Source organism: Malurus melanocephalus, unplaced genomic scaffold (assembly GCF_030028575.1).
Source record: "Malurus melanocephalus ecotype Western Australia unplaced genomic scaffold, MMel_1.1 scaffold_273, whole genome shotgun sequence".
NCBI classification, from domain to species: domain Eukaryota; kingdom Metazoa; phylum Chordata; class Aves; order Passeriformes; family Maluridae; genus Malurus; species Malurus melanocephalus.
This window is the reverse complement of record NW_026623505.1, coordinates 1-144,179: the sequence shown is the minus strand read 5'-3', so window position 1 is coordinate 144,179 and position 144,179 is coordinate 1. Positions and strand designations below refer to the sequence as shown.

The window sequence follows — 144,179 nt, the reverse complement described above, 5'->3', positions numbered from 1 at the left end:
TATTTTGCATTTTGCAAACATTGTGGGCTTCCTTTTACTGCAGCTTGGTGCAGYTGCTTAATTAACTGCTTCCAAAATCTAAGAAACTATAAATCTGGATCCCAGCAGGAACTGCATTAATGTTCTCAGTGATGAAAGGCAAAYAAGATAGTGTGTCACAGCAGGATGTCTCTTTCTATAGGGACAGATATTTCACCACCTTATTAATAGCAAAGTTTTATGGGACTAGTATAAACATATTTATTTAGAAAAGGGAAATGTTTTTATTTTAATTTATTTTTAAAGTAAATATTTATATTACTTGAAATAAAAAAATTTGACAGGTCAAAATCAGTGATGGCATCCCTCATCCAAGGAAATTAGTATCACAGAACATGAGGATTTKAATTAGATCACAAATACTTTTAAATCAAAACTTAAAATAGGCTGCAGTGCAATATATATAATTTGGAGTTTTTAAAATTAAAATATTACTAACACTTCCTCCCCAGATATGTAAGTATTTGAGTTGGTGACATAAAATAAGAAGTCTTGAGGATAACCTTAGTCATTATTTTCAAATCCAACTACAGTCCTCCAGTAAGTTGATGCTGTGAATCTTTTTTACAGTGTTTAGAAATCTGCAATTGTTTGTAGGTAAAACACCAAGTTATTGTTATTATTATTATTATTATTTAATTCATAGCAGTGTGTTTTCAATCAATTCCCCAAAAAAATATATTCTCTTGGACAATTTCTTCATAGGCTGTCATGGTTTTGTGTTAAATACAGACCTCTGTATTCCAAGAAAAAATTCTGCATTATTTTAGGCCTCCAAGTGTTTAAACCTGTCTGTAGACCTTTTTTAATTGACTTACTATTTAAAAGAAGAAGTTCAAACAATGCTTGCTGTTTTCTTGCCCAGAAATGTTAAAACAGTGAAGCTGTAGATGTAAAAATCCAGAAAAAAAGAAACTGAAGAGAAACACATTTTTAGTCTTAATTTCCCTGACTATTCTTAATATTCTTGAAAATTAACTCAGGTATTGGACAACCACGTGAATGGGGAGGACCTCATTAGAGGTCCTGGGAGGATTCCAGTCCCAAAATCCTTTCCACACTGAAGTCAGGTGGCTGCTGTGATGTGTTGGGCTGGGAAATCTTTATTTCCTGCACCTGTGCTGCTGCAGCCTGGGTGGCTGTCAGGGGCCAAAGGCCATGTCTGTAAATGCCAGATGTATGGATTAGGATGATGTATGGATCAGGATTTTCCTGTAGGTGGAAATCAGAGCCCCCCAAGGTGGCTGCAATGTCCACGTGTCCCAAGGGGTGTGGATGTGTCAGTGCCTGCAGAACAGCAGGTGCTCTGTACARCTCTGTGTCTGCCTGGMACACTCTGTGCTGCTTRGGTGSCYGCAGAAAATACAGCAAATCAGCCTSCAGCCACTCAGCAAATGTCAAAACACACTCTCTGGGCTCAGAGAGGCCCGCCCCATTCATGTGGTTGTCCAATATCTGAGTAAATTTTCAAGAATATTAAGAATAGTCAGGGAAATAAGGACTAAAAATGTGTTGTATTCTCTCCTACGGTAAAAACTGTTTCTCTTAAGTTTCTTTTTTTCTGGATTTYTRCATCTCATTTTTTCATAGACCTGATCCTTACCATGTTTTGGAAATGATAAAGAGAGTACATGGATCCCACTGTTAACCACAGATCTAAATGCTTTCCACTCTCACTATTGCAGCAGAGCAAAAGAGACTTTGACTCTCCATCTTTTTGATTTCAGGCAACCCTGACAATGACGGAAATTCCCCTTTGCAATCATAAAGMCTGGCTGTTTGCACGGGTGTTATGTTTGTGGAATTCCCCAGGGAGCAGATGAACAATGCTTTCATTTCTTGGTGGTGACATCTGAGACCCCTGGCGTGGGCTCTGTCCAGCCAACACCTGGTGCTGGCCCCAACCAGAGCATGTGCTGCAGTCACTGCAGCCCTGTTCTGACAGCTCTGAAAGCTMTGGCAGGATGGCTCCCTATGCATATAAGTACTTAAGGAAAAGATATATTCTCCTTCTTCATTCCTTGCCACTAAAAAAATCTGTTTTATCACTCATTTCGGTTATGTTAGGGGTTATCACCAAGGTGAGTCTTTGCATATCTTGGATTAAATAATGTTAGCTGGTTAACACCTAGAATAGATTTTGGAAAAGCCTTCTTTAGATTTCTTGATAAAGTAAGTATTAAATGGGAAGCGCTTTATTTTGGTTAGGCTTCATTTTTTTTTTTTTTTTTTTTGGTAGGATGTTTTTCATAAATTCCAATTTTATCACCCAGAGTACATTCGTATGGGTTTCGGGACATATCTGGCTTTCAGCTTATTGGTATTAACTCTGCCCTTTCAAATTCGTTTGGAATTGACTAAATGGATTAAGAAGTAAAAATCCTTACCTTAAAACCAGCTTAAGGCCAAGGAATGAAGATTCCTGATTCTGCTGGTTACCCCTGACAYGCTTGCTTGCCTTTAGCATTTCAACTGTTCAAGATGAAAATCTGAACAGGTGAGAAGAGAGGCAGTTTGCTTACTGCTCATAGATTAGAAGTTTGATTTTCAAATTGCAGATATATAAGTTGTAACCTGCAGAATGGTTAAGAACAGCACACTCTATAGATGGCTTCTAAGCCTCTAAGCAGTTACAAATTCCCTGAACCAATTCTGATAACARAAATCATTTCCTGTAAGTAGTGTTGTACACTGGCCACATTTCATCTTGGCTTCTTCCTCCTGACTGTAGTAACACAGCAATGTTTTAATAAATTCAAATCAACCAAAGGCAAACAAAAGTATAATTTAATCTATTCTCAAAGTGTCTCCATTCATGTGTCACAGATGCTGTTATACAACAAGCCACATGTTAATGAATTTTTTCCAGTATTACCTTTGAGAAATGATGAAAAATATTAATAGAAACTTGTTGGGTCAAAGATATTGGGCTGAGAGTAATGGGAAATGACCAAAGCTGCTTTTTGTTCCATTTGTGCAGCAAGAACTTGCTTTTCTAACAAAAACACTGAGAGTATGCACAAAGGTATAGCARAGGGAAGAATGATAGATCACAGATATTACAGCTTGTAACTACTGTAAACTATCATTTAAGACACTGGGGTTTTTTCAGTCCCTGTTTCATGCTGAAATGAGATTCCAACATTGCTGTAGTCTTCATAGGTAAACTTGCTTCTTCAGAGCTCAGCTGGTTTAGAAAAACTCATTAATTGTTAATATTCTGCTGAATATGCAGATGTCCATGGGCACTGTGTATGCACACACACATAAACACTTGGCTGTGTTTGGAAGGAGGTTTTGGAGTAACATGTATTTTGTAATTACAATTGGGAAATGCTATTTTATGACTTAAAGAAAATCTCTGAGCCCCTGTTGTTTACCCAGCTTTGCAGAGGGGCACTTTGTTACAGTGCCTAAGCWGGAAAGTACAAACATTTCTCTGAGCAGTCTGGGCACTCTGCTCAATCAGCAGCCAGAGTCTCTGAAACACATTGTAGTAATTATTCCTTTCAACAATAACAAGAATATATAGCATTTATCAGCATTTCAGCTTTCCTGAAAGCTTGGTTCCAGGATATTTAAAGCTACGTTTTCAGAATTTTAAATTACAGCACATGTAGGTGATCCCACCTTTTGTTGGTGGTGTGCTCAGATATCTTCTCCTCATCAGGGAACCTGAACAAGAGTTATCTATCACAGAGACACAAAATTCCTTTTTCTGTTCTGTTGTTTATGCACACTTCCTTACCTTCTGAAGCATGGACTTTGGAGCAAGTTAGTTTACTGAGAGCTTGCCTTAAACATGTGGATAATTAAGGCTATTTTGTGCAAGTTTCAGTTCCCCTGTCTTTATKATGGTTTTGATGAAAAATAAGGGGTTATCCAAAATTAACTTCCTATTGCAATCTGCTTGGCTAAGGCCAGAAAACCAGGATATGATAGAACTTTTCAGTGGATGAAAAATCAGAAGCAAATGTGCAAGGCAGGAAACCAAAACATGGCTGTGGTTAGACAGTATAAAATTATGATTTGGGGACCTTCCACCCTGAATAAAAAATGCTGTAGCCACGTAACTCAAAGTGCTCTGTGTGTGAAAGTGCTCTGCTCATTTAGATTTATTCAGGAATTGTGATGGGTTTGTTTCATAGTGGCTAGCAATGTCAGACTTTCCATTCTCTGCCATTAGCATAAACTCTCCTTTGAGTATTCTGTTCAACTTCATAGAAATCTCTCTAAATGTCTGTCAATTTTGAGAGAATAATGCATTTTTATGTTTCTTAAGCTCTTTGGATAGGACTGTGTGTTAGGAATACAATTATCTATAAAATGTTACAGGTTCAGCCTCTAAGCTATATAACATTCTGTTAAATTCCTTAAAGCCAAGGAATTCCTTAAAGGCTCAGTGGAATGATTTCTGACTTAAAGCTCTATGAAAAGTAACAGAATATGGCATAGCAGCTTTAGAGGAATAAACTCCTGCAGGTTTGCTTCACATGGGAGTTTTGTGCTCTTATATTCTTTGGCTGTAATTGATTTTTTTTTTTAAGACCTTAGGAAAAAATAAACACCACCAAAATACCTCCTATACCAATAAATTATCTCTACATAGCTGATACGGGGATGAATTTCTCCATTCTGTATATAAATAGTGTGCAGTTTTCTATAATGCCTGCTTAAGTCAGGTTGRTATAATCCTGTTTGCTTCATTGGACCCTGTAGGTGCATTCAGTTCTGGTGCAATGCCAGTGAAATGGACTCTTGGGGTTAATTTGGACAAAATAATTTGACCTTAAAGAGATTTCTAGAGAGCAGCATTTCACCTTCACTATCTTGGAAAAGAGTRGTTGAGTTTTAAATGACACTTTGAGATTGCTCCTTTTTCTCACCCGTTTATTATCTAAGAAATCGCTGCATGTGATAAATTGATTGATAGCTACTGGCTTTAATCTCCATGAGACTTCATGAGACTTTGAAGAACTTGCATTTTATTTAAATATAGAAAGCTTCTTTCTATATTTCTATTTATTTAGGSTAGGTTTTAGTGTTTATCTGAAGTGTTATTTCAGGGATGAATGATTTCTCCTTCTTACTTGCTTTGGTTCCTACATTTATATCAATCTGTTTGTGACTGAGCAGTCGTGTCCCTGCCTCTGAAAGCTTTGTTGACAACAACTCGGTGCTCTGAGAGAGAACCAATTTGTTTCCATTAGAGATGAAGGCACAGCCAAACAGGAATTTGGGTTTYTGTTTGCATGCGCTGCGTGGGTACRGGAGTGACAAAGTCTGAAGGAAAATGTCAGGACTCAGCTGCAGGAAGTGACAGAACTTTTCYCAGTGTATGTGTAGCCTCTGTTTCCTGAAGTCACAGAGCATCTCTGATTTTCAGGATTGTTTGACCCTTGCAGTACCCACAGTGTGAGACTGAGAAAATGAACACGTGCACCAATGCTCTCATGTCCAGCCTGAACTGAGCCACTGATGCCTGCTCATCTCAAGGACACATTTTATATATGTTATTTGCTTGATTTTCAGCWATGATAAGAACAGGAAAACAACTGAGAAGTGTTGAAAGACAGTCAAACCCATTCTAATGAATTTCTGAGCTTTACCTTGTAACACAACTTCTGCAGATCCCAGAGCTTTAAAAGTGAGGGTCTAAAAGCAAAAATTAATTACTCTTCTTTGCCCTTATTAACACTAGTGATTAGCAGAGAAAGTTCCCGAGGTAATTTGAGAGTGTTGACATATCAGTTTCAGGTAGTCAGTGTGAATTCCAGTTTTTCAGAGTTAATTTTTGAGTCACACTTTCAAAGCATTTAGAAACAAATTGACTTGGTAATGACATTTTTTTCTTTCTTAATTAGYGGAGTTCAAAATTTCTGTAGTTCACCCCTTCAAATTCCCAGAGTAACTAACATGTTCATTGTCATGTGATTGAGCTGGGGCTTGAGAGAAAAGGTGAAAACTTTCACACACAGAAAAGTTGTGTTCCTTTGAGAGACATCCTCCCAAATGATGTCGTGCTTACAAGCACATCTTGATGCTGAAAACCGCTCCAAAAAGTTAGAATCCAAGTGTTTCAAATCTCAGATTTTCACCAGACTTTCTTTTCTTTCAGGAAATACCTGCCTTGATTGTGGAATCCCCCCCACATAAAACACTTATTGCTTTTTAAATGCCTCTGGTTCAGCAGCCACRTGCATAAAGCACAAATTATCATACATCCACATATGAAATTGTGCATTTACTGTTCCTCTAACCTGCTCTTGATGGCTTTCATTCCATCTCTGATTCTCACACACACTTCTTTTCACTCAATCTCTGCTAAGGTCTGTGTTTTCAGAGCTATGAAGAYTTTTTTTCTTACATTTGACAAGTCTCCAAAGAGGTCATTACTATAAGAGGAGACAAGAACCTGGACTGTTGGACTCCTTCCAAAACTGTGCTTTACTTGAACAAGTCATTTGTTCGCTTTTCAGCTTCCTCTAAAATGAGCATAACTTTTGTTAACATTGCAGAAATTGTCAGAAGAATTTTATAAGCTCTATATGAGCTCTTTGTCCAAAAAAACTCCCAGCACAAAGAAATTGTATCTGAATGCTGCAAGCTGCCTTCTGTCCAGATTTTAGCACTCCATGATTCTTTGATTTATCTACAGTAATGCAATTTTTTTTTTGGTGGAATAGAGATAGTTGAATGGAAATGGTTTTAGAAAGATGAGAGCTGCCACCAATTACCCAGCAAAGGGGGAAAACCAGAACAAAGGCAAAGCCAGAAGTCAGTGAATTATTTATTTTTATTCTGATTAGTTTGCAAAAAATACTTTTGGTTTACAGGTGGCATTTTTTTTTTTAAATTTTAGGTGGGTTTGTGGGTTTTTTTTGTGTGGAGGGAGGTTCATAAAATGTGAAGTAGCACTCTCTTCAACTGCTGTTTTWAAAATATTGGATAGAAATTCACTTTCCCTCTGCTCCTTCAGGCACAAATTATGTCTTGTCAAACCAAACATTTGCAGAGTGTCTTGGAGAATTGTTTCTCAGGTCGAGTTACTCTTTGTGTTCTTCAACGTTTGCAGAATGAAAAGATGTTGTTTTACTTTGACAGCATTGGCAAGTGTGTTACAGGGATGATGAATTCTCATCAGCAGCCATCAGTGTAAATTGATGTAAATCAACTCTTTGAAAGAGGCAGGGCAGCTAATTTCAATAGAAGAGCAAAGTTAAATGAAACCAAACAATTAATCTTTATTTATGCAATGATTTAAATTGGCTTATTGGCAAAAGGCTGCATTTTTAGTTATAACAGTTGCTGTTATTTAAAAAAAAAAAACCATATGCTGGCTTTTGTGCATATCAAAGCTCATTAAAATCAAGAAGAAAAATTAAGCAGGAATCAAAAATGTCCCTTTAGAGAATTTCCAAACTGCAGGAAGATTCAGAGCTGGGCTTTAGCCAGGACTACTTGACAGGAAATTTTCAGAGTTTTTAAGTTTACAAATTATATTAGTAGCTGTACTCAACTTTCAGTGGATCTGCAAGTAAACTGCCTTTATCAAAGCACTGCTCTGAAAGTTCAGTTCCTTTTGARCTCCTAACTTCTGTTCCTACTTTCTTTCACCTGTGGCATGGCTGCTGCTTTCTCTGAGAAGTTCAGTTTTATTCTGACATCAAATCCCTGATGGTTCTCCAGAGTTTGTGCACACCTTGTTCACACACTCAGTGTAAGACTGTGAGCACAGCAGCRTCCCAGTTTTGGGTGGTAGGTACAGTCTGATCTGGATCCCTGAGTGATCCATAAATGTTTTCATGTGATGGTGTCAGGGTTTTCCTCCTGTGTATTCTGTGGAAGCCCAATGAAATGATAGCCCACACTCCCAGGGTCTGCAGGGAGCTAAATTCACAAACCATGCTTAAAGTTCTATCATGAGTTTATACCAAAACAAGTTTTATTACAAGAATATTGTAGCTCTTTCTGTGTATCAGAGATATGAAGCTTTAAGCTTCATGGGTTTAGACTTCTGAGATGGGATTAATTTTTTAATAATTTGGTCCTTGATTTCCATTTTCTTTTTAGAAACCCTAATTCATTAARTTTGTCTTAAATTGCTTCCTGCATTAGTTTTAATCTGCCACTGATGTTGGATATTTAAATTCAAAATCTGCCAGCTTTCAACTATAATCAAATCTAGACATCTTTTTAAGGTTTGGGTAATTTATAGWGCAGGTAAGAGGTAATTACATTTAACATTTTAAAGTTCTTTTAGGTTATGTTTTGGAAGCRGTTGTACTTTCAAAATGGTTATACTTTCAATGGTTATACTTTCAAAGTAACTTAAATGGTTCATACTTCATAACAGACCTCCTCTGGCCTGTTCAGAATTTCTTGTACTGATTTGTTCAAGTTTGTGTGCTGAGAACACCCAGATCAAACCTCTGCTCGTAGCTCCTCTTTCCCCACTGATGATGATGAGCAGAGCGTTGCTGCTTGCTCGAGCTCTCTATATTTAATTTGCAAAGCACTGCCAAGGGAAGCTAAAGGCAGTTTAGAGGACTGGGGTAGGTCTATTTGTTTCCATCTACTAATTTGTTCTGTCCTGTTAGTTTTCTTTCTTTTTCCTGTGTATTTGGCAGGGAGCAGACATGAATTTGACTGTGCTCAGTTGAACAGCCGCCACTGCCTCAAGCTGTTTCAGCAACTCACCTTGCCAAAACGCTTCTTCCTTCCAGTTTTGTCTCCTTGAAGAAGGGAGGGGGTTTGGGGCACAGATTGTCCCCTGAGAGTTACTTTGGGGCTAACTGGGTTGGTATCACAAGGTGAAATACTTTCATCATTCTGAAGTGAGGCAGAAAAGGTTGAGAAATTAATAAACTAAAAAAAAAAAAATCCTGCCAACTTAGGTAGGCTCGACCAAAATGGTTTTGGTTTCTATTACTGCTGTCTCATCAGCCTMTCTTTAAAGTTAAATTACAAAGAATTGTTTGAAACAGAAACTTATCTAAATTAGAAACGTATCCCAATATGCCATCTTTAGCTTTGATTTAGTAACTGTACTATGCTTAGAAATTTACTTCAACTGATTTTACCTTGCTCCCTGTTTCTATCTAAAAAGTTCTCAAAAGTTTAAAAAAAATGATTGGGTTCCTCATATTCAGAGAGAGGAACCTTTTCAAGTGAATATAAACAGGATCAAGGTTCTAGGCAGTAAGAACCCTGTGTGATAGCAGGGACTTCAAAACAGCACAGCCTTTCTGATAGCAGCATGCATTTTTCATCTAGATGCTCAAGAAGAAAACTGTCTGGTGGCAGAGCATTTTTGGTTAATGAAAGTGAAGAGGGTTTCACTCACATCTCTTCTAGGAAAAAAAAAAAATTCAGAAATTAAAGAGATAAATGCTGAAGAAAAATGCTTTAATTAACAGACTTGGCTGTTATGTTGTTTCATGGGGTGTGAACTATCCATTTTATTGTTGTCTTTTTTTTATTACTGTTATTGTTCAGGAATCCACCACATTGTTTTTTGTCTCATTACTTGATTAGACWAAAAAAAGTTTAGTGGAGCTAATTGTTCTAATTAAAAGAGTGATTCTGTTAAAAACTGGCCCTGCTTATAAAATGATAGCAATTGCAAAGCAGAATGGAGGAAYGATCCCCTCAGTCTGACCGTCTGCCTCTCTGCAGAAGTCAAAGCCAAATAAAGAACTGCACAGTCCAGGGTCTCACCCCATCCCAAACACCTGGATCCCAAAAATGTTCTGCTTGAAACTGCAAAATATACCAGAAATGTCTGCTACATCTGGGGCTAAACCGCACACTGCACTAATCCTTTAACTGCAGAATCCGGGAGCGTGAGTTATCTGGAGAAGAGGCAAGCCCATGGCATGAACAGACAGAATTTGCAGATATCATCTCTGGCCACAGAAGATAAAAATTATGTTCTGAAGAAGCCCTACAGCAGCAAACAGAGAGACTAAAAAAAATGCTTTTAAATAGAAATACAAACTTAAAGCAGAAGAGATTTCTTTTGCTGTTATATTTCTCTATAACAAGCAAACTTTTCCAGAAATATAATTAATAACTCATATACAAAATGTATCCTTCAAATTGAGCTCATTGTATGGRCACAATTGTCAAAGAATTTGGATAAGGGGAAGTTGTGTGTGAGATTTGTGCTAAAGGCAAATCATTCATATGAATATTTTCATGTTCTTTTCCAATAGCTGATTTGGACTTAGCTGTGAATTCTCTCCCATGAAGAAGCTGTTGGCTGCTTTTTTTTTCCATTGAAACCTCTACTATTAAAAATCCAAAATGCATATTRCCCTTTTTGATTTTTCTAACCAGGCCRAAAGAAACTCCTAAGTTCAATGTAAATTAGTTTTTTCTTTATGTTTACCCTGGGGTATTCCAATGCACCTTGGTTCTGGAGGCTCTATGTACATTTGGTTCTGTGTGGCATCTTCTCTATTCAGGGCATCCCTGAGTGCTCAGAGTTTTCTGAATCTGGGGCTGAATCCCAGCCTCTGCCATTGCCAGTGCTTATGGTCATGGTCCCTTTCAAAAACAAAAAAAGGACTCCAATAAATTCTACTTCCTGTGAGCATTTTTGACTTCACTAACAAGTCCTGAACACTTTAAGGAAGCATTCCATTTCTTCTGCATTTTCCATATATGAAGAAAATCAGCMTCTCGGGATGCCAATTAATCAAAAATTGGGCTTTACAAAAGGATCAAGGAATGAATGTCAATAGTTAAAAATTCTGTAATAGTAAAATCCTTTCTTTTTGCTGCTTCTGGTTCTACTGAAGGAAAAAAAATGGTAAATTAGGTTTAAATGTTCATCAGTTATAACATACACATTGAGCTTAGTTTGTACTGTGAAATGTTTCCAGCCATCTAGAGGGGGGGAAAAAAGCTTTAGCTGTCTGAGTCAATTCCTGTCTTTTTTCATTTGTGGAATTTTGTCATCTCCCTCTGGTGGCAAATGTCTSAAATATCCATCACAGAGCTGCTGCAGGGGGGAGGAACCCTCAAGTCTGTTCCGAGGTGCTCAGTTGAAATCAGCAGAGTTCCAGTTACGAATATGCAAAGCACAACATCCCTGCTCTCAAAGCACAGCTTTGATGGGAGAGAGGATGAAATGTAGGTTGGCCTGGGAGCTGGGATTTGCAGTAACCAGTCTGAAACAGCTTCAGAAAAATGCAGCAGAGGCTCTTGCAGCACAAACTGAGGGATGGAATCTTAGATTTTCATGTGGCATAAAACATTGGCCTGCAAGTCCAATAGTCCTTACCAAAATCAAATATTAAATATGGATTCTCTGAAAGAATGGGGTTTGAGCATAGGAAAATGAAGGATTCCAAAGGGTAATACCTGGACCAAGAATTGGCTAGTTTTGTACTTTTCAAGAGACAGTGATGAAAAAAACAACAGTGCTTCCTACCCAATGGGTTTTGTGCTTGAGTAGCATTATTGGCTGTTAATAAAGGTCTTTTTGTGAAATTGATTCTTCCTCAAGAATCAGAAATAATAGCACAGATTTGCTTTTCTTGTCAGATCACTTGCTGCATTTTTTCAAACATGTGTTAATACCAGAGTATTTCAAACACTTCTGCATTAAAATTATTCAGCAAACTTGGAAGTCAACCTTAAAAACTTCCTCCTGATTTAAGGAGCAAGTGATGTGTCTACACTGTGCCTATCCTGAATAATTTAACAACAGAAGTATTCTGGTTCTCAAAAATCATAACTTGAAGCAGTTGAGTAATCCCCTCAACCTGGCTGTATCTCTTTTTTCCCCTGGTCCTATGTATATATTGCTGAATTTATTCACATTAATACTACCCCTAGTCATCAGTCCTTTGTGTCTTTACAGTTAATCTCTGTGTGTGTAGAATCCAAGTAGGTGTTCTATATAAATAARCTCCCAAAAGGGACCCAGATGCTGAACTTTACAGCTGACTAAACACAACCACTGAAAGGTGATATAATATGCTTGGCATCTGTGAGTCAGCATTAAGATGTGCTCCAAATACTATTGCAAACTGTGACAGTTTCTGGATATAAAGAACTCGATGTGCTCTCATTAGCACTGCTGGAAATTGCTCCCAAGGGTTGTGGTTCTCACTCAATTCAGATCACTTATGTAATTTTGGAGTATGAACTGTTTCAGGCAACTGCAATTTTCACTGATTTTCACACTGCTTGGTGAACTTTCCATTTAAAGGTTTCCCAGCACCAGGTTTGGAGCTAATGCTTTGAGTTCAGTAGTCTCGAAGAACTCCTGAAATGTTAGATTAGAAAATGCTGCTCACAAGATGCCCCCTGCCCTGCTTAATGATCTGAATGAAAAAACAGAGACAGAAGCAGAGACAGTGTGTTGGGTCAGAGCCCTGATTCACCCCAACACTCATCTTCATTAATCTTCTGTTTACATTGTTGGAAAAGTGCTTGCTGCCTGTGAAGTGAGATAGCTTCCTCCTCCAGCTGGATATCTGATTCCTGGTCTGAGTGTCCATGGAATTTAAATGTGATTCCARTCTGTGCAGCCCTGGTGATCAGAGAGTGACTGGGTGTACAGCAGTGACTGCCAGTGCTGCCCACCCTCACTACTGAGGTTTTTCCTGACCTGGGGTAGCACTCACCAGGTGAGTTTTACAGAGAACTCATCATCCTGGGCTGAATTCCAGATTTTAAGGAAACTTTCACCAAAATCCTGCTGASTTTTTGCTGTTACCAGCCTCCCCCGGGCCATGCAGTCAGTGCTGTGCTGACAAACCATCCCTTGCTGTTACACATACAAAAGGTGCTGAACAAAGATTCAGGAGGCAGGCTGACCACAGACAAGCTTTAAACTCTTCTCCTCTTAAACAAAAGTTCAAGCTGGCACAGAAGTCCTGCCTTCTATGGCTGATTGCTTTYTCTTTCCAACAGATGGGTAAAGCAAAGATTCTGTGTATTCCCAGAGCTATCTGCACCCATGCTTTGAGGTAACTGGGGGACTGTCCCTGAGCTGGGACTGGAGATCTCTGTGCCCAAAGTCCAGGAATATCGAGCTCCCCACAGTGCTGCCCTTACCCTGCCAAACTCCCAGGCTTTGAACAACTGCTTCCTGAAGAGAAAACTTTCCAAATAACTGACCCAAGTAGAGTTACAAATCTACAATTATTTATCTGAGCACACCTTGAGAGCAACAAGAATAAAACATTTGCAGGTTTAAGGCTTGATATAAATTCTACGTAATCATAAAATAAATATTTTCAAGCATGCTAAGGGTATTTGAATCMAGCTACTGTGTTGGTGAAGCACTTGCCAAATTTTTTGATGCAATTGATCCTGGAAYAGGGAAGTCCATAGCTTAGGTTTGGAGGCAGAAGGTTGGGGGTTTGCTGGGGGTTGGTATTTTTTTGTTGCTGATTAGTTTCTTGGGTTTTATTGTGGGCTGTCTGGCATTTTAAACACAGCCAGTACTAGCTGAAACAGATAAAATCCTCATCTTAGTCTGCAACTGGTTAATCTATTTCTGAATTATTGCTCAGAGGTTTTGCAATTAAGGACCCTGTTGGACAGTGTCTCATTCTATGATGGGCTTTAAAAAGTGCAATCAGTTAAATATTAGTGTTGTTTTCAGTTCTATAATATTGTGAAAATCAAAATTCAGGAAGTGCAGAGGTAGAAATTTGGGGGTTTTTTTCTATGATTCTGTCATTTTCACATAGTTTATAGGGAGGATGGACAGAGGAAGAAAAGAAGATTAAATTTCTTTCTTCTGAGGGGACAAGCTGGAGTTTCAGTGAGGATTTGAGCAGTGTGTTTCCACCATGCCCTGGTGGGTACTGAGAGAGCTCTGGGCAGAGCTGTGCTGCTCTCGCACAGGAGGGCAAACAGGTGGAAAAGCTGCTGGGTAATTACAGGGTGATAATGAGGTACTGGTTTGGTTCTCTGTGCCCTTTCTCTGACAGCAAACTCCTGATCCTCACCTCCTGTTGGAGAGCTAAAATCGTGTAGTCAAAGAAAACAGCACAGCCACGTTTGCAGGAAGCTGATTTTGGTTTGCCCTGAGTTTTTCTCAGTAGCTTTTGCTTTTCATTTGAATTCAAACATTATACTAGCTGCAACACCTCCATAGGAAACATCCAAGGGTTATTTTTCTGTTTTTCTAACCAAAGCYATTGGTCTGTGTAATTTATATCATGGCTTTGCATTTCCTCTCTCTGATTACTGCTGAGTGCATAGGGCTGTGCTAATCTCTTTGTAGGGATTTATAAAATGTCCTCTGTTTTTCCTTGTTGCAGGTTCCCAAGCCACATATTTGGCTTCACTTTGGGGTTTGGATTGACCCAAAAGATCAAAGCAAAAGATGTGTAATTCACCACAATAATTTTGACTTATAGCCAATGTTTTACAAGTTGGGAATTTCCATGGATGCAGAAGGGATATAGCTTCCCAAATCTCATTGACATTCTGAGGGTTTTGGACACACTTTCAGCTTCTTTGACAATCCTATGCTGAAATGACCCAGCTCTGCTTTTCTTTCTAAATAAATATGCATTTCTTAGTTTGTTGGGGTTTTTTTTAATTGATGAATCCTCCATATTTAAAACTTGTACTTCTATGGAAAACACTAATCTTGCTGACTCTGAGTGGTGTTGACAATCCAGTATAATTAGACATGATAGCGAATGTTTACTGGGGTCAACAAAAGTTACCAAGGTGATTTTCAGGTGACTCCCATTCCTTCCAAAAATAAGGGAAAAAGATGGGCCTTAGAAACCTGACCAGAAAACCTTRGGTTTCTGAAAATGTTATCAATTTTAATTCATGATGCAGTCAGCACACAGTTAATTAATGTTCTACACCAAGGACAAGTTTCTATCTTCGGAAGAAACTTCATCTTGAAGAACAAATTCAAGCCTTTTACAAAACATTACAAAATTTTCAATATTTTCAATGGAAGAGTAAAAAGCAAAATGCTTTAAAGTTTAGTAACTTATACTTATTTAACTACCAGTGTTATTAGATCCAGTTATTCCACCATTTTAGSAWCAGAAGAGCTTTGACTACCTGTAACRGTCAGTAATGGTCATTAGTTAATTGGTAATTAGTGACCCTGACTCTTCAGTGTTTCCTTCACTTTGTGGGTTCCTGATTGCTGAGCAGCACTCTACAGTGACAAGAGTCAAATGTTCTACTTTAATAAATCCCATTAATCTGTGTAGTTTTGTGAATGAAATCAATAATTCTATCCCTTGTTTAAATATTTAATGAATTTTAGATCAAGGTATATTAACTTTGCATGATTGTGAACTGCTTCATGCTTTTGTTCAAAAAAAAAAGGGGGCACCTTCTGCCAAGTGCCTGGACAAATGTCTTTGGGAAAACAAGGATGAACAACAAAACCTGAACCAAATGGTATTTCCTGTGYCCTCACTTTTGTTTCCATACTGTTGGACCCAGTCTTAGATGTAGCAAACCGGGGTATGAAATCAAAGGGCTGTTTTAACCAGGAGGGAGGGAGTCTGAACATCCTTTGCTCCTGATCTGGAGGTTTCAGAGAAGGGGAGTGAATAAAAAATGGTGCAACAGATAAGAGATCTGTGAGGAAGAAAATCAGGAATTACTTAAGTCAGAAGTTTGGCTTCAGTTCTCAGTGCCACTAGGGTTGGTTTGTGCCTTGGGAGATGCAGAAAATTTTCTGTGAGGTTTTCACAGATTTGCAGGCATTAAATTTTTAAAAAAAAAAACAAGTCAGAATACAAAACAGTTCCAGTTTCAGTTATTGTATTTGCCTTGATTATATGATAATAACCATCAAWAAACTCATGATACCATATTTTCTAAAGGGGCAGAACAGGAAAGGAACATCTCAAATAGCAACAACAGAAATCCCATCCATAAGTCCTGAATTGAGCTGCATGTTTTCATAAAGCACCTGTGCAGGTCGTAAGCACCAAAGCRAGTATCTTTGTGACAAGGTGGGAAAATAATTGAAGAAAATGTTTGTTTTCAGATGAAGAGTTTTCATTTTGAACAGTGTCAGTCAGGGTTAAGGTTTCACTGCTGCCCAAGTATGAACAGGAAGAAACAACGTGAACATGTTAGGAATAGTAAAGTAGCTTGAACTTCTCAGAAGCATTTTGTTTTTAATTTTAAGTAAAGGGACTTCAAAAATGCTTTTACAATCCTATGGTTAAGACTGGAAATTGCAGTTGCCCCTTCTGTAACCTTTGGTGTTCTCCCCAGTAGTCTTTATTTTTTCAAATGTACTCAATTTTATGAACTCATTATTTTTCTTCTACTAATACATTTTCCTTATCTTCTAATTAACCACTGCTCCCAGCACACTTATGATGGCACACTCACTTCTGCTCTGGCTTCTCAYCCTTATTTCATGCAGGGTTTCTGCTGCAGTTGGCACAGGTGATGCTGTGACCCTGCTCAAGCTGTCTCCTGCTGCCTTTTGCCATCCTTCACAAGTCTACCAGCTTCCAGTTCAGCCAAGGCAGAAATACAAGAAGACAGCTGCTAGAAGATCTTTCTAATTAATTTGGAGAGGGGCTTGAACAGATAGAAAGTACCAAAATTCCTTAAATCCCTTCAGTTTTCAAAACTTGCATTAGGACCATTCCCTAGGATTTCAGTTCTGCATGAATACAAGAGCACTTCCAACTGTTTCATATTCAGTCATCTCACGTCTCTTCCCTTGCAGACACTCACTTCCCTTTCTCCTGTGACCTCTGATGTGTTGAGATAACCTCTGAGACTTCATCCAAAAGTAACAAACCAATATAAAAAAAATCCAAAAGCAAAATATTTTCATTTATTTTTATAATCTTTGACCTTAAATTTGTCTAACCAGGGCTGATATTCTTACTGCTTGGCTTTATAACTTCACCTGATATTTTATACTTTTCTGCAACTCCCCATTCTTTTATAAAGCTGTTTTATTAACAGATTTCATGGTTTGGAGGTTTTTTAATGTCATTTCTTGTGCAGGTGTTTTTTCAGAGTGAATCCATGTGAAATACTGAAGGTGATGCTACAGAAGAACTACTGAAAAATTAAATGACAGTATTTACAGTGAGAAATCAAGCAGTGACTGATGTCTTGGATGTCTTTCTACATGACTTATAAGTTGTATCTGAAATCAAGGCTATTCCTGTTTTTGCAGATTTCTGGGGTTTTTTTGAGGCTTTTTAATATGAAATTCTATAGAGAGAAGCTTGAAAGTTTCCTACAAATACAGTGTTTGGACAGAAGAGCATGCTCTAACCTAGAGTTCTTTGCTGATGAGGAGGGTCAGAACCTGAGCTTTACAGTCTGGTAGTTTGTGGGCTTTTGTGTTTCTGTGGTCACTGCTGAGGCCACTCAGTAACAGCACATTGCCAGGAGTCCCAGAATTCCCCATGCAGGGCACAATTCAGTGCGGATGAGATGGAAATATTTGAGCAAAGCAGTCTTTGGTCAGGAGTCCTGCAGCTATTTTACTATTGGAAAGCTGAAAGTGTAAGATAAAGAAAATGCTAATGAAAATGTGAGTTTTGGGCATCTTTCATTTCACAGTGCTTGAGATGTTGAAGCCTTCAGACATTCAAGCCTTGCAGAAAGCTGAAAATGAACTTTTAGTRTAATTTATAATAAAAGTTACTTCAATATAAGAATAGAAGTACAATATGCCTTCAATATTATATTGCTCAGTACTCAGTCAGTGCTGGGATCATTAACAACACTCGATACACTGTGTGTTTAGCAATTACACAAATGCCACGCTGATATTCTCATCTCCCATCCTCATCACTGAGTTACTAACACCAAAGGATGTGTGCAACTTTTCTCTCATTTCTAGAAAATTTGCTAGAGAAGGGTTATTAATTTCTCAGATTTCTGACTGTGAAGCAAATGTAGCTTGGGGCTTAATGTGCTGCCAGTGTTTTCCCATTTTTAAAGGTAGTCCAGCTGTCATGGTTACAGTGAAAGAAGAAACCAGTCTGCCAAGCTTAATGAGAGTTTCAAGAGCGAGAAAAGAAAGTTGAAGTCCTTGGAAGAGATCATTATTAAGAAATTGGTTCAAAAAAAAGAAAGGAAAACATCTTGCTATTCTCTGATCCAATGTTATTATGGAGGAGATGAAGCTCTTTGTCTCAGAAATTCCAGTTTTCCTTATTTTCTTAATATCAGATCTATTGCAGTTGTTCACGTCTTTAAACATGGAAACAGCCACATCTTCCTCAGGAGTTTTATTCTCCTTCCAGGAGGCTGCAGGCATGGCAGAGGAGTGCTTTTAGCAGTGACCTYTCATCACACCAGGGATAATAGTATGATGTTGGTTAATTCACTTCTGTGATGCTTTAGGCAAATGKGATGGGTGGAGAAGCAAGAAATGTATTCGGTAATGTCATCCTCTGTTAAAAAAAAAAATATTATAGGGAAATGCTTTATTATCATTGCTCACAATGGTGGCTTTCTGGTTTTCAAAATATCAACAATATGTCAAATGCTTTCAGGAGAGCTGTAAGAACAGCTCTTTCCTCGAATAATTTACAGTCATAGCAGGCTGTCATCTGCTGGTGTACATGTGCATTTTCCATTTTTTATTGCCCTTTTTCACAGAGAGGAAAAAAAGAGAAACATTGAATGCTCTCTGTTGTCAAACGAAGAGGAAAAAAAAACCGGAGAGGAGAGCTGCAACATGAGTAGGGAGTTGTTATTTATTTGATTTGTTGAGGGTAAAGTTCAGATAATTACCTCGAATGTTGCAAAGCTTTGCCTGTCAGGCTTGATATATAATGAGAAATTGTTGGTAGACATCCAGAGGGAAAATTGCTTTGAATTCTTGCATTGAATTTTACAGTTTGCTGTGTGTGTTTGAGGGAATGAGCAGTGTTTGGTGTGGGCACATTGCTGAGCTGTGAGCAAACCCTGGGCAGCAGTGATGTCCCCCAGTGTCTGTGCCCGTGGGGGCCTGGCCATGTCCCTGCTCATCCCTCCCTCATCACCCTGAGAACAAATGCATTCCTTCCAAATTACCATGGCAGATTCTTCTGCTGGGCTTAAATATTGCAGTGCAGYCTTCCTGTTGCATATTTTAGGGAAAAAAAAAAAAAAAACAAAAAAACAAAAAAACCCTCAGAGCTCTTAAATAATCTGATTTTGTCCATTTGCTTACTTCTGCTAGATTTCCCTTTCTTTGTTGCTTCAAAGTTTCATGCTTTTTTTTTTCATATATTTCCTTCTGAAGAGTGGCAGTATATTAACACTGTGTTTTAAAAATAAGTTGGAAAACCTCAGCCTGACTCTTAATTGAAGATTTACTGATCATCTATCAGAGTTCACTTGGCTAAAAATATAAATTAGTTCTACTGGGTAAATTTCAGCCGTTTCTAATCTTTYCTTCTAATTTCTGTATTGATTTGAATTAATTGTTATTCCAGGATTGCAAGCTCTTCCCTATGAGTGTCTAATGACTTTTAYTGATGCTTGATCAGACTTGCTTTGAATTTTAACGATTCAGGAGATGGAGAGTTTTGACAGTCATTGCTGCTCAGAAAGGAAATTGGTTTTCATTGGTTCTAAGCTCTTGAATGTGMTGTTCTTTCTAAACATCAAAATCTGGGTTTGCTGATGGGGTTTTGTTTTTTAAGCTCACCTTTTCAATGTCTTGACAAAGTCACATGTTGACCTGAGCAGCATCCTGAGTGGCCTGGTGGGGATTAAGGACTGACACGATTTACCTTACAGTTTGCCTGATTTTCCAGGCAATTATCCACACACATCCACACTTTTCCATTTCCAGGTGGCGGGGGGGATGGCAAATTCTCAGTTTTACCTTGCAGAGTGCCCTTCCCACTTGTGCTCTGTTTCCTGAGTAACTTCCACCCTCYCAGAGAACAGCTCGAGTGTTCTGGGGGCCATGACTTACCATAACAAGGTCATTGTTTCCTGAGTTCTGTAATGCAATAGAAATATAACCTCCTGACATCATATATTCTTACTGCTCAGCCAGMTCTCCTTGAGACCAGGTTTTGTTCCTCTAGTAGATGAAATAGTGAATTGCAGTTCAGAATTGATGGTGTGTGGCTGAGGCAGTGAGTCCAGCCATCAGCGCTGGGGTGGGCTGTGCTCTGCTTCTGCTGGGAAAATGGCAGAGGCATTTCTCTGGAAAYCTGATAGCAAAATGTTGCAAGTTGCTTTCACCAGTGGTAATTAGTTTTAAAAAAACATAATTTTTTCCAACACCAGCACTTTTACAGAGCCCATAACTGAAGCCTTAATCTTATTTTTTTTCCTGAGCAGTATGCTGCAGATTTTTATGGGGACTRAAGAGTCAAGTTCTGTTTGCTCACATGAAAGCACAGCCTAAAAAAATCTGCATATTTCTTTCACTTGAGGAAGCAGAAGAGCAAAAGAGGAARGAGCAGAAAAAGGGGTAGGAAGAATGGACAGAGAAAAGTTAGACACAAGTGTCAGATGGGAGGAGGCTTTGGGAAGCCTGGGGTGGGTAACACTGAATTTCTTCCAATGCAGATTTAAGTACTATCTTAAGTGCTGTGTTATGTTTCACCAAAACTCAGAATTTCAGCAAATCACCTTTGAATGTTTATTGCAAATGCATTTTATCCCACAGCTCTGGGAGTAATAGGAATAGAGCTTAGAAGTAGGAAGTATTTTTKTATCTCTTTTATAACTAGGTTTTTAATTCTCTCTTCTTCACAGAACAATGAAAATTGCTATTAGTGGTTGTGTTTGTGGGGAAAAAATCCTGAATATTCTGACATCATTTTCCAAACTGTTGAATTCAGTGAGGAGCTATTCTTCATAGCAAGTTACAGGTATCTCCTGGGTGACTCTGATAATCTACATAAATTGTAAAATTATTGTCMTGTAAGAGTTTAATTCCTAAGAGAATCACAGAGCAGCTGTTGTACGCACAATTAGAGAAGCTACAGGTAATCTGCTTCCATTCAGTGAATTTCAGYGGTGTTTTCATGCAGCCTTTTAATTAAGTTAATGTAAAACTCTGTTTTTAGGACCAGTGATAAGATGATTTATGTGCCAGTGTTTCCCAGTGTTTGCTCTTGAGACAGAAGACTGATGGTTTAAACTGACTGAAAATGTTTCTTCCTTTTCTGTGTGACAGTTCATTAACAGATTATACACAGAAACACCCTTACTTACATACAAATCAGATTCACCAACAAATATGTGAAACATACATTTAATCCCATTCACTTGATGTACACGAATAATCCATAACGGTGATTTATTATTGCCACTTGCRTTATCTTGCATGATCAAACTGTAATCAATAAGAGCTATTATTCTTTCAAGTCAGAGATTTATAGACCTTGGTCATGCAGTAATAGCCAATCTGCACATAAAAATCAGTTTGAAAAGCCTTTATTTCTGCATTCACGTGTCCTTGAGACACAGCTCCCAAGTTGGGTTCCATATCACAAAACAAACTGGATTATAATAATCTTAAATCAAAGAAATCAGAGGGAAAAATGGGTTTGTTACCTTACCTTGTAACCTTGTTATTTATTTTTCCACCTCCATCATACTGGAAATATGGCTACTCAGCATTTTTTAAACTCTGCAAGCAAAACAGGATTTTCAGCACTTCTTCACTTGAGATCTCTTATCCCACAGAGATTTAGGTCTTGCTTTGTAGTGTGTCAGGATCAGCCCTGGGGCTTGCAGTTAACCCAGAGCAAGCTGATTCCAGAACTCTGTATTGATTCAATTTTGTTGCAGTGATTTGTACAAGTTACAATTCCAACTTGCAGTTTGCCATCCGTGGAGTAACTCACAAGTTGTTATAATTCCTGTGGCTTTAAAATTTTTCTCCCCTCCATTTGAATAATAGCGGAAAAAGTTGAACTTTTAAACTTAATTTTGTCTTAGTTCAGAATCACAGATAAAATTAAAAGTTCCATTTTCCTTGGGGCTGTTGTTGCCTGCAGACTCAAGTGAACACTGCCATCTCCATTTACCCTACATTTAATTGCTAGATGTTTTTATTATCTTTGAGGAATCTCCTTTCTGGATTCCCAGATGATCTCTAAATCTTAATAAGGAGAGTTGACAAGAAACTCTGCAACAATAACAGGTAAAAAAAGATTTTCACCTATTCAASTTCAGCCTCAAAAGCATTTGCTGTTGTTTAGCTTAGGATTAAAGGCTTGGTACAAACAGGTTAGGGGATTGACAAATGTCTAAGTTCTCTAAATTAAGAGATGCACAAATCACCTGGGAGCAGAACAATTCYTACCTTCTTAAAAGTACTCTTAGCCCAGCTTTGTGCATGTTAATAAAACAAGGTGAATTAGAGTTCATACAACGTGCCTGAATCTCTGCTTTTCTCAGCACTGTGTTTGACAGGAATGATGATATTTTGACTGTTGAAGCTTCATTTTGACTCCCCAGGTGGGAGGTGAGTACACTGAGGGAATAGTTCTCGTGTTTCCTTCCCTTTTGACACGCAGTTGGCAAACTGCTGTTATATTAATCCTTCCACTGCAGATTGTAAATCAAGTTTAGAACGGTGTCTGTAGAGCAGCAAATTAATTGCATCCCATCTCTGTGTGATGGTAGAGGCATTGCACTGAGAGAGYATGTGAGGTCAAGGCCATTAAAAACTCTTAATTTTTGTGGACTTTTATTTATACATTATTTATTAGAATTTTGTGCTTGGATCTATTTAAAGCTGTCATTTGGCTCATCATTATAACCTTAAAGTGAAGWTTTCCCACTGAAATGATAAACAGTATCTTTTTTGAAGTAAGAAATTTGAAGTTTTCAGAAGATGAGAGGGTTATCACGTAGCTGTGTCTAACCTTCCACTGTGTTCAAGATATGAAATTATGCAACCATCAACAGGTTCTTCTAAGTTATTAACAAATGAATGGTTAAATTAAGTTACTAATCAGGAAAATCATATATTTTGTTTTCTTTTCAGAATGTTGTTATAATTACCCATAATACATCAACTGAATGTTTCATCTCATTTCAACTGACAGCACTCTTTTCCTCTTTACATATAMAAACTAATTTAAATTCTGCTTTTATTCAAATATGTAAATATTTCTTTGCTATCTGCAAAAGTGCGGTCACTAAATCTTTTATTTTTACTGGCAGAGTTCAGGAATTGTTTGGACAATGCCCTTGGGCACATGGTGTAATTTTGGGGCTGTCCTGTGCAGGGCCAGGAATTAGATTTACCCATCCTTGTGTCCCTTCCAACTCAGGATATTCTATAATTCTCATTGATTTTATATCATTTGAGATCATGTGTATATATGTTCTGCTCCTAGGGACACACCAAACTGTGTTTTAACACAAAGGGGAGAAAGAAAAGTGTGAGATCTCTCTGATTCATGTAAGAACCCCTGGAAATTGCTGAGGATTGTTCAAATTTCTCTCTAGAAACAAATCTTTCCAGTTTTACCTTCACTGGTRGATAAGATACAAAACACCCACTGGAATAAAGGATGACAGCTAAGATACCATCCCTGATTTTTGACATCTGATGAGATAAATCTGCCCTGTGGATTAGAACATAGGGAATAAATGGCTTGATTGTATCTCCTTTTCAGACTGGTTGAACCTTGAGGTAGCAAGGCTCTCAAACTGGTGAGCAGCCAGTTTAGGTACCCAAGAGCTGCAGCATTTTTCTGCAGTCACAGATTTAAAACCCTCACTGCTTCTCTTCTGAAGAGAAACACCCAACTTTCACAATTTCAGAGGATTTGCTCAATATCCCCCATAACAGACCTCTCAGACAATGGTGGGTCYGGGACCAGGTCACCAGCTATTTGTTAAACAACAGAAGTTAGTCRAAAAGATGTTTCTTCTGTGGTAATTTCTAGATGACAAAAATATTAAATCAAGTACTGGTATGTGTTGGATGGGGTGATAAGTTGAGAATGTGCAACGATTGCTTCCCACCAGATGGGCTGTAAGTAGGCTGGAGTGCTGGCAGCTGATATTTAGGAYGTAATCTGGAGAAAGCAGGAAAGTAGAAGCAAGGGGCAAACTGTAAAGTAGAGTGGAAATAGGAATAAATAGAGCAGTGAAAATAGGAATCTTGATAATGTTTTTCTACAATATAAAAACTGCAGTTCTTAAATCATTTTACTCTGGGGAAGGATGCTTGTTCCACACCCGATGAGTGAGGTGCAAAGGGAATATTTTTACTGGAGAGACAGAGTTGTCCCACCACAAAGRGCATCATAGTTTGAAATGTGATAAAGCACAATGATGATACAAAAACCAGCCAAAGTCCACGATTGGAGCAACAGCTGTGTTAAACAAACTGCTTTGTGCAAGGGTAATACAAATTCTACATTGTTTGTGTTTCATATCCCAGTGACATGATCTGTGTGTCTTAAGGGGCTTGATGTCCTGTGTGCAGCTCTAGTCCTTTCTTTGTTTTTATTAATTTGTTTGACAATTTATGTTACAACAGATTTTGTCACCTACTCTACTAAATCCTTTGGAGCCTGGTGAAAAAAGAGAATGTTTTCCCCTGYTTCATGAATACAGCTGATTTCTTCAGATTCTCCAGGGAGTAAATGGAGACAAGATTTCACTTTCAGCATCTGCGTGTTATTGCTGGCATCTGGCAGCCAGTGTGCCCATTGCTGGTAATAAACAAGATGCAAATATACTGCTTCATTTGTACACTACTCTCCCCAGTTTGCTTCAAGCTTCCTCTTCTACCAGATGTCKCTGAATTTAGGAGTAATGATGTGGCCTAAATGGACTGGTGATTGCTACCTGCCAGGGAAGCAGCTGGAAGAAGGATAAATATTTTCCTTGCCTTTTAATGCATGTTCATCTTTCACTAATGTCTTTTCTGGGGTTAAAGATGCGACTGATTCACTCCACGTCTGTATGGTCACAACTGGGAAATTTTTCAGTCCTCAGCTGTTGTTTACTGTAGCTTTACCATGTCAGGATTATTGGGTACCATTTGCTCCAATGGCTGAATTCTCTTTTGGCATAAATGCTCATTAGCAATGCTTTCATGAGCGTTTCTCCACTCTGGATCTAAAGCAGTTATTTAAAATTAAGTTAATTTCACTTTCCAGGCTATTTTCTGTGTTTCTATTCCATTTACCCAGGAAGATGGGTTTCTSTGTACTTAAGAGATTGCAGTCTGGCGTGGCATACCTAGACATGATTAGAAWTTTCTTTTAGAGGTTTCTGACTGGCTATGAAAGCAGGTAAAGCCAGCCTGGCTCCTCAGAGSCTTTCTTCTTACTAAATCAGTTGCCATACATTGTTTCCAAACAATTCTTGCACCCACTGTAGAGAGTTTTGCAAGCCCTCCATGTTTCAAGAATCTGAAGAACATCCAATGTGTGCGGTGCTCAGTTTATTTATAAAATTAGGTACAAAACATAAAAGAATCAGAGTAACAGCTCCAAACTCACTCACATGCACAGAATGGAAAAAACTTTACATATAATCCAACATATTCTGTGCAGTTTGTCCCCAGCAAAGGCTGGAGTTTGGGTGGGCTGATCCCCAGCCCCCTGCAGCCCTGCCGTGCCTGCGTTTGGGGAGTCTGGAGTGATGGCACAGCTGAAATTTGCAACCTTAGCTGCACTGTGTTAAAAAGGTCAGCCCCAGATTGGAAAATGATGGATGCTTTGGTGCTGCTTCATGTCATTATGCTTTGATCAGAGGTAAATTAATTTGTATTTTAGGCCTATCTTTCAAGTTTAAGGCTCTACTGAAGCTATTGAATGATGTGTCACCAGATTTTTTATGACAGTGGTTTCTAATGTCTGATATAAATAAATCCAGCAGCCCTGGTCTGTGTTACATCTTCCTTTCTTCTTCAATTGTTTGTACCTTCCCTTACAGAATGAAGTGTTTTGGCTTCCAGTGCCAAGCAAATGTCACACAATAACTGAGCATTCAGAGAAATTCAATCAAATGTGTATGCATATTTAGGGAGTAAATAGATTATAACTCTAAGAGAGGTATATGTGTATAACCTCTCAGCTGAGAAAGAAGTGGGGTGCAGAGGGGACAGGCTTTTATTCCTTTTGAAAACTGAACTTTTTTTTCCCCTACATGAAGCTGTGTTGAAGATCTCTCTTGTTATTCATTTGCTGTTTTCCAAAAAGAGTTATTAAACTTACAATTGGTTATTTTGCCATTTGCTGAGAATAGGACCCTCCAACAAATGAGGCTTTTACCATATTTATGTATTTTTTATGAGTAGATATGTTTTTTTCTGATGTTTGTTGATGCCATTTACATTTCAGTGGGGGGATTTCTTTGGTGATGTTTGGGACAAAAGCATAAGCGTGGCAATTCTCTCCTGTGCTGGTGGCATTTCATGTTTCATTTGTCTTATGGAGACCACTGAGATCAGATGTGTCAAAAGGAAATCTCTATTTTTTAAAATTAAAAAATTATGTTCAATTTTTATTAATTTTCTGTGTTACAGGTTCAGGGGTATATTTCACACAAGAATATGTTTATGAGTGGCATATTTATAAAAGCAAATGTGCAGCTCAGAGAAACTTTGAGAAATGGGAGAAAAGAGTCTGTGATGGATATAGTGGATCATATCCACACATGAGTGTTCTGAACTTGTGATTTTCCATATTAAAAGGGGAAAATATTCATTTTTCTTCTRGTGTCTTACAAAATTTCAGTAATTGTTCCTGCTTATGTTTGTTATCCGACAAAGTTTCTGCGATGTAGCTAAATGCTGCATCACTAATGATCCTGTGTTGATTGATCTTAGAACTGAGGAGGAAAAGAGAATGATCAGAGGAAATTGGCWTTAAAGGCACTGATGAAGGGCAAGGGATGAGCCATGTGACACCTGGTTATAAACAGCATGTACAGAAGTGATGGGATTGAAAAATAGCAAGAGAGCAGCTCAATAAATGGACATTTACCAGGCAGTAGATTCTTTACKGAATATTAATGGCTCCATTTGCAGTTATAGAATGAAATTAATTATTGGTACTAACACAAATATGATCTGTTCAAAGCATTGCATGAAGGAAMTGCATATTCTTTCCATTCAAAATACAGTTTTTCAGAAAAATTTAAATTGTTGTTCTTGGTATAGCTCACTGAATGTCTACTTGTAGCCATTGAACTAGGACAGAATGTCTCCTTTTGCCTTAAATTACCAGCTTGATGAAGGAATAATATTTTGCATTTCTTTTGATCAAAAGTTCTTCAGGCTCCATATCTTGTACCGTATCAAAGAAGGATCTGAATGAGCTCATTTTCTGTKGGTGCATGAAAGAGGGTGGTGAATCTAGAAAACAAATTGGCTTTGTAAAGGAGTGCACTGGAGAAAAGTTTATAGACAAAGTAGATGTCTGTCAGTGCTCCAAAAGTTGTGGTCCCTAGCTCTGTTTCTATTATAAAGTTAACAACTACCTATTTCTAATCTGATTTCTTTGCAAAAATGATCTGCTTTATGATGCATAACACAGTAGAGATTTTCTATTAGTTAGGGCCTTTAAGAAGGATTTTTGGTAATGATCTGTATTCTCWTGTGCTACTGAAGTAAAGTAAGGGTAAAGTAAAAATTGGAATTAAGAGCTGTATAAAAAAGTCATAAAAATGAACCTTACCCTGAGTCTTYCTTGGAGGATTTGGAACAGGGACTCTGAAGAGCCTCAGAAGAGTTTGTGGCATTTTCCTTCAACCTCGAACTTTCTGCAGAGATTTTTCTAATGACTTTGCATGACATCTGGAAAGYCACCATTTTCCATTCAGTTCATAACCCCCAGCAGGAGCCCCTGGCACAGCAAGAACTCTTAACCTGAGTCAGTCACTCTGGAAAGTTCAGTGGCTGCTTGACAGCCCTCCCTTCCCACAGCCTTAATAATCACAGTAATGCATATTCACTGTTTGGTGTTTACTGGAACAGAAGCTGTGAAGTTTCAACTTTTATTTTTAAACRTATTATAATGAAGGGGATTTTTCAGCCCTAGGCTGGACATCTGTGCTTAATCCTTTATTTCAGCCACCGGGTGGGCATCTGCACATTGTTCCTTCATCTTCAGCAAAGAAATTTATTTATCCTYWCAGAGGTGGGATTTAGAGCAGAATGCAGCTARAGGAACTTCTCCACCTCTTCCAGTGAGGTGCTCTCTTGTCATTTTATTAGCCTTGCTCCCCATATAACAGCTAAGATTTACCTTCTACCGGCAGTCTTGATTTAACTCACTTTTTGGTTTAATGCAAAAGTTGCAGCAAACCTATTAATGGCACAGAGAACTCTCATTGATTTATATTTCCTCTCCTGCCAAGTGCTGAATGCAAAGTGAAGAGGAGTCATTCCTTGGATTTAAGGGGATTCTGTATGCAAATTTCCTGGAGGAAAGGAAAAGGGCTTTTTATGCAACATTTAAATCAAGGGCACCTTATCTTGTAAGGTCTGCCTGTTTTTCAGTTTTTCCTTAGATGAGGTTTTCCTTGGTCAGATTACAAGGCCTGATACAATCTCCTTTTATCCACTTTCCATTCTTCTTCAGCCTAAAGCAGCATTACTGTGACTKCATCACAGAATCCAAAATGAGGGATTGCTCTTACACTCCCAGATCAGTTTTGTCTCCATTCTTTCAGTCTGCTGCTTTACTCTCTCTCAGATGTGTTTATACTGTTCCTTCAAGGATCACACAGGGGGAAGGAGCTTACATTGCCYCCCAATGTAGGGAAATAATGCTGAAAACACTTTCACAAGTGTCGGCATGTTGGAATTAGATTATTGTTTCCATGTCAACTGAATTYCATGCAAAATAGTAGCAAATACATGGTTGGTTTCTTGTAATGCCACTAAGATGCCCGGAGAGAGAAGTGAGTTAAGTGTTTGTAGTTTTGGGAACAATTTTCACCATCTTTACATGTGCACTTAGGCTCAGCATTTGCAGAGAATCAGGATGCTCTCTGAGGCCATAGAGAAGATGTACAGCTGAACAAGAGATGGCAGATGTTCTGGTTACAAATCATTAGAGAGTCCTTACAGAGACTTTAAATAGTCATGAAGGCTGGCTGGGTGGATACAGGCTTCTTAAAACTCTGTTTCATATTGCAGGATGCTGCTGGAGGCTGGAGGCACAGACTAAGGGTAGTGGCTGTCCCTGAGGGCAAAATTCTCATCTTGAACTCCTCTCTGCACAAATCCTAAGCRTGTTATGCCCTTGTTCCATGCATTAATGCAGGGCTTGCATTAATCTTGGAGTCCCTTTCTCATTTGGTTATTTGATTTGTGGGTTTTTTAGAGAAAAGCCTTGCTCCATGAACCAGTTAGGAGGCAAATTAGTTTGTTACTTTGCTAAGTGAAAGAATCCACAATATTGGGTTTTGAGCTCTGATATCCATGCTGGGGAAAAGGTGCAGGATACACGAAGTTTTTGAAGCCCATGGACCTACTTCATGGATAATCTGATATGGCCCAGAGCAGAATCTCTCTGAATGTGTTTGAAAGAAGCACAAAAAGAAACATTCCCCTCTTCCATTAACCTCTGAGGAACCAGCCAGYATGACTTCTGCTCAGCCAGGTTTTCTCTCTTTCTTTTGAAGGCACGGTGATGGCCCTCACAGTGCACTGCATACAGCTTCATTTATGGATTTGGAGAAAAGTCTTTGCAAAAGTTCCACTTCACAGAATTCTGCTCAAACTGAAAGCTGCAGCTAGCCAAGGGAGGACATGAGAGTGGATACAGAGGATAAAACCAGCTAAAAAAAAATTGGAACAAGCAATTGCTTGTCAGAAAGGCTCTTCTAAATTGGAGAAAAGTATTAAGCAAGGTTCCCAAAGGAGTAGTCCTTGAACATAGCCAGTATCTAATGTATATACATGACTGACRGGGAGAGTGAACTAGTTAGTTGCTTATTAAACTAAATTTGGAGCAGCAGTTTGTGGAACAAACAATAAAGGAGACTTGAGAGGATTCCAGACTTAAGTATGAGCCCTGGTGTATTAAATGAGCTTTAATACAGAAAGATGTATACCACGATAGAGCAAACAGGAAAAGTGCTCTAAACAAAAAAAATCATTTAAACTGCTAGAGAATAAAGCTCAAGGGCTGCAACTTCTCCAGCCTGTRTAGAAAAGTGCAGAGAGCAAACAGAATATCTTTACATCTATTTTTTCCCATTGAATTACTTGATTCACTCAAGTAACACCAGATTTTTGCCATATTTACATAYCTGATTACTTGGCCCACAGATTATTCTCAGTCCTTTCCCTGAAACTATTCCAAAGTATTAAAGAATTGATTTGTGAGACAATTCTAACCACTKATTTTTCAAAACAGTGCAAGCAATTGGGGCAATTCTGTGGTAAAAACTGTCTCATGTTCCATTTATCCATCTGTAGGAATACAGRAAAAGCGAACTTTTGGACTATCAGAACCAAAGCAAAAGAACAATTTGAATCTATTTTCCAGGTGCATGTGTTTTTCAGCAAAATTAATATTAAGCTGATGCTCTCTGGCATTGTGGTGATACATTTCCACAGTGCTCTGGAAGTGGCAGATGTTGTGCTCTTGCTGCAGGGTTTCCCTTTTCTCCCTGCTGGTCTGATGTTCTGTCTCCACTTCTCCTGGCCATGGATATCATGTAAATGTCCCCAGCCAGTTGGGGATCATCTTTCCCAACAACTTTAGGGTGGATTGGCTGCAGATGCCCCTGGCACCAGAACTGCAGCAGTTTAGGAGGTGCCACACCAGGGGCACGGGGACTGTGTCCATGGGCTGGGGCAGCATTCACAGCTCTGTACCCAGCCACAGRTATGTACATGGTTCACATGCAGCTGCATCCCTCCTGTAGGTGTATGGACAGTGCTCAGACCATTCTCAGGGACAGCAGGAACCAGCCAGGCTTTGGGRCAGTCAGTGCAAATCATCTGAAAAGCTCTTCCTCGTCCCCTCTGATGGAAAGACAACAGGGCAAATATAAGCGTCCTGCTGCCTCAATCTGACAGAACCTTGCARTCCTTTATTGCTGGCATGAAAGGATCTGTAAATCCAAGGTCCTTGTCCTTTTCCTTACAGCTGACTTCTGTGAGTTACATGCCYCTTTTTGCAGTATTTCATTTTTACACAACCCAGAGGAGCACTGAGAGCAGTGTACCCAGAATACTGCACAGAACTGTGGTATTACAGTGCTGCTGGCCAGGTGAGGCTCCAAAGAAATCAGGGCAGCGAGGCAAAGCATTTTATTGCTGTTGGTAGTGCAGTTATATTTTATTGTCTTGGCTGTCAGCTCGGACAGCTCTTCTGGCTCTGGCTGATGTGGGTTAATCATGGTTACTGGGGCAGACACGAGGCTGTGTATAAATTACTGCCGTCAGCTTGGAGGAGGAAAAAAATCAATAGCAACTTCAGTTAATTTTATTTTTGGTTTGGAAATGGACTGGCAAAAGGTTTTGGTAATGATTTAAATTGMATCTTAGAAATGTTTTTAATTATGATTAAGATGGCTGCTAAATTTAACAAGATACAATTAAATACCAGTTTATTAAGTTTGAATTTGTTGCTGATTAGCGGTTMCGCATGATGTACGTTTTTAATGTTCCTTAATATTGAATAAATGGTTTGGATAATCAATTGGTATTTAATGTATTAATCTCTATTTCAAAATGTAAAGAAAAACATGCATTTCTGAGGTGAATTATATCTGCCCACCTGTTCCAGACCTGAGCCCTTGCACTGGGCCATTTAAGAAACTGCAGCAATTGTAGAACAAGGCTTCAGAAGCTCATTGAAGAAGGSATTTTTGGGGTTTGATTGGTTRGTTTGGTTTTTTTGTAGGCWGGGCAATGACTTGGGCATGGCTGTGCTGCAAAGAGAGCAGTGGTCACTCAGACAGAAGGTGGCTTTAACCTCAGTCCCACCTTGGGCTCTGCTGAACARGACCCAGCTCAGCCTTAGCTCTGGCACCTTCACTGCTGCCCTCAAGAACACATTTCAAAATATTTGTCATCAAAGTGCTGTCAATAAGAACACATCTGGTGCCTTCAGGAAATCCAATTTTAATTTAGTAGCTAGAAGACTTACCAAATGTCTGTTTTGTTTTCTGTATTTTCAGACTTTTTTAATGGAATGTTTTGGAGCGCTCTCGCTTGCAGCACACAAGCTAATGTTTTCAATAATTAGTGCTTAACACACCGCTTCTTCACAAGCTGTTGTTAGCTGTGCTACTTTCATGGTGGTTCAGAGCTTTTTGGAAATGTACTTTGTCTATGCACAGGGTTTTCAGGGAGCATTTGCTGCAATACAGCACTGAAATGAGAACTGGAACTACAGATTCAYTGTGAGTAGCAGATCTTTTAGGTAAGCAAAAGTCATAGGAGTCATGTAGCCTTTATCAGGGAGATAAATAAATTTGTTTGGTTTTTGGTTTATGTGATGCATTTTGGTGTTTTGTTTGCTTTTTTAAAACTTTCATTAGAAAATAAATAGGTTAAAAACCCCACAACAACAAAAAAAAACCACCTTAAGATTTATGCCTTGATTTTGAATTGAAAGGTCAACTTTGATCTTTGGTCCTTGCTCTGTTACTTGGGATTTTTTTTCTCTGAGCTGCTTTCTAAACCAGTGCTATATAATATTATTGATGTCTGCTTTGGAGAGAAGCTTAACATGGACTTTTTTTGGCATGCCATTTAATGAAAAATCCAAGATGAATGATTGTGYTAGGAACTGAGGGACTTGACTCCCCCAGAGAAGCCCAAACGCCCTTTGATGTAGAGCCACCAGTGCCCGCTGTGGTGCTGTCCTTGAACTGCAGCAAAAAGAGTCAAAAAGAAGCCTTGGGGGCAAAACTCAAACCCTGGTTTAAGCAGGAAGGCTCTGTAATCTAAATTTGGACAAAGTCTTTTGCTCTTTCTTGGGCAGACTGCCCAGAGCAGAGAGATCTGTCCAAAAGAACAGCAGGTGGTATTTGGGGTATTGCCTTTCTCTTTTCCTATTGATCTTCTGAACGCAGTATATCATTCTCAAGAACATAAATCCAAAACTCTCGTTTAAAGACTCAAACTTCCTTTGAGTCTTTCTTAGCTCTTCAAAAACTGGTGCTGACAATCCAGATATTTCAGATTTGGAGAGTGTTTGATCCTTTYTTTTAAGCTATACAGCAACTAAAATTTGGTATTTTTCAGGAGCTGTTCAGCTCACAGAAATATGCTCTACATCAGGGAGATGATCTAAGATAATTCAGGCTTTGAGATTTCATGGATTTCATTTTGGGGAATCCTGAAGGTGGGAAAATCATTGTAACTCTTTAGAGAGTTATGGAAAAAGAAACCTCAAGGCACAAGGARCAAGTAACAAATAATGAGATGAGTTATCCCTCATAACTGCTACTAGAAATGTACTTCTCTGTTTTATCTCCTTTAACCAATGTATAGRGACTATTGCAGTCTACAAATTTGGTGATTTATTAACATTTCCAAAACCAAGTTGCCCTGAATGCAAAGTGTCCATCTGCCATTTTTGGAATCTCAGACAAATACTATTTTTTTGGTAAAATTATAGGTGTTTTGCTTCTTTCTGTTGTGTTTCTTTTATAGTTGTAGTTAGAGAAATGAGTCAAAATCTGAACAATCACRGAGCTGTTGGAAGGAGGGAGGGATGACAGATTAATTTGGCTTAGACAGGTAGAAAACATCTGTGATCAGTGGTGCAATTRTATTGCATCTCCTGCTGGGTTTTCCTCTTTTTAACCACACTGCCTAAGGTGTTCCCACCAGATAATTAGATTAACATCCAAACATTTTTTTCCCYGTGGCTTTTGAAAAGGCTGCATCATAGCATCCCACCAGACAGATTGGATTTGATTGCTATTCTTAGGTTGGAGAGCAGCAAACCACGAGACAAGAAAGCTGGGAAGTTTGTTGTAAAATTTAAATCAGGACTCCTGTCCTCTTTCTGAAATTATTTAACCTTGAGCTTATTTTTCTCTGAGAAAATTCTCTCTGATGTCAGAATCACTCAAATAATCCTTGATGTCACTTAGTCACAGGACTGAATTTGCTGGTACATTGAATATGTCTTGCATATGTGGTTTTATCTAAGSCTGTCAAGAGAAGAATGGCTGCAGCTGAAGGAAAGTGGCTTTTTATTTGGGTTTGGTTCAGATGTTCTTTAAATAGTGAGATTCTCCTCAAATCTATTGATAAGCAAAAGCAATTACTGAATTAGTGGGAACATTTTTGAAGTCTGTTTGCCTACAAGATTGGTGAATGTTTCCCAAAGAGAGCGTGAGGGGTCGTGTATTTAACACTCCCTGTGCAGCACAGAGTAAGGAGTGTTTGACTGGGAGGCAGCACAGTCAGATCACTTGATTTTATTTATAAAGTATTATTCATTTGCCTGTTCAYTAGTGTGGGTAAGGATTTCTAATGTAGAGAGACTTACATACAAAATTTTTAGAAGCTTTTGAACATTCAACAGGAAAGAGGTTTGAATAAAAGGGTTCTTTGCAGCAAGGGCAGATTAAAAAGCCACGGAATGGAACTGATCTCTGTACTTTTGCTTGATCTTGCTCTTATTTGAGAGACAGAGACAAAGAAGAAATGGTCGTTGCTGCTGTTAGACWGGCAAGATAAAAGAAATTATCTTCCYGCATTTTYTGTTGTRKAGGGAGACAGGCTCATGCCTAAAGTCTCTGTGAAATAGATTTGAAAAGACAGTCTGGGTAAAAATCTAGGCTTTCTACGTATCATAAAACTGTATTATCTCTCCTTCAACTCTCTTCTAACATAATTTCTCCCAGGAATAGCCCTAAAAACATTTCTTCTTTGCAGTTGTATRTGTTAGGTGCAAATATTTCTTTTCTTTGCTCAAACAGAGTTGGCTGCTTCAGACTGCACTGAGATTTAAGCTGAGATTCATGATGTCTGGGGAAACTTGTCCTCAGATGTCTCAATACCTGGAATAYAGAGAAGGGAAGAGTTTGGTAAAAGACTGTTAAATTTAAATTTCTTTTGTTTCTTACTGCAAAGTAATGGAACTGTAACATAAAATGGTTTTAAAGAGACAGTAATAAACTCTTATGGTTTTATTGCACATTGTGCTCTTACCACAATTTGTTCTTTTTAGTCTTTGATTTARTGATCACATCCACATCAACAGTATTTTGTATCTCATGGAAAAGTGTTCTGCTGATTTTTCCATGATTATAGATGGATTAGTTGTGAAGATTCAGATCTTAATTCTGAGCCAGATCAAAGAGTCCTCTCTTCTTTTATAACTCAAAAAAAAAGGGTTTTCCTCTCTTAGAAGATCCCACTTGATCATTGCTGCAATCACATGACTAAATAAAATCTAACATTGCCATCTAGTGTCCAAGMACTGGGATATTCCACATTTTTAGCCCAGCGGTATCAGAAAACCTTTGAGCATCGCTCGTAACTGCGGGTTGCTCAAGTGAGAGAAACGTTGGGTTTTTTCCAAAACTTTTCTTTAGTCTTTTTTTTTTTTTTTCTCAAAGAAAAAACTTCATCTCTAAGATCACAATAAGATTAAGCGTATTATAATGACGCTGAGAATTTCAGCTTTTGCACTGTTTCTAAAGGATTGTGTTTAGTGTTGGAGTCAACTGGGGTAGGAAGGAGAGTAAATTTCAGTCTGTGCTCTTCTTCTCACTGCTCTGCTGAAAGCTGTTTAAAGAGTTGTTGACACAAATGAGYTCTTACCACAGAGTCTGATTCACCTGGGGAAAAAAAACCCTTGCAGAAGGTGCCCGTGCAGTTCTGTGACAAGAATGGTCAAAATGACCRTAATGAAATAAGAGAAAGGAAAACTATTCAAGAAATCATTTTCTGTCTCTGGGGATTTTTTGAGAAATAATTATGAGAAATTTTGAAAAAATTTTGAGAAATAATGTTATTCCAGTATGTACAGAACACACTGGCATAAAAAGAAATATGTCTTAGAGGGAAAAGCCCATTTCTCAGCAACACCCCTAACAKTTTGCAGAAGAATCCCTTGTCCAAAGCTTTGAGCACCCACTGTGGCAGCGTGAGCAGGCTGAGAGTGCCCCCCTCCCTGATTTAGGTAWCATAACTCAGAGATCTACAATGAATGGCACAAGCTCCTCTTTGAGAGATGCATTGATTTTAGGTCTGTTCACTTCTTAAGTAAAATGAACTGCTACACCGAAAGCTCCTTTCAGAATTGCAGCCTGGTAGCCCGAAGCAGAGTGTCAGGCTGCATGTTTATTTACTGCTCCAGTGCACCCCCATGATTTATGCTTTCTCACATTCCACTATTGATTTTGCAGTTCTGTCTTTCTTCAAACACAAATATGAAGAAGCTCCTKGTGAGCTGAGGTGCCTTAACCAGGTTTTGCAGAGGTTTTTCTTCAGGGTTTCTCTCATCCTCCCGGGGCAGGCAGATGGGAGCCTTTAGGTCAGCCCTGCTCCAGCCATGGAAATGTGGAGATCAGGTCMCAGCTGCCAGAGAGCTCCAAGGAACTGCAGGACACTCCTCAGCCATACTCTGTGATGTGATCACAGGCAATTGTCTTTTTTTTTTTTCCCCTGGAGGTGAGCTGTAGGAAAAGATATTTTGCCCATATTTTACAAGCTTTCTTATYACTGCCCTTTTCCTTTGACAGGCACAGAAGATCAACAGATGCCCTCAAAACCTTCTGGATTCCCCTTTGCTGCAGTCAGGTGGCTGYTCTTTGAGTTCAATACAGTCTCAGTCTGAAATTTAGTGTGAAAATTTATAACTTTGAGTGGGACATGGGCAATTAAATCAGGTAGAGTTGTTAATATGGCTTTAGAGCTGTGCATTACATTGGTTAAGRGAAACTTTGCTTCTCTACAGTTTTGAGAACACTTAAATATTGCTCCAATGAATCTTTTATGTTTACTGTCTTGATTATTTATTGCTCGTGTATTTTTGTTTCTAGTTTATGCTCCTGTCTAATGAGATAATACAAGATCTAAAAAGATAGCYCAATTTGCTAAATCGTACTGAAAGCTTTGCTCACATGCAGGATGAAAGTTATTCTGATTGCTTTTAGTTTATTGGTTGGTTTTGTGGGTTTTTTTCCCCTCTGTGTGCTTCTTTTTTTCCGTTCATTGAAAACTAATGAAACTTATTTTAAGCAAGAATCCTTTTGCAAGTTTTCATTGCTGTAGTATTTAATATTTAGTTCACATACAAGTGTTGTTTAGTTGCACTGTGTACATAGTGCAGGAATAGAGACACATCAGTTTTGCAAATCTTCTATCCAAGGAAAATTATGTTTACTTAATATAAAAGGTAAATGTTGCATCTAACTGAATTGGAGGTAACTTCTTTGCACTGATAAAGACTGTTTTATCATTGACTTCCTTCTATGCACTAGCAATCCTTGCATTCCTCTGGTCTAGAAGTTACTTCACATGCCCATGCCTTATGGAGGGTTATTTTTTTCTCATCCCAAAAGCAGGTATTGCACTAGAAAAGTGGATTTATTCCTCCAGAAGTAAAGATCCTCTGTTCTCAATGTCAGGCATRCTCACAAATCACTTTAAGCCAGGGTCTTCTGCTGTGAGCTCAGGTCAAGTTGGTCATCTTTACCTCGATGTGAGTGCTGTAGTTCTTCACGGGACAGGAAGAGCTCTGGACACACAGGTTCAGATTTAGGTGGAAAAATGTAAAATGGTGAAATCAGCCAATGAGAGTTTTCTATCAGAGGTCAGAGAAACATGACAGGAAGGGAGTTTACCTGTGGAAATGGTGAGCTTCCCGTGGTTTCTCTTGTCTACTCCACGAGGAGCTGCCGGGCTCAGACCTTGCCCCACTCCACCAGGGCTCAAAGGGAGTTTGATTCCAGAGGAGCTCATTCCCACGGAGCCCAAGGAAGGAGCTGTCCAACCCTGCCGTGTTCTGCCAGGCTTTTATCAATACATGATCACTAAAACAGTGCTCTAAAGCCCGTGAGATATTTCTGTGGTGGGTATCCCTACAATAAACCCCCAGTGATTCTTTCAGGAGCTCTGCAGGGTAATCTGCATGTGCTGCAGCTGGAGCAAGATCAGTCCTTCGTATTTTGGAGCACTCAAAGGCACAATAAATAGCRTGTGAATTAGCCCTTCACCCCTTGAAATAGCTACAGATTCTCCTCCCAAAYAAAATGATATTAGACTTGCAAATCGTTATGAATACAATCAAGCAATCAAGAGCTAATATAGAAATGTATGCAGAGATAAAACAGAGATTGTGTTTGCAGGTTTAATGAAAATGCTTTCATTTGATTTATTTCTTGGGGATCTTTGGGATGAAAAATCTGAGCAGATTAATTCATTAAAAATTGCTATTCTCTGGCCATTTTCTTTTATAAATATCTATTATAAGTTAGAGTCCATTTCTATTTAAAATCTGTTTCAAGAAAAAATAATATTGGAGTTACTTTTGTACTGTTTATCTTGGAGAACTTGGGATTTCYTATTATACAATCCAGAATTTTTTACTTTCTTTTTGTTTGTGGTAATTCCCGTCTCTCTCTATTGAAAACAAGCTTTCAGTATGACAGTGAAATGAAGCTAATGTTTTCCCCTTTTTTCTGAAAGCTATTTTAACATAGGTACAGGCAGTTAAATTTAATAAGTCTCTAGGCAGCAAATGTTAGTGCCATTTGAAGAACAAGTAGTTGTTGTGCACCTGCCTATATCTCAAAAATAAGTCAGTAAAATATTTGTTATTTATTGAGGCTCATTAATGCATACAGTGATGTGAAAATTATTACCTCCTTTTATGAATTGTTTTACCTTTTCATTATAGAGAAAAAAAAAAAAAAAACCAAACCATAGGTCGACACTATAGTCAACACTATATGCTATTAACACTGCATAACATTCCAGCACAGTAAAATTCTGGCAGTTACCTGTTTCTGGAAGTGAGAAAAAAGACTGTGACTATGTCAAATGTCAGCCTTTCAACTAAGCTCTCAAGCATACTCTTTTCATCAGTTAATCTGTTCAATTTACATGTGTCTTTATAAGTGATTTTCACTGATTAGATTCTTAACAGTAACTTTGAAACATTTTTTTCTGGTAGCTGTTCTTGCAGAAGTTAGTCACAGCATTTATTTAGCARTAGCTGTTGTCTCTTTTCACAGAACTCACAATAAGGACATGTGCAGCTGTAACAGCTTAATTGCAAATGTTTCCATATAGCACATTACACACATCATCAAGTTAGTGCTCCTTTACAGACAATCCTGCTCTCCTTACAGTAGTTGGAGTATTTTTATCTCCAAGATGGTAGTAGTTYTGCCTCTTTTTGGATTACTTTTATTTGTGTGTTAAGTAAAAAGCAGAACACCAAGTCAGGCCACTCACAAACCCTTCTGATTTGTGTTCGTAGACTTGTATTAGAATAACACTAACAGCTTTCATATAAACATATTCTTCATAATAGCCATAACATGCCCTGGGTTAGTACAGTTACCCCAGCCCTGGGCATTGGGAGAGCTTGCAAATTCTTGCAAATTCAACAACAGCAATTGATCATTTGGGGAAAATTTATTTCCTGCTTGAAAATTCAGAGGTTGTGGTACTTGGTTTGAACAAATTTCCAGCTAAGCTGCTTTCATTTTCATCTGTTTTCCATGTGACTCTCCCTGTCTGAGGTCCTTGATATGGTCTGTGTCTGGATGCCTTGCTATACATTTGCTTTCCTGAGGAGGTTTCAACCCTATTCCCTTCTGGACTSCAGCCACTTGTTTTGCTTGACCAGACTGTTTGAAGTGTTTGTTTTTTCAGGATTCTTTTAAAAATTGAGACATGTGTCAGGAATTAATAGGCATTAATAAGGTAGATGAGATATTTGTATTTAACAATGCTTGATCACTTCAACTTCATATTGCTCCTGAGCTGGCAGGGAGCAGTTAGTCTGAATCACTTCCCCAGGGGGAAAATGTATTAAAGTTGTGTTGAAAATCTCTCTATGAGGTGTTATCTTACAGCAGTTTTGTTATTTGTGATGCTGTGTTAGATGCTGAGGTTGTAGAGCAACTTTTGAGAAATCTGGAGTACTTCTTATAATGTTGGACAAATACTTTTCTCACTGTAGCTCCATTGCCATCTTTCCTCATGTCCTTGTTATTCTGTTTACTGAAATTGTGTATTCCTTCAAGAAGGAACTTTTGCAYATTTTGGTAAGTTAGGTGTCTTGGCACAAGAGAGATCTGATGGTTGTAAAGCAGTTTTTTGAGGTCTTACAAAGAAACAGCAGGCGTGGCAGTGACAACACCTGTCACCATAATTGAACTTTGCACATGCACGGTCACTTTTAGACTGGGCCAAATCTGTAGCAGAAGTGTCATCTGATCACAGAGATAAAATCTTCCACATAGCAGATGTAGAAAGTGGTTCTTCTGACCAATACAAATATTGTTTAATTTATTAAGCATAAATTCAGGGGTTAWGTTCAGAATAATCTTAATTAAAACCTGAAAGGAAACAAAAAATGGGAAAATGAGGCATTGCTGATAATGGCAGGCTGGGCTGGTTTTTGGCATTTTTATCRGAGCTTTTGTCCTCCCCACTCCTGTCCAGTCACAACACAGTGATGGTGATGTTATTTGAGGCCAATGAGTCAGGCTGGTTAAATATCTATTCCCCCATAATAGCTGGAAGCCACCAGAAATCCTGTAGTGGCTAATTATGAAATTATCTGTCTCTAAGGAAAATTTCTTCTTAACTGCATGAGCTGGCTTATTCCCTGGAGGAARAATGTTTTRTATTTCTCATATAATTATACAAGGRAGCTTAGAAAGTGCTGAAACAAATTCCTTTTTTAAAATAAGTGGRTATTAGAAAATTATAAAATCCATTTTCAGCTTTAGACACAAAATAACTAATGTGGAAAGCAGACACAGGGTGGGAAAAAAAAACCTCTTCCATAATATTTTGCTTTATTTTGATGGGTGGGTGGGAATTGAATACTCTCTTTTTCAGACAGGGTTAATAAAAGTGGATTTCATACTGACTGCTGGGTAGAATGGGAAAATGAAGCCTGGCATTGCACAGCCTCTGCCATGCCTAGTCCCAGGCTAACCCACTCCAGGCCTGCACCAGCAGAACAAAAGCCATTTTCAGCTGATCTCAAACAAGAGACTGTGAAAAAAGTCACAGATTCTTCTAGCTATAAAAACTCTATTAGTTTGTCGACAGTGATATAAGTTAATTGAGCATCACTGTCCCACTGAGACCATATAAAAGCATAACCAGAGCTGAGTCAAGACCTTCTGTGGTTTTGAGTCTGTCAGTTTGCATAGCATCCCACATTCTGAGGATGGGCTGAAGTTAATAATTGGTCTAATTAATCACCCACTAAAACTGTGGCACTGTAGCACAAGGGAGATGTGTGCAGCAGGGGCACAAGCAGAGCTGGCTGTGATTCTGCTGCTAATGGGAAAATTGAAAACACCGCTCCCTGGTCAGCCCTGGTGGATCCCAACACGGTGAGGGCTGTCTCACCACCACAGTGAGCAGCAGATGTTGAAAAGAGGAAAACTTTCCAAGTGCTTAGCTTGATGCTACTTTTGTTGTTTTTCTCCCCAACCCATCCCTGTGTGCTCACCCTGGGAACAGTGAGGATGGGACAGGGCTGACCACACCAGTTTGGGGTGTTTATCCAGGCATGGGGCAAGGACCAGGAGCTCATGGTGTCCCAAAACCAAGGAAATCTGACTGGTGAACAGCACTGCAGGACAGAGGAATCACAARGCTGGCACAGAGCCAGTCACAGAACTGCCTTGCACAAGCAAGGTGAAAATAAAATATTATATTCCAATTCTAGAGTCTATTAGTGACTACAGCMAGGGTATTTATGGTAGGAAGGAGGCATGTACTGTTTAAAGCARTGGAGTATATAGAAGAAAATTTGATTTGGGAAATAAAACAACACCCACTTAAATGCCATATACACAGTTTAGAACAGCGTTTAACCATGATGAGAACAACTGAGCTGATAATGAAAAGGGTGAAAGCCTCTCCACCAGGTTTCAAAAGTACAAGGCTATCAAAATGTTGCTTTGCCTTGCAAAAATGTGAAGTTGGCACACATGAATTATTTAAGTAATTCCTGAAAGCCAAATGTCTGCAAAGGTACTGAGGTTGCATGTAAATTCAGAAACACAGGAATATTGCTGGAGACAGGTACAGAGCAGTGGAGCGTGAGAAATGCAATCTGAATTGCACAGCATACAAACAGCATTAAAGAAATRTATTTCAGCTTCCAGCCAGTGAACCCAAACATGTTGTACATTATGCAGACTGCTTGGCAATTTGCATAATTATAAACTCCCCTTGAAACAGTAAACATAACTGCAGAATTCAGTGAAACCAAAAAAAAAAGGCAACTTCAATATGAATTGCTTATTTGACTTTTTAATATTTCTGGGGTCTTTGAAAACAAACAGGTTTTAGAACAGGCCAAACAGAGACTTTTACTGTAACAAGTAATCCAYACTGGAAAAAATGGAGCATAAAAATAGAAACTTTCTGTTTTAATATAAAGTAGTGGTCTTGTTGACGTTTGAAGCTGTTTCTGGTAAAGTTTTGTTTTCCAGTTTAGATCCATCCCTGAATTCCTCCAAAGAGTAATCCATTAAACCACAGACTGCCAATATATGAGGGGGTTCAGAGAAGATTATCTTCATTGCTGTGGATGGCAGACAATGTGATTACGTTAGGGGACTCTGCTGTGGCTGGGGAGCAGAGGAGCTGAATTAGCAGCAGAATACTAATATTGATAGTGCTTCACAGGAGACTGCAGAAGAGCTCTGCCAGAAAGAAATACAGAAATTTAAATATGAAAATGAAAGAATTCTCAAGGAGACAGGAATAATAAAATAATCCTTTTGTTAACAAAACAAGGAGAGAATACTGCATTGGGAAATTTTTTGAGCTTTATGCCTGGCTCATATTTAAAAGAAATCCTGATTTGGGCAGCAGTTAGGTGGGGGAAACTTCTGCCTTGGAGAAAACTGCTGTCCCCTGAGGGGACCTTTCCTGGGGTAATTCATGTGATAGTTTCAGGTAGATTTGTCATGTTTTGTGGAGAGAAGATGGAGAGTGAGTGACCCCAGTGATGCAAAGGCTGCAGAGCAACTTCAGCCCCAGTGCTGAAAGCTCTGACTGGGAGGCAGCCACAGGAACAGCATCTGTGCTCAGAGCAGAATTTCTGAGATTCCCTGCTGATTCTGGTTTGTGCACTGAAAGATGGATGAGGGGAAAAAAAAAATAACAGCAAAGCTGGAGTGCTCAGAGAGTTGAGGGGTTCTAAAGGATGAGTGGTGTGTTGGTGTGTGGGTGCATCACCACCCTGYGTGTTTCTGTCCTCAGTGATTTCATTCCAGGGTTGTTTGGGTGAACTTTGAGGCAAGCAAAGATGTGTTTGTGTTCACCTCTGAGAGCATTCTGAGTCATCCTTCACCATTCCCCATTCCAAAGCAATAACCTCCTTAATTCCAGGCTTTTAAAAAAGCTTTTAGAAATTAAATAATTAAAACGAGCATCAGGAAAACAAACAATTACCAAGCAAACAAAACAAAAATTATAAGCTTCCATGCAAAAGAAATAATTACCCTGACAGAGAAAACTACTTCTAATTTTTTCCAGAGAGAATGACATAACAATAAGTACTGTGTAGTTTTTTTTGTTTTCTGTTCCTAGCAGAGAGAAAAGCTGCTAGCTCAGGCAGAGCAGGATCCAGTTAATTTTCTATATCCTCAAACCAATTAGACAAGTTGAGAAATCAATCTCTGTCAGACTCATGCCTGAGTATTGGCTGTGTGGGTGGGAGATGGTTGTAATGGCTGATGGTAATTTCTTCCAGAAAGGTAAGAACATTATTGCCGTACTTTGTCCCTATGTGCAATAATACTGYCATTAAGACAAGATTTCTGAAAGGTTTTCATTTTGAATACCCTTTTTACAAAATTGTTGGAGACTACATTATTTTTCTCATCTATTTACAATCTTCCCATTAGTGTGATCTGTAATGGGATTTACCTGCAAGAGATCACTAACTGAGTAAATCCACAGTGACACTTTATTTATATGGTAATTTTGGGAGCATTAGGAAGGTGTGGACTATGAACACATACCAATATTTGAATTCTGTCRTATTTTTGAGGCTTAATTTGGACCACCAGCTCAGCTGCTTGTTCCTCCCACCTTTTGTGGATAAAGTACTGTGTAATCTTGCACAAATTTAAGCTTCTGAGCTATTGAGCACAAGTTAATGCAGACTCTGGAGCTGTAGGGCAGAGGCTACCAAACTTCCTGACCCTGGAGGCCATTTTCTAAATTATTTAATTGTTTCYAACAGCCATATCCTTTTGTAACTCTCTCCATGCCCCCTCTATTTTACAGATCAAGCCCTTACACCCCGTTGTCCCTTTACCCATCCCTGCTCAGAAACAAAGCTAATTTTGGCAGATTGCTGTTATTACATTGTACAATAGAGACCTCTGGGCTCTGTTGAAGAGTGAAGTTCTATCTGATCGTTAACAAGCASGAATACTTATGTTTTTGTGCTTTTTTGTTGAACTTTCTCCCTGTTTCAGTGATCCACCAGTGTTTAAATAACRTTGTTCTGGGATTGCCTGTTCCCCCTTCCTCAGCTCGTGCCACCCTCAGGCTCAGCAGCCAGTGCTGGCTCTCCTGCCCTTGCACACCTCTGATTACCAACACCCTCGAGTTTCTCTGCTCTTGGGCAGGTTTTTCTCCCCTGTGGTATTGCAGCAGAGCCCCCCAAGTGCCCTAATTTGAGGTTATCTAATCCCACATGGTCACAGTCACTCTGGCAACTTTAGGAGCTTCTCCAGCAGCTGCAAAACTGAAACTGATCCAGAGCTCWCAGTTGACAAAGGCTAGCAGAGATAGGTRAGATTTTGCAGGTTSTGTGCACAGGTAAATAAAGAACACMACCTTTGAWTTTGTACAATAGCACTTGTGCTGTGTTTGCTCCTTGGCTGTGCCACTTTTATTCCTGCCTTGAGCTCAGTGCAGCATCAGCCCAAATAAACCAATCAACATGTTTTCTCCCTGTTTTTGCTTTCAGTGAGCTCTGAAATCATTTGAGCAGATATTTTGAAGTATTGTGCCCAGCTGTTGAGAGGTGGAGGCTGAGCTTGTGCCTCCCTGCACCATCCGCAGAAAAACCCATTGGAAAGTGGAGAGCCTTTGTTAGGCACCCAGAGTCTCATTTTGAAATAAACTTTATGTAATGAGGAAACCCAAGGAGGTTGTTTTCAGTGTTTTAATAGACTTTATGTGCCTGGATCAAACAGTGTASGAACCAATTAAAGGAATCTGGGTGTTTTCTTTAGCGTTCTCCAGGGTACTGTCAACAGCATATTTGGCCGCCTGCAGCCTGTTACCAATTGTTACCTTTTACCACAGATATTCTTTTATTTCCATGCCCATTGTTTTAGTTACTTCATGAATAAAGAGAATTTAATTTGCCTCAATCTTAGAGCTACTGCATTTTTAAGTAATTGCAACTGATATGGGACTATCAGAGCTTAGCATATTATAATATGTATTAGCTGCTCCAGCTGGCTCTTGTAAACAACCTCTTTCAGTAATATTTCATTTCTATGCAGCTGGAGGTTTGCCTGAGCATGCAGCATACATATTTTAGCCTGGAATAGTTAAAAGTACATTTGAAAAGCAGAAATTCAGGAAGACAGTACTTGCATATACTGGGCAGTGTTAACATTCCTGTCACACTGAAAGAATTTTACAGCCTCTTACTTAAAATTAATTTGTGGATTTGAGTCTTGCAGAGAACTTGTAAGTGGTCTGTTCTGGATTGGACAGCAAACCACCAGGATTTACAGAAGATGTTTTTAGGGAGTAGGCAGGGATGTTTCTCCCAAGCCATCTCCCCCAGTACTGGATCCCTCTGCCTCTCTCCTTCCTTTGTGTGCAGTGAAATTCTTCATTAGCAGCTTTTGGGAGATGAGGCCCTGAGATCCTCACCAGTGGCCTTTCCACACCAGGTGTGGGTGGGTRTTCTTTATTATTCCTTTTTCTACCTCATTATTTTTGCCAAAAGGCTGCTCAGACAGGTCTGCTAGGAATTGCTTATAAAGCCAGCCAGGACCAAGAGTAGGGAACTGATACTGTAATTTTCTACCTTATCTGGAGTTTAATTGGCCAGGGAGAGATTTGGGGAGCTCTGAGACTTTCTRAGCAGCGTGGCCAGTAGACTGTGGGCCTCTGTGTGTGGATGATTTCAGGGCCAGCCACCCTCTGGTGTCAGTCCAGTCAGGTGTTCTCTTTCTGGTTATAAAGAAGAGAGTGCTACGTTTTACAAACATTAAAGCCAAATATCCTGTTAGATACACACACCTCTCCTCTCTTAATTAGCCTATTTGCACACTGTGTAACTTTTATCTAAAAAGCACTTGAGGACAGGAGTCAYTGCTTTCAAACATCTTTGGGGAACAGCCATAGTAATCACAACTGGAAATTTGATCTTAAATARTTTTTAAAGTGCATAAATCATRTAGATGGAGATGTTCTAGGTCTTAYTGTAGTTTTGCAGGATGACAGATTTTATYGTTTGACTTTCCATTATTCATTTATTCTTTGTGCTTGTGTTTGGTCATAAACTCCCATTCATTTACAACATTACGGAACTGTTCACCTCTTGCAGGGTAGGTTCAGGTGCTGTATGTCCTTCAAAATTGTTTCTCTTTGGTGTCTGTTTGAGTGGTACCTTGTCCCTGTCCCTGTGTCAGACCTGTCCCAGTGAAGAATGTGGCAGGTGAAGATGTTCCCTGTGGTGATCCCTTCTTCATCCTCCCTCTGCTCTGATCTGCTGTGGCTGACTGGCAGCTGGCACAGTCACCATTTCCTCCAGACCTCATAAAAGTGTAGGGGATGTGACAGCTCTGTTACTCCCACCAGWGGTGTGATAGTGCCAGGAAATTAAATAACTTGCTGTAGACACAAGAAGTGAGAATACAAGAAAAGTACTGATACTGACTAAGTAAAAAGTGCTGTCAAAGTAAAACCACTTGGGAAATGAAGCATGTTCTCTCTTTCTGATACCTTTGTGTTATGATAATCWCAGGAGACACAGGATCTGTAAGAAGAAATTGCCTGTTGTGACTATACAAGGGAAAGCAGTGCTGTAGCAGTGGTCTATTCCTGAGCTTTTGTCAGTGTTTATTGCCTGCCTGTTGCTGAGTGGCCAAAGCAATAGCAGGCAAACTGGTTCATTTAATAAAGTATTAAAGAGGTCTTTGGTAGTGTAATCTGTCCCAGAGGATTATTGCAGGGTTTGACTTTACTAAGAAAAGCATGATTTACATCTTGATCTTTGTAGACTGTACAGTTTCATGAGCTGGTTTGTGCATTAGTCCAGGACTAAAATACCAAATAGCTGAAGTTCTTGCACTGTGTGGTTTATTTTATTTGCTGGTTTAGTTAGCAGCAATTCTATTTTTTGTCTCTGTCTTAGGGGAATGTGGGTCTTGAAGTTGCTGTGGTTTGTGCACAAGGGCAGCACCTGTCTTTGCTGCCTGGGATGCCCTTCAAGGATTCTGTAGGTTTCTGAAAGTCCAGTTGGTGTAGTCCACAGCAATCAATTCATTGGGCATAATTCAAGCACACAGCCTGTTGATGCCTGTGCTGTACACAGCTCTGCAGCTGCTCTTGCCAKCTGAGTGTGAGTGGGTCTTGCTGCAGAGTTTTAGAAGTTCCCAGCTCAACCCTGGGTCTGTGCCATGCAGAGCAGCAGCAGGAAAGCCCAGGGCAGTGCCCAGAGCAGAGTCCTGGCTGAGCTGAGTGTGAGCTGTGCCATGAGGAGCAGGGCAGTGCCCAGAGCAGRGTYMTGGCTGARCTGAGTGTGAGCTGTGCCATGAGGAGCAGGGCAGTGCCCAGAGCAGGGKTATGGCTGARCTGAGTGTGAGCTGTGCCATGAGGAGCAGGGCAGTGCCCAGAGCAGGGGTATGGCTGAGCTGAGTGTGAGCTGTGCCATGAGGAGCAGGGCAGTGCCCAGGCAGTGACCACGAGTGGTGATGCTGGCAGAGGACACAGAGGGCTGGGGATGTGCCTGCCAAGCTGCCACTGCCAGATTTGCCAGCGCTTTCCAACTAGTCCTGAACTGGGAAATGCCAGCAGGGCTCTCAGGAATACCTGCACGCTTTGGGAGCTCATYTCCCTGTGGAGCAGCAGAGGCTCACAGGGATGCAGACACATTTTGCTGGCAGGCTTTGCTCCACATCCTCAACACGAGAGCTGTGTGAGGCACAGGCAGCGAGGCCAGGCCATCAAACCCCAAATCTCCGAGGGGCTCATTAGGCTGGGCTCAGTGCTTTAAGCACAGCTCCACTGCTCTGTGCTCTGGAGCAGAGTCACAGATTCTGAGAGCGACAGACGGGCTGAGAGAGCTCCCCACTGCACACAAAGGCACAAGCAGACACAGCTCAGAGCCACGCTGGCAGATGTGCTGTGATCCTCGACACTGAGATGCTCTGCTGACTCCAATAAATCAGGAAAAATGAGAGCACACCTCTGAGATTGTATTCTTGCACGAGGAATATTTAAAACTGAAAAGAAATCAGCAAATGAATGGGACAGGTTGCCATAATCTTCCAATGATTCACTGCTGCTACCTGTCCAGCCTACAAGGCAGGGACTATTTCAGGTGGTTTTTTACATGTCCTCGCACGAAGAGCACTTAAATCACACAGGCTGGTGCTTCTTGGMTTTTTATCTAGGAAAACACTCATTTTCTGAGATTGTGTTCCCAAAATCTTCTTGTTGAGAYCATAGTAAAAGACCCCAACTAGGAAATCTAAAGATTCAAACTTCTCTGGTGTCCTTTGAAAACTTTTAATCCCTTCTGCTGCAATACTGGAGAGCTTGGAATGCTGTTTAAAAGCTTAACAATGACATTTCTTTTCTTAGAAAACCTTATATTTTTCACTCTGAGTTCAATATCCTATTTATTTCTGTAGGCTTAACCATGAGCAGTGCACTCAAATGTGGGTTTTTTGGTTTTTTTTTTGTTGTTTGTTTGGTTGGTTTTCTTTTAGGAAAAAGAAAGCCAAAATTTTCTTTTAATTAATTTTGGTACAATCTTTGTCTAGGGAGTTCAGCCGGGTTTTGTCTTTATATTGATGACTACTGTGAATTCTTACAAAATACASCCTGCATTTGGCATTTAGTTTCAGTAAATAAAAACATGTATTTTAAATGTCTCCATTATTCTATGCTTAATTTGCACCTAGCAAAACTATATTAATCRAAAAAGATTTATATGAATGGGACATTTCTGGATCAATAAACTGATCTGTAAGTAAAAATTTGTTGCAGTGACTGTTTCTGGGAAGCTCCTTCTTACAGAGCTGCAATGCTTTTTTCAAATTGACTTATTTGCTCTTTCATGTGATAAAAAGCCCTGCATTTATTTTATCTGAATGATAAATGATTGCAAGGAGGGAAGAATACCTTGCAACAAAAGATACCAGYGATGCTCTTTTCATTACTGATTTCTTATGACAAAGATCAAGAAGTGAGAGACCTATACATCCATTTAGATTATTAATTACTCTCCATAAAATAACCTTCACATTTGAGGGCTWGTTTCAGCTACAGCTGTGGAACTCTGCAGGTTTTAATCACTTTTTCAACCACTTGGATCAGAACAAAAAGTTCCCCTCCTGTGAAAAGTTTTCCATTTACAGTCTTATTGTATATCTTTATTATAAGCAAAGAAAGGGGTTTTTTTAATGCTGCAAGTCCAATTTATGGCAGATGAGACATAAATTTCTTTTTCTTTACAGAAAATGGACTTTAATAAATGGGGTTTTATCTGTCTTATCACATTTCCTTATTCGATTCCTTTTTTATTTTAGCTGATTTTTTTTCTATAACACCGCATGCATTTGGGAGTGATTATCTAAAAATGAGAAAAAAAAGCACCAGAATTTCTTAACCTGTTGCTGTATGATGTCCATTTTAGTAATGGCTTTGCAGCCTCAGTTTTCACAGCACAGGGACTCCCCACGGTGTGGAGTGGGCTGGGAGGGCAGAGCTCCTGCTTGACACCCAAACCTGTGAACAGATCTGTGCTTGGGCCAGCCTTGGGCCAGCCAGGGGGTTTGGGACAGGCAGTGCACAATGATTTGGGGGTGTGTAGGCTGAACATCCCTCTGTTTGCTCCATGCCATTGYGTGAGCTTCGACAAGGATCAAACTTGAGGGAAGCTGATTTCTGACATGGAGAGGTCTCTGGGATTGGTGATTCAAAAGAGAGAAAGGCTTTTGGCTTTCAAGCTACCACCTGTGGTCACATCACAAATGTATGGCTGCATGTTCTTGTTTTCACGTTTAAAGGTCTGGAAGAGAAAAATGACTGAAGCACGACTGAAAAGAGTGTGAGGGATTGTGTGTGTGTGCACCAAGACACACCCACACACTCGCTGCTTTTTCCTCAAGGCAGGTCTGAGCAGAGCTCTCAGGAAGTTCAGTTTTGGCTGGCAATTTGCATTTTATCATCACTATTCTTTATTTATATTGAATGTTCCCTGGTAAGAGCAAGCTCACAGTGAGTTAGGCACAAAGCTCCCTGCAGGGTCTCTGAGAGCTCTGCTCTGCAGCAGGATGGAGTTGGGAGTGATGTCCCAGGACAGGCTGAGACTGATGAACCCCTGGGCATTCCTGCAAGGCTCAGTTACCATCCTGATGGTGTTTATTCAAGGGGTGATGGTGAATGTGGCTTATCAGTCAACAAAATGTGGTAATGGGRCAAAGAGGAAAGCTAAAAGCTCCTCTTGTGTTCCTCTCCTGCCATTTGGATGATCCTTCATCCACCAGACCCTGGTGCAGTCCTCTGGTAATGTTCTCTGCTATTTTTCCTCATTTTCCGTCTCAACCTGAGCATTTCCCATTTTGCAGCTAGTTTCCCATGCCCAATTTTCAAAACATGCTGCAGCCTTTATAAGTATATAATGGATCTTCYAGCTCACAGTATCTGCTCTGCCCAGCTGCTTTATCACTTGGTACTTCGTAAATCATTTTAGAACACCTTGTGCATAAAAACACTATCTGAAAAAAAATCTATTTATTGTCTTGTTTAGATGAACTACCACAGCAGGAAATTTCTGCTCCAACCCTCTGTCACAGGGGATTGTTTTTTGTGCTAACCTTTTAAGAATTTTGGTTGCCTTTCAGCATGAGTTGATGAAGGGTAAAGARAATAGACAAGCCTTGTATGCTCAGTCAGGATGTTTAATTTAAATGATCTGACTGGGTAGAACTTGGAACATTGTTGCTGAATGTATCTAGAAAGGTGTATTTGTAAAAGAAATCAATAATGTAAAATATTTTTAAACTATSCTATTTTAAATATAGATTAATATATTGTCAGAAAAGAAGAAAGTAATGATGCTGACTACTAAAACCACAAAAATGTCTGGAAGCCCTGGGGTACAATAAAAATTTATCATTTTCATAGCACTCTTGTAAATTCCATCTACAGAAAGTGAGGAGARATACGGAATTCTAAAAAACTGCAAAATGTGTTTTAAGCATCACTGGGCAGTAAAGTGGTTTTACCACAATATGGAATAGAAGTTGTCAAGTCTTTGAGAGACACCGAGGGCATGTCCCTTGAGTAAGAGAATAGGAATGAGGTCGTCATGTCGAGATGAGGAAAGCAATTAAAAGGAAAAGAAACTGTTGAAAAGCTGTAAGCAAAGCTTGACTTAACAAAGGTTGCACAGAAGGGAAGCTCAGGGCAGGGTAGGCTGTATAAGTGGTGGAAGATAATCTAACAGGGAAGAAAGATAAAGTTGCAGAAAGGTTCAGATAAGGCTACAGACTCTTTCTTCTCACCACACATTCTGTTTCCTGGAATGTTTTGCAGTCCTTCAGGCAGGTGAACAGCACTTCAGTAAAGCACATAGTGCTATGAAGCAATGAGGACAAGGTAAAAACAGAAGAAAAAAGAGTTTTGCACAGAGAATGTGAAGTTTTTCCTTTCTCAAGTAACTTCCAAGGCAACATTACCCTGAATGTCATGGTTGGATTACATGACTGCAGATCTGTGTGGGATGAAATCACTGCTAGTCGAGGAGGTTTCTTTTCAGATTTCCAAATTGAAATTAGGAAAATATAAAATCTCACTCATCCTTCATGACTCATTGCTTTTTGACTAGTTGGGTAGCATTATGTTTATCATRGAAAGTTTAATGACCCATGATTCTAATATGTAAACAAGAAATTAGTTTTATTAAAAGGCAGTCTGCAGWGCACTCTCTAGATTTTCCTGCCTAGACCTTCTGCCAGTCAGATCATGGTGGCATATTCTCATTGCACTTGTCACTATTTATTTGTTTATGMAGTAGAAATACAATGCCTAGAATTATTAGTCTTATAAACAGGAGAGCAGAAATATTTRTATTCATTTTGGCTGACATGAAATCTGTCCTTTAGTTTTTTATTTGCATGTGTGGTTTCCAAGGGGAAAAAAAGAAGACCTCTCAAATGCTCATTGACCCAATACTTGATGTGTAAACAGGGGATGGAAAGTTCCACTCAAGTGAAAAAAATCTGTGCTATTATTATTATTATTATTATTATTATTATTATTATTGTTATTATTTCAATGAACTCCATTCTTGCTCATGGTGGCGAGTAGCCAGAATCCATTATATGCCACCATATTGCCTTTTGATTAATTGCTTTTGGTCTCACTATTGCAAACAGTATTAATGCCTCTTGATACCATAATTGTATTTACTGCACAATGGAGCAGCTGCTATACAAAACTTAACACCATAACTGTATTTTTATTGAATGTGTCTCTTTGGTATTTAATATTGATGCAGCCAATTCTGAAACAAAAATGAACAGACTTTGGTGCTTGTCACTTCCTTCAGCTCTGGAACAGAATTTTACACTTTTGTAATGGTGAAGATGATTCCTCATTGTTGTGGAATTTTTATTTCTTTTATTCCTGTAGGTACATAGATATAGGGGGGTGTTTTCAAAATGCTCAATCCCTTTATCACACTTGAAGACACCTTCTAAGATGGTAACAGCATTTCTCTTTGCTAAGTGGAAAGTGAAAAAGGTTAAAACAAAGATGTTGGTACAGATTAAAAGGTCATTGTTTCATGTMAACCATGACCACCCCCCTCACAAACACAAGTCTCATACCATGACACAAGTGAGCTCTGAAATACAGGTAGTTAAATCATTCTAAACCTAAAATAATTGAAAAATTTATAAGTCTTTTTGTTTTAATCTGTTTTGATTAATCTCTGTAGCTAGTTAAACTTAAATAATAAGTAGAAATTCCTGATCTGAGATTTGCAAAAGAAAGGGGGAAAGTAGAATAACCAASCCCACAGGTTCTGTTTTATAAAGTAGCTCCTCTTCAGCACCCTCAGTGCTTAACCTATATTTGGYAAGCCATGCATATGTCTTTGTCAGTTATTTATGTTGTAAAGAAAAGATCTTAGATGGAGCAGTGCCTTTGATATCCACATCAACACTTGAGACTTTGGTCCCTCRTGGAATCTGGATGCAACTTTCATTAAATGTGTATTAAAAGCAAGAATTTCTTTCTGTAATATGAAGAAAAGGGGTATTTCTAGAGTTTTAAAGAGATTCTGACTTGTGTATTAACAATCTGTTACATGTTTTGATGATGAACATTTTCTCAGAGACCTTTATGTTTCTAAGCTTTTTTATAAAGAAGAAACTGTGACTCCAATCTAGAATGTTGCCTTAGGGGAAGATGTGAGTGGATTTTCTGTATTGAGGATGGAGAGGAGAGCTCTTCTAGGCTACTGTTCCTTGGCTTTGCCAAACTTTGCTCATTACTTATCTAGAAAATAACAGTGATTTTTCTTCTCTTGTCTAACTGATACTGTATTAAAGCAGCCTCATCCTCCTGCAAGTATTTATGTTGGGGGTGCTGCTATTTTAAACACTGTAATTCCCCAAAAATCATCATTGATAGGGGATTCTGTAGGACTGGTCTATCAGAAGTGGAAGATCCAGATTGATGCAGCTTCCTTTTTTCCATCTGTCYATGACAACACTCATCCTCTTAATTGAGTCCATGAGCTGGGTACTAATTGGTCTTGCATTTTTCATAATGAGAGAGCTCGTTTTCCTAACTTTTAGCTCATTTTGGTACTTGAGAAGGTAATGACAATTTTTTTTGTCTAAATTAAAGCTTTCATTATTCTCCTCTGTAAAGTCTGGTAGCAATTGAATTGTGTGTTTTACCAGTTTCTGTCAATGTATCTTTTTGTTCCACTCTGACAGTGAAGAGCAGCAGAGTGCTGTACAGAAAATCTCTGACAGCATCAAGAGCATGCCCTTTAGAATTACCTGTTTTAATTAGACATTGACATCTGGTATGGACTGTGAATGCTTATTTGCACACCTGCAGGGTATTTGATATGAAGAAATCCCAAGTACCTGGAGAATTTGTCTGCAGATTGAGTTTAGTGATTTAATTTAATATAGGAATTGTGAAGAATGTATTGAATGTATAAGTATTGTAATATTTGAATGCCACATAGGTTCTATGTACTTAAAAGCTGTTCATTACATAAATAACACTTCCCCTTCTGTCAATTTTCATAATTGATAAAAAGGCAAAGGGATAATCTTGACAATATTAAAAACTTTGAGARTAGAAGAGGTTCTGTTGAAACTCATCTTGATTTTTAATAATGTGTGATGCCTACAAGGGACTGAAGTGGATATCCATGAAGAAAATACATTGTACAGCAGGGTCATTTGGGCTAAGGTGTGTCTGAGGAGCCTCACATCACACAGAGGACAGCAAAGTTCACTCAGCATTCATAATCACTTTAACGATCTTGTTTGTTCTGGAGTTTAGTTTTAGWCACAGACTTCACATWAAGAAATATTCCTAAACCTTTATAAAATAACTGTTTTGTCCTGCCTGTAAGTATTGAATCAGCTGTGACACTGCAGAAACTTGAGGGTCACATTAACAATTTTCTGTAGCAATTTTGAAATTTCACATTCTGGGATGTCTGACTCACTGTCATTCTCTTTTGCTCTCCTTTTCTGTCAAGAAATGAGAACTAGGGACAAGACCCATTTTTGTGTTAGATGCTTCTCCCATTTAAAGTTACATGCAGGTGTTATTTTTCTCATTTTTTGTGCTGCTTTCAGGCACAGGAAAAGGCTGGGAGGGAAAAAAAAAAAAAAGGCTTTAATTATGTATAGGGAAGAAGGAGAAGAACTTATTTTGTTACCAGACATGCTACATGTTCTGCTTTTTAAACTCTCCATCCCTTCTGAGGTGCTGTCTTGTCCTTGCAGAGGACTGCTCCAGTTTTGCATGTCCTGATCTCAAGAATGCAGCACCAAGTCACCAATGTCACCCCTTCAGCCACTTCAGCAGCACATGAGGAAGGGATCGATCCTTGTAAACTGCAGCAAATGCTGGGACTGTGTCATTTATGCTGCAMGACCCTTTTCCCTTTTGTTATGCAAAATCTGACACTGCTTCTGGCCGGGGGAAGCCTGAAGCTCTGCTGTGTTAGGGATTATTTAGGTCTTGATATATGGCCTGAAATGCAAATCCTTTTATTTGCTCACCTATGGGCATCTCAAATAAGGACCTGCAGGGCACCAAAGCACCTGTCTGGAGATCAGATGTATAGTCTGTTTTATAGGTTTGTAGCATCTGGAAGAAATTACAACTTGTGATTTATACCTGGTTTCCAGTTCTCTTGTTTTCAGCATCTTTATCAGAGAAAAAAAACCACAACATTCTACTCACAGACTTTTATTTGCTTGAAAAAACACCCAAACCAACTCATACAGCACACACTGCAGTAGTGTCATGAGTTTATTTCAAAATATTTGGGCTAGGCAAATGTGGTAAATTAAAATGTGAGCTTACCATCAGCATAAACAAATTTCTATGAGTTAGATAAATTTGGGGGGGAAAGTGAGATTGGAACAGGAGAAAATGCTTTACCTGAGCAGCATCACTTCCATACAAACCATGAAGGAAAGGTTTGGAGGGACCAGAGCATGTTCCTTGCTGAAGAATTATCATCCCACTGGCCATGATCTRCTTTTACAGCTGGTCAAAAGCAATGACTCCAAACCTTGCTTCTTAATTGCTCATTTAGGCAACAGCATCAGTGGGRGATATTGTACAACCTTTCACTATAATAACAGTTAATCACAGACATAAATGCTGCATCATTAGTCCCTGGTAATAAGGAAATCCTGCCGTGCTCTGTGACCACCAGACAGGGCTGAGTGACACCAGACAGGCACTGATGCTGCTAATTTGCTTTGGCTACAGGATATTATAAGAGCAGAAAAGAGGGGCTACACTGGATTTTCTTTTTTTCAAGCCTTTTTTTTTGTTTGTTTGTTTGTTTTGTGCCCTGTGCTGTCTCTGTCATCTTGCCCAAATCCTGAAGAGTAAATATTCCTTTGCAGTTTCTGGACATTTCATCAAGAGGATGAGACACTAAGATTGCTCTGAATGTATCAATTAAWGTGTCCTGGTCTCATCATAAGCAGGCAGATGCTCCCTACTCTCAGCAGAGCCCCTGATAGCTCCMTGCCTAGAATATTGCTCTTTTTCACTTTCTTCAGACTGTGTCACTCACTCAGCTAATTGGGCAGTTTTAACGAGGTCAGTCAGCTCGTTCTCTGTACGTCTGTCAGAGCAGAGGTGGATGTACAAATGCAAACTGAAATATGTCTGATTCTGCTTTAGTCCTTGGCTTTTTGTCTGGTACAGACAAACTGGTTCTGTGTCTGTCACACCGAGCTCTGAAAGGCCAGGCACAGGCACAACCCAAGTGCCCAGAACCAACAGCACAGACYTTTTCCATCTTGCAGTTGAAACTCCTCTTTGGCATATCACATATTTATTGATTAAATAATTGATTAACAAAGAGAAACAGCTGTTCTTTGATCTAGAAATGCAGAACACCCTTTCTTAAGCAAGCAAACATGCTATGGAGAGAAAAGGGAAGCGTTCAGAGGTCTCTGGATATTGCAACATAATACTGCCTACACTAGCAGGATATTAATTAAATATTAATGATGGTGGAATTGTGGACAGCAATGWCTTAGTGGRAAACATTGTGATTTTGAGTTCTGAYTAGCACTGAAAAGATTCAGAGGKACTTRCTGTGCCATGAAWGAAATGRCAAAAATCTTGCAGTCACAACARGTGGTTTAAAAAGCATCACAACCTGGCGCAGGTCATACACAGTGCTGTGGCAGAGTGAAAACCAGGAAGGGTGTCCCAAATACAGCAAGTGCAGGCATTGCAGTGCCATACTGACCTTCCCAGTACAGCAGGCACCCATGGGGACAGGGCACTGTTAATGAACAAGGGCACATTTCTTCATGGGGACAGAAAAAATAACAGAGACACATATTCATCTCCAGAACTTAGAAACTTACTCCTTTGCTTCATACTGCATTAATGAAAGTCTTCTAATTTGAAATACATAGTTTTTCCTTCCCATTGAATTGGGACAATTTCAAGAAAAGAGCTGGCAATGAGTGCCTAGATTTAAAATATTGTGTTAAAATCAATGTGTGAAGAGTAAGCAAGTCAGCTCTTGCTGGTGTTTCATGTCTTGATCATGCAGATCTCTTCCTTGTTGTTGTTGGGTTTTTTGGACATTTTGTCAGGTTTTTTGGTTTGTTTGTTTTTAGCCTTCCTGTTCCCAGCTATCAGTTCTGCTCAGCAACTTTATTAACATGTTTGGCATTTCATTTCAAAGGCCAGACTTGTACCTTCTGTGTCACTGTGCGTCCCCSGAGGGAGCCTGCCTTTCCCAGGCTAAACACAGACTTGTCACTGCTGTCAGCTCCAGCATCCCTGTCAGCTCTGATGGTCTCTGGTTCCCTTCAGCTCCTGTAAGGCTGCACTGCTTCCCCCTCAGGGTCAGTGGTTGCTCAGAAGGGTCATGGTTGCTATAAAACCACAGACCGAGCGCCTGAGGGACAGGGATTTCTGCACAGGAGAGTGGCCCCAGGCTGTGTGATCATGGGAGAATGAGCTGAGCCTCTGGCTGCCACTAATGGAAAACTCATTTATGTAATTGGCCAACAAAACAGACTTTGTAAAAATAAGACTCTGTTTAGTTTGGGRTTGTGGTCCTTCTGCTACAGAAATTCATCTCCTCTGTCTCATTCTCCTGCTACATCTGAGTGTTATCAGAGTTACCTGTGTATCTGCAAGCTTCTGCTTTGGACTGAAGATATTGAAAGTTAAAAGGTTTGACTCTTTCTCTTCTGAAGACTTGTTTTAAAACCCTGGTCAGATGAAAAAATGAAAACCAACATGGCTAACCCCAGAAATTTGTCATCTCACCTCATCTCACGTGTCCCTCACAAAGCAGTTTGAGGTCTCCAGATGTTTGCACAGATTTTGGCACAAACCTGACCTGCACAGAGAGGGTTTGAGTGGGTCCTGTGCAAATCTGGGTGCAGCAGTGGGGGAAGGAAGCAGGAGCAGCAGAGTCTCTCGTGTTGTTTCTTGCAGCACTGTCAATCCCAGAGCAAATCCACTCCAGCTTTCCAGCTGGATCACCCTTCCATGAGCTGTTATTCTGTGTCACTGAGCGATATTTCAGGAACCAAGTMAAACATGTTAAAAATAACGATCTCCTATCATTTGCTGTTATGAATTTACATTATTTTGAGCAGCAATTACTGGCTGATTCAGTCACTGGCAATGGGAAAAGTGTCATTTTAAGTAACTCAGGCCAAGATTTGAACAAGAATGAGACCATTTGATAAGATGTCAACAAGTGAAGGTTGCAGCCTTGTCAGTAATGACATTACAAGTTCTTTGTGTCCTGTGCAAACTGTCATAACCTTTAGACAGGGGTTTCAGCAAGATGAATTGCTTATGCCACACAAAGCAATGGCTCAAATCTAGACTGGAATAAATGGAAAGTTCAGTAGGCTCTTGTTTTCTGGGACTGTAAATCAATTCAAATATTTAATAAATAAAATAAAAGTTTTCATAAAGATTGTAGCACAGTTTCTTTGGCTAAAGAACCTGACTTTGGGACTTTAAGAGACATAAAAGAATTTTAATTGTGCCATGTGTTATGCAGCTTTCAACCTTGAGTGTGGAAATTCTAGATGCTGGGGCAGTTGGATGTGATTAAAAAACAAGATATTTAGTTTATTGTGGAATGGATAATGCTGTTTACAGTTGTAAATGCAGGGTCTGTCTGTACATTAGCTCTTGAATTGGGGAAAACATCTTTATACAACAAACATTTCCTGCTGTTGGAATAATTCCTCAGATTACCCCACAAATCAATTTTTAGAGCTCTGTTTTTCATTTGAAAGTCTACATTTAATTTAAAAGTAAAARGAATATTCATTGTGTCAATTTTTTATTTTTTGAATGGGCAGAAATCCCTCCAGAGAACATGCAGAAGTTAAATGTATAAACAAATGGCTTGATTCACATGTCTGATCCAACCACAGCAAAACAGTGCACAGATGGTGAATGCTCCTGCTCTGCAGAGAAGCAGTTGCAATTCACCCTTGGTGCTCCTGAGGGTATTGGTTTGAATAGCAAAATCCACCTCAGAGGTGAGTGGAGCTGGCCTGGGAGAAGGTGCAGTCAGCACAGCGAGAGGAATCAGAATCAGCTCTTGCCAAAAGGGGAAATCAGAAAATTCTCTGAATTGTGAAAGTTTCTGTCTCAGGTGTGCTCTGTCTCAAGKGTTTACCCAGAGCTGTTCTGTGCAAATAGTGGGATCAACATCAACAGGAAAAGCRTGGAGGGCTGATGGAAAAGAGGTGACAAACACAACAGGATGTGCCATTTTTGGGCAGTGCACAGCCCCTGTCACAGCCATTCTCCTGTAATTGCTCCTGTCCATCCCGGCCATAACAGGTACTTATTATTTGTCTTTTTGCTATCAGCTGGGACTTTCATCTCCTGCCTGCAAAGTGAGCCATTCTTTTCTAACTCCAGTTGTAAAGTTTAATAACTCCCACCTTGCTTGGACACRAGAATGTCATTTGGTGTTTTTTCTAAAGCATTCCCTTTGTAAGGTTTTACAACCTATTTTATAGTTACTTTGATGTAAGCGACTTTTTTTTTCCACCTAGCTCACAATACATAAAAGACAAAAAAAAGAGGTACAATAATTGGCAACTGAGAATATTTGACAGGGAATGACAGGCTCTTTCCATTAAAAAAAAACCACAAAGGTTTTCATATGGATTTATACTAAACTCTTTAACAAATTGTTCTTATATTAAAATTTTGCAACTCATACAYGTGTTACATCAGAAAACAGACACTTTGAAAGACCCTCATCAAGTTATCATCTCTTTTTGAAAAATAATAATAAAGAGCTTTTTTGTTTCCAAAGGTATTTCATTAAAATGTCCAGCTTGATAAATCTCCTGCAGAGAAAGTGTCTGTAGTCAAGATAATAGTGACCAACTTCTGTGACAATCACTCCAGATGACAGACAAAAAGTGGAGAATCAGCTGGCAGTGCCCTGGCTAACATTCCCCACAGCTATTATTCACTTTTTCTGTCTGCTTCATCTATTCTTGTTTTGCTGCTTTACATACACTGACTCACTGCCACTATATCTCTTGAAGTGTCTTCTTTTTTTTCCTCTAAATGGTAAAAATCCACACTTGTCCTTGGTTTTGTGCCATCCAAAAATAGTCTTTATAAGCTTTCTATGTTGCTATCTTTCAAGCTTCATTTAAAGAATTAATTCATGCTCATAGATCTCATTGTACCTTAATGTTTATTACTTCTTTTATGGYAGAGGAAATGAAATGTCTTATCAACATCTAACTTTAAAAAAAAATCTCTCCTAATTCTATCCATTCTTTTCATAACAGTCACCCTGAGGTTATTCAAGTGGTCTTCAGGAGTGCAGCAGTGCCATAATGTGGAGTGTTAGTGGAGTTTTCTGGTTTGGTTTTTCACTTGCTGAGATGTGTGCTGTTACCCAGCCAGGGCAGGAGCCTGGGAGTCTCTCTGTGCTTTTTTCAGAATGCTCAAACTTTTCTGGACTTTTAGCAGAAACTCATCTGCAGTACTCRAGCAGCATGTATAATGTGGCCTTCTTTCCATCCCTGCCATTAGCAGAGAGAAAAAATAATGAAATAAAAGCAAATCCAACCCGATTCTCCCCCAAGTTAAGCCCCAGCCCTGCTCCTGGGTGGCTCAGCAGGGCTGTTTGAGGAGCTGAACTGCTCAGCCCAGCCTGTCCCAGCTGAGCTCCTGCAGCTCAGGGCTCTTGGGGTCCAGAACAGCAAATATGTTTCCTCTCTGGACCAGACACATTTTTTCCTCACACATTTCTCCGGTGTGTTGTCTAACACCCACTGACTGTGCAATTTGGCATTTGTGGGTTGGGAATTTGGCATTTCCTCCTCCTCCTCCTCAGAGCGTGGTTCAGATGGGGCTGTCTGGATCATTTCAGAAGTTGTTTAAGCTCTGAAGACATTTGATCCCAGCTCCCAGTGTGGGGGTGATTATCCCTTCCCCACTGCAGCCCTGACATTTTTCTGACTTTTGCTGAAGGTTTGCAGCAGTCTGTTTGCAGACATGAGCTCAAAGAGCCCTTCCACCAAAACTCCTCTGCCTACCTGCCTTCCTTGCCCAGTGCCTGCCTCCAGCTGCCTTTGCTCTTTGAAAAAAGCCTCAGGCAAGTGAAATCCCAGGAGACAGAGCAGCCCAGGCTGAGGAAACACTGCCTGTCTAGTTTACCAAATTAGTCCATAATAATTACATTCTTAAACTGGTCCGTTTTCGTGGTTAATTTGGCTGGCAGAAAATGAAGAAGCTATTTTTGCAGCATATATGCACCATATGAATATAATTACTTGGAAGCACTGCAGGCTCCAGGATTGAATGCTTTTAAAAAAAATTTCTAATGAGCATGAGCAGGCTGTGCTGTTTGCAGTTGCCTGGGTAACTGAGATGAGACCTTTACCTGGCTCTTTCTGGTACCAGTGCAGGAATATACACTAATTCTGATGTTTGGGCTTTAGCCTCAAGTATTTTATGGAGATAGAAAAGGTCAAAAAAACATCTTTAAGCCTGCCCTTCCTGCATGCAGCTGAGCCAATGATCAAGCAATTGATCCCTTTCACAGGAGAGCCGTGTGTGACTGGAATTGAAAGGAGTTGGTTCCCTTTGCTTCTGCATTTAATTGCGAATTCTGCCCTGTGCTCACAGGCATCAATGTGAGTCTGGCTGGACTTTGAGGAGCAGCTCTGAACCCCAAGCACGGGGATGGCAGTTTTTTCCATCCCCACAGCCCGGRGTGTGCAGGAAGCCCCTCCTGGGGGTTCTCCTGGGGGTCCCTGGAGCCCCCAGCCCTGTGCTCTGCAGAGCATCAGGAATGTCAGAGCAATGTCTATGCCTTCACAGCGCTGCTTCCTGCGGGGAGCACTTCTTCTCTGTGCAATTCAATCAGCTGCTGGAAATTTCTAAATTACTTGTGTCCTAGTAACCTTGGAGACTATGTTCCACCCACTGCTACAACAAAATTGTTAGAACCCAAGTTTGGTGGCTTTGGAACGTTCTGTGAGGCTGTTTGAGCTGGATGTTTGGAAAAGGGGGCAGATTTAAGGTGAAAATGGCACAGTTTGGGTACATCTTAGGTGTGGTAAATAGGAAAGGCAACCCAATCCTTGATGCTGAGATGGGTTTTACTGCAGATGGCTTGTACAAGTTCAGAGGAGAGGTAAGAGAGGTAAGAGGAGGGATTATAAAAAAATCCCACTTCTACCAGGAGGCAGAAAAGATGGATGACCATTTTAAGAAATATTAACTTAAATTTTACTTTAGCTTGTTCCTAACTTGGCATTTATGACTGAAATAAAGGCTAGAGTATTATTAGCTGTAAACAAGCTGGGTTTTTTTTCCTGTGGAATAGTCAAGGAAAATCATTGTGCAATAATTATGCCAGAATAGGCTGTACTGCAAGAGCTTAATGGTAAATCTCCCTGTGTTGACAAGTTCACAGGCTGCCAAACAGACACAGAGGCCCTGAAGTTTCTGCTGCCTCTTTCTGCTGCACTGTGTCTCACGGGGGGTTTCATAAATGAGGACTGAGAATATGAAGTGGATTTTTAAATCCTTTATTTTTTCAGCTGTGGGAGAACTGATCAGGGAGCCTGAGATTTTTCTTCTAATTCAAGATTTCAATTTGCCACTTAAGAATAAAATCCCTTTTCTCTAAGCAGACCAAGAGAACTGTTRCTCTGAAGCATTCTTATCTGCAGCCTTTCCAAAGGACTTGAKCTGTTATTTAACCTGGCATTTTTCCTAAGTGCCACTTCCCATCTGTGTCTATAAGATTGTGTTTGTGTTTTTCAAGTTATTTCAATCAGAAAGCATGAGTAAAGTCATACTGGATTGCATGAAAAAGGACATTATCTTTTCCCAGGAGGATGCACAGAGTCCATGCATGACATAAATCCACTGGGACACAAATCACCACGCCAGAACACCAAATGGGTGTCACTGTTGTCATCTCCTTCACACACAGCCATGTGCAATGGAATTTTTGCTTCAGAGGCCCATTCCTGAGCCTTGTGTTCACACATTTCAGAGCAGGGGAGTTCTCTGCATCAGAGCGTGGATGAATGCCTTGACAGTTGCTCAGGAAAACGAAGCAGCAGCAGCTCCTGMGATGAGCCCATGTCCAAGTTCACTTTCACTGCTCAGAAGCATCTTCCTCCTCTGCTCTTGTACATCTGCAGAGCTTGAGAGCTGACAGGGCTCTCAGGGAGCACAGGTTTCACAGAAAGCAGGAAAAGGTCAGGAAAGMTGCTGACTTTCTCATATATACTCAGTTTTCTGATCTCTTTGTGGAAAATTACATCAGGCATGTATCCTGACCGACCCCTAACAGGGCACTCACTTTCTGCCACCTGTGACTTGGAAATGCTGCTGAAAACTCAACCTCTTTGCTTTAACTTTCTCCTAACCATGCTCGGGCTGCTGTCAGGTGAATGATGCTGAATGACTAAGGCAGGGCAGATTTCCTCAGAAAAATCTTCCTTGGRAAGGTGGCAGATTGTCAGGAACTTGAGACTCCATCCTGGCCCTGTTGAAAATCTGCCACGGAGTTTCCCAGCAAGAGCCACACRCTGCCAAGAACATTTGAAAATAAGGCTTCAGTTATCATTCCCTGATCTCCTGAAAYGTCTGGCACTGAGCTCTGCTGAAAGCAGCACCTGTGCAGCAGCAGGGACAGCCCTGCAGTGCCCTGTGAGCCCCCAGGCAGCTCTGAGCCTGACCTGTGACATCTGGAGCTGGTCCCCAGTGCACACTGACTGCTGTGCCAAATCTGCTGCCACTCTGACAGACACCCCTGGGCCTGGGGGCTGCAACACCACCTCCTGTCCAGCCAGGTGCACAGAGTGACCTCTGCAAGCTCTGACCTCTGGGGCTCTGCATGGCAACTGCTGCTGGAGAGCTTTTGGGGAGTTTTCTCTTGCAGTGCCACCAGTAATTTTTTCTTCAAATGTGCTGCTTGGCTACAAGTCCTTCTTTGCATTTGAAAGCTCACATAAAAACCTAAATTAACTTCTCTGGCTGCTGAAAGAATATATTTCTTTACAACCAGGAGTCTGAAAATTAAAATCTCCTCTAATGCTTTGCTTCCTTCCCACTTAGCCTGTTCTTCCTTCCTTCCGCGCCTTCCTTCCTTCCTTCCTTGAAAGAATATATTTCTTTACAACCAGGAGTCTGAAAATTAAAATCTCCTCTGATGCTTTGCTTCCTTGCCACTTAGCCTGTTCAAACACTTGTGCCATTCTTTAAATAAAATCTGCTAATAAATKGCAGCTGGAATAATTGATGCAGAAAATCATATAGCACAGCATTCTGTATTTATTATTTGTTTTTCAGTGACATGACACTCTTAGTTTTAGTGGACTTGACAGCAGCTCTTCTGAGTAAATGTTATAACATAACTGCATTATGGCTTCTTGCTCCCCTCAACTTTGCCACCACAGTTTTTAAACATGGGCTCTCTTAAAAAAAAAAAAAATAGTTCATTTCTGTCAGTGATATGMTGGGCAGTGAGGAGGCAAAGTACAGAACACACTGAGATGGCCTTGTCTGGTTTCTGCTTGATGAACCGGGGTTGTTCAAGGAGCAGGGGAAAAGATTTCTGCCAGGAAATGATGAGAGTTGTACTGCTGTACTTTGAATAATTTATCCAGTTTGCCTGAGTGTAGCTGTGGCTCTTGTTTGCTGACAGTCAAATCACAGCTGAAAACCCTGAACTATTTATTTGGCACTTAGTGGGGTGTGGGAGTTTAGCTTCACCTCTGATCCTAATCCTTGCCACCRGTCCTGTGGGAGCAGCTCACCCCTGTGATGCAGCTCAGAATTACTGTGCTCTAAGCTCCCTTTGGAGATTCACATCTCCATCACCACCCACATTCTTCTCTCTGCCCAAGGGGGCCAGGGTTGGTCTGCTGGATCTCTCAGAGCCTTCTCTCCTCAGCTTTGGGGTCTCCAATCCTTACTGCAGAAATGTGTGCAGTAGAAGACGGATCTGCCTCAAAGCTATTGGAGTTTTCACGTATCTGCTGTGGTTGAATTGCAAAATTCATAGTTTTGATTTTGCTGACCATTTTTTTGTTATATCCTGATCTGAATACATGATTCCAGATTAGATGTGTCCATTAACTGAGCTTCCAATTGAAGTCACATTTAAAAATTTAGCAATTTCAAAAATGTTGGTTTATTTAAATATCATGAAAATGTTGTCAAAGGAGTTGCATTAAAGGCATTACAGCTAAATTCTGAATGAAAACAGGCATTATACTTTCCTGAATATTAATTTTGATTAAATCCTTGACTCCAACAAAACTGCTCTGAATCATTCTACTATAACTTAATTACTTTGTGTTGGAAATAATGTAGGTGTCCCACTTCTGATGGAGTAACTAATTAGGTTAACAGCCCTAAAACATGTATTAAACTGATAATTAAAAATAAGGGCACACTACCCATTACAAATTAGAGATGTATCTGGCTGCAGAAAAGTTTGCCCTTTATTCTGTACCTCTCTGGAGCATGAGTGGATTCTACAATGCAGAGAGAAGAAAGAGCACATTATTCTTTCCCCTATCCTTTTCCTACTACCTCGTACAATTTCAAGTGGCTCTAAAAAAAAAATAAAGAAGTTACTTGAATAAAAGGCTGCAGCTTTCAGGTCATGCCCACCTCTTCTAAAACACCTGCATTTTATCCTGTGTGTGACTGGCTCACTTCTGTGAAGCAAGGAGGGCAGTCTGAAATAAGAGAGATTTCTAAAAATGTTCATCAGTTTAAACTCTAGAAATCCATAGAGCTACAATAATAGTGGATGGTGCTATTTTTCCAAGGTTTTCTGRATATTTAGGAAATTGTTTATCTTTTTTGGATATTTTTATCTCGAAAATATAGAAACTGAAATTAAAGCATTGACCTTGTGCACTTATTTCCCAAGACATTTTACATAATTAGAAGAGACAGGTTCCTTGTATTATCTCAGATTCTCTCAAATCATCCTTTGCAAGGCTCTTCCCTTTCCTTTTGCCTAAGGGAAGACTGGAATATGAATATGGGTATTTTGGCAGTGAGTATCTCCCTAGAACTATTACCATCACACAGCAGAATTGGTTCCCTTATCAGACCTCTGGCCTGATTGTCCCTGAATTTCTTCAGGAAGTACCTGTGGTGYCTCTGTCCTTGGAGATAWGCAGAGCTTGAGCAGGCAAAGCCCAGAGCAGCCTGATCTACCTCTGAGGTCGGCTCTGCCCTTGTGTAGGGCTTGGGATCTGTAGGGGTAAATTATTCTGTGCCTCTGAACCCAACAGCCCAGAGCATCACTTTGTAAGAGTTTCCTTTCAAGCTCTCAATTCAGAACAGGTTCATCCCCTGGAGCAGGAAATGGAGGAGAATACATAAATCTTGTATGTTTATAAATGATATGACTATTATTCTAATTTGGATAGCAAGAAACATGCTCCCGGTGTATCATGTATTTTCCCTTAYGAATCCCTGGGTTTTTGTACTGCTCTTTGAGCTCTAACCATTCCTTGAAAGATAAAGTGCTCAGAAACCAGCAAAAATCATTTATACTCTGTCTAGTAAGTCAGGAGGGAAAACAGCTGAGGATCTGGGGAGGGGTTTTCTTGCTCTAAGTCTACTGTGTTGCTCTCTGAAATGGTGCTTGAACACGCTGGATGAAAAGAGCATCCTGAATGCAGCACTGAGGAGGTAAAGTGATCTGGATGGGCTCCCAGGGCTGCTTCCCAGCCCATGCTGCTAACATGGATAATRCGCCTGTCTCTTCCAATGAATAGCACAGCGTGGAGAATCCAGCAGTTGCAGGAAAACAGACCGAGAGCATGTGCCAAGAGGATTGTAGATGGCCTGTTAAGTGCTGAGAACATAGTTTAGAGTGTGTCTTGTTGAAAAGATCTGATTCAGTTGGCACCCGTTGGCAGCTTCAGCAGCGTGTCTGGAAACAGAAAGCTCCTGAGAGTCAAAGCAGGGATTCAGGCAGAGGGAACGGGAGGAAAAGCACCCGGAGCTGGAGCTGTGAGCAGGGGTGAGGCTCCCCAGGGGCTGCATGAACAACGGGTGGCAGGTTTGAAGCAAAGCCAGATGGTTGCAGTTGCTTGCAAGAAGATTCATGTGCCAAATAACTTTTTACATCTCCAACGTGTGAAAAAGGATCGGCCCTTGACTTCAAAGTAACAGTTTGTCAYGCTGCCTGAGACTTTTCTGGCTTTTTCCCTGGCTTTTTCCTTTGCAGACAGCAGATTTGCTGTAGCCACCCTGCAAATAGCTCTCRAGGTACCCAGGGCTGTCTGAGCTGCCTGGCAGTCCTGCCGCTGCAAACAGGGGGATGTGGTGGCATTTAGATTGGCAAATGCAGTGTTCAGAATTCTGTGCACCTGGCTGAGTTCCAAATGGATAATTACATTCTGCCTTCCTRAAGTTCCCCCTCACAGCTTTTGGAAATCCGTTGCTCAAAGCTGTTTTTGTGATGTTGCTATCTGCCCTTAATTGGTGATTGCCTTCCCCTCTGCAGGCAACTGCATATCAGTGACAAGCGAGGTGACCTTGGACACACTGTAGTGTCCCCGTCACCAATTGTAAATCCATGTCAAAAATGGAAGCTGTTCCTGCATGCCTCATCCCCATTGCCATTTCCCCAATGACATGTTTCTTATACTATGTACTTGTAAAGTAGTTGCCTCTAGTTAATCTAAAAATCAATTTTTCAAAGTTCTTCTGTCATTGCTTCTAACAGTTGCTTTCTCCTGTTTTTATAATAAGTCTTTGTTACCTTTTTGTTGTTTTTTTGGTTTTTTTTATCATTTTTTTTCACTACGTGCAAGGCAGCACTGGCCTGTATCCCCTGAGTTTAAAGTGACCTGAATTCAGTGATGAGAAGAGATTAATCCAGAACTGGACACCCCCTGCAGAAGCTTCCACACATCCAGAATCTGGCCATAATGCAGAGTCATRGCATTTAATCAGACATCATGCAGTAGTACAGAAGCAGGTAGATCAATATCAGCACCATCTCTACTGCAGGAGGTGTTGTCATCCCATGGCTGGGCAATCCACATGGTTCATGAATTCCATTTTCCCATTTCCAGGCCCATCTGAAAGCCTTGCAGTGCTTATCACACAAAGCTCTGGAGTGGGTAGTGCCAGGTGTGGGTATTGAAGGCTGAAATTGTACATGTTCTCCTATATTTAACTGTAATTAAGCAGACACTTGAGTATCCGTTCATCCAGTTTGTGCTTTTTTAGGCTTTGCCACCGTTCAGTAAACACATCATTTTAGCTCTGTTCCTCACATAAGGTATGTGCTTGGGAGTGATTAAAAATGTTAAGCTGTGCAAGGTAGACTTCACATTATTCTTGCGGAAAACAAGTTTTGATGCCATTTCCATCCTGTCTCCCCCAACCTCCTCTGTAAAGGTAAAAAAAAAAAAAAGACTTGTTTAAGAAGAATATGTTCCTCACTGGGAAAGAGAAGAAAGCAGAACAAAACATATGCAGCACATTGGAGAGTTGCAAACTTGTCCTCAGTTTTTGTAAACAATGTCATAATGAACCTTCTACTTAGAGATCTGTGATAAAAAATAAAAGAATCTGTGATGCTACTGCTAGCAACATCACGTTCCATGTTTCAGTAACCTGTTTATGCTCTGAGGCTTTGGAAAAACAACMAAATAAATGTTTGAGCAGTGCAAGTTCTTAGGCCTGGGTTAGGGCAGGAGTAGGTCTCCTGGCTGCTTCAGCCACTGCAGAATATCACAGCTACACTTGCACTGTAGCCCTGCTTTCAGAAAAGGCTGCCTCGGATGTCTGTCTGCTTGTTCTCACAAAATTGTGGGGTGTTAATGTCTGAATTTGAACTYACTTGATTCAAAATTTCTTGCTGAGGAAAGAAAAGGCAAATTATGAACAGGCTGATACCTTCATTTCCTGTTTCCCTTTGCATCCAGACTACAGAGGAATGYGTTACCAACAGCATCATCTTGCAGATCAGAGCAGCAGAGCTGGTTTTACTCTGTCCTGTACTTGTTACCAGGAGTCTCTGCCCTTGGCCTCTGGTTCTTGTAATMCCAAGGGCATCTGGTTGTTTTAATGTTGGTAGCCCCAAAGCACATCTAGGGAATGGCAAATATTTTCACCGTGCTACAGACAGGGAAAATTCTCCAGCAAGAAAGAAATGGTGCATGTTATGCTGCCCATTCAGTCACCGTGTATTACTGAGATCTATATTCTGGTCTAGTGTTTCAAYACTCCTGTCATATAATTCTTGCCTAATCTGCTGTAGGTTCAGGTTTCAGGTTATGTTCAGATTATTTTTTTTCATTCACTTATTTATCCTATTGGCTTCCTCAGAGCCATTGGAATTGTACTTGAGCATGGGGAGAAGTGCTGGTGCTCAAACTCCCACGTTACTTATTTTTCYCTGTGAACCAGGTTACACAATTTCCTATTTTGCAGCAAATGAGTAGAACTGTCCAGCGTGGAGCATCTTCCATCCCAAGCAGTAGGTGAAGCCAGGAGATTTATTGGACAGAAATACTGCCTTCCTGCCATTAATAAAACTAAAGGTTTTGGGTAGTGCTGCACAGTTATTTCTCCATGTGAATTTACGAGGGCATTCGGGGAGAGCTGTTTTTCTTGCCACAGTTCCCTTTTTCTCGCAGTGAGCGATGGCTGCGCTGTGCCGGCTGTGAGACGAGCAGAGAGCAAACAGTCCATAAATGTAACTACCTCCARGAGAGCTCCTGGAGCACAGCAAAGTGCTCTAATGGAGCCACGGGCAGGCTGGGCAGGCTGTAAAATAAATGCATTGCTACTTAAAGAGTGTTCTTCGCTCTGTTTATACCTCACTTGCTGCCTGATACAGACGGAGTGGAAATATTTTCAGTAGAGGGATCTCGGAGTCTTGGGCAGCTCTGCTCATCTTCAGCGTGCCCTGGCAGTCACCTCCTGCCTCTGTRCCTCTCCTGGTAATCTCTGCTGTGCTGCACAGGGGAAAAAAAATCTGAATCTGGGCTGGGAACAGCTCTTAAACTTATAAAAGTCATGTATCTAATTCTACTGATGCCTTGCACACTKTATAAAGGAAAGATTCGTTCTATTCTTTGTTTCTTAACACCATATAGCGTGGAGAGGAAGTTTGTTTAGAGTCTATGGTTCAAGAAGGGCACCTTCTAGGTCCATTAAGAAAGAAAAGGAAAGTACTAAATTTGTACTCAAAATCTAATCTGTTAGAAGAGTGTCTCTTTTTCCATTAAAATCTGTAAWTTTTTTCACTAAGGGCAACAAGATAAACACATTGTTTGCATTAAAACACTCATTTCTAATAAATTGCACTGACCTACTTTAGTGCTGTTATATGTGTAATTGGGGCAAAATAATATGTTAATCTTTCTTTAAATATGGAGTAACCTGYGAAGCTAAAACATGTAAACATAGGGGAAAAAAATAGGAAATAGAGCCCTGAATCCACATTGTCTGCCTGCAGCTTGTGCTTAAAGTATTGTGCTGTTAAAATTATAGCTGTGAATTTGCCAGGCCCTGTGAGTATTCTAAAAATACTCAGCTGATGTGGGTTAACCCAACATATTCTTCACAATTCTACATTTTCACRAGCAAATAGTTTTGTGTGAAATCCTGTTGGGATGGAGTGTAAAACTGGGACAGCTGTTCCTGAATTTTTGTCCTTGCTGTGACACCAGCAGTCATCTCTGTATTTGCAAAATGGGTGGTTCATTTACATCATCAGCTCTTTACAATGACCACCTGGTTAATGATTGCAAAACAGACAGAGGGCTTTAAAATAAGTGGTAAACTGTTTCTTATCCTGCTCTTATATCAACTCGAGACAGAATCTTTTGATGTGGCATCATTTAATATTTGAGCACACTGTGTGTTTTTTGATGCTGTAATTAGTTACCAGTTCAGTTGTGTCCTGGGTGATTAGCTGGGTTTGTGCAACCTCCCTTGTCTCTGCACTGAAAAATCTCTAAAATGCATTTCCTTTTGTCACTTTAGTATCTGTGCTGATATTCTGTGGGTAACCATCTATATTCAGCATACTGCGGGACAGACCTGAAGGAGAACCACCTCATGTTGTACCACTGATCCCAAGAAATGGTCTTTGCTTGTTAGCAAAAGGTGGAACTTCCTACAGAATGGTTTTGGAATTGTTTTTGTTCCTTTCAAACTTCTGTAGGAAATCACCCTTCTGTATCTACGTATACCTGTATTTTATGTGATTAAGGAAAATATGTGTTAGGAGAGATTCCTGATTTATTTCCCAGTGTTATCAAATCAAGAATTCCATCAAACACATATTTAATAATAGGAAAAATTTGATAAAAGAACTGGCAAGTGTGGCAGTAGGAAAGTATTGATGAGTGTTGACAGGAAATCAGGCCATGCAATCTCCTGCCTCAGCTGCCAAACAGGAACACTGACAGTCCATTTATAAAAACAGCTCCCTTTTCTCTCACCAGAGGAAGCACAGCTCCTTGGTAAGGATGTCACGATCAGCTCTTGTGAACAAGGTKCCTGAATTGTATGCATTGCCTTTCGTGCCAGTGTTCCATGAGGAAGGTTTTCAGATATTACACAAGTGTTAACTGTTGTGTAATGGCAAGGCTGACCAATGTGACCTCTGGGGTCTGTCCAAGGGGAACTCACTTCTGAAWATAATTTCTTTTGTAGAATTCACATGGTGCAGTAACAAACCATGTCTTGAGGCGCAGCAGTGCACTGATGAATGAAAAGATGGTGTGCTGGGTACAGAAATAGATGATTTTGCCGAGAGACTTTGTCTTCTGACTGCTAAGAGAAGCAGTAAAACGGCCGCGCAGTGGTTTCTGTTTACACTGGTGCAATAGAAACTCGAGTTTGCTGTGGTTTTGTTGTAACCTTCACCCACTCCAGCAGTGATGGCAGTTCATATTATTACAGGAGCCTGCAAACGTCACACCTTTATTCCGGGTAATGCAACTCCCAGCACCCTGAGCTATTTATAACTTCAATAAATGCTCATGTAATGAGAAAGGACAGAGATCAACACCCACATCACCCAACTTRGAGAAAATAATTAAGGGATAGAAAGGAAGAAACACAATTTGAGTGTTTGAATGTGCCTCTGAGTTTAGAGGAAAAGAAGTACCACTGTTTGCAGCAGGTCAGCTAGGCTTACATACGATAAATAACAAATAAGTAAAATTCCAGGAAGTTAGACTGACAGCTTCCCAGGCTCGTAGTACTGCCTGTTCAAAGCAAAGCTGTAAAACAATTATGGTTTCCATCATCCACTTCAGGGTTGTAGCCAAACCCAGCCAGTTAATAGCTGGAGAAGATGACTGAGTCAAGAGCCACGTGTAACAGCAGGTTGTAATCGACTGCAGGGTGAAGATACAAATTACTACCCAGTGCTTTTAAAGCAAGAGAAGGCAGCCTGAAATCACTGTAGTAATGCACAAGTAGACTGCTCTGACAAAACCACAACCTTTGGCAGGGGTGCAGAAGCTCTTTCACACACTCTGGGACCAGTTGTAACACTTCAGAATTTGTGAGGAAAACTTGGCTGCAAGTCTCTCTTGTGTCACTGCTATAAGCAAGAARAGATAAGAACTTTTTTCCTTTGACTCAAGGAAAGACTCATGACTTAATRCAATTTCAGTGGAAACTACTCTATGTGAAAATTCAACCTGAAAGTGAAGTCATTTATATGTCAGACTCAAAGAGCAGATATGTTACTGATGCTTTTTGTTGTGTTTGACTTTGGATGTCATCTGGTTTGGGTTATAGTGAAATGAATGTGCTTTGAATAACCAGTCTTGTAGTTTGCATCACAAATCAGCCACCCYCAAACTTTAAAGGCAAGCAAAAATATTTGCTATTTCTGTTCAAACAAACCTTGGCTACAAATCATCAGAGTGACTGTATGCTTCATGTACTGCTCTTTAATTACATACTAATTAAAAACTGAAATTTGTGCCAGTATTTGTGATAGTATAAAATTCTRCAACCAAGAAAATAGCTCTCAGAACAGAGAACAGCACAGGTTTCATGAGTTAGAATTTGAGGTCTTAAATTTTACAAAGGGAATAATAGCAGAAAATGTGTTTGGGTTGGTTTGTTTTTTTTCATTTAATGCAATCTTCAGAATGTTTTCACAGTCTGATACTTATCGTTCTGCTTTAAGGACACATTTCATACTTAAGCAATCTTAAGCAGAATTAAAATGTCCTCATTTCCATTGGTTAAGTAGTAATTAAGAACACAGATTATGGTAATATTGTCTCAGATGTTGCAACCAGATGTAAGTGAAGATCAGATTTAGAATCAGATTTATTAATTTCCATTTAGGTTCAGCCTTAACATTTGCTGTTCAGGTATCATTTGAATTCCATTCTGCCTCTCATTTCTGGGATCAGTCAACTGATTGCTCATTGTCATGATTATTTTGCATTCATAAAAATGCTTGCACAAGTCATTTCTTCCAAAGCAAAAAAAAAAAAAAGAAACCAAGCCTAGAGAATCTTCAGGAGGACAGAGATATGCATTTGCTCTTTACCTTAAGGTTTCACTTAAGGATGAAAGATTAGATTTAGATTTCAGAGTAGAAATAAAAATTTGCTGATGCTTACTCTTCATTTCCTTCATCAGAGATTTTGTGATAAAGTTTACTAGAAACACAGAGCTTTAACATTGATTGGGAGAGGAAGTTTGAACTTGTCAGGGATTCTGACAAGGAAGAATCTGTGCCCAGCCTGAGGGAAATGCTCAGTTGGGATAACAGTCTGTTGGGCCCAAAATAGTCACAGCACAGAGCATTTGCTTCCTGTCAGCCCATTTTTTCTTGGCCTTGCCTAATTTCATAAAATAACTACACCGTTGAATAACAAAGAGGTGCTTCATCAGGTCTGGTCCAGTTCTGCCTCCTAGTTCTGATGATTTACATATCCTAGTTCTGATTTACATATCATTACTATGTTCTCTATGTGCAGCCTCAGTGAATGGACTAAAATAATTTTTCTGAATTTTTTTTCTAGATCTCAGTGTTTTGGGTTTCTGCTTATTGCTGCCTCACTGCAGTACTTCTGGTGTTCTGCATCGACATTGTTTCTGACATGACTGGGTTAATTTCTCTTGCTTCAGTTATGTATTTTTCTAAGGGGATAAGCTGTGACGTTTCCCAAAATGACTTCATAATCCCTGTTTCCTTGCAAAAGGTCTGGCTTGAGTCACCTTGCCACACAAACATAAGCTCTTTGTCTCCATGGAACATTGCCTGTAGGCCACTTCTCCCTGATTTCTTGCTTTAGAAAGAGCCAGAATAGCTGGATTGGTTTTAGGCACCTGCAGTAGTTTGCAGGGTGRGTGGATCAGCCTTTCCCCCCTGTCGCTGCTGCCTGAGCTGGCTGCCTGTCAAGTGACTCATTTGCTCTGGAACAAGGTGACATTTCCCAAGGTTAATGTTATAACTGTGACCTGATAGATGGAGGAGCAAGAAATATCGCAGAGGAAATGAGATATGGATAGGGTAAGGTGGTTACAAACCTTTCTGGAAAGCTAGCCTTGACTGGGAATGCTGTAAATGTCGGTCTTTTGGATTTTATTAACATGGGTTTGGAAAGAAATATCCTGTCAGTAAGTGAACTTYTGTGTTATATTCTTTTGTGGTCTTATAAAACAGTTTCTGTTGTAGTGTCCTATTTCATCTCTCTAGTTTATTTAAATGCAAAAATGTGTATCCCAGTTACCCCTGGGAGAGGATGGCAGTATAGGAGAGATAGGATTGAAGGCAATTTTACTGATGTTTTTAAAAGGGAGTTAATACTTCCCAGGAATATTTCACAAGTAGATATTATTATACATTTTATGCTCAGATTCTTATATAGAAATTTGTGGTGATCTTCAAGGCCAAGGAAACCTGTGAGCCAGAAGGAGAGATGATTTTCCTGTGTCCAGTTTACCCTGGACATCACCATCCTCCCATAGCTGGCGTGGTCCTCTAAGGTCTCTGGGTGTTCTCCATGCTGTTCACAACTGCCAGGAGTGCAATTCTGGACTGAAGTGATTTTCACATCATTCTTTCAAAAAGGCCTGGAAATAATTGCTGCAGGCAGAAGCAGRACAAGTTGATGCTGTGCACACACCACACACACCTGTGTCCCCAGCCCAGGTGTCACTGGACATCCCTTCAACAATGCTCTTTGATTAGGTCCTGATTAAGCTTTCCCTTGATCTTTGATTGACATGGAGCTGTGCCCTGGTGAATTGGCAGTCTTTTTTAGCCTCTCTGGTTTTTCCTTTCCATTTCACATAAATAAGTAACTATTCTCTTTGAGGCACTTTAATATTCAGATTTGGAGAACTGAAATTAGAGTCAGCACATTCTGACAAAAACATAGTTGCATAAAAGGTTTTTACATATAAAGGATCTTCTGGTCAGTTTCCAGTATATTTTCATTTTTTTCCTGCTTCCTTTTGGAATTTTTCAGCATTGCTGAGTTCCCACATGAACATCTGCAACATAATTTTCATCCTAAGTGCTTTATAATCATACACGCTATAAATATTAGATTGTCTTTTAGAGGCCACTTCACTTTGATTTTGAATATTAAGTGGAACAAACAAAAAAAAAATTATTATTCAGACAATTGCTCTAATTTTGGTGTCCTCATTTCTGGGCTAAAATGCAACTAAATTCTGCTATTGCTGGAGTTTGAAATGCAWGGTCTTCTAATTAAGTAGAGTGCAGGACCACTGAGAGAGCTGGAGGCAGAGGCACACATTGGATAACAGGTATTGGTTTCTTTTCCAAGAGCAAACTCAAAGGACTTCTGAATGGGCAGATGAGAGCACGAGGGGACATTTCCACATCCTGCAGCAAAGAGAATGCTTCTCATGTGATTTACTCCTAAAAACAAGAGACAGCTGTGCAAAAAGCCCCACCCAGACATGGATATTGGCCTGGATGTGTGTGTTTGCAGTTAACCAAGTAAATCTTTTCTGATTAAATGGGCTTCCAGTACAGTGGCTCTGCAATTCACCTCACTTTGCCTTACCCTAATCCTGACTTGCCTGCCTGCTCTGTCTCTCTGTGCTTTGTTTTTCCTCAGGATCTGGGTGGAGATGGCCTCTCTGTGCTGTTCTGGAGGCCACCTGGGTGGTGTCCACCTGCAGGTTATTTTGCTCATCCTGASTTACTGTAGTGGTGCTTAATTGACCTCCAGGAGGGTTTTTGTAGTCTGTTACTCCTCTACTCGTTCTAGAATGTGCTKGGCTCAATATTCTTTAATACTTTCAATATGCTTAAAGACAGACTTTTCCCAGCCATGGAGAGATGGTAAGCACTGTAGAACCCTAATGGTGGTGGTTGCTGCTGTTTTCTCTGATTTTTGGTGTCTTCAGTGTTTTTAAGGCAGGTCCTCCAGGTGTAGAACTCTATCAAGAAGCAGAGGTGAGCTGGAGATTCATGTCATGTCAGCTGAATGAGAGAGAGGCACTGTAACATACCCATCTTTTCATTCCCTGATCTGGGTTTCTTTTTCCAATAACCAGGTGGTGGAAAGAATGGAGGTAAAGTTTTCTAGAGCCCAGGAAGGAGTTAGGTCTGGAACATTTTTACTTTTTCTCTATGAATTACCCTTTCTTCTATTAGCAAATAAAGAATTGAATGTTTGCCTGTATATCTTTGCCTGTATTTAAGACCTCCCACGGAGGTTGTTTCCAAATGTCAGTGGTATAGGCTATATATGCAGTTTTGTGGCATAGAAAATGTTTTGATATTGTTTAAAGTGAACTGTAGGAGAWCCTATGTTATGGCTCTTATATTTCCTGGATAAGAGTGATAAAGGCCTGATTTCAGAAAACCTCTGTTTTTAGGAGAGTACTTTCATGTGCAGCCTCAAAACAACCTCCAGGCCCAGATGTGCAGTTCTGATTATTTGTTAAAATGGCCACTCCTCCACCGGCCTGAGCTTCAGTCTTCTGTCTGCAACTGTTTGCTTATTTGAAAAAAATACATGCACATAAAATATTCTTAGGAATTCACTGCCAGTGTCTGGCAGTAAGAAAACCCACAGGAAGAGTCATGAAAACCCCAGCTCTGGTGCTGTTTCCGTGTGATGTCTCCAGGTAACTCCTTGCATTTTGGGCTTTGTGAGGGTTTAGTGCCAGTGTCATTTGCCAACATCTCCTCAGTGGAGATGTGAGTGGGACTGATGTTACCCCTGCGTTGGAAGGGGCAGAAGCTGCCTCTGCCTGCACTTGTGAGAAGTACAGTGGGCCCAAATGTAATAACAGCACACTGTAGTGCTGGCAGCAGTGCCATTCCTTGCAGAAAGCCAGATAATTTCRRTCTAACTCTCTATTTAAATGAGCAYATAATGTGGGAGACYGGAGCAAGCTCCTTATTCACAGAATGAAGCTAAACACAGCATCCAGCATTACTGTTTGCAAGCTGGAAACTTCCTTCTTGAATAATATCTGATAATCATCCTTGTCTGCATGACCTGCATGTCAGCATATGCTRAGAGCACATCTATTTTGAAACCAGCCTTAATAACACAGCTGCAACCCTGCAGAAGGGAGAGCTGCCTGAACATGCCTCCACACTGCTCAGCTACAGGAAAGTTCTGCAGCAGGAGCTGGAATCTGCTCCGTGCCTTATAATTAACCTATTATTGCAGGATTTTTGGGTTTATTCCCTGAGGAAAGAGCATCTAGTCAAGACATGAGAAACGTGTCAATCTAAAACAGTAATAGAAYAGTGAAGCCCTGTGGTCTAATGATGTGTCAGATTTATGAAAAGCTCTTTTCTGTTTATCCCTCACAAACACAAACTTGCACTCAAAGCCATTATATAATTGTTAATCCATAATGCATTTCTCTTGTCAGTTGAATGACAACAGTCTGCACTGACCAACTTTTTTGAATGAAGTAGTTTTTTGAAGCTCTTYTTTAATTCTGACAACTTTCTTTCATGCTGCAAGTATTATAGCTCTACTATAAAATGTTGCAGGATAATTTTAGTCTGTGCTCTGTATCCTGCTAATCAGTGTAACTGCCTTCCTCATTCCCCCCAATCTCCTTTCCTTTTTCCATTAGTCTTAACTACACGATATTTTCTCTTGAGCTGTAACTGAGGAGGAATTTCTGTCTGGTATCACCAAAAAGTGAAAGAGCTTTCTAGCAGGTAATTACAAAGCAGATAAAGAAGGTGGTGGCTGAAATTTCTAAAATACTCAGCTCACTCGGCAATGTGTATCTCAAACCTTCCCCAGAATGGCTCCTTTGATGAGCTGCTGCATCATCCATATGGGGCAACAAGAAGAAAAATTGCTGTTGATTTCAATTAGGAAATAAAATAAAAAATTTGGAATAATTTAATGGTTAGAGGAATTTGTGCTATTTGATTCCTTCTTGCTTTATAGGCAATGTAGAAGTGAGGTCAGAACTTGGAGACGTTTCCTTCATTGCAGTTCTTGATAATGCACCCTTTGCATTCAAGTGCTGCCACTGCACTTTCTCACAGTAYTGAGTTTCAAAAATAAGCTCCACCCTGTCTGAAATTTTGCCCAGAAGTTCCAAAAAGCTAGCCTTAAAACAAGGTGCAGACCTTGTCTTTCTTTGATACCTCTGAAAGTGACTGTCTTGTATCTCTGCCTTCAGAATTTGTTTTTGCATATGCCTAAGAGCAGGATTGGCTTTCTTTTAATGTGGATCCCTTTAATAAACAGCTCATGAGGCATGATTGTGCAAAACTTTTTTGTGCATATGCAGGAGAGACAGGATTGCTTTCTGCAGCCTCTTAAGTCTGGGGATGCAGAGATCTGCAGCTGAGCCTGTTGTTTGGCAGGAGTGAGGCAACCTCGAAAGGGAAAAAATTGTTTTCTTTTTGCTGGCTTTCTGGTGAGCTTTCTCACACAGTTAGCAATACCTTTTATATATACAAGAGTCTTCAAAAAAGAGATAGCATTTGAGAAAGATACTTGTGCAGTATATGTCACTGCCCCTCTTTCCTTGCTAGCAGCATCAGCATAGCTCTCTAATGCAGTCTGTCTCATCCTGTTGCACAGGGACAGGGTGACTGGGCACAGTGCAACTTCCCTGCAGCCCTGGCTGCTGGTTTGGGCCTTATCCCGTGGAAAGTCTCAAAATCCCAGCCAGAAATCCAGCAGGAAATTACAGATTCCTTTGGAAGGCAGCATTTCAGAAGTGGCTGGCAAAGGGGAGCTCAGGCAAGGCTGCAATAATTCCAAATGTGCCAGGACTGGAAAAACCACTTGTTGTAATCACCATGCTGAAGTGGAATAGATGGCAAATCCCAAACATAATGGTGTTGGAGAAGTCTGCATCACCTTGATCTTTCTCTTTTAGGAGATGAATTGTGATGCTGAAGTTTCACTACCAGATGAAAGAAAGCCAGCTACTTTAGCAAATATGTACAGAAAGAATCCACATTTCCCACATTTCTTCAGTGATATCTCTGTGCAAACATAAATCAAATGAGTGTGTAAAATATTCTAGAATTAYAGAAAATTCATTTTATGAAGCTTTTTAGAAAGAGTTGGGACAGACACGTAAAATATATTGCCAATGTAATGCAATATTTTTTGTGGATTTCCTGCCATACAGAAGATGGCATTACATATCAACGTCCCAGGGAGCTGGAAGATTCTTGTAAGAAGCTGGCTGAATTATAGAAAATTGTCGTTTTGCAGAAGGATATATCTATGCGTTCTTTCTTCTTTTCTGTTGGGTGATCTSCTAGCATTGATGCACATTTACGATCCTGTATGTTCTTACTGATCTGAAATACCAAGTTTTGTTTGCTTCTTCCAGCACTGAAGTTCACAGGTCAGGAAAGCCATTACCTTGCTGCTTTGATTATGCATCCAGTTATGTAATTCTCCCCCCAGAACAGTTGTTTAGTTGTGTGTGGTTTGTGAGGACATCTCTGCATTTCCTGCAACACATTCCATTTCCTGATGGCAGCCATTGGCCTCTCTTTTCATGGTTATGGTATTGTTTGACCACTGCCTTTCAAAGACAGTCTGGAGGAGAGAGCTGATCTCCTAACTGAATAAGTCATTTTATTCATTCATTTATTTATACACTAAGAAATTTGTTAAGATGGAGTGCAGAGAGACCCCTTCTTGAAAGTCAAGCAGGCTTGCCTAATTGTGATTTGTGAAGCTTTAGAAAGAGKTTCCCAGGGGAACTCGTGGAAGACATGGTTCTATTATGTGTAAAGCTGCCTTAATTAATCTTGTCTGCTATYATTTTTAGTAAMCTGMYKAAAACTATTGCTTTTTTCATTTATRAAGTCTAAGGAATTTCAACCCACCTTGATGTATCTCAGATACAGAATGAGGTTCTCTGATAGGTTGTGTCTAACTCTACCACCTGCAACTTATATGAAAAAATATATATAAAAGCTTAGCAGTTAAAGATGTATATAGTACAGTGTGTATCTGGATCACTTTTCCAACCATTGTTCAGATCTGAATTTAAGCTGCAGAGTTAAGTGCACAGAGCAAGGTGGCAAAATTTTCCAGGTGTCCAGCCTCTAACTAGAAAACTTGAGCTGCATTATTTCACTGCAATGTTTTCACTGAGTGTTCACTGTGCCCTTTTTGGTAACCACCAACAACTGAATTTCTGCCTTTTYATTATAAATCCCTCAGCACCATAGTTTATACTGTAAAGGCCTGCTGTTTCTAAGATAGTGTATGTTGAATATAACTTTGATTTCMGTCAAAGTACTCATTCATTTGGACTCTGGCAGAGTAGTTTTCTCATCTTCCAAGACTCAAACATGTACATATTTTTTTAATGTGATTAAGGGTCTTTTTCCCAAAGAGAGTTACAAACTCTGTTTCACCCAGTCTAAATGAGGTGGATTCAGCTCCTGTGTTTTGTTCAGTGGGACCTTGAAGCTGCACAAGGCCAGTGTCTTTTATTTTTCATTTGCTTCTGCACATTTAGTGCCTCATCATTGTAGGGAAATGTCCGTTTCTCAAATTCCTGCTGTTAAAGTGAGTTTTTGCTGTGTTTATGTTGAGTATAACAGTCCCTACCCTTGTGTGGCCTGAGCATCCAGCAGGATGGATCACACCTGCAGCTGTGGATGTGTGGACAATCAGGAGGAACTTCTCAATGAGAATAGGATTAGTACTGAGAGATTTAATTCCTTTATCTCTCCAACTGATAAAACATCCGTTGTTTTAGCATTGGCTGGCATTTTCCTGTCAAATCAGATTTCTTTGAAGACTCTGGAAAACTGTTACCKGAGTGTAAATGCGATTAAGCTGATGCTGCAGTTCTTTGTTATGTGAGCTATTAAGATTCAGCACCTGAACAAGTCCTTTTATAAGTCAGAATGAAAAGGAAAAGCATTGTAAGAAAGTCAGACATTTTAAGAAAAATGCCTGAATAGATTTGGTGGCAGTTCATGACTGAAAAAAAAAAGGGTACAGGATTTATGATGGAAAAGCCATTGTTCACTTCTGTTAAATTGGCTTTATCTGTGTCAATTTGCTGCTACAAGACATGGAAAATAGATTTTAGATATTTTTTTTGTCCCCAGAGATAGAAATAGATTTTCCCATATTGAAGATTTTGTTGTACCTTTTATTCTGTGCATTCTCTGCAGAAGTTCCGAGATCGAAAAACATGCAACGCACCGAGCAGRAGAATTGTTTTTGCGTAGAGCCTCTGCTTGCAAGGCACGAAGGGAGTTTTGTACCAGAATGGAATTGGTTTTCAGCACATGTCATGCATTTGTCTTTCAGCTGCCATCCCTGCTGTGCATGGCTCTGTCCGTGGACTCMGCTTTGTACCGCTGGCGGCGACTGGGAGCTCAAAATCCCTCCCAGGCTCCATCAGAATCAACACCWCTGCTGCTCTCTGTCAGAGAAAAACCCAAACTCAGTCTAAACAAATGGAGGATTGTGCTGCCTGACAGTGGGAGACAGTGGAAACACTGCAAACAAGCTTCTACATTTTATTCTGGGAACAGGATACGGACCACAAAATACACATGGTTCAGTTTTTTGCCCCAAAATCTTTTTGAACAGTTTCACAGGTAAAAAAAAATAATCATTCGATGATCCATGAGATTCAAAAACTCTCTCTGAAAAAGTGGTATTTGAGTATGAGGAGAAGGGCTGCTTTTGTCATTGCAACAGTACTAAAATTCGGGTGATGATTATTTATAATCAAATGTCACTCGGTTCATACTGAAATGGAGGATTAAAAGAAGTAAACACTGGGAATTTTTAACCACTGCTGTGCCCAGCTTTCTTGTTTGAGTGCTGCAACTGCTCTCTATGTAAAAAAAAAAAAAAAAAAAACAAGCTTTTAAAAAAGAAATTCATCTGGTTTTGTGTTGCATAAACCTTTGACTTTTAAGAAAACAAAAAAACACATTTGAGAGTGTTGGATCTGTGGATTTAAGCAGTTCAATTTTGATATATTTTTAACATCATGAAGTTAACAACCTATAAATAGTATCTATGTATATGCAAATGCTAGGTCAGGTTTCTTTCCAAGTGCTGGTTTGTAATTATGTAAAACACCTCAGCATAAAGAATCAATTCAAAAACATGCCCAGGGAATTATCATCAGGATAAAGAGAAATGGAAGTTTTATATCCATCTCTAGCTTTGAAATTTTTATTCTGTGTACTGGATTGGCCCATTCACAATACAACCTTCCATTGGCAGAATCCTTCATGGATTCCTTATGGGGACATTTCCATAATTCATTGGTTTGTTYTTTAAAGTTTGTTTGGCTTTTGTTTGATTTTGTGCTCATTTTCAAGGCTGAGGCAGTGAGGGGTCATTGAAGACCTTGGAGATCCCAGAGACAGCATTTGTAACATGAGAGAAAACTGGAGCTAGCTATAACAGCATGAAAATGTATCTCACAGCCTCTTCTAAATAAAAAATTAGCACCTTGGTTAAGCTTTCCTTGGAGAAAGGAAAAGGAGGGTAGAGGAGTGAAATTATTAATGTTCCTTTGACACAAATGGGGATGTTCATTAAGGAAAGGATACATTCTAACTTCTGACCGTTTTAATTTATTTTATGCCTATTTAGGGTGGGCAATCTTTACTTCTTCTTCCTGGTGGTTCTGAACTGGTTCCCACAAGTGGAAGTTTTCCACAGGGAGATTACCATGCTGCCTCTGCTTGTGGTGCTGCTTGCYAGCATGACTAAGGATGCTGTTGAAGAATACAGAAAATACCAGCATGATAAGACAATAAACTTCACTAAAACCAGAGTATACAACAAGTAAGTAAACTAAACCAATTATTTTTTTCTTGCTTTTGTTGTGATGGAAACTTCTCATCTGATTTTACAGCAATTCCCTCACTGACCCTTTAGAGAACCGTAAGCTTGAAAAAACTGTTACAAAAGATTTTTTTTTTTTTCTGCCTTTAAAAACGCCTTATTCATCTCACTTAAAACATCTCAAAATCACTGGGGCTTTGTTTCCCATCACAGCAGTGTGTGCTGATATACAGGTTCTCACTCCAAGTTTTCAGAGCAGCTTGCCAACACACACATCATCCTCTCCTGATAGCAGAAGGGTCTGGAGGATAAATGARACTTGTCCGAGTCTGGCAAGGAAAACTGGGACTGCTCAGAAAATTGGAGGGATGTCTTTCAGACGTTTCACAATGAAACCACTAGTACAGAAATTAATGATCAACTACATTCAAAGTGAATCATAAYCGGGAGATAAAAGAAGTTCCAGAACTTCCAGTAAGCGAAGGGATCAATACAGGCTGGCTTTGGGGATGGTACAACACCAGCAGGAAGCTGTTTGCTCACTACTGACTCAGAAGGAAGAAATATTTTCACCACAGTTCTTTTGTTGCAACATTTCGATTTCATCAGAGTTTCTTGTCYAAGTACCAACTTGACTTGAGACTGCTTAGTTTGTCACTGTATAATGAAGCAAATAGGAGTTTTCATTTAAAAGAAGTTTAAATATTTGCATGCTTTCCTTTTTTCACCTGCTCTTAAGCCCAGGACATAGAGAAAATAATTGCTATGGTTTGCGTACAGGTCATTAGCTCTTCTGGAAATTAGCCCTCATCTGTGCTGACCTACTTATGTGTCAGAGGAAGAGGGACCAAAGGGGAAAAGAAAGGAGAGAGTGGAAGGGATACCTGGTGAGAGAGGGAGGTTTGGGGTCTGTCAGGGAAGAAGGATCAGGCTGAGGAGCAATCCAGGTGCATTGCTTTTGTCTGTGTGTAATTCCTGCAACTATTGAATCACAGGTTTGCTTGGCTTGGGGGAACGAGGGTTGGTTGTTTGTTTAATAATAATCCATGCTATGGTCATGAAAACAAACAATAGATAAAGGAAATAAAAGAGAAATACTGTCTGTAGCGAGMCTTGTAGCAATCTTTTGTTGACATCTGGGACACGGAGCTCTGCCCATCACCTTTGAGCTTCCTGGCAACTCCCAGGGTTGTAAAGCGATTCTGAAGCTCGCGGAGTGACCTGTGAAAATTGAACGTGTGCTCTCAGCTTCGCCCCTACTCCACGTTAAAGCAGAGCCTCTCGGTGAGAGCAGCGAGTCAGTGCCAGGGAAATGGTCTGAGCAGGGCCTGCAGGCATCTGCTGACAGGAAGAACCAAACATTCAGGATGCTTTTGGCACAGGTGAGGCGCAGCCGCCCCAGCAGGCTCAGGAGCTGGTGCAGCTGAGTCAGGATGAGCCCCATCCCTGGGCAGCCCTGGGCTTCGGACATCTCAACCCTTCTCTGCCCCTCTTGGCAGCTCATTTGGATTATTGAACTCTTCTAACTTYGTTGGTTTTCAACTTGAAGCTGCTTTTGGAGAGGAGAAGATGTCAAGGAGAATTGTTTCGGGCTGCTTCTCTAGAATGGTATGGAAAAAACATTTTTTCAAGGAAACCTGCTGCGGATGTGGTGCTTCAGACACAGAAAACCAAAATGAGGACCTGGAGAACAGAGGAAAAGTAAGGAAAAGAAAGAAGAAAAATGAAAATAAACGAGTGGTCATCTCCAATTTGCCCTTTGGAAGTAAGAAGTGGAAGGAAAATCCGAACAGATACTATGACTCCAATGAAATTAAGACCACAAAATACACCATCTTAACTTTCCTCCCTAAAAATATCTATGAGCAGTTTCACCGCCTTGCCAATATTTATTTTGTGTTCATTGCGCTGCTGAATTTTGTGCCCGTGGTGAATGCTTTCCAACCAGAGGTGTCTGTGATCCCAATTTGTGTTATAATGGCCATCACAGCCATTAAAGATGCTTGGGAGGACTTCCGGCGGTACAAATTAGACAAAGAAATCAATCACATGGGATGCTACATCTACAGCAGGTGAGATTCATGTAGCTTTTATTACCAAAAATGTTGGCTTGAAATCTTTTATCAATGGGTAGGCTTTTTGCTTAAGAAAAATTAATTAATAACTGCTGAAAAATCACAGTGATTAGGTGAAAAAGGGAAAAGCCATGGCCACCACATGTAACCTGGTATTTTTTTTTTTAATTAGTGTTTTTTGGACTGGCAAATTAAGTTTGAGTTTCATGATATTGCCATGTCTATCAGCCTTCTAGTGCACTGAAAATAGGTGCTTAAAGAGCTACAAGCAGCTGAATTTCTAAAACATTTTCATGAGGGTTTAGTTCTCTCAATAGAAGATAGCACAGAACAGGATCTGTCTTGGGACTTGTTTGCATTTTAGATGCCAAGAAATCTCTTAAAAACCTGGCCCTTTGAACTACATTTAATTTTATACTCTACACTGTTGATGAGCTTTYAGTTATTTTTTCTTTCTTAGGCAGTATGTAAAAGGAACCTGTAAAAACARAGTCTAGAAAGGAAGGATAGTAATAGATGCCTCTGTTTAGTCACCTCTGAATGAATTAACTACGTGTGTCTGTGCTCCTTTCTTCAAACTGTTTCATGACTTCTTGCTTTTAGGACATTTGGAAGTTTGAAAATTATGTTTTATTGTATCAAAACTGTTGTCTCAGCAAAGTAGAAAATGACTTCTCCTTGTTAAAATATCACATCTGGGAGTCTTGTTAAAATATCACATCTGAGAGTCAGAAGTGCAAAACCTTCCATCTCTGAGGGTGCCTGTCATCCCTCAAATTCATCAACAGTGCTTTATACAATTTGTGCTTTCACGAGCAAGATCTTGCAGATCTCTGGCTTTTATCACAGGGGGCTGTCATTTCTGTTTGTTTCTCCTGCATGTGTTTGTSAGATTTTTATTTTTATATCCTTCTGCTTAAACAGGAAAGCAGATTTGCTTGTTTGGGGGCTAAACTGAGGCCCCATATAAATAATGACTTGTAAAAAAAACCTGCACTGTTCTCCTTGCCAACTTTTCCAAAGAAGCAGGCGTTTTACAAGTTTCTAAATATGGTGGATTTTAGGTTTCTTCCCTTCTGTGGTGAAGACTGTCAATAATTGTAGCTCTTTGGGTAGGTGGCAAAACTGCCTCTTCTGCCTATCTTTGAGATTGCAATCTGGTGAAATGTTTTTGTTTTTCCAGTGTTGCATTAGCCCATGAGGCAATGGATTATTTGTTAATACTTGTTAAAACCAGTATGGGACAGGGGAGGTGGGGCAGGAGGTGCTAATGAAAAAAATCTACAGAAGGATTTTATTTATTTCCTCTCTACATACAACAGTCATGTCAGTTTAGATCTGAAAGCCCTTTACCACAGGAACATGAGAAATAGGGAGTACAGTAAAACTTGTTTTATCTAGGAAGAACTATCCATCATGGAATTACAGCAGMTATTCAGATTCAGGTTCAAGCTTTAGCCGTGAGTGCTTTGTTATGCAGAAACACAACATGGGCCTCCCTTAAAATTGGTTATTCCATCCCATAAAAAAGATTTGGATCTATGAATCAGTCTCATCAAGGATCTTGTTTTTCACCAARGTTTTATGGCCCAAATGGTGATGTAAGGGAAAGGAAAATAAGGGCTTCAGACCACGGCATTCACCTTGCCTGGAAAAAAACRTGGATAATAACAACTGCCATCAGATCAGTCACTACAGCTTATTATGAATAATTTTAATCCGGCTTCTCTGGTGCTTTGGGAAGCTGATATTTCTTGTTCTTCTTGCTAGCTGCAAAGTCATGGAAGAGCATGTCTTCTCATTTTCTTCCTTATGAATAATCTGCTAAAAATAAGTAATTTTTTAACAGGTGAAAGTCTTTTTGAGACACTGCAAATTTTGCAAATCTTATGGCAGCAAAAAGTTATTTTTAATACAGCAACTGATCTTTCATCCTAAGATGAAATATTACTTAGATTTTAAGAGGTRCTCTTGGAGTGTATATTGTCTTTATTTCAGATTTTAATAAGAACTCTGGCACCTGTTCCAAAAGAGATATAAAGGCAAACCAACCTTTTCCAAATGCTGAATGTTCTCCAAAATTTTCTTGAAGACCAGGGTAAATTGAGTAACTTTCCTTCTTTCAACATAGAGCAAGGAAAACTGAAATTAAATAGGCTGGCCTGTAAACACATTTATTCYAATTTTCTTTTCACAGAGATAAGCTGGAATGGAAAATCCAGTCTGCTGGTCAAATGAAAAAAAAAATACACTTCCAGTAGTGTRTTTMAAGAATGTTTAATTGAGAAAATGGRAAACAATTAATAGGCATTAAAGTGTCTTGGGGACAATGCAATAACCTCGATGTTTGATTGAAGAGTTTGTACTTTTGGAACCAAAACTTTTGGAATCATCCTCTGTAGACAAACTGCTGTGCTGTTGGAAGGAATCACACCACACCAAAAGGAGAGAACAAAAAATTGAATTGTAGATGGTAGAGACCAATGTTCCAATGTCTCCTTTCTCATGGTGTTCTTTAAAATATACTTTGTCTCCTTTAATTTTTTCAGAGTCAGGCAGTCTTCCCTTACTAAAAACTGCCAAAGCATTTTCTATGATACTATGCTTTATTATCCCTCTCTAATTCCAATTAAATTTCTCAAGTCACCTGATTTTATGCAATCCTAATTAGTCTCTATCCATAATGATTATAATCTTGAAATATGTGTGATTTTTATCACATTTATTTTATTGCACCTACACACCTTTTAGTGAATATTGGTACACAGTTTGCTCTTTTCATCCTTTCAGTCAGTCMCTCCAAACCTACCATGGTTATTTCTCTCTAAACTCTCTCCAATTTGTCATTAACTTGCTAACAGGGGCCAGCACTGGATGTGCTCCACAAACCTGAAAGTGAAAGTCAATGCAATAGCTGCTAAAAGCTATTATTTAATTTTCTTGAAGTTCCGTAATATTCAAGGAACTAATTGATATGTAATTATTATATAGCTTGGCTGTGATATACCCCGAGGGTTATATCAGGTTCTGTAAATACTCCATAGCATCCAGACAGGTTTTTGCATCAAATTTACATTTCTGGAAAATTTACCCAACTTTTTCTCAGTGTTTCAGTGCACACTAAGATAGAAATGCAAGGGCTATGCACAGTTCAGTGTGGCACAGCAGCAGCCACAAAAACATTAACRTTGTTTAATTCATATTGCTTAATTTCAAAACCTAAATTCAGATATATCTGAGGCAGTGATTCAGAGAAGCCTTGTTTATGAGCTTTGAACCATCCTGTGGGGCTGCAGGAGAAGCAGGCAAGCCAACAGGCATCCTGAACAAGGTATGAAAGTTCCTCTGTGATGTTTTCAGACCCTGTGGTTTTCAGGTAATTCCTACAAACATCAATCTCCTCTTCCTCTCAAAGTCCACTGATGTCTGTGGTACAAATAATTTAGGCTGGCCTTGACTCTGACTGGCTCTTTGTCTGCTTAGTGTAAGGTTTTAGAACATTTAAAGATTTTTTGCATCAGCACTAACTGGGTCAGCCCTAGAGCAGTGGTATGAAAAAAGGAAAAACCAAAGAGCTCATCACTGTGTTGCACAAAATCAGAACTGCCAAGAGCTGAAAAGCTGAAAGTGGCTTAAGCTGAACTCACTGATTTGAAAGAGAATTAAAATATTTGATTCRATTGAAGAATTGTAATTCTGTGCTGCAGTTCTCTCTCTGACWGCAATRRGGATTTGCTTGCCTACAGGTGAGCRTAYAGACAGGGTACTTTATATTTTCTTAGGGAAGCTGGGCAGCAAAGGCAAAAGCTGCCGTTCTGTTTTGAACCTCCTTCATAGGCTCTGTTCAGCTGGACTTCTGAAAAGGGAGAGGTTGCACCTCCCCTGGATGCTCCCCATGTCTGGGACAGTGCCTGGGGCTGGCCAGTGGCCAACAGAGGTGTGTGGCATCTGGAAGAGGGCACAGAAAAGGGCAGGGAACATGCCTGAAAACAAGAATGGACCTACTGTCAAACTTCAGAGATTAAAGAAAAAAAAAAACAATTTTTCTCTGGACCCAGAAATACCATATGCATGTCATTCAACCCAAGGTGAACCTGCAAGTTTGTAAAATAGAAAGCAGGATGAGAGGAAAATCCCCTCCTGCCAAGGGCACAGCAAGCAGAAAGATTTTTTGCCAACTCTTTAATTTAAAGTGTTGTTCAGCAGCTCTGAGTTTTCACTTGTTAGAGAGCCTTTACTTTCTGCTATATTATTTTTGTTTTCTAACAAAGCCTAACTTTAAAGACTACGAGCCTGCTGAAGGCTTTAGGGGGTTCATTTTATACACAAAAACAAAAGGTCTAAATCCTGTGTCCAACACAAAATCTCACCCCAAGCAAAATTGCAATCAATTTTCTAGCAATRTCAAGGCTTCTACAGCTCTGTGGTAAACTTCCTGGGCAGTGCAGGAATCTCATCAGCTGGAGGATCTCCTGAATGGGCTCATTCCTGTGGCAGCCACAAAACCCAAACTGGGATTAGTTGTGAGCTGTTACCCCCAAGTGGGACTGGCAATGGGCATCCTCTGCTCTGTCAGCCCAGTAATTCTCTCTGTGCTTCATGTGCTGTGGAAACTTTGCACCTGGTTTAGCTGTGAAACCTGAATTAACAGTGGCRCAAACAGTGCCTTCTGCTTGAGGAATCCTTCAACATCCCAGGGAGATGAGAAAATGTCCTCAACCAGCAGCAAACTCAGGGGTGCTGTGTCTCTGTGACACTGCTTGAAACCAGGGCTACCAAAATAATGAAAAAATTAAAACACCTTGTGTGGAGTGGGATGATTTATGAATWTGTTGATTTATGAATTATGGGGCACGATTCCTAACTGACCAAATGAAAACCAAAAATGTCAGCACTCAGCTGGGCCAGGCAGCACCATCTGAAAGTGGAAGAGCAGAGAAGGAGAAATGGTTGTCAGTCAGGGGAYATTGCCACAGTGAGGATCCTTGCTCTCTGTGGAACAAAATCCATARATACATTACTAAAGCTACCACTGGTTTGGGTATTGCTTTATCAGAGCTTTCTTCAAGATCTATTACCTGCCAAGGCATTTCAAGCTGCTTCACAGAAAAGGTGCAATGGCTCAGCAGACAGCAGCAGGAGCTAATGACTAAACATTAAGACCAAATAAATGAGAATCTGTGGTTTTGGCTCAGAGACCTGCAGAATCATGGTCCCGTGGCATTAAGATCCATCCTGACTGTCTGAACTTTTAAAATAGCATTAAAACCTGGAGAGTGACAGGTTTCTACCAGGAACTACATGGTCATATAAAGATGGGACTACCAGAAAAGCTGATGTAGGCTGTGCTTTCCAGAAACTTCTCAAGTTAATGAGAGTCCCTAGAAACTAATGCTAATGATTAGGAGAAATTGAGTGACCTTGGAATTACCTGTTCATTCCAGCTGGTTCCAGGAAGCGTTGCAGCAATACTACTTTCTTCAAGGCAGCAAAATACTAAAAAAAAAAAATTCCTAAATACAACAATCTACAATTTACAAAATGAGCCTAGTAAAGTCTAAGCAACAGGCTTTCACCTCTGTTTTATTTTAGTTCTTCAAAGGTGAGTTAAAAGAAATCTAGAACTATTTATTTGGACAAATAATGCATTTATAAAGTTCTGGTACTGACTTAAAGTAAACTTCAATTGGTTACTGAAGTTGAGCACTGGCTTCTTTTATCATTGAGAGAATAAGTTCCTTGTTACTGCTATAGGCAGTTTAAGCACATAAAAAGACAGGATCTGTTATCCATGAGGAATTGGGAATGTCAGTTTGATTTAAGTGTAAGTTCTTTCTGAGACTTTAGAAAAATTTCATTCCCATTATTTTTTAAAAGGTGCTTTTGCTGTCTTAATGTAGTGTTCAAATTCTGAGAGTTTGGGGCTCTTGGGAGGAGCTGGGTGCAGGATTGGCTGCTGCTTTGCTGAGGTTCCTGACACAAAACCATCCTGCCACCCTTGGAAAAACCCACACCCCTGTGGCACCTTCCCATGCCCAGACAGGATCTGCAGCTCAGGGACATTTTCAGCCACCTGTGCTGTGTTCTGACCTGTGTTCAGCTTTCTCAGTCAGTTCCTGTCTGGTCTAGTGCCTCCCTCAAGTCCCAAAGCTGCTCTTTTGCTGTCTGTTTTTTAGGTTTGTGGCAGTAGCTCCTAAAGGTGAGGTCATGGCCATGAAATGGTCTTTGACAATATTTTGTGAGSGGTTTGCATATAAAAGCTGGTATAACCTTTGATAGCATAAAACTGAGATTTCTATTTGCAAAAATGGGCTGTGAAAGGAAAGCAGCTGTGGGAGTCAACCTGTTGCCCCTGTAGAAACAAGATCCCAGAATATTGGTATTTTTTATGCAATAGGTGATGATTGAAGGAAGCCATTTACACATAYAGCATTCTAGCAAATTTACATACAACAAAATGTAAGTATTTACATTTGTCTCTTGATGACACTGATACATTTTCCTAGGTATCATGATCTGGTGACAGTTTAGGGAGTGCAGAGCAAATGATATCTTCATTTCAAACTGCAAAGAATACCGAGATGGAGTTTGCAATAATTCAAGGGAATAAAACTCCCTGGACTAATCGGCTGATAAAATGCTTCTCRGTGACAAAGACTTCTGAAGACTTTTTACTAAGAAAACTTAGTCTATGCTGTGCTATACAGTGCATGTGAAAAATTATTTAATTTAATAATAATTTTTATTTCCTTCCATTCGCCATCATTTATGATCCAGTTTTTGTTTGAGATTTATCTTTATTGAATCCAAGAAAGTGAAATCAATTGTTGACACAAAGTCAATAATTTATTCAAGTTCCCCCGTGATCTCCAACTGYAGCAGGGTTTTTTTATGGCCTTTTTTTTCCCAGAAATGACTTCATAAAATCTGTTTAGTTCAGTCCTTCTGGTCAGATTTGATGAGTTCAATAACAGTTCTGGCAGACTTCATTTTGACTGTTCAAGGCCTCTTTCCACTGGCACTATCCTCTGATGGGCATCATCATGATATCCATTAGCAAGGGAAYGCTTTTTGGATGTGCTTTTGACAAATTGCCCGGTAAAGGAGAGAAGGGACTGAAGAACTGTTATCCTACACCATGTCTGCAGTGTGCCACAGAGTCAGAAATCCACATTCCCACCAACTGAAAACCACCACATCTTTTTTATTTAAATGGTTCAATACATTCGCCCTTCTCKTCTGTTTCTCGTCAGACCATCTTGGATTTATGAAGCTCCTCTGTTTATTTAGCAACCAGAGCTTGTGCTGTGAACTTTAATCGCTGAGCAGAAAATGGGCAGTGTTCCCAGTTGCAGGGATTGCTGAAAGGAAACTGCTTCATCTGAAAAATCTCGTTAGACAACTAGGCCAGCGCTGCCATGGGGTGCACCAGTTTCATCRTGAAGTACTTTTCTTCCTTTCATCCACTGGCAATTCCCTACAAAGTTGTAGAAAAGCTTTGTACTATAGGGAATTTTTAATCTTTCAGCTCCAGATGAAGGGTTTTTTGCAGGAACAGAACTGTGTGTTTTTACCAAACTGAATTCTCTTTGGGATAGAGGGACAGTCAGTTCACCTGAATGCAGGTCTGGGATTCTGGCAATCCCTGAGCTGCAGTCCCTGTGCTAAGTAAGGCTTTTCCTCTGATCTGAAAGAGGTCATCAGGCTTTTCTGACTCACTGTCTCCTCTGTAATTAGTGACTGGGCAGAACCCTGAAGCCTTATGTATAATGGAGGTTTCACAGGGAGCTATTGAAAAAAATATTACAAATCTGTGATTTCTATGGATTATTTTTGCTAACCTGGTTTCTTTCATCTGATGTGGARCACAGCCAGCTGGGCAAGGCCCTTCTATAGCATTTTATGAGTGGACAAAATCAGGAGTGTGTTCTGTAAACTTCTGAATTGCKCAAGAGTTGACGTACAGAGAGGTAGGATTGCCCTGCAGAAGCCACAGCAAACATTATATGCAAACTATAAATGGCATCCAAATGTCCAGGATGGCAAGACAAGACATCTGCTTCCTCTAAACTCCTTTTGTACTTTCTCTTTCATGTTTTAAATAAACAAAGAAGTCTTATTCAGAAGGTGTTTTGCCGGGAAATGATTAGTAATTATTCAGTTAATTTGCTTTATTAACTTAGCATCTGCTTTGTAGAGGATTAAATATTCAACATACACTCACTAAAATACTTTTCAAATAGAAATTTAACTAGATTTTTTTAAAATGCATAGCAACATCTAATTAGCCTACACCAAACCTCTGTTCTTCAGTGTGGTCTTTTATGTCTGTKGAGCAAAAGAGAAAGAACACGCAGGTGAGTAGAGTCAGACAAAATGAGAATAAAAAATTCAGRAAAGAAAAATTACTGTAAGAAGAAAAAATATTGCTACAACCCCATCATTTAGTGAGTGCCTCACAAGCAACAGTAAAAGGAATCAAATAATTAGATTGGGAGGCTCTTTCTCTGAATAAAAAATGTGCAGAATTTAACTCTTTGCATAACCTGTACAGGTAGCTGTCAGCTGATGTTGTTTTGCAGACGAGGACATCAGCCCAGCATGARGGTTTGCCTGGCAGCATCGTGGCTGCTCTGCTTTGCAGAAGGCAGGAAAGTGGGTTAGCAGGAAGCAGCCCTTGGCCTGGCTCTGAAGCAGAGCTTGGATGAGAGCTTTGAACTGGAGCAAAACACTTTATCTGCTCTATCACTGCTCCCCTTCTTGTGGAACAAACACTTCAATGAAACACAGTATTCTCCAGGCAATAGATGAGGATGATTAAAAACTTAACCAAAAATGAGACTCTGAGTCATCACAAAGGGACTTTTGTTGTCTGCCTGGTAAAATATCATGAGCATTTTCCCTCTCAYAGAGCAAGGCATAAGATGATTCAATTATTCATACTGAAAAAATAATTTCCTCTCAAGGAGTTAGAGGAACCAAGCCATTGTTGGCAGTGCAGTTTTCCCATTAACTAATTTTAAAGCTTATTGTGCAGTTTTCAGTTTGCTTTGATGGTTTAGAGCGGTTGAAGGATTAATTATTGAAAATGCAATGTCAAAAATGTMTGCTGTTTTCTGAACTTAGTTCGTTGATGAAATTGTAATTTCTTTTCCTTGACCCCTATGAGCTCTTTTTCTTTTATTTAATTTTTTTTAATTTAGAAGTTCTTTGTTTCTCACTTTAACTTTTCCATTAAACTTGGACTCTGGTTGTATTCTTTTTGCTTAATACTAAGGGATTATTTGTCCACTCTTCTGCCTTTTCAAGTTGWTTCTGTGCACTAAACTCAAGATTTGTAATTACCTCTTGAGAGTTATAAACTGGAAAGACCTGAAGCAAGTGTAGATGAGGTTTCTTTTAATATCTATATGCTGGTATTRGAAAGTGYTGGGAAATAGTCACATGGTCAAAARCAATGAATAGGTTTTGGTGAAGTATCTAAATTTCTTCAATAAGATACTCGAAAATACCTCTGTTAATCTGAACTGCTTTCTATATTTTGCAGTGCAGATTGTAGGGCTAGTTCTAGAATGAGAAAGAATTTTTGCTGTGAATTTTTTATTTCATGTAAAGGTTTGGGTTGAATGTGAYGTATGGTGAAGTGGCACAATGGAAGGGCCTGATCATTGATTTCTATTTTCTGTTCTGTGTTCTTTAAAAGGAAAGCCAGTGTGTCCCCACCCCATATTTTCTGGTTTTGAAGCCCCACAACCCAGCAGTCCTACCGTCCTACTGTCACTCTTCACCCATGATGTGTTTCTAACACAACAGGGAGGAACATGCTTACGTGGAGAAGTGCTGGAAGGACGTGCGAGTGGGGGACTTTGTGCAGCTGCAGTGTAACGAGATCATCCCAGCAGACATCCTGCTGCTCCACTCCTCCGACCAGAACGGGATCTGCCACCTGGAGACCGCCAACCTGGACGGGGAGACCAACCTCAAGCAGCGCCGGGTGGTGATGGGCTTCAGCAGCCAGGTGAGTTGGGCAAACACAGCCCGTGGACACTTTGTCTGCTGCTGTTGATGCCCAATGATTTTTGTCTTTCCTTTTTATGTTCCCTTTTGTATGTTTTACAAAACCCTTTTAGACATTTCTATACCCTATATGTATTCCCCTTAGCCCTGCATGATTGTGATTCATGTGGCTTGATATTCCAGCTTAGTTTAGGAGTTCTGCTGGGCAGAGAGACCAAACATCCTAGGAAGTGATCAGCATGCCCTGTGCTATCTTAAACCCGAGCTCCAGCCTTGGGTGAAGCCTTCTGTCCAGAACATCTTGTGTAAATTGGGCTCTAGCCTCATCTGGGGAGGATTCATTAGAATAGGGGGACATTACTGCATTTGTTAAGTTTCTTATTGGGGAATCCTAGATAGATATGCTAATTCTTGAAATCTATAAAACTTGTACCCGTGCTGTACACAGGAGTGCATTCTGCCATCAGGTTGTGCACCTGGGATCCCAAATACCAAGGTAAAACCCTTTTATCCCCTTAACCGTGTCTGTGGCATTATTAAAAACTGGCCATCAAGGCAGCACTGTGGCCACTGGGCCACAGCAAAGTCACTRCAGTGAGGGAATCATTTCTGCATGGGAATTGGAACAAAGCTCATGGTCCCCTGCCAGAGCATCCCTGGGTTTCCTTATAGATTCTGCCACAYCTCCTGGGCAGGTGGAGGTGTGGCAGCTCCACTGGGAGCTGCTCTAAGGCACACTGGAAGGAAAAATTTAAAGAATGCAATCCTGTGTAGGAATGCATTAAGCTCTTTAATAGGAACTCAAAGTAAATTAATYTTTTTAAAAGGTTGAATGCTTGACATCACTTTGAGATTCAGTTTGAATGCTTAAAATCATCTTTTTTTCATAGGCAATATCATTTTCCTTTTACAAACACTTTACTTTTATGTTCTCTTGGCTCATGTTGGATAAACCTGAAGTAAACAAGAAAATATAACTTAGAGAGAGTTGTTACATTTTCAARTATTTTTCAAACATAGCAGGTCAGTTTTTCAAAAAACTCAGAACAAGCTTAGGGAGTTGTAGTAATGAAGAGGAATATTTTGTTTCATTGGAATTACTCCAGCAGATATGAAATCCAAAAACCTCACAAGTAATCTGAGAATTACATTCATGTATTTAGCAGTTAGTACTAGTGCTGTTGGGAAGATATTTTGGGGTTACTGGTGTGTGGGACAGAGCTGCCAGGGAGAAACCAGATTTATTAACTAAAAGCACACCATTTCCATGGCCAGTTGTGATCAGCTGCTGCACTCCAGTGTTCCTGGCTCCGTGTTCAAATGGAAGTCACTTTACAAGGACAATTAAGGGCTGTCTCAGGTTGTGGATCCCATAGCATAGGGCACAGGCCTTTTCCAGTGCCTTCCAGTGATAGTTAGGGAGAGGTCTTGCTCCTGAAAAACACTGGAAATTTTTAATATGTAGAGATTTAGGAGAAAACAGTCGACTGAATGCTTAACAGTTTTTAAAATGCTGCATTTTGCCATGTAGTCCTAAATTTATATTTTTGCTTTTAGAGGAGAACAGGCTGCTCTACATCACACAAAAAATGTATACTTTTACCTCAATTGTTCATCATATGAGGAAGTTTTCCTTTTCATCAGAAAATGCCCATGTGCTAAATTATGCCCCAGACTGCCTAATCACAGTGAYTTTCCTTAGACTTTGAGTTGTTATTTAGATAAACCGTGTGCCTGGGAGTGTCTGTGCTCAAGAGCTGCTGTTCCATGCACAGAGTGGAATGCAGCTGTGGTGACAGCCCGTGCTGGAGAAGGTCAGAGCTGGCACAGCCACCTCTATCTCCCTGTTCTTGTGGTGTGTTTGTGTCAACAGTGGATAAAAACCCCCGTGTCCCCAGTGTCACACGTGCGGGTTTCAGYGCGCCGCCTTCTTCCTTGTCCTTTGAGCTTTGCTTAGCCCTGTGGTTTATGAGCTGCATAAAACCCCCTCAGATGTAATTCTGTCCATAAAGTGACTCTTTAAACAGGGAGGTGATACTAGGGTTAGATCATCAGTTTAGGTTATAAGAAATATGAGAAAAGACTCCACAAGGCCATGGAGAGGCAGGACAAGGGGGAATGGCTTTGCTCTGACAGAGAGCAGATTTACATGAAATATTAGGAAGWAATTATTCCCTCTGAGGGGATGAGGCCCTGGCACAGTTGCCCAGTTTTGGGTGCCCCATGCCTGGAATTGTCCAAAGTCAGGTTAAACAGGGCTTGGAGCAATCTGGGATAGTGGAAGGCGTCCCTGCCCATGGCAGGAGTGGTAACAAGATGAGCTTTAAGGTCCCTTCCAAACCAAACCACCCTGTGATTCCATGATATGCTTAGGAATATKGAATACAACTATCTCTAAAAGACCCTTTTATGGCATTTTCTACCTTGAAATTTCAAATGTAAAATTCTTGTCATCAAAAGAAAAAAATTGAGAGAAGAATCATTCTTCTGTACCCCTTTCTATCTAGAAGCCTATTAGTTTTCTTTGTTAGCAATGAACACTCCAGGTGATTTTTGTATCTTCCTGTTCTCCTGTTATACAAATACTTCTAGMAAAACCAAATATGAACTGGTTTTCCTGTTGAGTTCACTGAGTTGAACAAGATTCAGCAGAGGTGAAAAATCTCTCTTAAAAGAGATTCCAAAAATACTCAGCCACATGGGTCAGAAGGTATTCTAAATACCTTCTAAGGCCCTTATGTTCCTGAAGCTTTTATGTTTCCTCCAACATTTTTTTTATCGTATTCTCTACTTTTTTGTACTTATACATACACACATAGTATAAAAAAAAGAATACATGTATTGTTTATGAAAAAAAAGGACAGGAAAGAGAAAACAAAGTAAAMATTAAAGCACAGTGCTTGCTGTAGAAAAAGGTAGGGAGGCTCAGAAGCAGATTTGATTTCCAACTTTCCTAACAGAGGCTTTTGTGTTAAGTGAGCTTTAAATCTTTTCCAATTCTGTGGCACAGCAATAATTATTATCTTTCAYATTTTTCATATCCCTTTTTTATTACATTTTCTTAATCGAAAATCAAAGTTCTGTGTATGTTATCAGCTGAGAATAAATCACCACTTATGGCAGTCAAGTACGTCTCATTCTGTCTGTTTTCTGGGCTGCTTTGTACAGTCCAAACCCCAAGCCTGTTTCCCTGAACACTGGGGAAATCAAGGAAAATGGTGTGACTCAGTTCAACTCCAAGCTCTGTAGGAGTGAGCCTTTAGCCTGAAAAGCTTTGTCTCATTTTGTCTCTCCCAGCAGTTTGGGCTTATTCTGCTACCTTCCCTCTTCTGGATTGATTTTAATTTTGGGGTTGGGTAAAGGGGTTTTTTTGCTGTTAGTCTTGCTCTTGGTTTTATTTGAATATGATACAGTCATTAAAATGTGTGGCCTCTTTGTGATGATACCATCCTGGCCAGTAACATAAATCTTCTAGCATAATCAAGAATCCTGTTAAATCCCGAAATTGTTTTAATTTGAGCTTGCTCTTGGTTGACTACAGTTTTTATYTTATAAGCAATCCAAAATATTTCATAGAAGCACACAATCCCAGAATGGTTKGGGCTGAAAGGAACCTTAAAGTTCATCTTGCTCCAAACTCTGCCATGGGCAGGGACACCTTCCACTGTCCCAGGTTCCTCCAAGCCCCTCCAGCCTGGCCTTGACATTTCCAGGGATGGGATGGCACAGCTCAGACCAATTTGTGCCAGGGCCTCACCATCCTCACAGGGAAGAATTTCTTCCTAATAGTTCATGTAAATCTACTCTCTTTGCTAYATTCACTTTAAATGAAGACAGATGTTTGCACTAATTGGCATCTGTGATGGTGTGTCCAATACACAGCCTTTTCTTCATTTAATTTAACCAGTTGTGATTCCAAAATAGGGAAATACTCAGCCCTTCTGAAACTTTGCTTCAGGCTGAATGAGCTAAAATGACTTTGTCTCTCATTCTAGGGCAAGTGCTCCAGTCCTAGAGTCTAAATTAAGCTTCTCTCAGTGTTTAGCATTTCAAGTACTCATTGGATTTGACACTCATTCTCAGTGTGTTTTCTCTTGCAGAATACTTTGTTTGAACCCGAATTTTTCCAAAACACCATCATCTGTGAAATGCCAAACAATGATCTCAATAAATTCAAAGGTTACATGTAAGTACTTGTTATCCATAAATACATCTTGGATCTGAACTTGAATATTACTCTTGGAGGAGTTGGATGGAAGGGACACACATTTTGAGGAAATTGATGGTTGTCACTATTATCTATTCCTGGATTGAGAAGTCAATATAAAACATAGAATTGGACTCTGTTTTTTGGCAAGGCAAAACCAAGGCTTGGAACTGCATTTGCAGTTGTTTCATACRAATCATCCTCACAAAGCTTCTGTTGAAAACTTAGACATAAGCTCATTTACGTTTGACCTGATGGTTAGACTAAGCCAGATTTAAATCTAAATCCTTCCTAATATTCGAAGTATCCAGCAGCATGGCTCTAGTTTCTTCACATTTACAGCCACAGGGAAAAAGTGTCCAAGATCTAATAAACAATCGAGATTTTCTCCTTATTAGAAAGGTAGGAAAAGCAATCAATCATGCAAAATCCTATTGACCCAACRTGTTAGACTAGTATAAAAAAAGCAGGGTGGGTTTCTTGTTTTTCTTCATTAAATAATTCTGGCACAGGCCTAACAGCAAATTCAGCAGATTTAACCCCATTCAGGAATCATAAGGCTGATTTGTATGTCATAGCTCATGTCCTAAAATTCTCTCACCCTCCAAAACAGAGCAGCCTTTCTTAAGGCACTCTCCAGTGGTCAGCAGCCTGTGCTGATTCCCACTCCAGAGCAGAGAATTCTCCAAAAYACCTACTGCCCCAGCCCAAAGTCATGCCCTGTTATTATGAATAATTTAACTGCATGAATGTGCCAGCATCCTCATCCATGCCCCAGCTTTGCTAAGTTTGCCAGCAGCTRAACTCGGAGTTAATGGCTCTGCAAGGAGCAGTGAGTGTTGTACCTGGAGCAGCTGCAAATGGCCGGGTCTCTGGCAGAATAAACCAGAGGTTTCTCTCCCATTAGCACTGACCGTGTCTAATCTGCTTTTGAGGTTGTGCCCTGTWAGAATGGTGCCTCTAACAGCAATGCCATTTCTCCTCTGCTGCAATATCTTACAAGGGAAAAAGAGGTCAAGTTTGTATTGATTGCTGGCTGTGGTTGTTGGCTTCAGGGACCACTGGGTATAATCTAAATCAAAGCAATCCTTCCAATTAGCTCGCTGAAATGCAGCAACGAGCACTGAGATTAGAGAAATGGAGGAGATATGTCACCAGAAAACAYACACAAACACACACCCTCAGGACCCAGGGCTGGTTTCAAAATATTCACCGCTCAACTGAAAGTCTGTAACAGAAATCTCTTTGGTAAATGCCYATTATCTCACCTGCTTGGTGGAACATGGAATTAGCTGCCTTCCTCTCCCTGCTTCAGGGAAAGAAGAAAGAATTTGCTGGGGAAAATTACTTGCTAAGAGTTAGTGGAGTTTCTGTCTTTGGTCTGCTGAGATTTGAGCTATTTTGTAAACACAAATTACTTGGAGCAGGCTACCTTTTTCTTCAAGAACCCTTAATAAATTATTGAGGCTCTGTTGCCTTGCTAGAAAATAGCAGGAGCACTCTCTGCTAAAAACGATAAGAAATAACTTAGTGACATCCATCTGACATGCCTGATCACAGAAAATTCTGTTCAAGGGGATTCAAGAAGCCTTCTATTAAATGAGTTCCCCAAGGCTGAATTTAGATTCCAAGAAAAACAGATCTCTGGCATTATGTTTTTACAATTCTACCAGCTGTAGGTTGTTGGCACCTTTTCCCCTGTCTGGTTTAAGTTGTGTAATCATGTGCAGCTGCCCTTAGACACAGGACCATTCTTAGCCCACAGATAACTCCTGGCCTTGCTCTTCTTTTGAGAGATGCTGCTGTTTACTGGCAAATGAAACGCAAAATATCAAATAAAAAGTAGAGAAAGATGAGCATTCTAGGAAAAAAAAAAACCCGAATCTTTTCCCACCCTGGCATTTACACAACAAAACAAGACAAAGTTTCTGAAATAGAAGCTCTCAGTTTTGGTAAAGATCTCAAGAGGGGCCTTTTGAGACCCAGAAAACAAGAGCAGCTGTGGGCAGGGGTCGGTGTGTGCATTCATTTTCAGAGGAAAGTAACAAATTGCCTGCCTGATGGAGCACTGCCTTGTGGTTTTGATCAGGTTGTTGTGCAAGRATCTGGTGTGTGATGGGGCATCTTTAGCCAGGATGAACAGTCTTCTGTCCAGGCTGAGAATGAGGAAGAGCTCCTGAGCTGAGACTGCTCCAGTGAGCTGAGGCTCACAAAGAAGTGAAGCCCTTTGGTGGCTGACAGAGCAACCAAGGCTCTTGCAGGGTGCAAATATATTTTGTCTGAGCTTCTGTTCATCAATCTGAAAAAGTTTTCCCTCTAAGAAGTAGCAAAATGACTCCTGGTTTCTTTCTTGAGATACTGAATCTGGCAGATAAGGTACTTAGGGAGAGCCAAATTTTGTACTGATATCATGACACACACACTGCCCAAGTGGCCTTTGAAAGACTTGGACTTCTCAGGAATTTTTGCTGGAGTCTTCACGAAGCTGAGTGAAATAAAAGCAAAATAGGGCCTTCAAAGTTACTTTATTTCAACTTGAAACAGGCACACAAAAATTTTGTTTAACACTCTGTTAGAGCAGAAAAATTAATTGCTCTATTTGATTTTATCTCTTCTAGGGAGCAGCCAAACAATGAACGAGTTGGGTTTAACATTGAAAGCCTCTTGCTTCGTGGATGYACAATCAGAAATACTGAGGCTGCAGCAGGAATTGTTATATATGCAGGTAAGATGTGCTTTCTATTTAGGTTAACCAAGATCCTTAAAATATAGTGTATTATTGTAACATAATTTGACACTTCGTTTTAAAAACTAGTAGTGGACAGAAAAATTGTATAACCTTTTTTTAAGTGAAAGTATTACTCATCCATCTCCAAAGGCAGCAAGTCTTGCACTGGGTCTTTGGCAAGTGACAGTAACCTTGTGCATGTCAAATATCTGTAAAAATATCCAGACAAGTAAAAAATTGCTAAGGTGAGTTTAACCCTCAGCTCTGGCTATAATACTAATTCCATCTGTCAGAAAATCTACACAGCTGCCCTAAGGGAGGTCTCACTGGCTCCTCAGGGTAGAGACTGGCACAGCTGAAGATCTACCCAGAAAAAAAAAAAAACCATCATCTGTGCATTTAATTCATCCATTCAGTCTGTGCCAGTGCCAGCACGCAGGAGGCAGCGAGGCAGCAGCTGGAGGTGACAGAAAGGCAGCAGCAGCACAGGTTTGTGCTGACACAGACACAGTGTGTCCATGCAACCATGAATTTTGTGCAGGAGACACATGGACCAAGAAACACGGAGTAGGTGCCCGGATAAATGCAGCAGTGCCAGTTCAGCAGTGGGTCAGTTCATCTGTTTCCCAGCATCTTTCACCTTTGCAGTGCTACCACTGCTTTTACTCAGTGAGCATGATTTATCATCGGCTTTCCCAGCTGTGCCCTCCTCTGCTTCAGAGTGTATCAGCTGCCCTTTTATTTGTAGATTAAATAAAAGTTAATTCAGACATAACAATTAATCCCATTAGCTGTTATTATCTTTCCAGTGAAGTTATATCAACTGTTTTACRTCTAATCAGCAGCGAGGAGTTCAAGGTTGAGCCACCTAAGAGAAAAGAGAAGTCATATCTTTGCAAGAGTCATTTAGCTCAGATTAATCTCCACAGCCCGGAACAATTTACCTGACAACAGACTGTTTATTTCACCACCACACCACTGGACTCTAAATGACTGCAGCTCCCATATGTTTCCAAGGTAGCTTTGCCTTTGTAGGTTTTTCATTGCCTGAACACCACATCAGAGGGTGGTGCCCACCAGGCAGAGGAGGAGAGCCAGAGCCAAAGTGAGCACTCCTTTTTGGAAGTAGCTTCTGTGTGAAAATCTCAGTAGGGGTCATTCCCTATATAATTGGAGTAATTTATCTTCCTTTCTCCTGTTTCAGTTCCTAATTTTCTTATGTGTAGCTCAGTTTTCCAGTATGTTCCCTTGACCACCAGCACAGATCATAACGTGGATTTCCATTTATGTTGCTTAAGCTGCCAATAGCAAAGTTTGGAGTTTTAAAGTTATTCCCAAGACATAGCGGTTTTCAGCCGAGTAAGTCTTCAGATCGTTTTCCAAGTCTTAGAGTTAATATCAGCATAAAAGTTTATGCATTTTTTTCCCTGAAATTAGACTGGCTTCAGTCAGTACCAGCTTCATTTCTAGGGTTCTTTGACATTGATTATACTCTGGCTTTTAATCATGGTCTGTGACCTTTTCTGAGCAGTCGAGATCAGTCACATAATGAGATGGCACACTTTCCATTTTTATAACTCCATTACTCCTCAAACTTTCTTTCTAATGGGAGCCTTTGTGAGGAGTGCAGCCGTCACTTTGTGTGATTGCTTGRCCTGTGCTGTTCTCATCTGACCCAGGACAGTTACACTTTTCATGGCTCCCCAAATTGTTCTACACAAAGCTGTGGCACTCAAGCACAAAAACCTCATTACAGAGTGGCACCCAATGTAGTTTACTCATTGTGATTGGAACAGCAGTAAGAATTATATGTACTAAAGTAGCAGAAAGAAGTTTTAGATGAGCCCATCAAGATCTAGAAATAGAGAGATAAGGTACCATTGGGGTGGCAGGTGAGGTGCTGCATTGCACAGCATAGAAAACTGTGAGGATTAGAGGTGAGCAAAGTAGTTTATTACCCATATTTCTGATTTTCTATTCCTTGCAAGGTGATACCTGTGTTACAGAAGCACCCTTTCCCTGACAGTCACCTGAAGTGGAAAGGAATGGAAAGAACTGATATTTGGAATGAAGCTCTTCATATTTTCTTCCTGAAATAAATTCATCAGTGTTACCTTGTTTTCTGGGAGGGATTAGAGGGCTTTGGRTTGTTTTATTTTCAACACAAAACATTCCACTAAAGGAAAGTGAGGAACAAGATTCACACATCTGCTGGAGGAACAGAARCACAAGCAGCAGTKCCCTCCCCTTCGSTGTAGCTCGATGTTTGGAGAATTTRTTCTGCAAAGGGAAGGCTGGGGGTTTGTTCTCAGTTCTGCCTGTCTGGGAGTGAGCAAACATCTCCTGCTGCACAGGCTGAGCACTGAATATCTGCCTGAGCARAACGAGTGGGTTTGGACTGACTGTGAGCTGGAAAGGAAGGARCACTGCTGGTATAAACTGGTCCCAATGACACTGCTCCAGCTTGTGTAAATAATTACATATTCTTTGGAACAGGAAGCCAGCAGTCCCAGCTCTTGGGTGAATGTCCTGAACATAAGGCTGGAGAGTAATTTTCTCTCTTGCTCTCTTCCTTAATTAATAACCCTTGATGTAAACCTGGAACAAATCCTGCAGGTGTGATTGAACTGCACCTAACTTCCAGCTTTTGGGCTAAATCACTTCCCTAGAGAAAGCTAAAAGGCAGCTTGGAAAACAGCCCTTATCACACACATCATGCCCATACAAATGAAAACTAAATACAAGTCTGCAGGGTCTGTAATTCAGGAAAAAAGRCTGTAGAAATAAACATAAAAGATACCATCTAATATAGCAACAGATGGTGTCCTGATATACCAATTGTGGATCCACAGTTTAGATAATATTAACAGAATTGAAAAAGCAATTTCTGCTTCTTGACTTCTTACAGCGCTCCCCTTTTTACATTACAGGCACAGCACCTCAATTCTAATTCACAAAGTTTAAGGATTGGGGTTTCTTTTMTTTCTCATCCTACTGTTTTGTCAGCACTTTACAACCAAATGGTGAAAAGCCAAATATTAGTGGTTTTCATTGCTGGATTTAACATGTTGAATTTTATTTAAGTTAATATACAAAATGCATCTAATGGCATTTAAATAGCTGGTGAAAAATATTCAAATGCAGGTTTCAGGAATCTGTATAGCACCTAAACAATCTGTTTGTAAAATATAAAAATATAATACTAATGTTCATATTCCTTTTCTTCTCATGGAGATTTGACTTTTGAATATTTATATGAACYTTATGATCCTACTAAATCTGCTGTCATTGGGACAGAACAATGTATGACAGCTGTAACTTGTGAGGTCCTTGATAAACCTCAAGATTTAGACTCTGATRCATTCAGTCAAACGGGAAGAGGTGCAAGAAAAATTCTGAATAYCAGCATTAGTCATCGTGCTCTCATACTGGGAGGGAAATACTTTTTAAAATACCAAACCAAAATACAAAATATTACGTAAAGACCTGATTATTTTMATTTGTGTTTTGAAGGTCACGAGACGAAGGCCATGCTGAATAACAGCGGTCCTCGTTACAAGCGCAGCAGGATAGAGCGGCGGATGAACAGRGACCTTTTCTTATGTGTGGGACTCCTGCTTGTGATGTGCCTCGTTGGAGCTGTAGGTATGAAGCACTGACAAACCTCTTTTTCCTAAATGGTCATTAAAATTGATCTTATGGACATGAGTGAGATCTAGAGCTGAATGCTTTCRGGGTCTTTAGGCTCCTTGTTCTTTCCAAGAGAGGGGTTAAAATGGCAGACCTGAGCAATTCAGGTGAAAAAAACTCATCCATGACTACAAATTTTTCAGATAAGGCTCATCTCTGCTGTGGTAAAATATGTGTAAAGCAAGTGAAAGCCATTCTGTGATTGCATTGTAGGAATCCATATTTGCCAGCTGAGATCTTCCTTCCTTCCTGAGTGCTTCCTGAGGGGGTGTTTGTTCCCTGTGCATGAGAGCAAAAGTAAAATGATGTTGTTTTACTTYCATTTCAGTAGCGCCTTCCTCTAATATGTTTGGGAGTGATATTAGACAGACACACAATTCAGAAGCCATGAGCTGCTCATAATTAATTCATTCAGTTTACAGCCTCCACAGCTTCCTTCCTTCTCAAAAGCCCCTTTACATTAGGCTGAGAGATGGAGTTATTGTCTAGGTTGGAATAGCCTGCATTTTTGTGGGGTCCTGGCAGGTGAGCATGTGTGAATTTAGTAACTGCTCTTAACTGACCAGAGTTTACTGGCTGGCTAATCTCAAAAAGATCATCTTCTCTGTGTGTGAGCACCTGCTTGCTTTCCAGCTCTGATTGCAATCTGGCCCAGGAAGGCCAGAATTAATAGGATCTCATAAATCTCAGGAAAGGTCCAAATTTTAAGTCTGSTGACTTTTGATTGGGGCAATGCTTTAAAGAGATAACAGGGGTTCCCATGAGCCCCTTTTCTTTCCRATTGATTTTGTTTCAGTGATAACTTGCTTAGTGCTACTGCTCTGATTTAGCGACAGTCAAATCAAATTTTCCTGCACCTGCCCTGGAGGGATGTGATGTGACACACCAGCCAGTCATCACTGCAGTACCATGGGAAGTAAGGGCCATCCAAAACAGATGAACAATTGAACTGACTTAATCGCTTCTTTAATTTTACTGCTTCATGTTGCAGTGGGCCTTTTTGGCACCAAAATGGGATTTGGGTTTGACAACTGAGCTCTGTATGAGGGAGAGAGAGACTTTATTTTCCTTGTTCCCTGGCTGCTGTCATGTAGATTTAGAGACTTGACTTTGTGTGGTGCGTAGGGGCCCTTGAGTAATAAAGTSCTTCCATTTAAGGTTTAAAGTAGTCTCAGATGAAAAAATCAGCATTTAAAAAAGCAATTTATCTCTTCAGGTTAAAAAAAAATATTCATAGTCCGAGTGAAACATGTCAAACAGTAACAAGKCTATTAGCTTTCATCCATCCAAAATGTCCAGAGGCTCTACCATGAGTTCTTGCTTTGCAGCCTCATCTGAATGTAGGGTTCTAGGAAGAAATGTCCCTGGTGGATCACTTATTGGATTGTTCTTCCACACAGTGGTAAATTGGGGTAAGAAGTGGCCTGCAGGGCAAAATTGTCCTTGTTCAGATATGACTGTGGTCTGAAGCAGCCAGAGAACATTGCTGAAATAATTGGAATATCCTTGGCAGCATTTTAGCAGGCAGATGCTGCAAAACAACTGCTTGGTTAACCAGTGCTAAGGGAAGTTTTATTGGAGCTGGATATGCAAAATGGACTAATAGAGGGGTTTTGGCATCAGGACAAATTGGCATCATGATGCAATGAGGGAAACCAAGTTGTTTGCCTTAGCTCTGTGGGAAGTTTCTGGTGCTGTAAATTTAGTAACCTCCTTGGCAAGAGTTTATTTCAATAAGGACAAAGTGGTAAAACCATTGTGATGGGATGTTGTTGTCCTGGAACAGAGGCTTTGTTGTAGCAGTGCAATGGTATTTACTGGCATTTAAAACACAGAGGAAGAAGCAGTTTGGGATATGGTTTGATTGAAGGAATGTAAAGATGAGTTGCCCAGACTGAATTTAGGGGGTTTGTCAACTCTAACAAAGACAGACTGAAATAAAGAATGGTCAGGGAGAATAAAATATTTCAGTTTGTCTGTATAGAAAGGTTCTAAGATTTATTTCTGTGACAGGAAGCTTCAGCACTGAGAATTTTTATGAGTAGGTGATAGAGATGGATTCTTCCAGCAGGAAGATGTAGGATGAGGACAGATCTGTGCAGAGCTAAGAGCCGCGGGGAGCACCTGCTGAAGGAGAGGTGAATGAAAATATCCCTGAATATTTATTTCTCACCATCATATCAACTGTGTGCATGTGCTACAGAGCTCTGCAGGTGCTTTGCACTCTCCCAAAGATGTGCAGTATTGCTCAGGGAGTGTTGCTTTGGAAATGCTTCTCTGTTCAGTTACCAGAGCAGTCCATATCTGCACATTCCAGGAGCTTTGTCTCTCACCTCACTGCTCAGCTGATTTCAATCTCGTATCTCATTCCGACAGGGCATGGCATTTGGACTGGAAAATTTTGGGAGCACCCACCTTATGATGTCCCAGATGGGAATGGGAATTTTGCATCTCCAGTTCTTGCCGGTTTCTACATGTTCCTGGCAATGATWATCCTGCTGCAGGTAAAAGACAAAAACCTCTCTGTTACCTCCCAGAAAGAAATTGCTCAAAACTGAGCATGATCACTAATGAACAATTATTATCAACTAATAGCTGTGCATTACCTTCTTAATCCTATTTAAAAATATTTCTAGAAGTGTTTCAAATCATCCAAATGTGAAATAATTTTTTTCTTTGTTTTTTCTTTCTAACTGTAGACTTTTTTCTTGCTATTGAAACCCCACAAGCGTATAGATAGGAAACTGCATGTATTATATCTTTAACTCAGAATATCTTCCAGATGCAATAAAGAGGATGTTTGCATCCAAATTTCAGCTTTTTCTTTTCTGCMTATATCCAGAATTCCAAAATAAGAATGCCACTTAACATCTCAGAAAAACAGCAAAACAAAAATTGCCAATTTGCCAGTGGGGAATAATAACTAGGTATGGTTCAGCTGGTCTGGGAACAAAACTAAATTAGAAGTAGGATACTTRTATATCTGAGTGTGATTAAGCCTAATTGGGAGAGAACATTTTATTGGGTGAGGAAAAAAATTACATTTACTCTTCAGATTTCTTGATGTCACTGCTGAGATTTAAGTGGACAGAATTTCTTTAATAAGAGCAAAATTTGAATATAACTTTCAGAGCTGCTCAGAGATTCCTTGGGGGATTACTCTTCATTACTGAAACAGAATACTTGTGCGTATTATGAATTCATTATTATTTCAGGGCAAGGAAGCTCGTGGGTGGGAAGTGCTGTGTGCAAGGTAATTGTTTGTGAAAGTTTTCTACACTTAGAGTTAGTTTGTGCTACTCCGTCCTTTCAGAGTTTCAGAAGGGTAAGGGTGAGCATGACCCTATGTGCAGAAAATGTGCTTTGTAAGGGCATCCTCTGAAAGACCCACCTTTGAATTTGGTACTCTAGGAATTTTGTCTTATGTTTGCTGCTTATTATCCCTGTTTCTCCATTGTTATTGTGTGCTGGATTTTTTTTCTCCCCTGAACTATTATTCATCAGTCCTACAATATGTCTCTAGGAAGAACTGTTTCTCTGGAAATCATTAGTGTACCTGTGCCAGGACATTGCTGACAGAAAGCAGCAAAATTTATCTTACCCCTCACTGAAAATTTAAACTCTCTTTCAGATTTTAATCCCCATTTCTCTTTACGTGTCAATTGAGTTGGTCAAATTGGGCCAAGTCTTCTTAATTCACAATGACATTGACCTGTATGATGAAGAAGCAGATTTGCCCATCCAGTGCCGTGCCCTCAATATTACTGAAGACCTTGGACAAATCCAGTATATCTTCTCAGACAAAACTGGGACACTAACAGAAAACAAAATGGTATTCCGACGCTGTACTATCGATGGAATTGAGTTTTCCCATCAGGAAAATGGTGAGAGACTCTTTTTTATTCTTGTTTTTTATCTCTGAGCAATTAAATGTTATTAATTTAAATATTAATATTTAAACCTACTGAGGCCTCTGGTTGAATGTAGAGCTTTGTGGGTTGCTCTCTATTTTGTGAGGGATTCCTGTTATAGAGGTTCACAAAAGTGAAAGCATTTTAAATTATTCAGAAATCAGATGGGAAATGTTTTCCAGATCCCTCTGCAGGCACCTCCAGGATTTGCCCTGCATTCAATACCCGCTTGTGCACGCAAAGAGAACATTTTCATTTCTAAATGAACGCCAGCCAACCTTTTATAAGTTCACAAACTGAAATTAGTTAGCATTTAAACTCRGTGGGTCCAAAAGTAATTACCATAGACTTCTGTATGATATGAAAAGTACAGATACCCTTTTCCTGGAGTGAATCCTGGCTGAAGCCTGGATCTGGAGGATCTTGGCACTCAGTTCTCTGAATTCAGGGGTTGACTCAGGGCCCTTCTTCGCCTCTACTTTCTTTCTCTGTGTAGTGGAAAGGATCTTATTAAGCCAGCAAGCAGCTGCCAAAAAGATGTTTGTGTTCTGTGAYTGAAAACATTAGCAAATCTGTGAATTACCATATTTCACTCTCCTGTTCCAACTGCAAAAAGCAGCTGTAGAGACAAAGCATTAGCAGAAGCCCATAAAAGTGACTGATCACTTCAAAAACACATTTTTATTTTCTTGCAATAATAACAGTGGCCATTGCCAGAAACTGTGGTGGACAGTGAAATATTTCTGGTGCTGGCTTTTGAAACATTTTGGATTTGGTTTGGATATAGTTTGYCGCAGGTTTTTCAATTCCTGATTGAGGAATTCCTCCCAAAAAAAAAAAAAAAAAAACCCAAAAAAAAAAAAAAAAAAAAAAAAAAAAAAAAAAAAAAAAAAAAAAAAAAAAAAAAAAAAAAAAAAAAAAAACCCAAAGAAAAAAACCATAGCATCAGGGGCAAGGTTTATTTTTTCTCTTTTCTAGCCAAGCGCCTGGAAACACACAAAGAGCTGGATTTAGACGATGAGGACTTTGCAAAACTTCARCTCTTGACTCTTCCTCCCATGACCCTTGAGAGAGCAGCCCCGTACGGACACAGCACTGTGAGACCTCTGAGGCGGTGCCAGAGCGCCCGGGCGCGTTTCCAGGGCCACACCAGGAGCAGGTCGGTCGGGCGCCGTGACAGCAGCCAGTCCCAGGTGGCCTTCAGCAGCASCATCGTGAGTACCATGATGTGATGRGATAACACCTCCTGAGCCATCCCTTCTGCTGCAGTGTCGGAGAGATGGGAGAGACACAGAAACGACCTCRTAGACGTGGTTGAAYGWGCAATCTCTTCAACTTTATYGTGYRGTCCKGGGGTTTTTATACCCCTGGTTCCTAACGGTGACGGCGGTAACGCTTTTTGTAACAGGGATAAYGGTAACTTAACGTTCACAAACCCCTACTAACGACATATAATCCCTTATATGGCAGTTGTGCCGTTGCAGGAGGCRYGTGCTGACTCTCCTTGCGGAGTTACATTGGTGTTTCTCACGGCCAYGAGGGWACTCGAGACAGACCCAACTGGAACAGTTACAGCACCTGCCAGCTGCTGGCCAACAGTGGCCAACAGTGCAGATTGTTCCAGAACCTTCACAGCTCTTCTCTGCCCCTACCAGGCCTAGGCCTCATAGTGGCTTACCACACTGCAGCTGCCATGGGAGGCCAGCAGGGAGAGGGGAAATCCAAGCCTTGCTTGGAGCGACAAAGCTTTGGGGCTTTGGGGAGTGCAGGCTGCAGTCAGCAGGGAGCAGAATCTGCTGGATTTTAGATCTGAAGCATCTCAAATTCTCATGCAGTCTAATTAAAGTCAGGCTGTTCTGTTCKGCTTGAAATTTTTTTAGCAGACATTTCAGACAAGGCTTTTGTGAACACTAAGGGAAGGTCATACACTTTCAAAATTAAAATAATTAAAGGTCTGAAAAATCCTTCCAAATCTTGATAAAAGGAAAAAAAAAAAAAGGAAAAGGTCTAATAAATGCAGTATTCTCTAAACTTAATTTGCTGYAGTTGTTATAAGATCCCACTTACCTCACTCAATCCACTGTCATGCAGTAGATACCAATCAGAACTCCTACTGTTTTCTTGCAATATGGGAGTTCTGTCAGTTGTTATCCTAGCATTTTCCAGCCCAATCCTTATGAAGTGCTGAGAACATCTCCATGGATTTTTGTGAACCCATGAGTCATGGCTTCTGAGAACTTTCTAGAGGTCATGACTGTTGAAGGGTGATAAAGAAATTTCTTGCCAGTTTGTTTCCCAATTACATTTTTTACTGCCAGGCCTCATCTTTTTTTTCTATAAATAAACATTTTTTCAATTCACTGGAAAAGCAATATCTGAGAACTAGTATCAAATATCTCTTTTGTAAAAGAAGATTAAGCTGCGGTAATGGAAATAAACAGCCTTAGCTGCTCATAGGTGTCATTCTATCTGGATAAATTGTTTAACCCCCTATGACAATTGTGGAGATGTAGAAAAAATGGAGACACTAAGGTATTGTCCAAAGCCTGCCCTGTACAATGTCCTTGAAATGACACARAGTAGTATCTTTCTTTGCCAGCTGAGCCAATTTCCTATTAATAAAATGGGGACAATACATTTTTTCAGTGTCTCTATGGTTCCTGCCCTTTGGAACTTAGATCACCTTRTCTGATGCATTTTTACTCTGCTACAAATCTGAAGCATCCTGGATACTCCTGGTGTACAGTGTTTGTGGGTCTGTGCGTATGTCAGCACTCAAAGCTTCTTATGAAAAATCCATCTTTCAACAATAAAACATGATAGAGAATTAACATTTACTGTCTCTGCCTTAAGGGCCTCTGATGAATTAAGAGAGTGACAGTAYTTTTCCTTCTAGATTTAAAAGCTCCAATCAGTATTGCCTTGCTATTGGAAGCATTTCATGGAGATTTCCATTGTCCTGTGGTCATCAGGTTTTCATACCATCAAGTAGAAGAAATGCTATCAAGTTAATGAGGAAAACTTAAAACTGAACAACACTAGCCATTTTATATCATCAACATTTTCACTAATGAAATTGCTAGCATTGAAAAGGTGGCAAATTTAACTGATCATCATCATTAGTGCTGGTTTAGCTTGTTTTCTCTTTTGCCTGGTTAGGGTTTTTAATATATGTTCAGGYTGAAAATTCCAGTCAGCACTACTTTCACTTAATGTGAAAAGGAAGATGATAAAAACTTTTCTGATAAATATTGATTTCTTTTATTGTTTTGTTTTTAAAACCTGTCTCTGAGGCCACAAATGTCCTGACAATTTTTGATTTTTCCAGGGGGAGCTTTTGATTTCAGAAAGTTGCTGCGGGAGTGAAATGCCCATTAGTGCATCTGATCTTTTTGACAAGAACTTGCAGCACACATTGAGGATATAGGCTAAAAAGAAATTGAGTGGGATGATGACAGATAGGAGAGGCTAAGATCCACATTTAATAATTTGGTGTTTGTGATGTTCATTCTAATTGTGGCAATGCATGAATAAATTGGATGAGTAATTGTGCAAAGTGCTGGTGAGATTCTAATCTTTCATGTTTCAAATTTAACAGAATTCCCAACATAACAGTTTGGACAGTTTTGTCTGCACATATGTGTTCCTTRTGGGAATAGTCCAGATGATCTTTTTGGGGTTGTTCTATGTACAAAGCACAATAATATTTGCACAATCTCATTACCCTCAGAAACTCCTGCATTGCAATATTGTGAGAGGGTTTCTTAAAATCAGCAGCWTTAACTTTTCAGCCTCTGATTCTTTGTAGGAGACTTGAGAAGATAACTAAAAAATCAGGCTTATCCTCAGCATGTATTATTTGCTACAGAAAGGACTGCATCAGTACTGCAAACATGTCCCTGTATGTGAAATAAAAAAGCATTAAAACACTGAGCCAGAAGAACCAGAGCTTTCCACAGCAGGGAAAGTGCAAAGCCTTCTTCCAGCTTGAGATTTCATTTGAGCAGCAAAATGAGCAGTAGATTTATTTGCAATTATCAGGATTATTAAAGAACCCCTGTCACTTTAGCAAGCAGGAGATGCAATGTAACATATTCAGCTCAACATGGCACAGCCGAAAAGGTGCTTGGGTGACTTCTGTTGCATATTTGCAGAACTTGGGAAAACTGTGCCAGATTGAATGAGGTGAGGGTAATAGCTGACATGAACTAGAAAGCAGCTAAATAACTTTGGCAGTTCCTTAAACAAGGCATCCAAAGCTGTTGGCTCACGGGAAGTTGTCTTTTAAATTTGGAAATCCTTGTTAAATATGGCCCTGAATTAAATCCAAACCAGATCCCGCTAACATGAAATTTCCATTAAAAGTAATGCTCCCATAGCCCTACATCGAATTAAATTGTAGGTAAGTGACATTGTTATGTAGTTTGGCTTGAAAATTTAGGTTTGATTAGAAAGAGCATGATAGTAAAATTACAGAAACATCTCAGGAACAAGTGTGCATGTATTTATTTATTTATTGCAAGGACTGAAGAAGGAAAGTTTGAGAGCACTTCTCTTTCTGGGTGCAAAATGAAATTACTCTGGAAATAAAAAGTGATACTGCTGTAACTAAGCTATTAGCACAAAATGTTTTCTGTTGAAATAACTTTCAACTTCCCCACTGGACTGGGAGATTTCAAGTATAMATTCATCTGGAATGCCCTTTAATTCAGGAGTCAGTAGTTTCAAAGTTAGGGAATACAGTACAAATTATTCTTGATTTTCAGTAGATCTCGAAATAAAATTCTGAAATTTTAATAAAATTCTCGAAATAAAATTCTCGAAATCATTTTCCTTTTGAAGACACATTTCCTTCTAATTATCTAGTTATGCAGCTTTTGGAAATACATTCTTTTCTCCCTAGATGTTAAGTACAAAGGGCATTTACCTAATTCAAGGAAATTCGAGAGGTCTATCACGTTGCCAGCTGGTCCTTGAGGACAAGGGTAAAGGGGAATAATCCTCACTAATTTCTCTTCCAGGAAAAGGATGTGGCTCCCGATAGCAGGCTGCTGAGGCGAGTGAGAGAAGCTGCCCTCCAGACTGAAAGTCTTTCTCCTACACATACAAAGACTTCCACATCCCTTACTGACTTTTTTCTTGCCCTTGCYATCTGCAATACAGTCCTGGTCTCCACAGCTACTGAGCCAAGACAAAGGGTAATCTAACTTTAAATGCATGAGGAAAATGGATTAYGCTTCCATTTAACAACATAGAGCAGTGTTCAGTGAGACCTGAAATGGTGAAAAATGGTTTTTTGGGAGTTTTCCTGTAGTTCCTTTACCTTTTCTGTAATATCTTCCGCTTCCCTGCCTGTGTATCCTTTCCTAGCGTGTCTTTTTATGTTTGATAAATAGCTATGGCTACCACAGGATCTGCACATTTTCTTTTGGATTTATATTATATATGCTGTAAGAAGTTTGTTGAACACACTGGGTTTTCTCTGATCTGCCAGGCAACTGACAGAACTGCAAGGGCTTGATTACAACTCTACTTCAGAGGTAGAGATAAAAATCACCATCAAATTTGGATGTTAACTCACTTATGACTCCTCTGTTGAATTCTCCCACCACAGTTAAATGGCAGGAGAGGGGAAAGGAGGAATTTGCCTTTGTTATTATTGTTATTTAGATGCAGAAAAATAGAGAGAGGTTTTGAGAAGTATCTTGTAGTTCACATTTATTTATTTTTAACCTTAGTTTTTATCATATTCCTAGGTCACAATCCCACCACCAATAAAACCATCAGGAATCACCCTGGAGAAGATTCATCAGATATTCCAAAGGCTAAAATTAGCAAGCCTCAGCCAATCTTTTTCATCATCTCAGTCCAGCTCAGACCTSGGCGCCAGCTTCAGCGCAAAGAACACGGAGGAGCCCCTTGCTGGGCTGGAGAGCTGTGACAATGACAAYGACAATGACAGCGGCRSTAGAGGCCAGGAGCTCCAGGACAAGGGCAGCACAGATMTCGGTAGCACCTCCTTGGATGAGGTTTTTAAGTCTGTGACCAACAGTTCTCTGCCAGCAGCGTTTTGCTACGAGGCCGAGAGCCCGGACGARGCGGCGCTGGTGTACGCTGCCCAGGCTTACAGCTTCACGCTGGTGTCCCGCACGCCCGAGCAGGTGACAGTGCAGCTGCCCCAGGGCACCCTGCTCACCTTCGACATCCTCTACWCCCTGGGCTTTGACTCGGTCAGGAAAAGGATGTCTGTGGTGGTCAGACACCCTYTAACCAAGGAGATTGTTGTCTACACTAAAGGCGCTGACTCTGTTATAATGGACCTGCTGGACGACTCTGTCAAAGGTAATCAGCCACCATTTCTGTRSTSTCTCCTGCAAAGATGTTTGCWGTAGTCATTTCTGCATGAAATACAWTATCTAGGCAYTAGAAATACATTTTTTWAAAAAGCTRTCTYTAGAGTTATCCTATCAKAACTGAGGTATTTATTTAACCTCAGTAGTGCTTAGAATATGGAATGGGCTAATTAAAATTCACTGACAGCACTAACCCATGTGGATTGTGAACTCTGCAATAATAATGTCATAAGGGCCTGACCATTGTTTTTCAGGCTGTCAGCAAGAGTGCTATAATATTAACAAACAAACGAAAAAACCACCAGTAATGTTATCTTAAAGGAAACAAGGATCATTAGCAAGATTTCAGCTTCTGCACAGCCAACAATTTTTAGCTTTCAAAGAACTTGCTATTATAGTGGCATCCACTTTTCCCTGATGCCTACCCTTTTTTAATCTTAAGCCATTAAATTTTAAATTATCTGTGCTTAAAATATGGAGTCTTTTCCTTGTGTTTCACAGGTGACATTAGTGCAGAGAAGAGACTGAAAAGAATAAAAGAAAAAACACAGAAGCATCTGGACTACTACGCCCGTGACGGACTGCGCACTCTGTGCATAGCTAAGAAGGTGGGAGAGCACCAGCCTAATATTATTTAAAGCTTTACTCCGTACCTGTCAATAGAATTACGAAAAAAATTTAATGCTTATAATTCTAAGAGAACTAGCCAGATATAGCCCATCTTTTTGTCCCTCTATTTGCTGTGTCTGAAATCTCTTTTTTCCTCTTTTTCCTCAATGTGACCAGATGATGGATCTTTAGTCAGTCTCAAAACATTTATTTCTGTTTCTCTTATGGTAGCTCTAGCTGACCTTCTCTACACTGCTTCCAAGCAAGAAACAAAGAGTCTGCAGAGCAGCCAACCTTTTTCTGTTTTCTTGGCATTCAGCTTTCAGAAACCTTGCTCTCAGCCTGAGTCACTATATCTTAGTGTCATACTTACACACAGGACTTGTCTGTGTGCAGCAAATAGGTCATAWTCAAGCTCTGGAGAAATGTGGATCAACCCTCAGAAACTGTGTGCTCCCAGCAAAGCAAGRATTGTGTGAGCAAGAGTTTCTCTAGGTCATATTTTTGACTCTCAGCTGTAGGCCATTTGTACAAACTTCTTGTTTTTTCAGTTTTCTCTCGGAAAAGTTTGTGTTATTTTGAAGATAACACCATACTTTACCAGCTTGGATAGGAGTTRAGTCTCTGTGATCCAGAATGCTGGCATTCCTCTCTTATTTAAATTTAAAATMAGCTCTGTTTAAATTGTGTTACGCAGGTCTTGAGTGAAGATGACTTTCAGAAGTGGGCCAATTTTCGTCGGGAGGCAGAAGCTGCAATTGACAACAGAGAGGAGCTGTTAATGGAGACAGCACAGCATCTGGAGACCAAACTCACCTTGCTGGGTAGCTAAAAATAAGAATTGTCATTGYGTGAAGTATCACTTGCTCTCCTGTGATATTCTTGGCAATAGGAGAGACAACAGCTTATACTAATTTATATCCAAAAGTCTTCCTCTGGGGATTGGAGATCTCCAGGCTAGGGAGATACAATCCAATGACAGTGTCTACACAAGTTCTTATGCATTTTGGGCAGCAAAAACTTTGAGAAAGTGTACTGGAGCTGTTGTGTGCCAGGAGCAAAGAACATGCACATCAGCTGTGACTGTGGCTCAGCTGACACCGTGSATAATGAAGTTCCCACAATTCAATCCTGTGTCCATGTCCTTAGATAAACCTATAAAACACTAAAAATTAACTTCAGGTTTGAGCACAAATTTCAAGGGGATTTTGGTTATTGAACTTTATTATAAAACCCAGTAACCTAAACATGTAGGTGTTTTCCTGCTGAGTTCCTGCTGTTATGGCATTGTTACGTTTGCTTTGTGAACTTTGCAAMGAGATGTTTAATGTTAAAACTTACATTGATTGAYATTTSTGCATCATTCATCACYGTCACATCTAACAACATAATTCTGTTAAATTATGGAGCTCTTCAGTGCTTTCTGTTCTACTTTGTTTCCAAACATTTTGTTCTTAGCCCTTTGATTTTTGGAGTTGTCTCTATCTCATTTTCCCTGAACACAATTTGTGCCTATACTTTGTTATCCTGAATTTGTGTGATTGCAAGCTATTAGCATTATGGCTTCTCATAATCTCTGCAGTGATTAAAAAAATTAGAGTAATAAYGGTAAATGCCATAAGCAGAACACATAAGGGGTAATGTAGATCTTGTCAGTCTTTTACCTTTTCCAATTACTAAGGCTCTGTGCGCTTTCATAGTTTAATTTTCAAAAAGTGTTCTCTTAGTTTAAATCAATATCTATCTTTAATGTACCACAGTTACAGCATCTTCAAACTGACCTCTAGTGGAAGAGATAAGGAGTATTGTAGCATTCAGTTGGTGATTTACCAGCATCATCAGGATGAGTGTTGGCATCTGCTTCTAAGTTTGTGCATTTTCAAAAAGAAAATTTGCTGTACTCTTTCTTCTGCCTTTGATGGCTGAAGCATCTGACTTGACAATAGGGACAGCATTCATTTAAGCAGTCAAAGTTCATATTTTCTGKTTGCTTTGATGGGACTTAATGCAGTACTTTAAAAATGCATATGGTGTGATTCCTCTGCCAGCACATTGTCATTTCGGATTATTAGGAAGAAATGAAACTCATTGTTCTAGCAATGAGCAAARTGAAGAGACAGAACTTGATTGTTGACACATTCAGAGCTTAATCCAAATGCAGATCCTGTGCCTGTGTGTTTATTTGCTGGACAACACCTTGGCTCGACTCTTGATATGTTCAGGAGCATGATTGGAAATCAAAGACCTTCTCTTAAACAAGAAAATAGCAACGTGATTTTCAAGAAAGAGTAAACTATTTCTCTCCTTCTCCTGTTTGCCCAGGAGCAACAGGSATTGAAGATCGGCTGCAAGATGGAGTACCTGACACCATTGTGGCTCTCCGAGAAGCTGGGATACAAATCTGGGTGTTGACAGGAGACAAACAGGAGACAGCAGTTAACATTGCATACTCCTGTAAACTCCTGAACCAAAGGGACACTGTCTTCACCATTAACACTGAAAATAGGGTGAGTAGAGAAAGACAAAATGCACAGCATTTGTTATCTTGCCCTTTCTTTGTGTCTTGTTTTGCTTTAGACATCACAAAAGCAAAGGTGTAAAAATCCTCAAGTCAAAAAAACCATAGCATTAGGCCAGAAACTCTGTAGACCACACATAAAGGGTGAATTGAAATGCAAGACATTTATGTAGAGTTTCGTTCAATTAGAATATACAGACTTTTCCAAATGCAAATATTTTTTTTAAAAATTACCTGAACTGCTAGCTATTACCTGAATTAGTAGCTTTGGGAGGAAGGTAATATGCAGTTTAAGTGCCTAATGCCTTAATAGCATGAATATCTAGATTTTCACCTTACAATGGAAATATCAATTTAACTCTAGGTGATACCTGTTAGAAGACATTTGCAAAGTGTTGTGTGAGTCAGCCAAAAAAGTATGAAGGTGTAGATTTAACCAAATTCAGAACTTTCTCGTTGCTTGTTCCCTAATAGGATTTGACTCAATCTGAAATTTATTAGCAAAAAAATGAATCCAGTGTCTCTTTGTTTAAGCAGGCGTTGGGTAAAAACACGGTCACTGTCTTGAYGCTCCATGGTGGCACACAGACTTGTTGATGTGCACAGATATTCCCTGAATTTCCACAGGCAGTAGGCAAGGCAAACTGAGGGTCATCATGTCAAGGGCAGGTCTGTCAGCTGCTGTGGGTCACTGAAACTCAGTGAGCAATCTGTGGAGCAATCCATGGCTGTTCCTGACAATATCTGAGCAGGAAAGAGGAAATTGAGTCCTCACTTCCAAAGAGGGTAAATGACATTATGGGTGGTGAAAGTAAAAGTTTTTAGACAAGACAAATTTAAACATCCAAGCTGGATGTGGAGCAATACTAACAGAGCACCAGGAAAATCATCCCTTTATGTGAGAAAATGCAATTGTCACCACTGTGCTCAGCCTCACACTTCATCTCTCCAGGCACACAGGAGGGAGAGGTGGCTCTATGGGATGGATTATGGGGACAGGCACTACGGTTAAACCAGACCCATTTGCTAAGGAAGGTCAGCCCTGACCATTTCTAAACCCAAAATGGTCCAAAATGCCAGCTGTGATGGCCTTTCTGAATTTTCTTGCTGGTGACCTCTTACTTCCCCATAGAGCCCTGAAAGACCCTGAGGTGTCCCCTGAGCAGCTGCTGCCTTTTTCCTGCTCCTTTTTTTTTTTGCAGCATCCCTCATGGCCCCTGTTTAGCAGGGGGCACAGTGAGTTCAGCCTTTCCACGGGTTGGCACGAGGCTGTGGAGGGCAGGCAGGGCTTCCAGACAAATCACCCGTCTCGCTTGTCTCAGCTTTTCTCCCCACAGAACCGGGGTTACCAACACACACTTGCTTTTCTTAATAAAGCTATTGTGAGGATTAATTAAATATAGTTATAGTATTGACTGCACAGAGCAGTGAAATGGCCTACTTTCTAAGTGCTTTTGTCTGCAGCTAGTAGCTCTCCAAACGAGAATAAAATCCTATGCAAATGTCTGTCTCTTTTAATGTCACGGAAATGGAGAAACACGCAAGGATGATGTGGAATCTGGCACAGAAAAYATTCCTTGCTTCAATGTGTAATTTCATTTGCTACACATATCTGCTTTAAGGGGAGGCAGAATGAATGCATTTAGGATGGAAATTAGAAGGGGGTTTCTGCCAGAGCAGTGATGCTGCAGGCGGGACCACCCCGGCTCGGGAAACGCTGGCACGGGCACTTCACCACAGCAGCTTCTGTGGATCAGATCAGGAGCTCAGGGATCCCGGCTCAGGAGCAGCCTGCACTCACATGAGRGCTTGTGGGGATCCCCATGGTTCAGGGAGCACCGGAGTTTCTCCACAATGTGATTTAACTCCCTCTGGTTCAAAGTGAAACCAAAGACAGACRCTGGTTCTGAAAGAGGCTCTCCATAGCAGCAGTGAGGAACACAGGTAATACAAAGCATTTAAACTGTTCATTTTGCCAAAGTTAGATCTTGAAGTGGTTTCAATGTGAAGGGCCTCTCTTTACCCCCTGAGCCCAGCAGATTATTCAAACACTGAAAATTAWATCTTCCAGGAAGATGCAACATAAGTAGGTCTCTTGGGGAATTCATCTCAAAAGGCAAGCCAAGGCAAACCAGGAATTTCCACCACCGTTTTTGGTTTGTTCACAGAAAGATGATGCTTCTTCAATATTTTTTAGAGGTTTTAAGTGTGCAGGCTAGATGCAGGTTTTTATTAGATGTCAGAGGTACATTTGATTCCAGAACCTCCCACTTAAGTGTAATTTAAATCTTGCAAACATCCTACACATGTACCTTATGCTACATAAAGTGAAAATAACATTTTAGAACTGAATCATCACTCAATAAAGCTGGCAGGAAAGGTAGAAAAAGGAATTATTAGCTCCTCAGGTATTCAAGGCCATACCACAGAAGGACTTTCAGTACTAAGAGGGAGCAAAATAACTTGGAGATCATTTTGGGTTTTCTCTGCCAGTTTRGGAGATCTGGATGGGAGAGGTAAGAGTGCTCCCCTTAAATCTGTTTCTGCTACCAAGTCAATTCCAGTTGTTGGTGTCTAAAAGGAGAATTGATCCAAAATGAAGCAGATTTGCTGAGAGAAGGATTCTGTGTTTGAGGCAGAGTGCTGGGAAATACGAAGTTTTATTTCTGTTCCTAATTGTGACACATGCCTGATACGTGACTTGGAAAAGGCCAGACTCTGAAAGTTACTGGGCAATTTTGAAACCTTGAATCTCTTGTTTCTTTACCACAGTTTATTTCTTATGGAAGCCAGTGCTGCAATATCTCATGTCATTYATGTCAGAAATGATAGATTTTTCAATCTCCTTTAAAAAAGAAGGATTTTCTTTTTAATTTCTGAACTCTCATCATAAAAGCACAWGTCCTCCTCATGTAAAGATTATTTTATTCTCTTTTCAAATAATTCCTTACTTCAATTAAATAGCTGATAAAATGTGCAGCRTTTGGAGGAGGATTTGATGGCATCATTGAAATAATCTCCAATCGGATGGATCAGTGCATTTCTCAGACAGTTTTCCCTAATGTTTATCTGATAGGCTTATACCCACTGGCAGGATTGCCARCATACAGTTGGCAAGGTGCTGAGCTGCAAAGGGAGATGGAGATAACTATTTCTAGAACCACGTCTGTTTTCTCACAGGAAACCTGCGAATCTCTCCTGAATTTAACCCTGGAAGAGGTGAGGAAGAATTACGAGTTTGACAAGCCACGGAGGAAATTTTTTGGCATTATCCCAACATCTTGCTCAGCCTCAGAGGCGCCCAGCCCCGAGTTTGGGCTGGTGGTTGATGGGAGGACGCTGAACATCATCTTCCAGGGAGGGCTGGAGGAGAAGTTCCTGGCACTAACGCGGCACTGCCGCTCGGTGCTCTGCTGCCGCTCCACCCCGCTGCAGAAGAGCATGGTGGTCAAGCTGGTCCGGAGACAGCTCAAAGTGATGACCCTGTCCATAGGTACCTCCCCTCTGAGTCCACAGGAGAAAGGGGAAGCGGGTTCTATCTTTAAGGGAAGTGTGTGGGATATATTGTAYGGGCTGGTTTTTTGTGCCTCAGATAGATGCAGGGAACAAACAGCTCTGAACAATCCTTCCTGATCAAAACCCATATAAAAGTCCTTCTTCAGCTTTCACTGAGCGTATCTGGCCCCCCTTTAAACCAGATGAAGGCACTCCAAATTCAGAATCTCCCGGCAGTCCCTTTCATGTACATCAGCACAAACACAAGTACATATTCCCTCTGGAATGTTCTTGCTTTGGGCCTGGAAAGCGCTCAAGAGTAGTCACTATTTGGTCTTTTTATAAAACCCTTTTCCTGTCAGATTTTCCCAACTGGTGAAAACAGAGYTATCTCCAGAGTGGTATTAAGCACTGACTCATTTGCCTTTTACCTCCAAATAATATGAAAYGCTTTGAATTTTCTGCCTCATTTTTGGTAAGTGATGCCACTAAAATCCTTGCAGAATTGATTTAGATKACTTCAGGCTAAAAAAATACACCTTTGTGGACCAAACAGAAAAAGAAGAGCCTGTTGTATTTTAAATTTTTTTTGCTTTGCTTTACAGTTCAAAACATAAGTTTTCAGCCTTCTGCTTCGCTTACTTTACCAGCTAAGCTAATTTACAATCTCCACACTGCAAGCAGCAAGCATGGCTGTTCTTTCCCTGGAAATTTGGTTACGTATTTAACATATTGCAAGTTGAAATGAGCAAAATAATTCCTAAAACTGGCTTGTTACATTGTCATCTGCCATCAGATTTGTCATAAATTCAAAGAATTCAGGGAAGCRGGGTGTTGCAAAGCCTGTTCCTGACCATATGGAGCTGGCCAAGCAGAAACACAGCAATGCAGATGTGGATGGTGTTGGGGTGGCTCTGTCACCACCCWGCTGGTCCCAGTGTTGGGCTGGCCCTGGGGGAGCCAGGTCTCCTGGGAAGGAGGGAGGATATTCCTGCCAAGATCAGAGCCCAGAGGTCATGATTGCTTCATTCCAAGTGTGAGTTCATCTGATCAAGATGCAGGGTAGTACAGAATGGTTGAGATAATCAGCATAGCTMGGATTATTTYCTTCTTCTGATACAAGCACWCTGTRTTAAACACTTTTATTTTCCCCTCCYGTCTTCCCATCCTAGGGGACGGTGCAAACGATGTGAGTATGATTCAAGCAGCTGATGTTGGAATTGGAATATCTGGCCAGGAAGGCATGCAGGTACCCTCTCAGTTTATTTCCTTTCCTCTTTTGTCAGGTAGTCCCTTGCGGCTTAATAAGCTTCATAGCAGCCCTACACGCTCAAGTGTCATCTTAAAAATGCAAGTTGGCATCATAAATTAATATGCAGTTCATAATTATGGGTCCAGCCAAAGAAAAAGAGCATTTTGAGCCAGCAATTAGCATGCGTGGACAAACCTGTGTTTGCTCATGAGCCTGGAAAATTAGCAGATGTCKGTCCAGTGTTCGGGGAGCATCTGGTTTCTGAATCCCCTCAGCTGCTGCATTTCCTGGATTTGTGGATTCTCTTCCACTCTTTTCTGCCCTGAATTCTTTCCCACACATCCCCCTTCCTCCTTCTCCTTAAATGGAGAGTTCTGCAAGGATAGAAAGTCCTAACTATGTTCTTGAGGTTTAGTTTGTTGGTTTCTTTCTTTTACAATAGTCAATAGTAGAAAATTGTTTCAACACCCATGTACAAATTCCATTACATACAGCATGAAAAGAATGTATTATAAATGACCTTCTGTTCCTTTTCCCAAAGGCTGTGATGGCCAGTGACTTTGCAATATCCAGATTTAARCACCTCAAAAAGCTCCTTCTCGTCCATGGACATTGGTGCTATGCTCGCCTGGCTAAGATGGTGATTTACTTTTTCTACAAAAATGTGGTAAGATTATTAAAATTATGAAGTTTTCATCCTAACAAAGATTAATTCGAGGGCTGGGGGCTTTTTTGTTTGGTTTGTTTTGGGTTTTGCAGTTTATACTGTTAATTTTTATGAAGCTACAGCTTGCTTTTCTTCACTTTGCAGGGAACTATAATACACTCCTTCCTCCTTAGCAAAGTGCTGCAGAGAACATTGAGGAAAATATGGGCTCTAAGTAGGTTTTGAAAAAGCATTATTCCAGAGGGGAAAAGGACTCAAGGCTTAGTAACTTTATATGGTAGCTCAAGAAACTTTATTAGTAATACCCATGAGCCTCAAAATAAAATTTGCATAAGGAAGATCAGATTATTAGCACTCGAATGTAGAAGATGAGTCTGCACTAAGAATTTYTTGCCTGTGAAATCTCTAAATTTTGATAGGAACCACTTGCAAGTGATGATGCAGTCATACCTGGCATTTTTATTAAAAATTTAATGTATATGCAAATGAGCTGTGCATTGAAGTATAATATAAAGTGGAAAAAAATGTAGTAATTCAGTTTCTACAAGACTGAGCAAACAAGTCCGTTTGACATGAAATACACTCTGAGCATGAAAGGCTATTTACTTAGAATTCAAAGTATCTGTTTCTTGTGGAGTTTTTAATAATTYTGAATAAGGATTACTTCTTATCACTGCTAAAATTTGTAGCAAAATGAACKCTTTCTTTTTTTTGATTGGACATCCTTTTATAGTTCAAAGGATATTTATTTGGAATGTGAAATAGTTCTCCAGACTGGGATGCTGCTGTTCTTTTATCTCCCCAGCAGCAATAGGGAGCACCAGGCCTTTGATTCTGCATGGACAACGAGTTTGTAAAAGGATTCTAAAATCTGCTGCTCAGGGCTGTGAACAGTTTACTTAATTATTCTCTGATGTGTTCTTAAAGAAACCTAATGGCTTTTAAAAAGCTGTATCACAGSAGATCACTGTGGAACAGGCCCTTAAGATATATTGCTTTATGGAATGAATTGCAAGGCCCTTAACCAAAATTGTGTTTTCTTAGGAGAGTCTGTTAATGACCAATGTCCCACATAAACTTCCCAGGTGGAATTGTGTGTTTGTTTGCTTCTCCCCAGTGCTACGTCAACCTGCTCTTCTGGTACCAGTTCTTCTGTGGCTTCTCAGGCAGCACCATGATAGATTACTGGCAGATGATCTTTTTCAACCTCTTCTTCACCTCAGTGCCTCCCCTTCTCTTTGGAGTCCTGGATAAAGATGTTTCTGCAGAAACACTCCTAGGTTTGCCTGAGTTGTACAAAAATGGGCAAAATTCAGAGGTATGTCATGATTGCTGAAATAACCGCTTGATAATCCAAAGGACCAGAGGGTTTTTTGTTTAGGAAGGTGGGAAGGAAGAAAAGAGTTTAGACTTATTTGGAACGTTAAAACAACAGGAGCYCCCAACCTTCTGCCACTCCAGTAATGCATCCCACTCTATGGGAGCTGTGACCCCATAGGTCACTGGTTATGTTTAAATATGACAAATGGTCAAATTAAAATGGCACGAGTAAGTGTTTCGATAGAAGACAGGATTTTTGACCAATTCTGTAGCTCTAGAAAGAGCTTTGATAAAGAATTTGAGGAAGAAGATCCTTTGGGAAGAGATGCGACATTGATGAAATTCAGCTTTTAARGCTCTTGGTTGACTTGTTAATATTCCTAAGGTCTATCTTTACTTAACACAGAGAAAATGCCTGTGCAGAGATAAGCCTTTGGTTTAATCAGCTGCCTCAGGAGGCATTTACTCATGGAGGGAGAACAGTCAGCAATAATCAGCTGTCTGAATGGAAGAAAAACAGGYAGCAATTATGTTTGCAGGACAGGCTAGATATGTGTGTCCCATCATAATGACTGTGATCTATAAACTCCTGCAGATATACAACCTGTCAACTTTTATTATTACGATGTTGGATGCCTTCTATCAGAGCCTCATTTGCTTCTTTGTCCCTTATTTGGTAAGTAACAGRCTCATTAATATTCTCACTCTCCCATCCTCCTTGAAAGTAGAAAATCCAGTTCTCAATAGTCAGGGTCCATCAGTCTCTCTGCCTGTTTTGCAGATGTACAAGGACTCTGACATAGAGGTKTTTTCCTTTGGAAACCCCATCAACACCATCTCCCTCCTGACCATTCTCCTGCACCAGGCTCTAGAAATGAAAACATGGGTATGTGTTTGACCTGTCCTGCTCTCAACACTGTTGTTTTYTTGTGAGCATAGCATCCTGTGTAGGCAAGAAATTCTCTTTCAGAGTCATTTGCCTGAATTCTGGGTCACAAAAAGCAAGCAACAGGTGCACTGAGATTTCACAAGGTGCCAGAATTTGGTGTTAGCTCCAGCTTAACTGTTTYATGTGCACAGTGACAGAATTTGTTTTACCATGCCTTTGGACAGGACAGTACACAACACTTGCATACCTCAATATATCAGGATGTTTTACTTAGAGAACTGTATTCACTGTTGTTTTCAAAGTTCATTTCTGGTTATTTCTCCTACTGATTTCAGTAAAATGCACTGTTAGATGCCTCCCTTCCAAATGCCTTTTTCTCCTCCTGGCTTTCCCCCAGCCAGGCTCTCACAGGCATCCCCTAATTTCGTGCACTTGTTCTTGCAGACCCTGCTCCAGCTGTTGACCATGATCTGCAGTGTGGCCTTTTACCTCATCTTCTCTCTGATCTACAACTCTGCCTGCGTGCTCTGCAACCCTCCCTCCAACCCCTACTGGATCATGGAGAGGCAGCTGACAGACCCCATCTTCTATTTGCTGTGCCTCATCACCCCRGCCATCGCGCTCTTGCCCAGGTTTGGATGTGTTTTCCTCTCTGTTCTCCTTTTCTGGATTTGTGGGCACGTGAGTGAAGGAACAATAACGATGTGTACAGCTATGGGATGAGTCAGGCACGTGTGCTGCACAGGGATAATTGATCAGTGTGGAAATCAGATGGGTTCAACCTTCCAGTTCATGAACCATTCATTTTTCAGTTATATAACCCTAGAGGAGTCACTGTATATATTCTGCTTTATTTTCCCATCAGGAAAACCTTTCTTTCTGGGGTGCATCAAAGTTTACCAATACATATCTGCTACATAATTGTTCATTGTCATAAACAAAATGTTGCTGAGCTGATCAAGACTGGAAGCAAGTCTTTAAAATATTCCTGTATGTTTGRGAGTTACTAAATACATTCTGGTTTTTAAGCACATTATGGTGCATTACTAAGCTGAATTTATGAGTGTTCCTGTATGAAAAAAATTTACTGCATCCAGAATTTTAGTTTTACTCTGTATTGCAACAAATCGGATCTGTTAAAGATAACTTTAATTGAGACTGGATAATATTTGGAGTGGGGTAATTATTGTGATGTGTTGCTGAAAATAATTGGTTTCAAAACATAATTATTCTGTTCCCATGAATGTATATGAGAACCTTACTACTTTTGGTGCTCAATACCTTACTAATTCTTTAAGCAGAGGTTTTGTTGGAATTGCACCATTTATTTCAAGTTTTATTTTTTATTTGCTTGGACATTGAAAGAAATGGGTTAGTTTGACTCTCTTACTAGTTTCCTTCTCCTCCTAATTCCCATGCAGCAGTGCAGCACACTGGTATTACAAAATTCAGGAAAATATTTTTAGTATCCGATTTTGTAAGTGCTTTAAGGCATTAGAATCTGAGCCTTAACTTTGCCTTGAAWAGGAACCTTTCAAGACAAGATGGTATTTTTCTTCAAATTATTATTATTATTTTCCCATTTGAGTTGAGATGCTCTTGTGATTTCATGTTACATTATATAAGTTCAGATCAGAATAAGCAACACAGTTCAGTAAGGTCYCATGTCTTCTAGGCAGTGCATCCTTTTCCAGCCTGTTTTGCTCCTGTGTGATTTTTGTTTTCCTATCAGCCCTCATTCACAGTGTCATTTTTGACCCTGAGCTCTCTACTGAGAGCTGCATCTAACACGTGGTTAGAGAACTCGTGTCTCCATCTTGGGAATTCAGCACAGCTGAGATCCTTGCTGCCTCAGCAGGTTACTGAGCTTAAGGGTTATATCTTCATGTTTTCAAAGCTGGAGTGCTGCTGTTTCTCCGTGCAAGAACCCYAGATTATTTCCTGCAGAGTCTTTCATCCACAGACTATCCAGCTCCCATGTTCTGCTACAACTGAGCTGTGCCAGCAGATCACAGCAGTGGTGAAACCCCTCTTTGCTAAAATGCACTGAATTCTTTGTTCCATTCCATGGTCCCTCTCACTGTGCTGCCTGCTCCTCACCTGAGCACAGTCACAGCAAAAAGGGTTCACCCAGTCCTGCTTGTGCAAACCTGAGAAATCCATTGCCTCAAAAGCCCTTTCTGCACTTGTTAGCCTTTTTAATCTTGTTATTGTTTGTTTGTGCCCACATTTAGCAGGAGGATGTGAGGATGGCAGCTTTCTCAATGCAATTTCACAMAGTACTCATGTTTGTTTTAAAATACATGTTGAGGCACCTATGTAAAGGTCAAATCCTAATAAAAAGATGCTTTGAAAGAGGCTTTGGTTTTCCCACAAAGCTGGCATGACATGGAGAGAAGATGCATGCTCTCTCWCACAGCACACAATGTTTAGTTACATAAATTCTCTATCCTGCAAAGGGCAGGTAGGACACTTTTTTGTTGCTGCTTTCTGAACAAATCCAAAASCTGACCTTTTTAATATCTGTTTTTTTCTTACCTAACAAATTAAGATCCCTTCTTTAGCAGTATAAATACAACTCCAATCTTTTCAAATATTGCCTCTCTCGGTGAGATTTTGTCTATTTTTCTTCACTGTTCAGCAACCAGGTAATTATAAGTTATAAACAAATGATCATATGTAATATAATTGACTCTGCACAGGTCAAGGTGAGTGTATAGTCAAGGTTGTGTTAAGATCCAGGAGTCAACTTTCATCTGCCAGGTATAAGGTGTCTACCAGGTGTCTAGTGGAAAATCAGTATCTGGATTTGGGATATGTGATGCAAATTATTGAAGGAGACCACTGGTAAAACAATGCATTTTCTTTGTCCTTCATCAGGTTCTTTATTTTGGCTCTAAGAGGAACCTTTGGAGCATCTCTGGTTCTGAAGGCACAGCAAGTAGAGAAACTTCCTAAGGGGCAACAGGATCTTGAAATCCAGAAACTGAGATCAAGAAAAGAAGCTCCTTCTGGTGCASCAGTGGCATCACCTGCATCTAATGATGACCTTGACCAAAGCATCAGCCACTTATGTGCATCACCCTTTCTACACCCAGCAGCAGCAGCTGTGTCTCACAGGCACACAGAAAACCAGGGACTTTCTGCCTCTGAAGGGAACCCTCTCAGGAGACGGACACCTGAGGAAGGCTTCTGCTTCTTTAATCGGTGGGCAGAGGAAGAATCTGCTGCTACAGACTCTTCAGCAGGGCCTTTRTCTGGCCATCATCCCCTTGTGCCCATCAGGGAAACAGCTCCTGGGCAGGATGGTGGCAAACTGACTAAAGATTACCCCAACAACTTTAACTACGGCAGCCACCGGCGCTCAGTGAGTTCAGTGACACTCTGAAGAAACATTCAGAAACAGGACCCACAGCCCATGTGTAAAAGGACACCACAGGGACAATAAAAAGTCTATTTATGCTTAGGCATGGTGCTCACTGGAAATGGAGGGGGAGGCAAGTGGAGTAGTGCAATAGCAACTCTAATATGCAACTTTTCCCAAATGCATCGTGGTCTGGGTTTGTCATTGCATGTCTGGATCTTCCTGGCTTGGTCGTGTTAGAGGAGCATCACATGAGCATCACACACCATTGCTGAGAATTGCACAATTACTTCCTTTCAACCATTTTTGTATCACATTAATAGGGAATACTTGTGAGGTTTCAGTGTTGTTGTTATTATTATGTTATTGAGGTAACAGAAAGAGAATACATTCTTTATTAAACCAAGTCTTAAAGCAATGCATCCCACTCTAGATTTTACTATCAAAATCTTCAAAAGTGCTTGCTAACTTAAAAATTATAATTCTGTGTGAAAAAATTTGTTACCTCCAAGTGCTAAAGGTACTTGCAGAATAACAGCAATGGAAAGACACTAAAGAATGATACAGGTTTTAATATATGTACTTTATGCATACAACAATATCAGGTCTAGAGCCTGTTTTCCCCGGAAGAGTAAGCTTAGAATTTTTATGCAGGTAGTGGTTTGACCTGATACTGTTAAGAAAAGGACAAATGAGCTTATAAAGAAGAAGAATACAAATACTGAGCTACAAGAACTGCCAGGATAACTCAGTGATAAGTGGAGTCAACTTCTGCATACCTACAAAAGTAGACAGATATAACAAGTCACATTCCAGGATTTATGTCCTAAAATTCTAAAGTTGTCCCTGATTTTTCATCTAGAAATTCAGTTTCTTCCTTCCATACCCTATATTATTATGTGSTGCTGCTGCATTCAATCAAGTATAAATCATGCTCCTCCCCACAGTTGGTCACATTCATTAGTTGATGGATCTCAATAATAGAGGTTTTGACAAGCCMTATATGAAGGTCACTAATCACATTGCAGTAAGTACATGGTGTAAAATGACCAAAATATGCATAATATGTTCACCCTTTTTTGGTATTTCAGGGCAACAAGATGCAGGAAAAAAACCATAAGATGTCACCATCATCACTACTTATTGCAATGCAATGAAAGGTGACTTTGGTATTTCTTATAGAAATGTTGACTAGTAAGAYCATTTCCCAAGTTTTCTTCACGATGTGGGATGAAATCTTACCTAGTTTTAAACTCAAGCCATCTGTACTTTTGTGAATCTACCACTGTTTCTGATTTAATAGGTTTTTAGCCTTTTTTATACCTGCTGTATTTAGCTATTTACCACCATTACAAYACGTGATCTGTCTAATAACCTATTTAGCAAATGCTAATTTAACTTTTGTGTATTATAATAATTACTGTATCCAGTCTTCAAGTTCTTGCTTTGAAGCATCACAGGCAAAATSGAGTAGCATATCTGCCACTGGGATTTCTGGTAGCAAGAGCAAGATCATATGTAGAACTCCAYTTGTTAAACTATTAATTGTCAGCTGTAAAACAATTCAGAAAGAGATTTCTTTTGCATGATGAACAAAATGAAGGAAATTAGGTGTAGCTGAGATTATTGCTAATGGAGTGTGAGATTGCTCAAATGTTTGCTCACTAGCTGGGAATGGACCTGGGGTGACAAGCCTGAAGATCAAGCCTTTACCATTCATAGCCATGTTTTTGCATTAAATGGTCCATTTCCTTTGAACTTAAAAATGTCARTTCCTTACACACTTTATTACAAAATGTGAAGTGTTTTATAGCAATAAATGTAATATGGTCGTGACTTGGTGTGTCATTGGGAGGACAAAAACAGAGGCGAAGGAGCACTTTTCCTAATTTCATCCATGAGCAGCAAACCCACGTTTCCAGAGGCTGCTCCTCTGTTTAGTAGGAATGCTTATCAGAAGAACTGGGTGACAAATTCATCTCAATGTGCAAGGGGCCAGACAGGTTATGTTTAACCAGATCTGGAAGATTTCCTAATTGAATGCTGGTTTATGCATTGCTGAATTGAAGACCAAGAATTAATTTCGTGTTTTCTCATCACAGTTTGTGCAAAATGGTTCTACTGTGCATTTTGTCCTGATAGCTGGGCTTAAGGTCAGAAATGGCAGAGGGGACAGTCTTTTTAAGGTAAGGAGGGAAAGAAGAATTGATTCGGACCTCCAACAAAATAATACCTATGAGCTCTTTAGTGTTGGAGTTCCTGCTATGTCAGGGAATGACAGAAATGGGAGACTCCTTTTCCAAGTAGTTTCTAGGCTTTGACTAAAAATAGTTTCTTCAGTTAAAAAAAGAAAGAAAGAATCCAATTTTGCATGGCTGCCTTAAATAATTCTATAGCTAAACCTAAAAAATGTTACTTCTGTTGTGTGGTAGATGAGACAAATGGTCCAATGGATGAATTTATCTGGAGATTTGCAACAGAGAGGAAAACCTTGGTTTTCCTTGATYCTTGAGGAGAGAGAAAGCTGAAATAAACAGAAACAAAAGGCAGCAGGGTGAAGGCTTGGSCTCTGCACTCCAGCTGGCCCCAGAGGTTCAGGTAGCTCCCCTGGTGGGTGACAGCTCCCAGCCCTGCTCGGAGCAGACACTGCCACAGTTCAGGACTCACATTCACTGCTGAGCAAAGTGATCTTCCCTGTGCTCCTGGCTATGCACTCACCATGAACTATCTCATGTTAAAAAGATGGTGAACAGGCACTTTCTTCCCTTTGATCATGAGGTAAATTAGCTGAGACTATCCATCCTTTTGGGAAGCAAGATCAAGAGGAAAACTTTTTTTTTTTTTCCAGTGAAAGCAAGCCTACAGCAAGACAGCCAGTCCCCTAAGGGATTTATTTGGAAGAGGGGAAGTGTATTTACTAAATGGGTTATTTAGACCTAACCGGATTTCCAAGGTAGCTTTATTTATTTATTTCAAAACACATTTAATAATACTGTCAAGGTCCATGTTCCATTAATTCTAATGTGAATGCTTCATAGCAGAACAGGTGTCTCACTTTTTAATGTATCCTCTGGTGATATTCAATATTTCATACACTTGGAAACTAAAACATTAAAATAATGGGGCCATGTGTGAAATTACTGCATTCTTTTTATTCTGTCTATGATAATATTATAACAATGACAATGGATATGAAGCAGTGCTTTGAGCTACACAGAGCTGTACCTGAGTGACAAACTGGAGGTGGCACCTYGCTCAGAGGTGAGCAGGAGCCAGTTCTGCTGGCTGAGTGACAGATTCAGTCTCTGCTGCTTGCAGTGGTCACTGCAGAGCCATCCCTCGTGTCCCAACACAGGCAGGTTCTGTTCTCTTTTAACACGAGATGTGGGAAATGCAAACACACAAACACCTTGTTCATGCCTGTCTCAACACAACAAGCTGGAGATGTCTCTGACAGTTAGAGCTGATCATCTGCTGCAAATCAGCAATAACTGTGCAGACCAAAACCCAGAACTATTCAGGTGGGAGAGAGGAAGGAATCCAGTTCGTTGCTTTTCTTCAATATCTCAGTCTTAAACCCCTGTGTTTTGTGCTGGAGCAAGGTGCACAGCTACTTTCCCAAGCATGAATTGCATCTATTTTGCCACTTGGTTGGCTGATGCTGCAATGTTTAATTAAATTGTTTGATTGCAGTTTGAGGTGGTGTATGAGCACAGAGCTATTTGCTCTAGGGATAGGGTGACTGCAGGCACAACGTGGCATGATTAGGCACTGATGAGTAAAAATATAAACGTGGAGACATGAGACTCTTGAAGGTAAGGATCACAGAGGGTGGGATCTAGAGASATGACCAAATAATACTGAAGGTCTATAAAGTACTTTTGACATTGCCAGTGACTGGAACTTGCTGCAATTATCAGAACATGAGATAACTGCACACAGGGCTTGCTGTCTGCCTGTTTAGTGTAAAACCTGCTTATTCTCATTTATATAAACAAGACTGAGACTGAATGGAGTCTGAATCATTCTTCTTCAACAAATGTCAKAGAGGTTGTGGTCTGAAGGCACTGAAGGCCAGGATTATGGCCCACCCACATTTACCACATTCCCAGGGCAGCTACTGAGGTGTGCTCCCACCTCCAGCCATACTTTGTGTGCCAGTGTCCAGAGAGCTGGTGTGGTTATTGTGTCCTTCAGCAGGACAGCAGAGCCCTATAAATTATCARCATAAATAACTAAAGGACAAGGTTTGGCTCCACAGAAACTGAATTTTGACCTTCACAGAAACCAGGTCATGCTGCTGTTTTGTTGTTGTCATTACTGCTCAACACCATAAAGTTGAGACAAAATTTTTATGGGACTGGGAGGGAAAACAGTAAAAATATTTGCAATAAGTAGCCAATGCAATGGAGGAAGAGTCTAAACACAGATGGTGCCTGCCTTTTGTATGCTTGTATTCCTCCCTGTTCTACTAACATTATTCTATTTAACCTCAAACAGATCATTTGGGGAACTTCTGTACATTTACTGCTTTTATTCAAACAAGGACAAACGTAAATCAATAGACTGCAGGCAGGTCAGTGGAACTCATTTGAAATCAGCTGGATTCAGCTGGAGTTTTATTGGTGTCTGTTTTGTTTTTGTTAAAACTTTAATTCCAAAGACTTTTGCCAGGAAGAAAAGACATCTACATATGCCCAACCTGAATGGTTCCTCTCTCACAATATTTAGGCAGATTGTGACCASTAATGTCATGGACTAAATCAAGATCTGAGGAGCAGAGCAGACTCTTCATTCTGTTCCTGTGGACGTGGGGTGGAGCGGGAGGTGGACCAAGAAATACCAGACCAGGAGTGCACAATAATGAGAAAGGAAGAGCATGAGCACATCCAACACCTTCTGGAGCTTTCCAAAGTTCTCAAGCAGCTTTCAAGCATTGTTCAGAGGTCACTCAGGGCTTTAAGTGCTCATCTAAGACGTTTTATGGGTAAAACAAGCCAAGAGAGCATCCATGTGTGTTCTTGGTTCCGTGCAGACACTGTGAGGAGTGGCCACACTTTTGCAGTAACTAAAATTAACTCACTTTTAATCGTGTTCTGAGGGGAGGTAACGCTGTAGAGATTCAAATGCGATTTCTCMGAAATTTCAAATGTATATAAATTCTGGGAATCTCTTCTTAAGATCCTTTGCTCCATTTCATAATCTTCAATTTCACAGCAAGGAAGGAATACAGTCCAGAGACATCAAAGAACCAGAATTGTGCTTCCAGCTATTAGTCTTAGATGAAAAAAACCAAAGCTAAAATTTAGAGCCCAAAGGATTCTAACTCTCCAGCACTTTTCAATAATGGAGTCCAGGCACACATCAAATAAATATTTTAAGTCCTAATACTGATTTTGAAGGCAGCTTWTTTAAAAAGAATGTTCTGGCAATAYRTGTGCATTTGACTTCCATTCAAYTAAAATTTAWAATTATTTGMAGTTTCTTGAGATTACTTAACTGGTTCTCTGTCATATATCTTCACAGAATCAAACAACAGCTGTCTGTCTCTGGAGAGAAAGACAACCTATGTCACCTATTTGTCTACCCAAGTCTTTTAAACCAAAAAAAAACTCAGACTCAAACCCTGTGAGAAATGAGATTCCCCCTAGAGTAGGGTGTGCTTGAGGAGAACTTGCCGACTGGAGTTTTGAAGATTCATCCACTATCTGTCATCCAAATAAAGTTTTTCTTCACTTTTAGTGTATAGAAATATATCACAGTAATGGTAGGGATCCAGAGCAAGCTCATATGCTGTGATAAATGACAGGACTTCCATGGTGTTCAAAGCATTATCAGAATCCATTTCATACCTCATCTGTTATTATAAGCATAAAATGTGCAAAAGTTCCCCACTGCTGTAAATGTCAGCATGCTGGGGGCAAATGCTTTGATTTTCTATCAGCAAATAATGTTAAATTATATAGTGTTTAATCATGCTTGGTGAGAGTGATGAACTTTAGGGAACGAGTTTCCTTCCAATCACTCCATCTTCAGCTCTCCTGAAAATGGATGGCATCGTTTATAAAATCCTGAAAATAACTTCCGTAGCCTTGAGGCTTCCTGATGGTTCAAGGCTGATGTGGAGCACTAAAATGCAAACCATTTACATGTCAGCATTATTTTGATTGAGGAAATCAGGCATTTGAGCAYATAATTTGAAAGTTAACTTTGGAAATCAGAACCCTCTGTTTTTCTGGCACCTCTAGGCGGTGAAATTATCTGCTTTTATAGAAGAGTCTACATTRCCTGGTATGACACAACCTCAAAACTGCTGATTTCTAAATAAAGCAGTTGCATTACCAGGCCAGATTGTAAGTGGTTGGAAGGTAGGAGTGCTCCACTGGAGTATCTGGAGGTCTGGGGTTTCATATGTGTGGAAAATCTCACCTCCACTCCCCACCTGCTCCTTCCAGAAGGAAAGGKGCAGGTAAAGGCATGGAGGAGACTTGTGCAGGGGTTAAAGAATATAAAATGTCAAGTCCCAAAGGCACAGAGGAARGTAATACTGGCAGTATCTTAGCAACCAGAGAAACTACAGGAAAAGCTGTGCAGAGAAATCAGCTACAGCACCTCTATAAACTCTCTCTAGATTATATTTATGTGTTTCTGAAACTGGATTGTTAATCACAGTATTTGAAAATACAAAATTTTTTGTTGGAGGRCTTCATCATCTTTGGTTTCTGCTGAGGGGAGCCACATTTCTGTATTTGGATCAGTTATTACTAATTTATTAGAGCAATTTCATGAGCCCATGCCAGACCTGAAGGGCAGATTGGAAGAGACAGCAGAGTTCTCTGATGRAAGGAGGGGTTGGTGCTGTGCTGGAGAGAGAACCCTGCACCCTGTGGGGTCACTGCAAAGCCTCTGCTCCTTCAGAGGCTCAGAGACAGGACCTGCATCTCCTGAGAAACAGGAAAGRTTTCTGTGTGACAGCTTCACCTTTTTTCTGATTAAAGTGGCTTCATCACTGTAACTACAGTCGAGGTTTTTGGGATTTCTGTCTCACCCCAATATATAGAAACTGACAATTCTTTTTCTAAATCATCTGAAATAAAGAGATGCATTTCATAGCAGTCAGGGGGCTTATGGCAAAAGTTTCATCACAATGCAGAACTAATATGAGATCAGTCAATTTTTAAAACATTATCTTTTCAGTGTTTTTGTTATAAAAATGCAGAAAACTTGAAGGAAAATGGAATTTGMAGAGTTAGTCAAATATTAGGATAATAGATGCACATAAATGCCAGTACATTAAAGCTTCATATTCACTTTGTTGCTCATTTATTGTAGGAGTTTCAGCACCTTCTGCTCACTTTCCTTCCTATCATCATTAACCTTTATGATAACAACCACAAACATCAAAAGTTTGAAAACTATTTCATTGAAAGTATGTCCTTAAATATGTTCTTTTTGCTACACATAATAATGTTTTATTCTCACACTGGAAAGTTATAATTACCTAAGAARAAGCAGAAAATAGGTTAAAGTGCAAACCAGTTATGTTTGATAAAAAGCAGGTTTTCAAAGTCAATGGTTTGGGGGCAAACCTCTGTTTTACAATTTATCTAGATCTGCTTGCTGTTCAGGGATAAATGAAAATCCTTCTAAAGATTGACAAGAAATAGGAAATTATCCAGAATCCCCTAAATACTCACRTTCAAGAAATATATTGTCTGCTTAATACCCTTTATCTAGCTCTAATCAATTGTCTGTCAGAATCGAAAAGATTGTTTCAGCTCACAAAAAGCAAACCAGATAATTTATTGTAAAAACACTGTTATTAGCTTGTGTATAGTTCTTTCTTTGTTAAGCCTCTAATGGCTCAACTGTGCTAAATAATCAGACACTTGGGAAGAGGAAAATGAATAATTTGACTGTATTTCTGAGAAAGAAACTGTGCATCAGGAGTTTTAAACAATTTTCAGTGAGATTTGAGCTCTGTGTATTGAAACCCTCTGTCTGCCCCCAACAGCAAGGTCTTACAGGTTTTGTTATTTACTGAGCATTCATCCCTCTCCTGAGCCCTTGGTTTTGTTACCTGGCTCAGAGCTGACTCAGGGCAGTTTTTAATTAGTGCCATGAGGWTCAGAAGTCTCCTGCTGGATCCCCAGGCTGTCCTGAGCCAGCCCCACAAGGATGGTGTTCCCTCAGCACAGAGGTCCTGGGCTCAGAGAGATGCAGGTGCCAGTAGCAAAATGTGCTGCTAAAACAGGCAACAAAACAGGCCTTGGAAAATTCCAGACCTAACCCTGCAACAGCACACAAAACCAAAATGGATAAATCCCTTAAACCCACCGAGAACCACTGCTTTGCCTGCCCCAGCAGGGTCTGGCCCTGGGCTTCTCTCCCATAGGGAAATACAGGTCCTTTGGGAGCTCCCTGCCATGGGGAGGGATGCTGATGGAGCAAAACCCCTGCCAGGATGTGGGAGCAGCCTCCCCGTGGTTCCTCCCAGTCTGTAAGAGGAAATAATCATCCCTTTCTCCACCTGGAACCTGTGAAATGAGAATAAGCAGGGTTTAAGCTGTCAGCGGCTGGGATGCTGGCAGAATTGGGAGGCAGAACAGAGCAGAACACTTTGGTGCCAAAGACAGAAAACGCAGATTGGATTTACGAGGAGAAATCCCTACAATTGTCTTTAACCTTATGAGAACTAAAAGCAATTATTTCAAGGGGAAATCTGAATAGATTCACACATGAGAATTTTAAACACTACTGATTTCAGTAGTTAACACTTTGGACAATAAACTGGAATWAGCTTCTTGTGCAAGTACAAACATTTCTCAGCACTGCTTCTTGCCCTGCCCGTCTGGCAGCTGACATCCATGGCATTCAAATTTCTTTAAGTCTTTCCAGTCAATATTAACGAGACACTAAATACTCAGATTGCACCTGTCCATTAGATTAAATTGACTGGTTTATTGTCTTCACAGTCTTTGGAAGAGCGATAAGCACCTGCTTTGGACAATGTCTTGGAGAAGATTTCTTGATTATAGCCTTTGAATCCATTCTGGGAGGCGGCTGACAGCTGTCCCCTCTGCTTTGGAAACAATCGAATTAGACTGACTGCTAACAGATGATGCTACATGAGAAAGCTTGTGTGAGGGGAGAGCAGATGATGCCTCAATCCCTTTATCTGAACAGYGAGGGGAAGCCTGGCTTTGCTGGAGGAGTTGTGGGAGAGATAAACCCTGTGTTAATATCTGGAGAGCCAATAACACCAGAGAGGGACCTCAGTGTTACTGAGATGGTCTCAATATAGAAGACAAAAACTTTCATTTTAGGTAATTCTRAAAATCCACTCAGGGCAACAGGCAGGTGAGCAAGGGGTGTCATTCAAACTGGAATACTGATCCAGCACTCTGTCTTCCTGGGAAACTGTGGGGAGTCCTGTTTTTGAGGTATTAAGCAGTGAGCATTAGAGGTGAAAATCTCAGCCCTGTCATGCAACGTTTCAAAGGTCCCTTTCTTCTGGGAATGTCTATGAAAGGAGATAGCCAATAATTGAGAGATTAAATTGTAAAACAATGAGAACTATTTCCCATCAGTTTTAGTACTATCCGGGTAGCATTTTATATTTCACTATTTTTTCAGCAGGAACAACTTTCTGCAGACTTCTGCTGCACCTGCAAACACAGATTTTTACCTGCTCACCTATGCTGGGAATGATCCCAGGATTTCCAGAAAAGCAATTCTCACCAGGCAGTCAAGTGGGCAGCAGTGTTACAAATAGATTYCTCTTGGCCAGAAGCTAAGTGTGTTTATTTATGTATATTATATATTTATGTATATATGTGTATATTTATATTTAAAATGTATGTATATTTATATATAAAGAACAGATTGAAAGAAAATGGCTGCACAGGGAGGTTTGCTAACCCCAAATAAATGTGGATTAAGGCTGCTGAGCCCACAGTGTGTTTTCTCTGGACTCACACTCAGCCACAACCCTCCCAGTAGGTAACTGTGGCTCCTGAGCCCAGCAATTGCAGAGGAGCAAAGATGAGGCAGAAACTGAAAAGGTAAACTCACAGTGGCCATAAACCAGGAAAGRCTACCAAGTTCTGCCCCTTGCTCTACATTTTGACAGGTTTCTCTTTCTGGGTCACTGTTCCTTGCACAGATGCAGCCCAGATTTATGTAAGTTTTGTGAAATGAGGTCTCTCCTCATTAATTTTCCACTTGCAATCCCCATCCACTTCTTTTCCTTTGCCTTCTGCTTCTTCTGCCTGGATGTTTTCCTTCTGCTTCTTATTTCTGAAGGAGGTATCTGGACATGAAAAGCAAGAACAGAACTGAGCTGAGCTAATTAAAGCAGCTGCTTTAAGCTATTGTTTACCCTGCACARGAACACATCTCCAATCAATGCCAGTTTGGATCACAAAAATGTTGCTGGATGAGAGACAGGCCAAAGCCTTGAAAGCCCAATCVACAGTCCCTTTTCAAACTCACCATTTTTCTTCAGAGGAGTCCCACTGAGAGACATTTCCCAGCTCCATAGGTTCCTGCCTGAAAGGAAATTGTTAGAAACACATTTCTCACCAATTCCAGGCAGGTGAAAACACCTTGTGAACACTCTGAGTCAGTGCAGCATCATTATTATTTCAAAACAGGGAGGAAAGAAWTCAGGAATTGCTTGTTTTAAGGAAAAAAAAATTAAAATAAGGGGGGAAATTAAAAGGGAGTTTGCTTTTTTCATCCTTTTCGTTGTCATAAAGCTCTAATATTAGCTATTGTGGTTGCAGCTATTGGGAAGGAGCCAGAGAAAATTATGCYTGTTCTGGTTAAGGATCCCTATTTTCAGCATTGACTCATCATTGCTGGGTGCACAAGCACAGAACTCACACACACACGTTTGTGTCACCCAGACTGGGTTCCTGTGGGTTTGGAACTGCTCTGCCTGCGTGTGGAGGAGGCTGCAAAGCTGCATTTCAGCTCAGCTGTTCTGAATTTCAGAGCAGGCAGGACAACAAGGRTTAGCTACATCTGCAATAAATGCAGTTCAGGTTCGAAGCTGTGAAATTTGTTCCTTTTCTAGATCAGTCTGTGAATGCTGTTGCTCATGCAAATATATGAATTTGCTCTGATTTCCATGAAAACAGCATGGAAAGATTTGCATTGGCTTTATGAACTAGATCACAACTGGCAAAAAGTCTAATTTGAGCTTGGTTGCATCTCATAGCAAACCTGCAGTGATTTGCAGAAAAGAAAGAAAGCCTCTGTCAAAATGAAAGCAGGATGTTTGGATGAACACAYTGCATCAACATTACGAGCTCTCATTTGTTCCCCAGACTGAGCTATGACAGTGTCACCTAGCAACTTTTGAAGGGCATTCAGACTTGATGGTGCTGAACTCCACCGAAAAGCCTATAAATACATTAATTTACAAATTAATGCTTTCTATGAGTGTCAAAAGCATCACATTTGATATTAAAAAATTAATGCCGTATGGGAGGAAAGGAATCAAAAAATAMTTGTCATGCTGGCAGTTATTTAGTGAGAGGATTCAAACTGAGTAACCATGAAATGCTGTGACCCTGGGAGGCAAAGGGGTGCCTTTCCAATGTCCCTGCTTTGGAAGGTGCACATGACACCCAGTRGAGTTATATACATGTATGTATGCATGTATCTATGTTCATTATTTTAGATGAGTCCCGTGTTTTTCCACTTATTTATATTAACAAAGAAGATTAATATTGTCCATAATATTTAATATTTCATTGTATGTACAATTCCTTACTCTTCATTAAGTCCATATCCTTCCCTGCTCTTGGCCACCTGCAGACCAAGGCATGGGTCACCATGGAGGGCTGTGGCATTGAAATCCAGTAAATTCCCATGGCATTTCCACTGCAAGGGATGTCCAGATGGAGCAGATAAATCTCTGTGCATGGAGCAGTAAATGATCAGGGTGGGCAGCAAAACCTGGGCTAATTTTGGCTGATGGAACAGCTATGGTGAGACTAATGTCAACCACCCAGTCTATAGACTATGAACTTAAAGTACAAAAAAAACCCCAGAATTAWTAAAAGCTAATTCAGGCTTATAATAATTTGTAATAGTGTATCTGGAGTAGTCCAAAGCAAGGCAAGCCCAGGCATTCCTCTGCACAGCTAAGACAAAGTGTCTCTTGCCATGATTTTCTAGGTTATATTTTAATTATTAAAATCTTTCACAGAATAAAAAAAAATAGTGAACTTTCCTAAGAATTTTCAGACTTGCAATGCACCAGGGCATTTGCTAAAAGTAGTGGAAATAGAAGTTCTGGCAAAAGAGATGAGTGGGTACACACTGCATTGCATTGTCTGGCTGTTTGTGATTTCCCTTCACCCACACAGCCTCTGCAGGTGAATTTTCTGGTCCCTGCAGCTCAGCCCTGCAGTCTGGTTGTCTCTGAGTTTACACTTGCAGCCCTTCATCACCCTCCAGGTCAGCACAGGGACTGCTCCAGGGTGGAGGAAAGAGCGGGTGCAAATGGGATCTGCCTGCAGGCTTGTCTGAGCAGGCTACTCCAAAACAGATCTAAGGAGTCTACAGTGCTTTAAATCAAATCTGAGCCTGAAAACAAGGAATCAGTTCGCGGGGGGGAATATCTTTCATGGCAGCGAGAGTGGAAAGGATATTTTCCAATAATACTTTAATGGATTTACCCCAAAACCTTTCCTCTCTCTTTCCTCCCATCCATTGTGACCCTCGGGCTTCACCTGCACTCAGCCTGGGGATCAGCAGTGGATCCCTGGCTGCTCAGAGGCACTGCAGCTTCCCCAGGATCAGGGGAGCTCAGGAATCATTTCTGCACCGTGCAGGCACAAGTGATAACTTTGCTGCCATTTTTTCCTTTTTTTGAAAACACATCCCCGTTTGATAGAGGGGCAAACCTCCCGTGTGCTCCCTTGCCTGGCGTGGTGCTGGTTTGTCTTGGGGGGAGAGGACAAGAGCCAGGCAGGGCAGCCCTCTCCCACCCTCACCCCAGAAGCCAGACAAGCATCAGAGCTTCACTGGTGTTAGATTTGATCTGTTGATCCTCGTGGTTATCTAATCTAAGGGCCAGGGCCAGTGTCACTGAGTGCTTTGGCACCAACTTTTTTCCATACATTGCTCAGCACAGGTG

At 40.1% G+C, this 144,179-nt stretch overlaps 1 protein-coding gene across 1 annotated transcript; it reads left to right on the top strand.

The window, feature by feature from the left end:
• The first annotated feature begins 85,181 nt into the window (after positions 1-85,181).
• ATP10B (ATPase phospholipid transporting 10B (putative)) lies at positions 85,182-132,863 on the top strand. Its single transcript, XM_057376195.1, has 21 exons — positions 85,182-86,003; positions 95,820-96,024; positions 100,124-100,209; positions 102,849-102,955; positions 106,472-106,603; positions 109,025-109,152; positions 110,280-110,532; positions 111,538-111,773; positions 115,581-115,757; positions 116,316-116,901; positions 117,414-117,520; positions 118,219-118,345; positions 119,844-120,028; positions 123,220-123,532; positions 124,707-124,783; positions 125,328-125,453; positions 126,571-126,771; positions 127,369-127,449; positions 127,555-127,659; positions 128,107-128,294; positions 130,543-132,863. Exons 1-21 carry the CDS (start codon positions 85,501-85,503, stop codon positions 131,048-131,050), a joined length of 4,431 nt encoding a protein of 1,476 aa, XP_057232178.1. The 5' UTR covers positions 85,182-85,500; the 3' UTR covers positions 131,051-132,863.
• Positions 132,864-144,179: the final 11,316 nt, after the last annotated feature.